Here is a 144,179-nt window from a genome sequence, read left to right as displayed (position 1 = left end):
TCGGTGAACACATAAAGGTCATATGCACCGTCAGAACAAGCAAGATGGTAATCACAGAGAGAGCTGTTAATTCCACCGACATTCTGATAATAGAAGTTTAAACTAACGTTGTTAGTGTTTGTTTCACTGGTGCCGATGGGTGCGGAGCAGACGGACGGTGGAAGGGTTGCCGGATTCGACGTGAAGCTGTTACAAACGATCGTGGTGATTGAATTTGAAAATTCCTGTTGCGAATGTCTTGAATTCGCAGAAGACGATTTGAGCTCGGTGTGAGATGTATAGGATGATTTGTAGGCGGTCTTGCTAAGTTCCGATAGGGATTCCGTTCTAAAAAAGGAGCTATCGTAACACCCTGTGGCCAGAAATCATAGTGGATAGTGATTTGCTGCTCCAGGAAGGCAGGAAACTCAGTTTGAATGAGATGAAAGAGAGTGGTCGTTCTTGGTTGCGATCTTGGCGAGTGAGTTTAACACACTTAATCGATTCACGGTTGCAATTAGTACGTGTTTGGATGTAACTGATAATATTATCTTCGGATTCACTGGGCAGAAATTTTGTAAGATAGTACCAATTGTTGGTATTTACGGGCACGGACACTTGTGCTGGAGCTACTAATAATGATGTAGTTTGGCTTCTGGACTTATCATTTGGTACTCGAGGGGAGACGTTATTTGATCTCAATTGTTTTGAATTAAAGAGAGACGAATTATATGCGTTGTACGGTACATTAGAGATAATTTCGATGTTGGCTTGCCTGATCTGCTGGCTACTGGCAGAGAGCGTGATGAGTTTGTAGTGGATTGTGGTGCGGTGGTGGTGGGTATACCATTGATGGCAGGATACGTAGTGGCCGTCTGGTTGAAGGATGTAGTACAATTCCTGTCAGTTCTAGCAGCAGGAATTGATGTTGGTGGTACTGACAAGATTGAACCGATATTATCAGCAGCAGGATAGCAAGGTGATGGCAGGACGGTAGAGGCTTGAGTCATCAATGTAGAACTGGTATTGTTGGCAATCGTGAAGGTAGTAGATTCACTTGTTGCGGATGTTGGATGTTGATGCAATCTGGTGTTATTTTGTGGTGTGATGCATTGGTAATCGCGTTAGAGATGACTGGCAATGGTAAAAAATTAGTGCTGGTGGTGCAGGAGGAGGAGAGTGCTAGTGACTGTTCTGCGGCAGGCGGTGGTGGAGGTTGGGCGGTATCGATGGTGGCAGAGGCTGTTGGTGATAACGTTGTGATGATGTTAGCTGCACATTCAGCAGCATTAGAATTCGGATTGTTGATATCATTCGTATCTGAAACAATCGCAGCTTTAGAAGTTGAAAGACTAGGGTTATGTATAGAAACATCAACTCTCGGAATTTTATCTGGTTGAGAAATAGATTGCCTGCTGACACTGTTGGTACGAGGCCGTTTATTGTTGTCCTCGAGAATTGATTCGAAAAGATTGGTTAGGTCGAGATGAAGGTCGTCTAGCCGTTAAAAAAAACGAGTACCATCGTTAATTGAACGCTCGACTTGTTCACGTGAAGTAGACCGGTGAGTGCAACTGGGTCTGGTACAAGCATTAGCGTACATACGGCAAAAACTTGCATAGAACTCATTAGATCGCCAACTAACTTCAGAGTTGAGGTGGTGCGTTGGAGGATCAAGTGTACAATTTCATCCGTTGAGTTGTGAAGACTTGGCGATTGTCGACACTGGAAACACAACCAGCAAATTCCTGGGCTGTCACGAATCGATTTTACAAGCGAGTTATTCAAATTGGCGCACTTAACATGAACATTTTTCGAGCAGAAACGGCAAACTACTTTGTTGCTACGCGAACTGGAGGAACCAAAACAAACTTCGGCGTCGCATTTGTTTTTCGCCATTGTGATGAAAGCAGTTAAACGTCAGAATGTAAGTGTTTGTGAGTACTACCGGCTTCGATGTGCGTGGCAGAAAAGATGGCTTGTTGAGTTTGCAACCGGTTTACTTTTTTAGAAAATAAGTGCCCTACGTGGTTAGAGGGACAGATATAAACTATATCACTCGCATTAAAACCACTTTAGTTCACTTTCACGATAGACGATTTCAGAGTATATAACAATTTGCACTATTAAATTTCGATTATTCGAGGAGCAAAAGATTAGGATGTAGATCAACTTGGTATACACTGTTCAAGATAAGGTTACGGTTCCATTTAGAATTTTGATATGCTTCATCAGACCTCGGCGATAAACTTCCTCGTTTTTGTGTAGATCGATGAACATGTCCCTGATGCCCGCTAAAAATCTTGAGTTTTGGACATCCTTTAGCAGCGAATTCCTTTTCAGCAAGTCATGCAGTGGTAATGACATAACAAAAAATCTACCTGTATACGCACCTTCTTACACCACGTCTGACACCACTGTTACGATTTTTGGTATGAATTCAAATGCGCTGAATATCGGTTACTGTAACGCTCGAAGAATACAAGCTTAGACTGAAGGGACTCCGGAACTGATGTGAATGGGGCTCGACTTTTTGCTTATTTTACAATTTTTTGACTATTCGTTAGATGCCTGAAACCTGATCTGTATAAAGAGCTCAATGTGATTTCCTTTGTCCATAGCAGTCAAGGTACAGAGAACGAATTCAAGTAAGTTAGTAGTAGTGGCACGTCCTTTGAAAAGTCCATGTGAGTAATTCATGGCAATCCCACGATAGTTACATATATGCCTGCTTTTTATATGGAACACATATCAAAAGCAGACAATGTGTCTCACGGAAACTACCTAGAGAAACTTTACCTACAATTAGGTTATTGAACGGAACCTCAAAATTCGATGGAAAGTACTTAATAAAATTAAGGAAATAAGTAAAGTACTTAGGTTGTTTTGCGGTTCCATGTGAAAATCGAAATCCATATAGCAAGTATGTACAAGGATAAATTTGCACACATTTGGGATATTGATGTAAATTCGTTGGCTACAAAATAAATACAAATCTAGACAAACAGAGTCTATATTCTGGGTTCGCGTGCGCGGTGTTGGTTCCTAATATAGATCCATAAATCTGGGTGGATTGGCATCAGGTCCGGTACTTTTAGAGATATCCAATTTGTTTAGGGTTCGTTTATGTCTACTACTTCGACCTGACTTACATTACTAACTATAGTAAATTCGGGAAAGAAATTAAAATATTCACAATCACGTTCATCGTTAGAAAACATCGTGTAGATTTGTTGAAAAAATTTAGCGAAAAGTTTATAAATTTCCTGTGAATTATTACGAAAGTTTTCCTGTAGATGCATCTTGACGGAAAGTTTTCTGATTTCAATGTTTTCCTAATTTTTTTGGACATTATATTATTTCCTGTTCAGTTTTTGAGTTATACTCTTTGAATGCAGTATCAATTGCTATACTTAGTTGGTCGCATATGTGTATGTAGTTCGATAAATTGTCACTGTTATTTTTTTTTGTTCCTTTTATGACCTTTTTGTTGTCGATTTCTCAAGTTTCTAACAATATGCTCGTTACACCAAACAGGATAAACTCGTATCAGATTTTCAGAAAATCAAACTCAACAGAGTCGAATGATATATTACTTACTGTCATTCATTCGAAAGATGGTTTTCACAGTGGTTTTCTATATAAGAAAAGCAAAAGGAAATTTTTGCGACATACATTAATCTAGTTACGTGTTAAATAAGATTTTTCATACTTTTTCTAATGAAATATTTCCCCTTGATGAAAAATTGAAAAAAGCTGGGTTAATAGTTAATCATACTTGGGTTTAGATTATTCTATAGACTGAGTTCATGCGTGGTGTGTTGGTAGGCGATGCGAGACACGGAAAGATATGATGCGGATATTCCAATGATTCGCAATGAACATTGTACACACAATAATGAAATTAAGGAAATAAGAAAAGCTTATCATGCATGTAAGCCCATGTGAGGAATGGAACTGCCTCCAATAAAATATAGTAGTACATCCAGTCACAAATTTCTTCAGTAAAGATTCATTTGTCATCGCGTGCAGTTCGGTGGAAAATAAACTCCAATGATTATTGAACCGACATTGATTTGTTCAAAAGGCTTGACATTTGCAGTGCGATGTGATGATTGTTACCTGAGCATTTGAATAATACATTGTGTGTTCAATGTGATCAATCAGATTGGGATAGAGTTAAATTTTTGTTGACAAGTGCAAAGATGCCCTACAGCAGGGTATAAAAAGGGTTACACAGGTTGTTGTGATAAGACAGAATGGTGATATTGAAGTTCTTATTTTTATTTTTGTAAACTCAGTTGTCTCAGACTCTTGAACTATGATTCAAGCAACTTTTTTTGTCAAAAATATATAGGCTAAATTCAAATAATTTAATAAAACTTTTGCGTTAAATAACGCAATACTTCCTCGACAAAGCTGTGAATTAACTTGGTTTTTGGAGTAAGAACAATACATGTGCAGTGATGAATATAGTGGCGTATTATTTGATTGACAGGACTACATTTTACATGAATTGTTCTACCGCGTACCGTAAAAATATTGTTGTAGAAAATATAGAGATGACTGATCACGTAGAGGAATGTCGTTCATAAAATAAAGCATTGCAAAATAGAGACATCTTTTGGGAGTTTGAATATAGATGAGCGTCCTTCATATGATGAAAGAGATATGCGGTCCAGTTTGTTTAGAAGTGCATATAAAAGAAATTGTTTCGGGATCGATTCACGTTATTCGTAATAATGAATGGATTGGATACAAGACTGCAATATTCCAATACGTCTGACATTTGTGCTACATAGTAATTTTGTTGTGTACAGGTTTTAAAAGCTAATATAACGTTTTTTTATAAAACCCAGCAGTTTATTGTAATGTTCCAAAAATATGAGCTTCGTAGTGACATTTGATTTGTAGTATCTATCCTTAAAAATCGGAAAACGAGTCGGTTGGTGTAATCGATTACTATTGAGCACTAATTGCTTAATGTCACCAATCGATAAATTTATCTTAGGCAGAATCCGAGTAGCCCAATGAAAATCTGTGTTGAATAAGAAATCTTTTCCATCTGTGCTACAATAATTTAATATAATGTAACATAATATAATATAATATAATAGGGTAGAGCCACTTTTTTTGTTAATTGATATATCTTTTAAACTATTTGGGGTAAAATATGTTTCACCTACGGTTAATCAAAACAAACATTTCTTTTCCAGTCGGTGTTGAACAGTCGTTCGCACCGCACGCATATAGCTCTTGGCTCCTGGAATTTTTTTCTGGCTACCTAGAGTATCATTGATTCAAGGCTTCAGTCCTTTTCAAGGCTACCTGAATCACTAACAGTATTTTTAAAGACTAACAATTAGTCAGCCTTTCTCAAGGATATAAAAAGAGTGATATTAGAGTGACTAAGTGTACAAAGAGTGATATTAGAGTGACTAAGAAATTAATCAGCCTTTTTTGAGGCTAGCTATTCAAAGAACTATTATTCAAACTTCAAAATTCCATTCATTTAAAAAATGCCTGCGTCCAACCGGAAAGGCAACAAGCCTAAGGCTAAAAATAGTTCAATACGGAATAAATCACAATCCGTTATTCAACATTTTTCTAATAACATTCACGATCTTATAGAATATGAATGTAAAAATAAAAGACAACGGACGGATTTCCCTTCCGTTGATCCTATGCTGTCTAACAATATTTACGAGATTCTTCCTGAAAGTATTGATGAAATTAAAAATGAACTAAAAGAATTGCTTGGTTTTGCCCCTTCCCAAGTAATACTTATGAAAAAAAAGAGCGAATGGTACTTCTAAACCACGCTCTGGAATTTCACATGAACTTTACCTAATACACTTCAATCGAAGTGATGTAAACAATTTGAAAACTTTAGAAAAAGTACGTTTCATTTCCCACATTAAAATTCATTGGGAACATTATAAACGGGATAATCGTATTGGAAACTTAACGCAATGTCGTCATTGCCAAGGCTTCGGCCATGGAACCAAAAATTGTCATATGGGTATACGGTGTTTGAATTGTGGTAAATCGCATTCGAAAGACGTTTGTCCAATGAATGAAACCACTGATAAATTTTCATGTTCAAATTGCAATGGAAATCATAAATCCTATTATTTGAAATGTCCTGTAAGGGAAACAATTTTAAACGCTCGTTCGCTTAGACAACAAGTCAAATCAACGACCTTAAATTTGCCGAACATACCTGAAAATCAAAAAACCGTTACAAATGCCACGCCTAATTCTTCTAAGGCACTTATTTCTTCGAATTTAAAACAAAAAACAGGTACGCCTGCCAATTCGTTTTCTAACGAAAACAATTTAGTGACAGGTAGATCGACCTCGTCATCATCTTCTTCTAATGTCAGTTATGCTGGTATATTATGTAGAAATATACCACCTATTTCTTCTAATGTAAATAATCAAAACGCAGGACCGCCTTGCAGTTCATCTTCTAACGAAAACAATTTATTAATAGGTAGACCGGCCAAATCATCTTCTTCTAATGACAGTCTACCTAAAAATATTCCTTCAATGCCATTCGCTTCTTTAAATGAAGTCGATTTAGGCGATATAACTGAAAATAAAATGATCTACCTACAAGATCAACTTTTTCAAATGATCATCCAAATGAATTCGACTTCATCACTTTTTGAAGCATTTCAAATCGGATGGAAATTTGCAAATAATATTATAATGAATTTAAAATTTAACAGTGATGTTATATAATTATTTGAATATTTTAAATTGGAATGCTCGATCTTTGAAATCGAGTGAAGATGAATTTTATAATTTTCTCGAAGCTCACAAAATCCATATTGCCATTGTGACAGAAACTTTTCTTAAACCAAATGTCAAATTGAAAAGTAATCCACATTATGTGGTTCATCGATTTGACAGGTTTACTGGAATGGGTGGTGGAGTTGCCATTTTTGTCAAACGGCAAATTAAACATCGAATTTTACCTTCTTTCAATACTAAAGTTATTGAAAGCTTGGGAATCGAAGTTGAAACCATTCATGGAATTTATTTCATCGCTGGAGCATATTTTCCATTGCAATGTACCGGCGAACAATTAAATTTCTTTAAAGGCGATTTGCAAAAACTCACAAGATATCGACCGAAATTTTTCGTAATAGGGGACTTAAATGCTAAGCATGTCCAGTGGAATTGTAGGCAAAATAACAGTAACGGTAAAATACTTCATAATCAACTCTCAGCTGGTTACTTCACAGTTCTTCATCCCAGTAATCCTACTTGTTTCTCTTCCGTGAAAAACCCGTCTACAATCGATCTGGTTCTAACGGATCAAAGTCACATTTGTAGTGAACCGATTACACATGCTGACTTTGACTCAGATCATCTTCCTGTAACATTCAGACTTTCCAACGAAGCTATAATTAATCCTATTAGTTCTATATTCAACTATCATAGAGCTAATTGGTTGGATTACAGATCTCACATTGAAAATCATGTGGATCATGAAACTATTTTAGACAATTCTGCGGACATCGACACAGCAATTGATAATTTGAATCATTACATTATCGAAGCTAGAAATCTTTCAGTTCCCAAAGCTCCAACTAAATTAAATTCTCCTATCATCGATGACAATCTTCAACTGCTCATTCGGTTGAAGAATGTTCGTCGACGACAATATCAACGTTCTCGTGATCCTGCTATGAAATCCATAGTTAAGGATTTACAAAAAGAAATTAAACATAGATTTACTCTTTTGCGAAATGAAAATTTCGCTAAAGAAGTTGAACAAATTAAACCATATTCTAAACCTTTCTGGAAACTTTATAAGGTTCTTAAGAATCCTCAGAAACCAATTCCTGCTCTCAAGGAAGGAAATCAAATACTTCTTACAAATGGCGAAAAAGCTCAAAAACTTGCTCAGCAGTTTGAGAGTGTACACAATTTTAATTTGAACGTTGTGAGTCCTATTGAAAATGAAGTCTCACTGAAATATGATCATATTTCAACCCAAGTGTTATCACAAGATGACATTATTGAGACGAATTTTGATGAATTTAAATCAATTATTAGGAAACTCAAAAACATGAAGGCCCCTGGTAATGATGGAATTTTTAATATTCTTATTAAAAATCTTCCCGATGTTGCCTTGAGACTCCTGGTTAAAATTTTCAACAAGTGTTTTTCATTAGCTTACTTCCCAAAAAGATGGAAAAACGCTAAAGTAATTCCTATCCTCAAACCTGATAAAAATCCAGCAGAAACATCAAGTTATCGACCAATTAGCTTACTTTCTTCTATCAGTAAACTTTTTGAAAAAATTATCTTGTTGAGAATGATGTCTCACATAAATGAGAATTCAATTTTTTTACCAGAGCAGTTTGGATTTCGTCATGAACATTCAACTACTCATCAACTTGTCAGAGTAACGAACATGATAAAAGCAAATAAATCTTCTGGGTTATCCACTGGAGTTGCTCTTCTAGACATAGAAAAAGCATTCGACAGTGTTTGGCACAAAGGTTTAATAGCAAAAATGTCTGATTTTCAGTTTCCTATTTATTTGATCAAAATGATTCAAAATTATTTAACTGATCGTACTCTTCAGGTTAGCTATCAGAATTGTAAATCTGAATTGCTACCCGTACGAGCCGGTGTTCCGCAGGGTTCGAGCGTAACTCCAATCTTGTATAATATTTTTACTTCTGATCTTCCAAATCTACCCGTTGGTTGTCAGAAATCGCTATTCTGTGACGATACAAGTCTAGCCACAGGTAGAAATCTAAGAGTGATCTGCTTAAAGAAGTTTAAATATTTTCAGTGATTATCTGTCAAAATGGAAAATTAAACCAAATGCAGCAAAAACGTAATTAATTATCTTTCCTCATAAGCCAAGATCTTCTTTTCTTAAACCAAACAATAATCACATTCTCAAATTGAATAGCTTGGAATTGACATGGTCTGATCAAGCTTAATACTTAGGTTTAACGTATGACAAAAAACTCACTTTCATGGATCACATTGAAGGAATCCAGGCAAAGTGTAATAAATATATTAAATGTTTATATCCTCTTACAAACAGAAATTCTAAGCTCTGTCTAAAGAACAAATTGTTAATTTATAAACAAATTTTCAGACCAGCCATGCTTTATGCAGTACCAATTTGGTCAAGTTGTTGTTCCACCAGGAAGAAAACACTTCAAAGGATTCAGATTAAAATTCTGAAAATGATTTTGAAGCGTCCTCCCTGGTTTAGTACAAATGAATTACATAGACTTACAAATATAGAACCATTAGATGTAATGTCACATAATATTATAAGTAAATTCCGAAAAAAATCGATGCAATCTTCAATTGAATCGATTCGCTCTCTGTATTAGTTAGTAGGTTAGTATATAAGTTCCTTTTCCCCATTACACAATACAAGTAGGTTTAGAATTTTCCCTACACAAAAATCTCAGAATTGCGGAAGCAAATAATGTCCTCATGGTAATAACCAAATCATATATATAATAGGGCTGAAAAGTCACCACTTGTGGCTGAACACCCAATTTAAATCTTAATAATTTAATTTTAACTCATATTCCAATAAATAGTTATTAAAAAAAATATTCTTTTCGATATTCAAATTCGCTTTTTGACATAAATAGCAGCTTTTTACAATATTATGTCAGATGGTTCAAGTATTACCATGCATGGGGATACTTGAACCACCTCATGGAGATAATTGAACCACCTTTAAGGAAAGAATAAAAATATATAGAACTATATGAAAAAAATTTTGTTATATTTTTGAACATGTCTCTTTTTTTGAAAAATAAAAAATAAATATCACATTTATTTAGTATAACGTATGAAATGACTTTGTCTGCCTTTGTTTGAGAATACTTTTTCCTCGAGTTTGATACTTTCTTGGTTTAGGCTTTGGGAACCCTCGTATGTTTTCTGGAGACTGTCCTTGTAGAAATCCACATTTATTTAGCATTCTATTGCCTTTTTTGGCACTATGGATGCCAACAGAATATTGTCAATGTTAGAGAGCATGTCAGACTAAATTGAATAAATGTTAGAATTTTCGACGATGTTCTCGGTGCTAAAGCTTCAGTTGGTAAATTTACTTCCTAGAAAGTCTGATACAGAAAATGTTTGTTGATTTAAAGGAAAAATTCCTGTCTTTTGAAATCCAGATTTTATATTCGTTGGAGTAATTGCATTGTCATGTGCAGCATTCACGCATTCTGCAACCTCGTAAATTGTAAATGGTTGCTGCAAAGATCTGCATGCAGAGAATGGTCGTAAGCTGTTTTAAATGAACTGTAAATAAGGTTCGGTATAATGGTTGCATCTTATTGTGTGGTGGTAAAGTTAAAATTGTAATGTCATTTTTCTTTGCTAAACCCAAAAATCCCAATGTACAGGTGGCCTTCGTGGTTTTCGAAAAAAATAATTTCAGATTTGTTTTCAACGCGTTTGAAAATTTAATAAAATGCTTCAACACCTCTAAAAACTATTCTGCATTCATGCATCCTGTTTTATTTGCAAGGCCGAGTGTATTCGGCACACTGTTTTTCAACATTTTAGGAATGAAGTTATCCCGTGGAAATACCATCGCATGTGGTAGAAACCTCCAGCAGCATTGACGAAAGTGGTTCATGTAACCCCACAAAAAGTGGTTCATGTATTCCCACAAATCATTAACAGATTGGAAGTATTTTCAAGACGGCAAGAAATTTTATGTCTTTTCAAACTTTTTGTCAAAATGAATGAATTTGTATGTATTTACGATAACAATTAATGTTATGCAGTTATGTACCACAGGTGGAACACATTAAACATTTTCCAGAATAAAGTGAGGTCGCGATTCGTGCAGTTTCATGCAGAGAATATCTTTTATAATTAATAACAGTAACAACACGCGTCAGAAGCGTGCACAAATATGTGTGAGGTTAGGTTACCGATAGGGTTACCGGTACACCTTATGATCGTTGAAAAGTTTTTAGTCAGTGAAGAAATATCCGTAATGGTTCATGTATCCCCGTGGTTCAACTAACCCCACTCTCCCCTATAATATAATATAATCCCTTGGCATCTTAGACCTTAAGCAGTATGCCTAAAAATATATTATACTATTGAATAAAAAAAAAATAATATAATATAATATAATATAATATAATATAATATAATACAGCATAGTATAATGTAATATAATATAATATACTATAATATTTTCATGAGAAACGGGTACAACCACTTTTGTTGATTAAATTGAAAGATGGTTTTTGGATCATTAGTTGCTTTTAAAATATTTTTTTCACGTTAACGGCCATCGTTTCGAAGGTTTCTTACATCATATTCAGGACAACTATAAATTTAAATACATAAATTAATCACAAATAATTTTCACAATTTGCAATCCACAGAATTTTACTCAGAACGACTACAAATATTATTCGTGAAGTGCGTTGTAACGTTAAATATAACAGATGCGGAAACGACTAATCTGCACTAAACAGCACGAAACGAAATATACGAACACAATTTTTAATTTCATTGAATTTGAATTTATCAATTTTGTCAAAACTTCACTGTCGGTGAAAATATGACATATTTCCAGAATTTGTAATGCAGTAATTCTGTCGTCTTGATCTAGAATTTTTGGTTTATCCAGACCAAAACTATGACTACAAGTTTTATTGGGAGAGTTTTTCGGTCGACGTAAAAATCTATTGTAGAGAAAAAGAAAACAGTGCGTGAGTACTTAAGGTGAAATGTAGCGGAATGCGAAAATCGCGTTTTTGATCAATTATTCAAAAACTAGACCGATTTTCGACAAACCAAAAACACTTAAGTTTTCGAAATCAAATTTATCATAACTAAGTATTCTTGGAATTTAGAAATTTTGCTTTGCCGAGCCGTAATTGGTTTTTGAAATGTATAAACGGTAACTGTTCCGTTCCACGGGGATGATTTTAGAACTGAAAAGTAGTGTTTGTAGCAGAATTTCACAAAGAATCTGAAAATGCAACTCAAAATTATAAAATTTTAGCTAAAACAACCGAAAATTGAAAAAGTTTACATAAACTTTTCCGCATTTTTATATTGCTTGCACGCTGCTGTTTCGTACTGAGGTGGTGTGAGAAATGCACGGTGGGCACGGTGGCATTATATCGTGAGCAAAAATTACATATAAAATTATGACGCGAATTTATGCAGCATTGGGTTTTGTGTTGAAATAAAAACGAGTTGAATACAATAAAATGGGTATTGTGAGAAATTGTTTATTTTCTAAGTAACTGTCATTTATAATGCTAATAATGTCCAATTCTGTTGAGTTCAATGCATTGATGTTGCTGAAGCAATAAAGCCTGGCTGTGTGATATCGTATAACAGGTATTATTTTAGATTGTAGCAATTTTTATAGCAAAACTATAACTTCATCATTGACAAGTTACTGAATGAAATACAAACCAAGTATTATCGTGATACAAACAATGTGGTAAACATTGAAAAACAACAGGAATATACATGGTTAGCAAGTTGGTCAATACATATACATATAACCTCATGTTAGTCATTCATAATTACGCATGATTTATTGCTCTAGTGTAAGAGTAATCACTAACAATAACGATTGAATTAGCATATATTCAAAGTGTGAAGGATTCAAAAATCCATTACTTCCCGTCTTTTTTACAAGCCAATATAACGAGAGGTAAACCCACTGCGCTCAATCATTGAAAAAAGTTCTTGTTTCTATGTGTCCGTTTTTCTTGGTATGCTTTGTGCGACGGTTCGTTCAACTAAAGCGGATAAAATTTTGCGCGCATTTTATGACGCTACATTTCACCTTAAAGTTCTGTACAGTTAGAAATCGAAATCACTTATTGTGTTGCGGCGGCACGGAAAGTAACCACAGAAAGAATTACTTTACAACGTTTTGTTCATCTAGGCGCCCACATTCTGTGGTATAAATTTCACGGTGTTACGTGCAGTGAGCCAAAAGATGGAAGCCGAGAGGAGAGAAAAAAATCTGCACACCCACTTTGTTCGTGGTCCGCAATAAATGCATGGAAATTGTTCCAGCAGGTTTTGACGAAGTACCAAGTGCTCATCGACGATGAAACCTACGTCGAAATGGATTTCGGACATTTCATCGATAAAACAATTTTTACATGTACAATTTTTCCGTTTGATCATAAAGTAGTGAAATTTTAGAAGGAAAGGCGTGGTAATACAGGTACCATATTTTACTGCTACATCACGATTTGTTAGGTAAGAATGAAGCCAGGCCAAAAGACAAATTTGCATACATTTGAGATATTAATGTAATTTCGTCGGCTACAAAGTAAATAAAAAATATAGACAAACAGAGTCTATATTCTGGATTCGCGTGTTCGATGTTGGTTCCTAATAAAGAACAATCTAAGCACTCTCGTGCGATTGTGGATTCAAAAGTGTGACGATTGATTGAACTGTTTAATTTAGAAAGTCGATAATTGGAAATTTTGGTTGCCTTTTTCCACATCAATGGCTCGAACAAATCCATAGGGCTGACCTTGTAGTTTTTTTTCCATTTTTGAAGATTGGTATGAAAAAACGTATCTGTAAAAACTTCAGACTGAAGCGAATTATTAAAAAGTCAGAGCAAAGGGGTTGTGAGATCTAATGCAATTTTTTTCATAAATCTTGGTGAAATGGCATAAGGTCCGATACTTTTAGAGATATCCAATTTGTTTATGTCTATTATGTCTAGTACTTCGACCTGATTTACATTACTAACTATAGTAAACTCTGGAAAAAATTAAAATATTCACAATCACGATCATCGCAGAAAACTTCGTGTAGATTTGTTGGAAAAATTTAGCGAAAAGTTAATAAATTTCCTGTGAATTATTACGAAAGTTTTCCTGTAGATACATTCTTGACGGAAAGTTTTCTGATATCAATGTTTTCCTAATTTTTTTGGACATTATATTATTTCCTGTTCAGTTTTTGAGTTATACTCTTTGAATGCAGTATCAATTGCTAGACATAGTTGGTCGCATATGTGTATGTAGTTCGATAAATTGTCACTGTTATTATCTTTTTTGTACTTTTTATGACCTTTTTGTTTTCGATTTCTCAAGTTTATAATATGCTCGTTATACCAAACAGGATAAACTCGTATCAGATTTTCAGAAAATCAAACTCAACAGAGTCGAATGATATATTATTTACTGTCAATCATTCGAAAGATGGATTTCACAGTGATAGGTTTTCTATATGAGAAAGGCAAAAGGAAATTTTTGCGACATATATTAATATAGTTACGTGTTAAATAAGATTTTTCATACCTTTTCTAATGAAATATTTCCCCTTGGCGAAAAATTGAAAAAAGCTGGGTTAATAGTTAATCATACTTGGGTTTAGATTATTCTATAGACTGAGTTTATGCGTGGTGCGTCGTGAGGCGATGCGAGACACGAAAAGATATGATGCGGATATTCCAATGATTCGCAATGAACATTGTACACACAATAATGAAATTAAGGAAATAAGTAAAGCTTTGCATGCATGTAATGGAATGGAACTTCCTGCAATAAAATATAGTAGTACATCCAGTCACAAATTTATTCAGTAAAGATTCATTTGTCATCGCGTGCAGTTCGGTGGAAAATAAACTCCAATGATTATTGAACCGACATTGATTTGTTCAAAAGGCTTGACAGTGCGATGTGATGATTGTTACCTGAGCATTTGAATAATACATTGTGTGTTCAATGTGATCAATCAGATTGGGATAGAGTTAAATTTTTGTTGACAAGTGCAAAGATGCCCTACAGCAGTGTATAAAAAGGGTTACACAGGTTGTTGTGATAAGACAGAATGGTGATATTGAAGTTCTTATTTTTATTTTTGTAAACTCAGTTGTCTCAGACTCTTGAACTATGATTCAAGCAACTTTTTTTGTCAAAAATATATAGGCTAAATTCAAATAATTTAATAAAACTTTTGCGTTAAATAACGCAATACTTCCTCGACAAAGCTGTTAATTAACTTGGTTTTTGGAGTAAGAACAATACATGTGCAGTGATGAATATAGTGGCACATTATTCGATTGACAGGACTACATTTTACATGAATTGTTCTACCGCGTCTTTCTAAAAATAATTTCCGGGTTTGTAATTGTAATTGAATCGCTGTATGAAAATGTTGTTGTAGAAAAAATAGAGATGACTGATCGCGTAGAGAAATGTCGTTCATAAAATAAAGCATTGCAAAATGGAGACGTCCTTTGAGAGTTTGGATATAGATGAGCGTTCTTCATATGATGGAAGAGATATGTGATCCAGTTTGTTTAGAAATGCTTATAGAAGAAATTGTTTCGGGATCGATTCACGTTATTCGTAATAATGAATGGATTGGATACAAGACTGCAATATTCCAATACGTCTGGCATTTGTGCTACATAGTAATTTTGTTGACCCTCGCCGGGAGTAATTTTACTTTAAGCCCTTAGTATTAAGCAGTATATCTGTTGGATCTTTGTAATCTGTTGATATAAAAAGATGAAGAGGTTTTATGCCTGCTGGAGAGAGAGATTGTAAATTTCAGCTCCAGCGGGCTTTTCCCTGCTCCCAAATAAATAAATAAATAAATATCGATCAATTTATCTAATATAATAATATAATATAATATAATATAATATAATATAATATAATATAATATAATATAATATAATATAATATAATATAACATAATATAATATAATATAATATAATATAATATAATATAATATAATATAATATAATATAATATAATATACTATAAAATAATATAATATAATATAATACAATATACTATAATATTTTTCTGAGAAACGGGCACGACTACTTTTGTTGATTGAATTGAAAGATGGCCTTTAGATCATTTGTTGCTTTTAAAATATTTAACGGCCAACATTTCGAAGGTTTGTTACATCATATTCAGGACAACTATAAATTTAAATACATAAATTAGTCACAAATAATTTTCACAAGTTTTTTATCCAGACCAAAACTATGACTGCAAGTTTTATTGGGAGAGTTTTTCGGTTGTCGACGTATAAATCTACTGTAGAACAAAAGAAAACAGTGCGTGAGTACCTAAAGTTCTGTACAGTTAGACATCGAAATCACTTATTTTGTTGCTGCGGCACGGAAAGTGTCCGCTGAAAGAATTCTTTTACAACGTTTTGTTTATCTAGGCGCCCACATTCTGTGGTATAAGTTTCACGGTGTTTCGTGCAGTGGGCCAAATGTTATTTCAGATGGAAGCCGAGAGGAGAGAAAAAAATCTGAACACCCACTTTGATAATCCAACGTGATCCGCAATAAAAATATCAAAACCGTTAAAAATCAACCGAGCATGATGTGCTCAAACGTTTCAGGGAGCAAAAGAGCATGGATCGAGAGCCTTAAGGTATGCTTCCTAGTGGGACATACGACCGCAAGCTGAATCATAAGCTGTTGATAACCGTTGGAGCTAATCCTGCACTTTCAGATAATGAACTTGCACAAATATACGCTGCTGCTCGAAGTACCGTTCGAAGATGTCGCTTGCGAATAAGATATCGTTCTTATCGAGTCAGCAAGCAACCAAACAGAACATTGAAGCAAAGTTTCGTCACCAAAACTCGTGCTTGGAAATTGTACCAGCAGGTTTTGACGAAGTACCAAGGATGCCTGCTCATCAACGATGAAACCTTCGTCAAAATGGATTTCGGACATTCCATCGATAAAAACATAAATCAATTTTACACGTGTAATTTTTCCGTTTGTTCATAACGTAGTGAAATTTTAGAAGCAAAGGCGTTGTAATACAGGTATCAATTTTTACTGCCATATCACGATTTGTTAGGTAAGACTGAAGCCAGTCCAAAAGTGCGTCATTGAATCAAAGACTCGCTTATTTAGCAACGGCTATTTGATGATTTATTATATCAAAAGCAGCTGAGAAATCCGTGTACATAGCATCGACCTTTTGTCGCACTTGTAATGACAGGATGATTAATGGTGTGTAACACACAAGATTTGAACATATAGACTTATGTACTTTGTTTTAATCAAGTGTTTTTAAAAATCGGCAAATTCACGTTACATTTGATTTTTAAAACTATCGAAACGAACTGACTAACTTGTTTTGCCTGAATATTCGTGAGACCTGACTACCTAGCCCTAAACTATTGTATCAGCGGTTATCCTGTCTGAACATATCGAAGTCGTCGATGCGGCGTGGTGGTTTCGGCTGATGCAATTACTAATGTTTCTTGGTTGTTGAAACAATGATGGCCGGATGTCTGCTGCAATGTCAGGGGTTCGATCATTGATAACAGTGTAGCTGACATCCCCACGCGTTGATACACCGGCGTCTTACTGCTGGCACGTACTTTGCTGACGTCTGTGCGTACGAGCCATATGTTATTCGGGTTCGTCCCCTTCGTAGATTGAACCGTCTCGGTTCAACCCTGATTGTGAGCTGCCTGCAACTTAGTCTATTGGAATACGTATGATTAGTTTCAGCTTAAGTTTGTAAATTTCGCTAATGATGAATGTAACGAAGTCTATGACGAGGCATGTGATTAAAACTATGGCTCCAATGTTAAACACTCTAGTCCTTTTTGTAATGGTTTCTAGATGCTCTAGCTTATTACGGTTATGTACGTGTAACAGTTCCAAATTGGTGATAGGCTTAAATATTAATTCTGAACCATTTACGCTCACTAGTTGGACTGGAAGAATTTCCTCTGAAAGTCTTGCTGTTGAACTGCGTTCCATTAAGTTTTATGGAACAATTTTCGAATGATACAAGGTATGTTCCTGTCAGATTTCTTGATCCAAAACCACAACTGTTCTGGCATAAGTATTGGTTCAATGGAATTTTTATCTGTACTCCAAGGGTTTCGAATGATTTGAACTCCGGGTGCGTTGATGGCTTTGTGAAGATACAAGTACCAGGATTTTCTCCTAATATTGGATGGAGACATTTGTCATTGGAGATGTTGAAAAGATTTTGTATGTCACAAATACTGTTTTTCTCAATGTTATTGCATTGATGTTTTACCAGATACTATTCATTATTGCCAACAATAGCGTTGGTAGCGTTTATTGCAATGACTTTGCCGTTTATGGAAATAGTTTCTATCTGAAGTTGTACATATTCTCCTCGTCTAAGCTTGGGAATTTGGATGAGAACTACTATGTCTGATTCGTTATGAAAAGCTACAGGTTCCCGAAACTCATAAGTTTGATCATAGTTTTCAATTGGTATGCCGAACAGTTGCGTTGCAAATTCTAGTTCTAGAAATTGTAAGAACGTTATCGATGTTATACCAAGTTTCGATAGTTATATTGATTCGAAGATTGTCATCAGCAGTCATCAAGTCGATGTTGAAGATGATGCTGTATACATGTAGAATGTGTTTCCAGTCGATTGGCCTGTTTAAACTCAACCTAGCTTGTTTTATGATGCTATCAATTTCTATAGACTCGCCTTTCTTCAACAAGAAACGTCCTCGTGAAATGTCGAACGATCCTCCCACGGTAAAACCCATGCTTATTGGAGGAACGAGACAATTAGACAACTTACCAGCAACATTTGAAATAGTACCAAAAGCAGCTGATAAGTTTTGGATTTACCTTTCCCGTATTGCCCCTCAAGTCTCGGAGGATGATGTTATAGCGCTTGTTGAAAAGTGTTTACTCGTTTCACAGCCTGTTGTTAAAAAGCTCGTAAAAAAGGAAACCGATTTGAAAACATTAGCGTTTGTGTCCTTCAAAGTAGGAGTAGACATGAAGTAAGCGATATAGCATCAGATTCTTCTATTTGGCCGAAAGGGATTTACTTCCGTGCTTTTGATAACCGCCAACGCTGTCAGGATTTTTGGGGCCCGAACGATCCAAAAATGCTTCGAATCGAGTAGATTCCAACTTCGACTCCACCTGCAGCGATCTGAATTTTCAAATGATTACATAACCGCCGTTGGATTGTGGGGGCCACCAGACCCCCCAGCCTGTTAAGTCTATGTATTGTTCAAGGCTTCAAAAATAATGAGCGATTTGTCACCTATAGTATCCCTGGACTGGTGAACCCATCACCGTTAAATGTCGAATGCCAGTTCACTGTCATTTTAACAGAATGTTCGTCGGATGGATCGAATGCTCACTCACATGTCGATAGGAGTTATATGCAGGGACGCACCGAAATTGGCATCGTGGAAGCCCTCGACCTTTCGCCACAGTGGTGCCCTTGCAGTCGTCCCGGTAGATGGGGAATGGGCTTCAAAATTGCCGCCTCCGGCAAGTATGATAATATCAAGAGCATTTCAAGCATTGACTCGATCTCCGCTTACAGTACATCATCGCAACCTTCAAAGTGTCGTCGTTCATCCATTCAGATTTATTATCAGAATGTAGGTGGTATGAACTCACTCATTGATACCTGTTAGCTTGTATGGACGAGTGTTACGATATTATCGCTATCACGGAAACATGGCTCAATGACAATACATTCTCGGCGCTGGTATTTGGATCGAATTATAATGGTTTTTCGTACGGATCGTAACTCTAGCAACAGTGCTAAAGCTACAGGTGGCGGGGTGCTTGTTGCAGTTCACCGTCACTTAGAAGCTGAACGGGTGGAATATTCATCTGACGACTGTGTTGAGCCTGTGTGGGTTGTAATTAAATTGACTGCACACAAGCTATTTCTCTGTGTGATCTACCTCCCACCGGATAGGGCACACGACTTTAGTGTTATCAACGCGCACAATGAATCTTTAGAACCAATTTTGACTCTCGCAGCACCCATCGACGAAATTTTGATTGTAGGAGATTTTAACTTCTCAAGCCTGAAATGGTGTGGTACTACGGATGGCTTCATGTATGCGGATCCCAAGCAATCCACCTTTCACGCCGGTATCACAAGTTTATTGGATGGCTATAGCGTCAATTTGTTGCGACAATGTAATCACATCAGGAACGAAAACAATAGATTACTTGATCTTTGTTTCTCGAATATTTCCGACAAGGCTCCCAAGATTGTACTAGCTCCTTCGCCTCTAGTAAAATCTGTTAGGCATCATCCGCCGCTGCAAATCGTGCTTGATTCAGAAAATACGACGTACTGCGACGTTTCGAACACCGTCAACTATAATTTTTATAAAGCTGATTATGATAGCATGAATAATTTTCTTTTTACTATTAATTGGACTGAAGTTCTTTACAATGACGATGTCAATGTTGCAGTACAGACTTTTTCTAACATTATGAGCTATGTTATCGATCGCTTTGTGCCTAAGCGATTAAGTCGGAAATCAACCAAACCGAATTGGCAATCCACCAAACTAAGACGTCTAAAACAGTAAAGCGGGCAGCATTGAAGCAATACTCTAAGCATGGAGGATTTGTCTTACGGCAAAATTATGTGCAGATAAACCAAATGTCCAAGAGGGCCGTGAAGCGTTGCCACGATAATTATTTGCGGAACGTACAACGTAAACTAAAGTCGGATCCTAAAAAAATCTGGAGCTATGTCAACGAGCAAAGGAAAGAATCTGAGCTACCTTCGTCAATGCGTTACGGAGAATTCACAGGTTCAATTCCGCAGGAGATTTGTCAGTAATTTTCCCAGAAGTTTGCTAGTGTTTTTTCTGATGAAAAATTGTTATCGCATCCCTTGCGGTGCAAAATGTGCTTTTTCTATATCAGTCCTGAAACGCGATCAATTTGGGCGAAAACACTGTTCTGTTGGCACTCAGAAAAACAAAGGCTAGCACCTCTTTAGGGCCAGATGGTATACCGGCGATTGCAGGGTGGCAAGTGAATTAGCGATTTCAATTTCCCTGTTTTTTCCCGGTTTTCCCGGTGCGCGAGACTAAAAATTCCCGGTTTTTTAACATGTCCAAAAAACATTGAGAAATAAGTATTATTCGGTTATATCCTTGGAACTACGATTAAAACTCTCATCCACAGTTTGTCTAAACGAACTATTCAATCTTTTTCAAGACTACCACTGAATCAGTCTTTTAAAGGCTATCTGGAAAATCAGTCCTTCTTAAATTTTATACAAGTTAGGAGTGTATTCTAGAAATGGGCAAAACCGTTAATTTCGCAGAACTGTAGAAATCTTGATAGTTGTACCGAAAGAATTAGTTCTATTAAACCATTCTTTCGTTTTTCTGAAACTTTGTATGTTTCTTCAAAAATAATATGAGAGCTATAAATTATATTTTGTAGTTTACAGATTCAATAATAATAAAGTCTTTTTGCATGTGTTCTACCAATAATCATTCTCTTTTGTATACATTTTCAAAGTTCGCGAAATTCTACCAGATTACTCAAACCAGCAAACGTTTTGATAGACTATTCTATTGAGAAGAACAGGGAGCTATCATTCTTCAATAAAGAACTCCAGTTTACTCAATCTTCGAGGAAAACTAGTTTTGTTGGACCGTACGGGGACTGACCATCTCTAGTTATTCCAATTTTTTTTAGTTTGGTATTGTATAGGGTTAAAAATTAAAAACGAATGAACTAAAGCACAACACTCCTCCCTCAAACCCGATTACTTCTAACATCCAGTGGCGTCTCGTGACAAAATATACGGGTTGTGCACTGCTTATACGGTATGATATCAGAACCGTTTCGACGATGCAACTGAGACAGCAATTTGTTTTCAACTGCCATAAGCATAAGCCACTGAAGCCTCTCCCGAATGTGTGCATACAAGTTCTCATAGAGCCTATTTGACCAGTTGTGCAATGCACGAGGTGTACATGAGGACAACAGACCATTGCTAACAACATATACTATATTCTTTCAGAGTTTTTTTTTGTTTCGATTATAGAGGTTTTAACCTTAAGGTCATTCACCTCTTCGGACCAGAAAAAAACCATTTGACCCTATGTGCGGGGTTGGGAATCGAACCCAGGTGGGCTGCGTGAAAGGCATCGACTTACCCATTACGCTACACCCGTCCCCCCTTTCAGAGTTGGATTTTGGCGAGAGAACAAAATCCTTCTAGAATTCTTAAAATGTACGCTTGTCACTTTGGAAAAACAACAACCATCTTTGCCTCTAGTGACTGAGATGATCTAAATTTGATTCTCCTATCATCGACTGTCAAAGAAGGAAATCAAATACTCCTTGCAAACGGTGGATAAAATAAAAGTCGACAGCTCTGTCGATTTTGTGAATACAATTGAAATCAATACCAAGATTACTAAACAAGTACTGAGACAAATTTGAGTGAAATTAGGGAAATTATTGGCTGGCAACTAAAAACACGGCCCCTAAGATTTCTTAAAAACATTATCAAACATGTTACTTGATGTTACTTTTACCATTATGCATACTTATTCTGAAATTTCAAGAAAAACACTAGAAAAGGTACTAAGTGCAAATGACAGTTCCTCTTTCTTTACTCTTTCTTTCGATTATTATGGTCCTATAGGCAATCATACTATCTTACACTTTGCATAGAATAACGACTGAAACTATGAACTTTCGATCTGCTGTTAATAAAATGTTGGAAAATACAGTAATAATTGAAAGAGAAAATAAACAAAGAGAAACTGTCATTTGCACTTGGAATCTTTTCTAATATTTGTCGAGATTTAATAGAAATCCAGCAGAAGTATCCAAATTGTCCTTATTTTTCATTATGAGCATTCATTGTGCTGTTATTGATGCCAACTAAGAAAGCGCTTATTGAATTAAAATTGCTGAGGTGTTGGCACCATTTTCAATGAGGAAAAATAAGAAGTTTCCAAACTTGTACTGAACTTCTAGTTCAAACACAAAATGGCCTTCATCTTTTCATTTGTTGTATCAGGAAAATCATGATGCTGAAAATCGTTACTAAGATTAGGACTAGTAAATCTTTTCCCGGACTTGCACTAAAATTCCCGACTTTTTCCCGGTTTTTCCCGGTAAAACCAAATTCCCGACTTTTTCCCGGTCACTTGCCACCCTGCGATTGTTCTGCAAAAAATGCTCTGCTAGTTTAGCTGCACCTCTTAAGTCTTTGTTCCTCAAATCGCTAACTGCCGGAATATTTCCCGATCTGTGGAAGTCCTCTTTTATGTTTCCAGTTCATAAAAAAGGAAATAAAAAACTGGTTGACAACTACCTTGGGATTGCATTTCTCAGCGCCATTCCGAAGCTTTTTAAAATGATCGATCTTGAGCCAATTTTCAACCATTGTAAGCAGTATATTGTACAGACTCAACATGGATTTATGCCAAAACGTTCTACTGCTACAAATCTGCTTTCGCTTACGAATTATGTTACAAATTCGGTGTCGGTTGGTTATCAAACAGACGTCATTTACACGGATCTCTCGGCAGCCTTCGATAAAATAAATCACGGTGTCGCCATTGCTAAACTAGACAAACTCGGTTTTGGCTCGAACGTACTTCGCTGGATTGAGTCATACCTAAACGACCGATGTCTTGCCGTAAGAATCGGTTATTGTGCATCTGATGAGTTTTGCGCTTCTTCCGGAATTCCACAAGGCAGTCATCTAGGACCACTGATTTTCTTGCTGTACTTGACCGATGTGAATTTTGTCCTGGAAGGGCCGCGGCTTTCTTTTGCTGAGGATCTGAAAATGTATAATATAATCCGTAAAAAAGATGATGCCGTATTCCTGCAACGCCAACTGTTAATTTTTGCTGACTGGTGTGAAATCAATCGAAATGTTCGATCATAACATTCACACGAATGAAAGATCCTGTTCGATTTGACTACTGCATTGGTAACATGTGTGACAACATGTGTGAAAGATCTTGGCATTTTCCTCGATTTAAGCAACATGTTAGCTACATAATCGCAAATGCTTCCCGATGCTTGGGATTTGTAATACGGATAACCAAAAATTTCAATGATATTTACAGCCTGAAAACTATTTACTGTTCGCTGGTTCGCTCTATTCTTGAATATTGCTCAGTGGTATGGAACCATTACTACCTCAATTGTGTCAATCGGATCGAATCGATACAACGCAGATTTATTCGCTTTGCACTGCGCCGGTTGCCGTGAAATAGTCCACAGCAGCTCCCGAGTTATGAAAGTCGAGCGATGTTAACTGGAATTGACACACTGCATGTTCGACGTAATTTATCACGAGTAACGGCAATATCTGATATTTTAACTGATAGAATCGATTGGCCCGCATTTCTTAGCGAAATCAACTTAAGGCCATCGTCCAAGTACCATGCGCGCGGGTGGATTTAGGAAATTTTCAATGGAAATTTCGAAAAATTTGCCAAAACCAAAAACATACAGACCTTTGAAATACGTTTATCTATCTACAGGGTGAAAATGGCTGGAAAATTCGGAGGATTTTCCGAGTCTTATCAAAAATAGCTCTGAAAAATGAGTGTTTTTGTGATCTTTCACGCCAAAAAATTTACATCTTCTAAATTTAAAAACTCATCATCTGTAATTCCAGAATCGTAAAAAATTTACCAATTTTGTATGGGACCTTAAGTCCTTTAATTTGATTTTTTGTTTTTGAAGTTGGCCTTTTTGAAAAAATGATTGAGCTTTGAGGAACGATTCGATACTGGAACCGGAGTTCTAAAATCGGTGTAGCCGAAATCAGTTAAATTCACCCGAGGAGTGTGTAGACATCTTTAAGAAATTGTCGTGCGAATAAAAATTTGGGGGTACATTCCGAATCGAAAACTGAATACCGCTTAAACTGAAATAAATTTATTTCGTATCCAATCGACTATCAAAATCAGTAAACCCGATAAAAAGCAAAGTCATGGCATTACATTCCTTTTTGTGGAATTTGGCCTTTCAGTTTCAACAGACTTCGCAGCCAATTCTTAGTGTACAGAATCATTGCATGGCTAGTACTATGGATCCTACTGACACTAAGAATCCTTCCAAGTCGGGGCTCGAACATACGACAACTGGCTTGTAAGACCAGCGTCCTATGCATTGAACCGCCAACCTGGGACCACACAACCCGAACCACACGCAAACCCGATAAACCTGATTAATTTATGTGAAATGGACATTTTTATACTAATCACCCTGTATCTCCTAAATCAGAAATCGGATCTGACTAAATTTCATAGGATTTTAAGACCTCTCATTTGAATCATAGATGATTCTTAGATTTCATTTGAATCTTAGATCGGTTCAGCCATCTACGAGAAAAATTAATTGCAATATTTTAATTTCGTTTCACATGTCATCCTGTGGTTCCGAAATCAGACGTCGGATCCAAACGTAATTCAGGAACCTTGTTTGGGAGTATACGACTTTTCATATGAATCTGAGTTTGCAGAAAACGGTTTAACCATCTCCGAGAAAATTGAGTGAAATTATTTGTCACACACGCATTTGCTGATCTCGACGAACTGAGTCGTATGGTATATGGAAGTCATGTTCTTCCAGCATTTATTGCTGTAAATAGTTTAAATCAATATAATTATGGAATTACTTCCAACTCGATAATGCTGGTATCATCTGGTTTACATATGCCATATTCGAAAGATTATGTTGCCAAAAATGAACCGTGCTAAAATTGGTCCGAGGCAAATTGTCATAAAAAAGGATGCTGTACACAGTCTTTTTGGTACTTAGAAACAATTATATGTAACAGTATAAAAAATCGTGTTTCATGTTGCTCCCAAGCATTGCTTTTACATACAGCGCTCAAAATTCCTTCTACTGGAATAAGGCTTACACAAAAATATCGATATCTCCGTTAAAAATGGACGGATTCTAACAATCTATGGCTTGTTGGATAGGTATTACCGAGCGAAATCTATGTCTGGAAACATATTCTGTTTTCAAGGTCAAATGTGACAGATACTGTCAAAAAAACTAAAAATTTTGACATAAAACTTCGTATAACTCAAAAAGTAAACATCCGATCTCAAAACCATTCAATAGCGTTCTGGGTGACGGGGAGACCTTTCATTTGCGACTAGTTTGATCAAAATCGGTCCAGCCATCAAAATCGGTCCAGACATTTGCTCAGTTCGTCGAGCTGAATCGATTGGTATATGACAGTGGCCGACTGTCATATACCAATCGATTCAGCTCGACGAACTGAGCCGCTCCGGGCCTCGGAAAATTTTTCGAAAGTTTGAGCGAATTCTATACCCATTTTTTATATATATAAAAAAAAGGTAAAACATGTTCGTGCACTTGTTGCAACAAAGTTTGGCTAATGGTACCAGAACTAGTTACGGGTTGATACTATTGAAGACAAATTAACTTATTTTCAACTAGTAGCTTGAAGCATAGCTGTTATTAAAGATTTGTTTGGAGTAAGTAACGATAGCTTATAAATTTGAATTAATTCAATATGACAAAAAGATGTGGTGATTTGAAACCTAAATAACTATTTCGTAACTGGTTATATTATGAAGAAACATTGTTTTCACATTATTTTAACCAGAAAAACATAAAAAAACATGTTCAAGCTCTTGTTGCAACATAGTTTTAACTTAGTTGTATCAGAACTGATGGCGGATTGTTACTTGGGGGGGGGGGGGGGGGGGTAGGTCTATTATAGGACTGCAGCGGATCTTCCACAGAGTTTCATCGGGATTTGACTTCCATTTGCCACGCCGTGCCATACGATCTAATTTTTTTAAATATACTAAGAAATAATCATTTGGACTAAATTATGTCTGTTGATTCAAATAAATAAATAAAAATAAATGGACTGTCTATATGCTTCTTTTGTCAAATTGTTAATCCTGCTTTCAAATATCTTTTTTATTCTGACCTGTTCATTGTTTTCTGTAATTAAAGCATTGTTTGAATATTTCAAAGATTCCAATCGATTTTAAATTTGAGTAAATCTTCATTATCAAGGTTTCACGTTATCATTTTTATAGTAGATCCAAGAAAATTGAGAGATCGTTTTGTTTTTCTTCGTTTTATAGTTAGATTCTCTAGTACAAAATAAGCTTGGCTATGTTTTGTTTTAAAAACGTTGACTATTTGGATAATATTTTGATTTTCTTCTAGCTTGTTGATAATTGTTTCATACTGTTTTAATATAATTCTAAATGAATACAAATTGAATTTTTGAATTAGTATATGGGAACCTTCTTTCAAGAAAACGGATTTGTTCATATTTTTCAGAAAAGATTCTATAGGATGTCTCTTTTTGTTTAGTTCTTTCCTCTAAATCTTCGGGTATCGTTTCCTCATTTTAAAAGCCAAAAAATAGTTCTTTAGGGGTTAATTGTGTTTGCGAGTGTATAGATTCATTACAAAAAGAGACTGCCAAATAAATTTTTGCTGCTTCCGACAAACCTTTTGTTGTTTGTCTAACTCAAAAATGATATGCATTTCTATGCGTCTTTAGAGGGATTGCCATTGTTAGTCTTGAAAACTTATCGCATGATGTTAGATAATGTTTGTTATTGATGATAAAAATATCCATATGTACAATTTGCAACGGTTTTGTATGTCTTGCTATTAATTTATATTGTGGTTTATATGGTCTTTTTTCATACTTAGCTGTTTGGCATAACCTGCAAAGGTTAATAAATTTGGTAATTTTTGATATCATAGTCGGGAAAAAATATTTTCGGGATAAGTAGGATTTAGTTTCGGTAATGCCTGTATGGTTCGCGTTGTGTTGTCTTTGGATTATTTGGTCTTGTTAAAGTTCGTCAATTATGTCTTCTAGCAATTGTTGCGTCCTAAATATTTTAAATGTCTTCGCTCAGGAGAAATAGTCATGTTTGTACACAGTATCTTTTCGCTACAATAAATGCCGGTAGTGCGCTTATTCGTGGCGTATTCCTTCGAACTGTTGATCAATGAGGCGGGACCTAAATTGGTCTTTTTGATTATAGTTCTGTGATAGTTTCTAATTAAGGTTAAAGATTCTTGGCTATCCTCGTTCGCTTCTTGCAGTATAGTTTGATTTTCTTAAGTCGTTTAGAGGCCTAAGTGTGGATGGGATAAAGTCGCTATCGTCGGTATCCGCAGAGTGTTGTGTCATGTCGTCACTGGAGGAGGAGTTTACGTTTATTTCTGTTTGCTGTTCTGGTTCAGGTTCGATACGAGAAAGTGTGTCCGCATTTGTGATTAATGTTCCTTTTTACCTTTCTCATATAGAAAGGCTATGCAATCACTGTGAAAACCAACTTTTTAACCGAGGCCCGGACGGCCAAATGTCATATACCATTCGACTCAACTCGACGAACCGAGCAAATGTCTGTGTGTGTATGTGTTCGTGTGTGTATGTATGTAACAAAAATACGCACTCACTTTTCTCGAAGATGGCTGAGCCGAATTTCACAAACTAAGATTCAAATGAAAGGTCTCATGGTCCCATAGCCTGCTATTGAGTTCCATCATCATCCGACTTCCGATTCCAGAGATATAACCAAAAAAATGAAAAAAATATGCACTCACTTTTTTCAGAGATGGCCGAACCGATTTTCACAAACTAAGATTCAAATAAAAGATCTTATAGTTTCCCGAAAATTTCTAGAACATTTTATCCAGATCCGACTTCCGGTTCTGGAAATAAAGCGTGATAAGTGGAAAATTACCAATTTCAAAATTCTTCCAGTTTGCAGAAATTGTTAGTTTGTTTGCATGAAAACTTTATTCGGCACTACTGGTCCCCCCTTTCCCTGTTCCGGAGACAGCGAAAGAGGTGAAGAAAAATTCAAAAATGGAATTTATTTCGATTTCTCTGCGATGATTGAACCGATTTTGATAAATCTTGATTTGAATTAAAGCACATATTATCTTTAGAACTACTGTAAAATTTCATCCGGATCTGAACTACAGGGCGATGAAGAAGACAAAAAATGAAGGATGCGTGCTTTGTTCTATTTCGTACACGCTATGAAGAAAACGAAACGGTTACGGATGTCTGCTACTAGTGTGTGATATTGGTAAAAGACGGACGGTGCTGCGATTGATACAAATTTTAGCTATTTTTTGATAAGTGTTACCGAAAGAATACAACCATGTCAATTAATTGGAAATTATTTGAAAAATTATGCAATATTCATGTATATATATATATATATATATATATATATATATATATATATATATATATATATATATATATATATATATATATATATATATATATATACTTTTTCTTTTTTAACCACTAAGTTTAGTAGTCAATATTTCTTTTTGCTTTTTGCGATATTCTCCTAACCAGAGATCATTTTTTGTAGAAACCGGCCGGTTCGGATAGTAAATGGTAAAAGACCTTTATCACTACTTTCCGACATACCAGAGACTTGGGTGATTCGCATTGTTCAGATGCCTAAGCCCAACTCCTCTGGTAGAAGGTAAAAGTAAAGTTACTAGAAGATTTCTGCTTGCTTAAATGACCCTCTGTCATGTCTTATTTTTCCGTTCTATATTTTCATATCCTTGCTCTCCCTTGAGTACTATCATTCTATAATTTTCATTGTCTGTTTCTACAAAAAATGATCTCTGGTTAGGAGAATGTCGCAAAAAAAAAGTATATATATATGTATATATATATATATATATATATATATATATATATATATATATATATATATATATATATATATTTATATATATATATATATATATATATATATATATATATATATATATATATATATATATATATATATATATATATATATATATATATATATATATATATATATTGTCGAGATGTTGTATCGAAAATAAGCTATTCACATACATTTGTGTTGCACGCATGTATTTGTGCAGGTTTTTTATGCTCAGATCACAGAATGCTGTGCGTTTGGCTGTCAGTTTTCGTTTGTTTACTTGTTTGTGCGGTTGAAATTCTGCGTTTCCAAAATGTCGCACATTGAAAAGGAAGTGAAAATTAAGATGCTGGACACATGGCTAAGTGAGAAGGGTATTACTATGCGAAATTTGGCGAAGCGGTTTGGAATTCATCATGCCAGTGTTAAAACCATCATTAATAAGTTTGGGGAACACTATTCTTTGGATGAGCTACCAGGAAGAGGCAGAAAACACAGTTCTTCCTACCCAAAACCGGACCAGAAAGTGGTATCTCTAATCATGAAGAACAAGCAAAGTCTTGGCATTACATTCCTTTGGTGGAATTTGGCCTTTCTGTTTCAACAGACTTCGCAGCCGATTCTTAGTGTACAGAATCATGACATGGCTAGACTATGGATCCTACTGACACTAAGAATCCTTCCAGGTCGGTGCTCGAACATACGACAACTGGCTTGTAAGACCAGTCCTATGCATTGAACCGCCAACCCGGGACATGAAGAACATGAAGAACAAATCAATATAAATACGCAGGCAGAAATCTTTTAGTAACTTAACTCTGTCACGTCTCTCCTTATCCGTTCTATATATTCACATCCTTGCTCTCTCTTGAGTACTATCATTCTATAATTTTCATTTTCTTAGTCGTCAAAAGGAAGGAGTAAAAAAGTTAATGTGATGGGTTTCCATCAGGTAGCGGTGAGTGGAGTGCTGCTGAACGCCGCTTACAACCTGGACTAAACAGCCAACACGCTGTGACTCTGGGCACATAAGCAATAGTTCAAACAAACCTTCCATTCCGATGTTCAACTAGCCGTATAGAGATAAAGAAAAAAACATCCATGCAGTGAAGAACTCATTGTGTGTGAGAATGCCGTCGCAAGTAGAAAGTGACAACTTCTGGTAACTTTTCTTTTGCCGGTTCGGATAGTAAATAGTAAAAAACCTTTATCACTTCTTTCCAACATACCAGAGACTTGGACGATTCGCATTGTTCAGATGCCTAAGCCCGACTCCTCTGGTAGAAGGTAAAAGTTAAGTTACTAAAAGATTTCTGCTGCTCTGTCACGTCTCTCCTTTTCCGTTCTATATATTCACATCCTTGCTCTCTCTTGAGACTATCATTCTATAATTTTCATTTTCTGTTTCTACAAAAATGATCTCTGGTTAGGTGAATATCGCATAAAAAGAAAAATTTGTGGATAGCTTATTTTCGATACACTCCTTACCAAAGATTATGATATCATCTAGATAGACTAGACAACACTTTCTGATTAATTTTCCAAGAATGTTATTCATTACGCACTGGAAAGTTTCTGGCGCGCTTTTAAGTTCGAAGGGCATACGTATGGAATTCAAAATGTCCTTGGTCCGTACTAAAAGCGGTTTTCGACCTGTCCTTGGGATGGACTTCAATCTGGTGAAATCCAGATTTTAGATCTAACGTAGTGAAGAAAGTACTACGACCAAGCCTATCGAGTATTTCCTCGATTCGTGGGATTGAAAATTTTTCATCCTCGGATTTTTCATTTAATTTGCGGTAATCTATGATAATGCGCCATTTCCATTCGTTTACTTGCTTCTCGACTTCAGCTTTGTGAACCTGGGGGTATTTGTACGTTTTCGTGTGCACTGTCATCAACTGTTCTAATTCGATGTTGGATTGTGGAAGTGCAAGACAATTTTTCTGAATCTTTGTGAAGGATTTTGGAATATTTAGAAAGGGTTTTCATTTCTTCTGAGTTAAGATGACGACTTCCAATCATATTTTTTCTAATTCTGCTTTCGGTGTGTGAGATGTTTGATGAAGGTGATTTAAGTTGATGTTATTCACCTCTGCTACCTGTATTGTTTTTGTCGGATGCGTCAAATGAAATGTCACAGTTTGGCCAAAATTTCTCATCGGGGCGTTTACGAAACCTTTTCCTGCTTGATACAATCCTGATTGGATTACTGCATTATCTATTTTTTTATTATTAAACGTTTAACGTAAACGTTGTCACTGTCTTTGCGGCGAACCTAATTTCCTTATTTGCATGGCAAATGTTTTTTGTGGGAGAACTAATTTACGATTGCTCATGTCTATAAGAGCTTCTAAATCAGAGAGTATTTCATAACCAATAATGCCATCGAAAATTGTATGAAAATTTAAAAGACAAAAGTGAACTTTTTGTTTCAGACCGAAGAGCGTAGTAATAAATTTTTTATCAGCGGAATGTTGCCCTGAAGTGTTCGAGATTCGAATGGCTTTGCATTTTTCTTGTTTTGATTTCGGGATCAGACGGGGAGAAATATTTTTTTTGTTTGAACCACTATCTACTAGTAGTTTTGCGTCTTTGCCAAAGAGTTTAACTGTTAAATAGGGTAGTCCATTTATTGCATTCAGGTCAGCGAGTTGTGAGGAAAGAGAATTTGAAAATTTACACTCGATTCTTCAGCTTCTACTTCCTCTTCGGTGTCGCTTATATCTAATTCGCTCTCTTCCTGCTCGGCATCGTGGTTGTAAATTCTGTTATAACGCAACGATGGGTCTATTTCCATTGGTGTCGTTTTTTGCCTGTCAGATGAACTTTTCTGTCGAGTTTAAGATTGTGCTTCCGGGTATTTGCAGTATGATTTATAAAAAGGCTTAAAATTGTTGCTCGAAGGCTGCTTGGGTGTGTGTTTTAGTTTTCTTTGCATTTTGCAATCTACCTAAGAATGCATAGGCATCCTCTAAATCACTTAGTTGAGCGGTTTGAGCATATCCGAAATATTGTTTACTGAGTCCATTTATACAAGCAGCCAAACACTCTTGTTCTAGAAACTGGTTTATTGCTTCCCATTGTGTCAAGTAGGTTTGATTTCGTTTCGCTAAAGATTTAATGTTAACCATATTTTCTTTCGTGCGTTTGTAATAAATGTGTAAAGATTGGGTCATTTTCAATTACCAGAGTTGTGTTGGGTAGGTAGCAATTTATTTGATGCGGATGCGACCAATTAATGTTGTTTCAAATAATGAGATGGCTTTTTGGTCAATTGGTTTCTCGTCAAAACATTTATTTTTCGTTAAAGGCAAACCTCCTCGAAGGTAGTAGGGTTTCCATTAACACATATCATGTCTCGGGCTTTGCCTTCGACTTTGGTGATCACCACCTGTTCGTGCATGGCAAATAGATCCGAAGCTACGTGTGGTCGGCATAAATTTAAAGCTCTTCTGGTTGTGTCTAGCTAATGATTCAATTGTTTTTTATTCCCGTCGAATGATGGAATCATTCGAATTTGATCAGGAATTCTAAAGAAGTCAGTGCGGCGTTCCTCCATTGCGGAGACTTGCCGTTCTTGTTGTTGTAGTTGGAGAGCACCAATTTTTTGCTCCAAGCTTTGAATTTAATCAAAGATAACTTGTAAATTAATATTTTCCATTTCAGAGAACTTTAAGGCTCTTACTTTTAGAATTGGGTTAAATTTGGGCATAAAATTGAAGTAAAAGAAAGGAAGGGATTACTTACGGTTCCTCGTTCTTGACGGATTGAAATCCACCGCTTTAGTGTGTTGAAATCTTCTAACTGGCTAACACGAATCGCCTACGGGTTGAAGGATGGCGTGCGATGATCCTCGATGGAGCTTCTTAGCCGGTCAGCCAAAGTTGCGTATTGAACACTAGTTTGTTAGTTTGAATTTAAAACAAAAGTTCCACTTGTTGGGTTTTTGGTATAATAGTAAACTTTCACTTCACTAGTTAGAGTTTCTTCACTAAATCGTGGAAAGAGCCGTAGGACTGCGCCACTTATGTACTTTGTTTTATTCAAGTGTTTTTAAAAATCATCACAATTCACGTTATATTTTATTTTTACCAGTGAACTCTCTTAACAATCGAATCAAACTAACTAGCTTGTCTTGTCTGAATGTTCATAAGACCTGACTACCTAGCCCTAAACTATTGTATCAGCGGTTATCCTACCCGAACATGTCGAAGTCGTCGATGCGGCGTGGTGCTTTCGGCTGATGCAATTACTAATGGTTCTTGGTTGATGCAATCACGATGGCCGGATGTCTGCAACAATGTCAGCGGTTCGATAATTGGTAACAGGGTGGCTGCACACAGCGCAGCTTTTCCTCTGTAGTTGGATATTTGTCGCTTGTACCTTTTTTGAGCACAGGAAAGATGAATGATTTTTTCCACGAATCGGGGAATACTCCGAAACGTAGAGATGTATTGAACATTATTGATAATGGTACGATGACGCTTATACTCTCCCAAATCTTATGCCGTCTACTTTCACCGATTGCAAACGAATTCGTGGGACAATATCAGGCAGGATTTATGGGCGAACGTGCTACCACGGACCAAGTGTTCATCATCCGCCAGGTGTTGCAAAAGTGCCGCGAATACAATATGCCCACACATCACTTATTCATCGATTTCAAATCAGCCTACGACACAATCGATCGAGATCAGCTATGGAAAATCATGCCCGTAGTTCCCGGACAAACTGATACGATTGGTACATCGGACTAGACATCAATGTATCAAAGACAGAGTACATGAAAGGCAGGGGCTCGAGAAAAGATAAAGTCAGCCACCCATTACGAGTTCTGATTGGCGGTGATGAAATCGAAATGGTTATCGAGCTCGTGAACTTGGGCTTACTGGTGACTGCCGATAATGACACCAGCAGAGAAATTCAGAGACGCATATTGTCAGGAAATCGTGCTTACTTTGAACTTCGATCGAGTAAAATTCGCCGTCGTACGAAGTTAATTATCTACAAAATGCTGATTAGACCGGTTATCCTCTACGGACACGAGTCCTGGACAATGCTTGCGGAAGATCAACGCGCACTAAGTGTTTTTGAACGAAAGGTGTTGCGAACCATCTTTGGCGGAGTGCGGATGGAAGACGGCACGTGGAGAAAGCGAATGAACCATGAACTGCACCAGTTGCTGGGAGGCGAGGGTTGGTCCAAACGTTCAAGGTCAGGTTACGGTGGGCCGGACATGTTGTTAGAATGTCGTAGAACAACCCGTTAAAAATTATCCTTGATAATGATCCGACCGGAATAAGAAGAAGAGGCGCGCAGCGGGCAAGATTTGTCGATCAAATTCAGGACGACCGGCGAATTTTTCGCAGCTACCAAGGCTGGTGACTAAAAACCATGAATCAAGTTGAATGGAGACCTGTATACAACAGAGACCCGCGTGGTCTACGACTGGAAAAGTAAGAGTAAGTACGATGAGGCTCTCGGAGCATTTTTGTCGTGAATACGACTTACTTTACTATGGGGTGCCTTTTCAAAATTAGCCATATGGAATAATGGGCAGAACTTAGTCGTGAATATCTCGACCTGTATTAATGACAGCAACATAATTTTTTCACTATTTCATCAAAAATATGATCAGGAATTTAGGATAATATTTTGAACAGTGTGAGATAACCAAAACAACTCAAAAATAAAGTTTTCTCAAACTTTGAAAACAACGCGGAAAACTCTTTACTTTTGCTTGGCTTTTTCGCGCAAGGACGACGATTTTGAGGTAATCAGGCACATATTTTCAACTGACTGCGTATGAAAGGGGAATCGTGGTCGAAAATCGATCATTTCTTCTTGTGCGTTGGATGAGAATGATTTAATCAACCAGCAGCTAGGGAGAGTGCACCTTCTGCGTGGTTAAAAAACTCAAACGCTCAGGTCGCAACTTTCAGTCGTCCGGTGGTGCAGTTGGCAATGAAAGCAGACAATTTGCGTAGTATAAAGCCTCAAATGCTCAGGTCGTGCTTTCATTTGGATTTCGATTGTCGAGAGCAGCAGTCGCCAGTAATGAGAGCAAACCTTTAGCGTTGTACAAAACCTCAAACGCTCAGCCCTTCTAATGGCTCTAAATGTTACCTAAAGAACTATAAAGATTGTTTCTTTGTAAATCGAAAATTAAAATTAGCAGTGTAGTGCAAATCTAAGATAATTTGATTAGCTTTTTTGCAATTTTCACAGCTCTAAATTCGCAACAGTGTTTAATATTATAGAAAATTATACAATTTGGCTCATTCCTTGGGATGCTAGAAATTAATCCCATGCAGCATTTTGATAGTTTCTTTTACTGAAATATTGGAATCCGAAATGAAATAATCTACATCAAAATTCTCTAAGGTGCCATTTAGACCCATAATTTTATACCCAAAGAATTATGCGAAATTTTACTTCACTATACTGTATACGGCGCATGTTTTAACCAGTTGTAGTTTGTAGTAGAACTTTCTGCTGATTTGCTATATAAAATGCATAGCACCGACTCAGAACCCATTCATATCGAATTTGGCTGTCGTAATACAAAGCTTGTTACTGCAAGCGGAAGAAGCAGCAGACTCCAACATAACACATATCAGTATCGCATTCACTGACAACAGGTCAGCCTGGAAATAGATGACGGAAGTCAGCGGTGTCCATCGGAAGTCAATGGTATCCATCGGAATTTGAACTCAACTCGTGACTCTCCTCCGTGACTCCGTGACACCTTCATAAAAGGTTCTTTTCAGAACCACCATTATTTTATCATAAAAAACTATACTGGTTATTTCGTAATATTTGTGTGTCTGAATGTTTAATATAACTAATCTGTACTATTAAACAATTAAAAACAATTTTATCGTTTCAATTTCTACTAGTGTAAAAGGGCAAAACTTGCACAATTCACACAATCGATCAACTAATTGATATTCGGAAGTATGAAGAAAGAGTGTCAGTTTTATTTGTATTCACGACATCCAATTATGTCTCTGGCATTACACACCTGTACTTTATTAGCACTAGGGAAGCTCTGGTGGTCTGGTACAAGATGATGATTTTGATTGAGCACATGCGAATTTTATGACTGTGGTAGTTACAATAGGATGCGAAGCAATGCACAGTGGTCCAAAAAATATTTTCACTATTCTATTTTAATTTTTTGTAGTTGGTGTCTTCTCAAAAGTTGTTTGTAATCAAATGGCGCTCCTTTTGATGAAAAATGTTACTAGGGTGGTCCTCATTTAGATTGAAATCGAAAATCTAACTTTCTTAATTAAACTCAAAAATGATTTTGTTATACAATAAAGTTGTAGGAAATTTAATTTTGAACAACTTTGCTGAACAAAGAACCTCTCCAGCTTTTCATTTGATCGAGTTACATCAATTTTCCCGAATAAAAGTAGAGTGGCTCCTGAAAATTCACTTTATTTGTTTTAACTTTTTTGTGAAACGTTCTACGGAAAAGTTGTCTTCAAAAGAGTTGTTGTACTAATCATTGCGCACAATTTTGCTCAATCAAGCCTTTTCATATGAGCTACCAGTAAAAAGTTATGATTGTTTTTTCATTAAAAACTAGTCAAGCTTCAAATTTCAATATTCATTAGATGCCAGATCCATAAAAATGTATCCTATGCGGTTCTTGAAAGGTTATAATATAAGTAAAAATTCAAGAGAAAATTGGGAGGGTGTTATTTTTTTAACTTATTTAAATTAGTTTCAAAAATACCATCAAAAAACTCAAAAACATTGCATAACTCTTAAACGCCTTAACATATCAACATACTTCCTTCGGCAAAATGATAGTGTCAAATTAGTTCTACAAGTGTTTTGTAAAACTCTTCTTGAATGTAATCCAAACTTCGATATTAACCTCAATTACCTCAAAGTGCCTAACCCTTCTTTACCCAAAATTAAAGGACTACCAAAGGTTCACAAACCTGGTAACGAAATAAGGGAAATTATTTCTTTAGTGGGAGACCCTACCCAAAAGATCGCCAAATGGCTAGTAAAAGAATTCCATTCTATGCCAACAAAATTTTCCAGTAGATCAGTCCCCAACACACAAAGATTTACGACTCAACTTCAAAACTCTGGTGAAATCGAAGAAGACGAAATAATGGTATCATTCGATGTAACCGCCTTATTTCCAAGTGTCCCGGTGAAGGACTCAATCTATCTAATGGAAAATTGGTTACTTCAACAACATAGTAACAGTTTATGGAAAAGCAAAGTAAGGTCATATCTGAACCTAACTCGGCTTTGTATGGATGTAAATTACTTCAAATTCAGAGGCGGATTTTATAAACAGTTACAAGAGGCTCCAATGGGTAATCCGCTCTGCCTGTTTTTATGCGAATTGTTTACGCAAATCTTGAGGAACTTTTGAAAAACCAGGGATTATTACCTAATCGCTGGTGGAGATACGTTGATAATATATTCTGTATCATCAAACGCAATGATTTATCTACTTTTTTACAAATGATTATTAACTTACATAAAAACATTAAATTCACCTATGAGGAGGAGAAAGACAACAGTTTACCTTTCTTAGATATCCTCATTGTCAGAGAGGCAAAAACCTTAAATTTCGAGATATACAGGAAGCCAACCAATACAGATCGGGTCATACCAAATACTTCTAATCATTCCCACCAACACAAAATGGCAGCTTTCCACCATATGATTCACAGAATGCTGACCTCACCCCTTAAGAGAGGTGCTGCAATAAAAGTGAAAAACTTTCTTTTCGAAATTGGAAAGCTCAATGGATATCCGGAGCGTTCAATCCAAATAATCCTCGACAAAAAATTAAGATTGTTGAAAAAACAATCACTTACAACTCTGCCTCCCCCATCGGAAAATTTAAAAAGAATATCGGTGGACTTCAATCCAAACATTGCCCATTCTTTGAAATCAAAACTAAATATTTTTGGTTTAGATTTAGTATTCAGCAGCATGAACTGTCAAATGAAAAATTTACTAGGATCTACAAAAGATCCTACGGATAATAAGAAAAAATCAGGGGTATGCAAAATCTCGTGTTCTCATTGTGATAAAATATGTGTTGGACAAACAAAGAGAACTCTAGACATCCGTTTCAAAGAGCACGTCGCTGAAATAGCGAAAGCATCTAAAGAATTAGAGAAAGGAAAAGTAGCTGAACATGCCTTTTCTGAAGATCATGAACTCACTACCAACGACATAAAAATCATAAGACAAATTTCCAACCCATGGAAATTAGACACAGCCGAAAGTTTAGAAATCTTCAAAAATAACTCCATTTCTTTATTAAATCGTGACCAAGGAAATAAGCCCTCCTGGCTATTCAAGTTATTACCGACACATAAGATACAAATAGATTTTGAAAATACTTAATTTCTTAATCTCCCACTTCTTCAGTTTGTTACCCTCCGCTGACAATCAAATTACCGTCCTACCCGTTTGTTACTATTTGTTTCTTCCCGTTTTAACCCGTTGACAATAAGACATTTCGTATAAAAAGAGCAGCATTACAGCATTCTTTCAAACAAGCTTATAAAACCGATACACTGAAGAAGGATGTAAATAACATTCCGAAATAAGCGTATCTGTATTGTAACATTTGTTATGCTTCATTAAAGTATAGTGACTTTGTGAAAGTGTAATAACGGAATATGTAATAGTGGAATTAAATGGTACATAAATAGTGCAACTATTAATCTAAATGTTTTTCAGGGGGATGAACGTGTCGCGGCTCATGTCAAATCACTACACTTCCAACGCACATCTTCGGCGTGTTGGGCTCGCGGAGAGCGGTCTCTGCACCTGTGGCGACGGTTATCAGAACATCGAGTATGTCGTGTGGTCGTGCGTAGAGTATCGCAACGCCAGGTCGAAGCTACTGGAATCCCTTAGGGCCCGAGGTAGACCGCCTGAGGTTCCGGTTCAGGATGTGTTGGCGAGTCGGGATAGTTTATATATGCTTCTCATATACCAGTATCTTAAACACATTGATATACAAGTGTAATGTGTTATTCCTCGCCCAGAAAGTATAATCTCCACCTAGAGGTTCGACACTAACATGCGCTCGATCTTTTCGATTCCCGTACCTGTCCACCATCTTAATTGGAACTAACAAGATCTTTTATTTTGTCACTAACTTTCTCGTTCCCACTTCCCTGCCTCTTCGCCATCCCGATGGCAACTAATTAGATCTCTATCGTTTTTAAACATTTTGTTCCCAAACCCCATTTTTACCCCGTTTTTCGCAATATTTACTTCTACTTCATTCTCTTCCGTAACAAGACCAGCATGCGGGCCACCCGCCGGATTGCAAACCTCTGCAATCAACTCAAAATAGCCATAGATGCAGCATATGAAGAATATAAACGCAAAATTAAAAACGAAATTAAGACTTATCCCAATATTTTTTAACTACACGAAAACTAAACTAAAAAGCATCAATTTTCCATCCCAGATGCATCTCGACGGACATGTGGGAAAAAACTACAAGGATCAGCCCCATGGGGTTGTTCGAGCCATTGATGTGTAATAAGGCAACCAAAATTGCTAATGATCTACAATCAAACAGTTCAATCAATCGTCACACTTTTGAATCTCCAATTGCACGAGAATCTGCTTAGATTGATCTTGATTAGGAACCAACACCGAACATTGTTTGTCTTGATTTGTATTTGTTCTATAGCCGACGAAATTACACATTACAAATATCACAAATGTATGCAATTTTTTGTTGTACATACTTACGATACGGATTTAAGCTCTCTTCGCCAAGCTTGTGTTCAAGTTTATTTTTATAGCGTTAAGTTTCTCTACCATTCTGCGATTTTGGTTGAAGCGATAAACTTTTTCTCATTATCAATCGAGTTCATCTTATATAAATTAGAAATTAATCTTAAGCACTCAAAATTTACCCTGGGGTAGTTGTCAATCTCTCAGGCGAAACGACATAACAGAGAATTTCATCCGAGCTTACACGACACAAGATCAGAGCATACCAATTAAAGCTTCAAATCGTTTTTTGGCACGTTTTGTCTTGCAGTTTAGTAACAACCTACCTCTAGCATGCTACGCGTAGGACTGAAACACTAGCTATAATTTCGCCTTTATTTATAGATTGGCGTGCTTCCAACAGCTTCGTTCTTGCATCGATTTACCAATCAGAGCGATGCTTTCCCTTTGATATATCGCTTACTCCTTCAAAACCGTCGTCTATGGCAGAGAAATCCGGTATGCCGAAGATTTTTAGCAGACAAAATAGAACACTGCTCGCTACTAATCAAAATTTCAATCATTTATAATTGAAAATACGTGGCTTGATACATTTAAATCGAAACTTAGAAATATTTCCAATCAAATGATGAAATAATATTAATAATTGATACAAAATAGACTGAGCTGGAAAAATTATTTTTAGAAAAACATGCTAGAACAAATTATGCAAAATATAGTCTAGTCAATCGAACAAGCACCATTACAATCAATACTGCAAACATCTTGACCTTACTATGTCAAAAAATCAAATAAATTCTCAGCTTTGTCGTAGAAATAATGCGTATTATGTAAGTGAACATTGTAAACAATTTATATGTAGTCTACATTTGCTTGACGAAATAAATAAATAAATAAAATCTTTTGGATTGTGAATTAAAGGAAACAACATGCTTCAAGTTCTGACTTGAATATATTTAACTTTTACTTGAAGATCATATATCACTTCCCTTTTGTTTGTGTCGTGTGCAATCGAGCGGTGGTTGATAACACCGTGCGCACCAAACGTGGGTCCTACTAAATGCCGAATGCACATTTTCTGCTGACGTTAGAATTTAGTTTTATATCAATAGTCCGCCTTTTGATTGCTGCTTCGAAGGTTTTGATGCGTGCAATTCATCCCAGGTTGTTGGCGGTGTACGTATTGCCTAAGGTAGGTTTTCAACTCTCGGTTCGATCTCTCCATCAGGTTCGCTTGCGGATGATACATACTTGTCGTTTTTGGCCTTTCTTATATAGGAAAGCTATGCAATCACTGTGAAAACCGATTTTTTAATCGAGACCCGAAGGGCCGAATGTCATATACTGTTACGGGGCAACGATCCTACAGATTAATAGCTGCCGCGCTGCAACTGAGTTATACATTGCCATCAGCTGCGCATGTGCGAAGCGGCTCAGTGATCAGCTGGGCACATGGAAAAAAAAGATAGTAGAGCAAGCACGTGCTGGTCGATAGCGACGCACACGCAAAAATACTTGAAATAACGAGCATGCTCGTGCAGCATTTTTTAAAAGGATCTCTGCGAGAGGTCCAGATTTTCTAGACTAGGAATTAGTATATAATACAAAAAATTTGTAAATAAAATCAGAAGTTTTCGGAAAGTCAACTCGAGTAGATGGTTGAGGCCAAAATCTCCTTTTCAAAAGTCTTTTCCCTAAGACAATCGGGAATCCTCCGAATTAGAAGCATAGGTCTCCGCGCAAAAGAGACAACTAGCCTTTTTCCAAGATATAAGGTTGTGCTTAATGCTAAAAAGACGGCTTCCAGCTGGTCAAAAACTATTCCACAACAGAAGCATAGGCTCTCATTACGCAAAGCAACTAGCCTTCGGTCTCGAAGACGTTATTTCCCAGCTGAGAGCTTGTACGCTCGAAAGAAATCAAGGTCCTTGAACACCAGTTATGAATCTCGTTTTCGTTTCCTTCGCACGAAAACAGTGGTGGCTCCAGAGAGAAAATTGACCTCTCTTGGAATAAATATCAGTGTACTCGGCGCCTTTGAGAACGAGCGTAAAAATCTGTTGTGCTCGCACCATTAAGAAAAAGTTGGAAAAGTTTGGTGTGCTCGGCACCGTTAAGATCGAGTAAGTGAAGTTTGTTGTGCTCGGCACCATTAAGATCGAGTAAGCAAATAAAGTGATTCTGAAGAACGGTGCGGACGGCATCGAAGTGTAAGCTTCAAAGAGAGTTTCGATAAGTGGATTATAAACGGTGCGGACGGCACCACGACATATAAGTAAAATGCCTCAATTCGTGAGCTATTAGAATGGGCATTGTCGTCTGTGCACAGAACCGGATGACAAGCAGGACATGATGTATCAAGGATGCTAATCCTATCAATGAAACAATATTCGTGAATTATTCTTTTCACCGGCGATGCTCTACCCGTGCGGCGACCAGTTTGTATATATTCGCTTTCTGCTTTATTCATTCTCTCCTTCCACTTCAGTGAGTTCGTTTCGAAGCGTTTAGGAAAAAACCTATTCGGTGGTGCAGATGATTCGCGTTGAGTCGAATTTTCTACTCACGGTGATTCGTTCTCTGTGATGTATGGCGGTACAATTGAATGACCGCCCAGGATAAAATTTCATTCCTAAATTAAGCTTATAAGAAAGATATCAAATCTTTTTGTACTGAATACGACTTACTTTACTATGGGGTGCCTTTTCAAAATTTACCCTCTGAGAGAGTGATAAGTTTTTGATCGTGAATATCTCTTTTTGTATCTAACGAATTAATATAATTTTTGCTACACGCCATCGGAAATATGATCACAATTTTATGATAAAATTATCAGTCGTGTGACATAATCTCAAATAATTCAAAATTAAACTTTTCTGAAATGTTTGGTATAAACGATTATCGAAAGGAATAATCCATAAGGCCCGTTTGCCTTGTTCGTATTTTTAAAGCTCATAGCTCAGTGATCTGTTAAAGGATTTATATAATTTAACTACCAATAGAATAGAAACGTGTATAGCAAAAGCATTGAAGTATTTCAATAGTACACCATTGAAAAACCTGTCTCATTTGACCCATGTCAACACCAGCCAATCAGAACGCGTTTTGAGGAAGAGAACAAAATATCTGCTACTGTACAACAAATCGTTCGAGAAAAATGTTCCAAAAAGTATTGAATATCGTAGTGAGTACCTCAACTTGGTCATTCTGAATGCTAGAAACGAATCCCTACAGCATATTCTTTCAAAAAATTATGCAAATCCGATATCAAAAAATCGAAATTAAAATTCTGTATGCGGCTATTTTTATAGCCGTTAGAACCGCCCATTAGTGAAAAAGCTACAAACGAAATCACATAAAAAGAAAGATCTTAACAAAAATTGGATCAGTTTGGATTCTATCGCCACTGCGAGCAGATGTATTTTGTGTCGTTTGCAAAGCTAGTTTCGCTTCCGACAAGAGCGATTACGTCACAGCTGGCAGTCATTTGCATTGATAAAAAAAACAACGGTGGAGAGCATTACACAAAATCAGCCGTTCTAATGGCTCAAAAGTTTTCTAAAGAACTATTAGGATTTGTTGTTTGCAAATCGAAGGTAAATATCCTCAGTTTAGTGCAAACTTAGAACAGCTTGGTTAGATTTGTGCACTTTTCGCTGTGTGAAATTCACAGTAATCGAGATCAAATGAAGCCTTCTTTGTTTTTGCGAAACATGTTCCAGAGTTTAATGTCGTAAAGAATTACGCAATTTGACCCTTCTGAATGCTAGAAACGAATCCCTATAGCATATTGATAGTTTCGTTCAATAAATTAGGCCTATTGTATCATTGATCAACCCAGGGAATTAATGTTTTCTTTATTGGAAGATTATAATCGGTTGTGAACGCTACACCTACACCAATCATATCAATATCGCACCCACGTACAACAGTTCAGCCTGGAATTAGATGACGGAAGTCAGCGGCATCCATCGGAATTCGAATTCAACTCATCACTCTCCATCACAAACGCTTTCATAAAAGGTGCTTTTCAGAGCCACCATTATTTTATTATAAAGTACTGTACTGGTTATTTCATAATATTTGTGTTTCAGAATGTTAAATGTAACTAATCTGTACTTTAGTTTAGGTGCATCGTTTCAAATTCCACATACAATTGATTAACTAATTGATATTCGGAAGTGTTAGCAACATGTCAGTTGTTTTCGTATTCACTACATCCAGTTATGTCTCTGACATTACCCACCCGCCTTTTTGAATTGTCTTCACTGCACATTTCTTCGGTGTTTGCTATACTTCAATCGTGATTTGTAGCGTTAGGGACTACTTTGATACCTGCCAGGATATGTTATTGATTAACCATCAAACTGTAGAAGGGTAATTAATGGAGCGTTTTTGTGTTTCGTAAAATATGTAACTTTTACTCCTATTTCATATTTCTATAATAAGTTCATTTTGTGTTTCGATCGAGTTCGACTTTTTTCGTTTCTAGGGTTGTTTATTATGCTTGAGAAGTAATAGTCCCAAGTTTTTGTCAATTATTATCGTCTCTCATGATCGTGAAACTATTTATATACCGATTACAAAGCCATTCGACGATCGTTACCTTAATAATTTTAAACATTTGTTATGACACTATTAATTGCTTTTAATTTCATGTTAATCATTCATAATAAACTAATAGTATTTGTATTGACTTCGAGACAAGTTGTGTCGAACCAAGTCAACTACCAAAAAGATTGAGACCAACTTTGATGGTGACACGCTATTAGTTCTTACAAATACAAGAAGAACCATAAACACCAAATAATTCCGTCACATTCAATATTTTCTACTCACGGTGATTCGTTCTCTGTGATGTATGGCGGTACAATTGAATGACCGCCCAGGATAAAATTTCATTCCTAAATCAAGCTTATAAGAAAGATATCAAATCTTTTTGTCGTGAATACGACTTACTTTACTATGGGGTGCCTTTTCAAAATTTACCCTCTGAGAGAGTGATAAGTTTTTGATCGTGAATATCTCTTGTTGTATCTAACGAATTAATATAATTTTTGCTACACGCCATCGGAAATATGATTACAATTTTATGATAAAATTATCATAATGTTAGAGCTACAATATAACAGAAACTAAAACCATAATAGAACTTCTATAATTTTGTATAAGGCATTAATTTGGAGGCCAACATAAGATTTTACTGAAGAATGATATTTCTATTATTATCAAAAACAAACAAACTTTCTACAGTTACTTGTTGGAAACTGTGCCATGGATAATCGTGCAATGAAGACCTTCCACAGTTTCCAATAACGAAATGAATGATAGCTAATATTTCTAAAAATCAAGTATCATACAATCAAACATAACAAAATTATCTGTTACTAACTCGTTACTTCTATCGCCACTGCGAACAGATGTATTTTGTGTCGTTTGCAAAGCTAGTTTCGCTTCCGATAAGAGCGATTACGTCACAGCTGCCAGTCATTTGCATTGATGAAAAAACAACGGTGGAGAGCATTACACAAAATCAGCCGTTCTAATGGCTCAAAAGTTTTCTAAAGAACTATTAGGATTTGTTGTTCGCAAATCAAAGGTAAATATTCTCAGTTTAGTGCAAACTTAGAACAGCTTGGTTAGATTTGTGCACTTTTCGCTGTGTGAAATTCACAGTAATCGAGATCAAGTGAAGCCTTCTTTGTTTTTTGCGAAAAATGTTCCAGAGTTTAATGTCGTAGAGAATTACGCAATTTGACCCTTCTGAATGCTAGAAACGAATCCCTATAGCATATTGATAGTTTCGTTCAATAAATTAGGCCTATTGTATCATTGATCAAACCAGCGAATTAATATTTTCTTTATTGGAAGATTATAATCGGTTGTAAACGCTACATCTACTCTAACCCTATCAGTATCGCACCCACGTACAACAGTCCTACCTGGAATTAGATGACGGAAGTCAGCGGCATCCATCGAAATTCAAATTCAACTCATCACTCTCCAACACAAACGCTTTCATAAAAGGTTCTTTTCAGAGCCACCATTATTTTATAATAATAATTTTATAATAACATTATTTTATAATTTTATAATAACATTATTTTATAATAACATTATTTTATAATAAATACTGGTTATTTCATAATACTTGTGTTTCAGAATGTTAAATGTAACTAATCTGTACTTTAGTTTAGGTGCATCGTTTTAAATTCTACATACAATTTCATACAATTGATCAACTAATTGATATGTGTTAAGTGTTAAGTGTGGAAGTGTTAAGGAACATGTCAGCTGTTTTCGTATTCACGACATCCAGTTATGTCTCTAACATTACCCACCCGCCTTTTTTAATTAAAAATATGCCCTGGTTGGCAACCCTATGCATATAGTAAATGTTTGAATGTTGTGATTTTCAATCTACATTTACTTCCTTTTCCATTCAATTCATGGTTGAAATTTTTAAAAATTTGTGAATCTTCGTTGATTGACAAAACTCACCCGCGTTTTTTTATTGACATTGACATTATCCTTTCCCAATAATGGTATGAAATTTGACCATTTCATGGAACAGTATCTATATGAAAACAGTCACAAATGACTCCGTTTTGAATTTCTTCATGAAAGTTAGTTACCTGAAATTAAATTCACTCCGAAAAGAAAATGTAGCCGATTCTATTGATGACTACCTTCCTTTCGTTACATTAATCGCCCAATTCGAGTGAAACTGTCGCCATTACATTCATGAAGCGCTCGCTCATGACTGTCACATGCGACATTCATCTGTATGGTTCGCGCGACATTCATGTGTGGCTGCCCGGATAGTAGGGGGCAACATGACAGTTTCCAGCGCGCGACATTCAACGCAAACATCTACAGTTTTAAATACCAACTAAGGAATTTCACTTAAAACTGTCACGTGAAGAGACCGTTTCTAGCACCTTGCTACAATTCTACAATTGGGTCCTTCATACAGAATTCTGCAATTTGGTCCTTCTGAGTGTCAGGAATGAATCCCCTATAGCATTCTGATAGTTTCTTTCACTGAAATATTGAGATAAATGAAATATTTTAATATATGAGCGATTGCGTTATCATCCAGCTGCTGATCCTTCGCATTCGAGCAAAATACACCGAAATGAGAGCAACGCAGAAAAATCAATTTATCGGCCTTTCTAAGGATTTTCCAAAGGACTATTGAAATTAATTGTCTTTGAAATATGTAAATCGGAAGTAAAAATAATCCGTTTAGAAAAAAACATAAAATAATCAGTATAGTGAACCGTTCGCAGTGCGGACTGCGCACTAAACGAATGCAAATAAAAGCAACATTCAGTTTCTTTGAGTTCAAGCAAAATGTACCGAGCAGTGTTTAATATGGGGGAAAATTCCACAATATGGCAACTTTATGGACTAGAAATGAATCCCAAATAACATTATGACATTTTCATATCGGAAATCTTTCATGAAGGAACTTTCCGAACGCTTTAGTTTTTAAAATTCTAATATAGGTGGAGCTAGTTATTAGTAGTTATTTTTTAGATATAATAGAAATGTAGAAAATCGTTTAGTTTTATCTTTGTAAAAGATTGGTGAAAGCTTGAACATGTCTCAATACATGCAGCAAAATACGACGCGGCAAAGGCCAAGAGAAAGCGCGATTGCGAATATTCGTATAATTTTTCGAGGCCCACCATGACAATTGCGGAGCGCGTTAGGTGTCACAGAGAGAATAAAATACAAACGCAATCTTTTGAAACCGAATGGTCCTTTTCGATATTAGAAATCAAACATCAAACGTTATCAAATCAATTGCTATATAAATCAATCTCGAATGCAGTCCTACGTCAATCTCATGGTTCGACAGCAAAAACACTTATGCAATTCTTTATGCACCAAACATTTATCGATGATCTAGTAAGCATTGGCGCCTTTTCCAAGGAAAGTTCAATTTTCGATACAAAACAACTATATGGATTTTTCACACTTTTCCGGTAAGTTTCCCTTTTTTATGTACGAACCCGGTGGGGGTAGAAACTAATAAAATAAAAACCTGTTTTAATCCACCTAGTGGTGTAATGATGTCTCTCTCATATCAATTATAGTATCATATATAATACTGTGGTATTCTTCAAAATAATTTTCTTCGATTCTTAAAAAAAATAACTGAAATCGGTTTGTTTGACCGTCTACTGATAAAACTTATCAATTAGAAAAGAATTGAGGTCGATTTAGAAAAGTTTTTTACGGTTTTTTGCTCTTTTCAGTGATGGTATAAAATGTTTAACACACTTTACCCTATATTTCCCGGATCCGGAAGTCGGATCCGAATGAAATTCAGAAATTATGGATGGGATCACAGGACCTTTCATTTTAACCTAAGTTTGTGCAAATCGGTCGCGCCATCTATGAGTAAAGTTCGAACACATATTTTGATTTTTTTGCACATTTTACCCCATAACTCCGGAACCGGGAGTCGGATCCAAATAATATTCAGGAGTTGTGAAAATCGGTTCAGCCATCTCCGAGAAAAGTTAGTGCAAAAAAACGTTACATACACACACATACATACACACAGACGTACTCGACGAACTGAGTCGAATGGTATATGACACTCGGTTCAAAAGTCGGTTTTCACAGTGATTGCATAACCTCTCTATGTGAGAAAGGCAAAAAGAATCATATATATCCGTCCATCCGTTCTTACGTAATGCGATTACAAAGAATGGCCTCTGCATTTATAAATAGATAGATAGATAGATGTATTTTGTCAGTATCAAGAACAGTTTCACGGAAAACAGATCAAATATTCCTGCTAGGGACACTTTCTACTCCCTCCACCCGCATTAAAATACCCTTATTACTACTTCCCAAATGAAATAAGTATCTGTACCAAGTTTGGTTGAAAACGTTTCGATTGATCCGGAGTTATTTAAATTTTATTTTGAAGTTGAGGTTTGTATCAATTCGATACATAGATCCGATTCGGGTTAAAAAGGGTTTTTCGAAATATATTTCATGTTTCTATGCAGATTAAGAAATCAAGTACGCCCCATTTTTATATTCTCGTAAAAATACGCCAACGATAGTTGTGGGGAATTTCAATATAGATGCTTTAAAATTAGATAATATTGAATTCATTGATTTCATGAGCAAGTGTATGAAGTTGGATATGAAATCTTCTCCTTCACACTACGCTTGGAGGTACATGTATTGATCTCATATCCGCTTGGAACATCAATGTAGAAAGTCGTATATATATTTCATACTTTTCATATCATAGGCCTATTGTATGATTGATCAACCCAGCGAATTAATGTTTTCTTCATTAGAAGATTCCATTCGATTGTGAACGGTATACCTACGCCAGCCAGAAGAGTATTGCATCTACGGACAACAGCAGACGGAAGTCAGTGGCATCCATCGGAATTCGGATTCAATTCGTCACTCTCAAACACGAACGCCTTCATAAAAGGTTCGTTTCAGAACCCTCATTATTTTATTACATAGAACTATAAAAATTACTTCGTAATATTTAATTCTGCGTTAGAATGTATGATGTAACTTATCCGCACTTTAATTTGGGTACATCGTTTCAAGTTCTAGTAGCGAAGAAAAAGAATGCATGCACAATTTGCACATTCGATCAGCTAACTGATATTCGGAAGTGTGAAGGAAGCGTGCCAATTTTATTCGTAATCACGAATACCAGTTATGTCTCTGACATTACCCACCCACCTTTTTTCTTGATCGTATATTCTCCTGCTATCTCCTGATTATGTGATAACAGAATTATATTTCATTTGGACTCTTTGTATGTGATCCTTGAAAATGAGATCATATAGCATTTAGCTTGAATATATTTTAGTAAAATAAGAAGGATTCACGTAAACATTTTATTGCTCAACATAGTTTTAAGGTAAATAATACAATGAGTATTTTCAAAACTGGATGTGTGATATATGTAACAAATATTCAAAATTGTGTTATTTTCAAATTGAAATCGTTTCCTCTGTAATATGAATATTGTAAAATGTAATGAAATTGAATTTACAATTTCTTCTAGCGGAGGTTCTTTTTTTTAAAAAAAGCTAAACCGATCGCTCAATTGTAGAATATTTTATTTTCAATACATTTTTGACAGCAATATCAGATTGTAATCTTAATTTGATTTCAGCTCATCAATTTCTCAACTGATATCACATTACGTTATTATTTTTCTGTTTGCTCTTGTAAAAAAACTTACGAGGCAAAAGTTTTGTGAAACTCCAAAAATGATAATATTAAATGCAAAAATTTAATGAATGCATTAAAATGGGACTAAGCTAATAAGGCGATACAGAAATGCAAAAGAAAATTTCAATGGAACATCTATTCCTCGAATCCTATGTTGCGTTTCACAAAATGTTTCGACATCCTGTGGCAGTTGGCCGGAACCACAACCGTGATCCTTGATTTAAAAGTTTCAATTTCCTGATCGTAGTAAAGTTATTCTAATTGGTAATGTGCGTAGATGTATGGTAGAAGATGCTGAATGAGCATTTAGTTAGTAATGACTATTTCTTTGTTAGCCATTCTTCTTAATTGCTTTGGTTTTTGCAGAAGCAAACAGTAACATGGCTTCGTTCAAACATGGCTTCTCGGTTGGTTCAAATACTGCACTCCTATTACTTCTATAAATCAAATCTATGCGAAGAAGCGTTAAATTGTGTTTAATATAATAAAACCATGAGAAAATAAATCATCCCTGAAATTAAAAGATTAGACTTGCCTCTATAATCAATATTCAGAATGTATTTTTGTCACTGTATTTGCATTGCATATTGATATTGCGTATTGGACTTCTGACATCTGAATATCATTATCTGCTAGTGAAAATTGCTACATAGATGATAATCGTGGGAATGATCATTCATAATCATACGTGATTTTAAAGAATATCACTGTAGATATTTTAGTCCATTTTCAAAATCATAAATAAAATAGATATCAAACCAACCCGAAATAATATCATAAGTGTTGCTACAATTATATTGTTATGTGGAAAATAATTCCTTTTGTTTTATTTCTTATATAAGCCATATAAACTGCAAAATTTTCACTTTACAAAAGTGATTGTCCCCAGGTCACCATATGTGATTAAACTCCAGCTTTTTTGAAATCTATCTGCCATTACTTGCCGCAAAATTTCAACAGCACGGAGTACGTACATGAGAATAGTATTCGGTGAAATCTGCATAAACTGTTTTCATTGGTTTTATTGCAGTAGGAAGTACATTGTATGTACATTAGCATACGATTTTAAACGACGTTTTGAAGTGGACTATCAGTTTTATTTATCAGTTTAATTTTTATCCAACCCAATAGTTTCGCCATCTTCCAATGATAAGTAATGATATTACGTTTAAAGTTTTCCAAGCTAATTTGTGATGTTCAACGCACACTTTTTATCAGGGCAATGTCTACGAGACAATTAAACTTTTTAACCTCAGTAAAATAAAAATTTGCTTCCATCGCATCGCTAATTTTTGTCTTCAATTTTTTTTTCGAAAACTTGCACTCATGATTGCTGGCATTTTGACTCGCAGTGAGTCAAAAAATGACTCAATGTAAGCGCTATTCGTGCCTGATGATACCTGCTCTTGAAATGGTGAAGAATGGCACAAGAAATAGCAAGATCTCTTCTCTCTCGCGAGTCGTTCAGGCAGTCACATATTAAGCATAGCTTTTGCCTCGTCCGGAATTACATGCTTTGCTGTCTCCGTTCTTGAATCGTTCGCAGGCGGTGAACGTTGAGTTGCGTGAGGCGAATTTCCACCACGGATGCGCTGGGTTGGAAAAATTACCAACCAAAGGAGAGCGCTGGATTTGTATCAAATGTGCTGCCACAGAAGAACAAATCCATTCATTGGAGAAGGCCATGAAGGTCAAAAGAGACTTCAGTCAAAAGGAATCCAAAATGGAGGCAGTATTCGGCGAACGGTGACCCTTTTTGGCTCGTCAGCATGAACTGCGCGCAGTCCGGGTGGCGTGATCGTTGGATATGCCAATGTCAAATGTTTATTTTCGCGCTCGCGGCGTGGGCTCATATTCACCACAACCTATTGTATCATTGATCAACCCAGCGAATTAATGTTTTCTTCATTGGAAGATTATAATCAGTTGTGAGAGCTTTATCACAACCATATCAGTATCGCATCCACGGACAACAGGTCAGCTTGAAAACAGGCTACGGAAGTCAGTGGCATCCAACGAAATTCGAACTTAGCTCGTCACTCTCCAATACGAACGCATTCAGAAAGGGTTCCTTCCAGAACCAACATTATTTTATAATAAAGAACTATAAGAATTACTTCGTAATATTCATTTGGGTGTCAGAATGTTTGTTATAACTTATCCGTGCTTTAGTGTAGATTCATCGTTTAAAATTCTAGTAGTGAAGAAGGGGAATGCTTGCACAATTCACACAATCGATAAACTAACTGATATTCGGAAGTGTAAAGGAAGCGTGCCAGTTTTATTCATATTCGTGACATCCGGAACATCCGGAAAGCGAATGAGAATTGTTACCTGAGCGTGTGAGGTTTTTACCACGCAGAAGGTGCACTCTCCGTCACTGCTGGTTGAATGCGTCCTCTCGACTTGAAAACCGAAAGCGAATGAGAATTGCTACCTGAGCGTTTGAGGTTTTAACCACGCAGAAGGTGCACTCTCCGTCGTTGCTGGTTGAATACGTCCTCTCGGCTTGAAGACCGTCTCTCAAAGTTCTAAGAGAATTTGGGTTTCATCCGAAGTAACATTTAAGTGGTTGTTAAAAACCACAGGTTAGTTTATTAGTTAGTTCGCATGAGATAATCGTATGTCACTGGCTTCGACCCGTGGACGAGAAGTCAGTCAGAGGGAGTTGATAGAAAAGTGTCGATGTGAACAGATCGCAAAACGAGAGGAAGTGCTCGTCTAGTTGGATTAGGCAGTAAGAGTCTGAGAATAAGTGTAAATTGTGATTTTTGGCATATTTTAGGAAGTTCGCTTGTTGTTGGCCTGGTAACCAGTTGATGGTACCTAGAGAAGTCGAAGGAAAACCTTTACCATAAACTGTCATTTTTATCATCTCAACTAGAGGCGATAACAGAAACTCTTGAATTTGTGATTGTGTTAGTATTGAATGTGATTACAGGAAACCCGGATAAATTGTCTACGTTATTTGATGTCCAAACAGAAGAAAATTCGCAATCCGCAGTCACGTAGAGCTCGGTGAACAAAGATATAAAAGTGTAGGAATACAATCAGGCGATATCATCAATATTTGCATCAACACTATTTCTATTTCAGTTAGTTGATGACAAAACTGATTTACGAATTCATAAGTATGATCAGCTTAAAACTACCCAGATGAGTGATAGTTTTCAAATATTACAAAGTCTTGCATTTGCAGTCATTGTCGACTTGTGTACCCTGCCTTTTCTTTTATCACCGGGATATTTTTATAATAACATAACATCAAAACAACAAAGATTTCGCTGGATTATGAAACAGTCATAAACTGAATTATAATTAATGCTACAAAGTGAAATGGGTTTATATTCAAAAGGAAAACTAAAAATAAAGTTTAGATAACAATACTGGCGAATAAAAAAAAACTGTAGTTTTGAAAAATCTTTAATAGATTAAATCATATAATCTTTAGCATTACATTACATTCCTTTTGTTGAATTTGACCTTCTGTTTCAACAGACTTCGCAGCCGATTCAGAGTGTACAGAACCATTGCATTGAACCGCCAACCCGGGACACTCGACGGACAAATAATGAATCTAGACCAATCAGTTTGCTCTATCATGGTAACTCGGTGGGTTTAAAGGATATTTTCGTGGAAGACGACGGAAAGTGAATTTTTTATCTATTTCCTCGAGTTATTAAGAATAGTCTTATGTAAAATGATTTTCATCTTTTATGATATTTTTTGTTCGTGAACTCAATTCATACGCGTATCTCATCGCTTATTCTCATGGTGTAATACGTTAACGGAGCTTTTATTGAAATTGTGTCGACATTCAGTTAGTAGTTTTTCAACAATGCATGTTATGAATCAGGCGCCTATTGCGAATAAGTTGTCATTTTCATTTTTGTAGATTATTTTTATAAAACGATTGTCATTGATTACGAACATCGCGTGTAGGTTTTCAAATAATAAGATCGTACTATCTACCAAGTTAATCCTGATCGTTTCCTCACTCCACTAACACCACTCCGTGACACTTGTGGTGATGCAGAGAATTGTAGGTCACTGGTAGTAGTGTAATATAAGAAATTATCCCATCCTAGCATGATCCATTCTAAGTACAGTTTACATTCAATCCCAAACCAAATGCGACATTTCCACGTATTTGGATATCCCGATCATAAACCTTACATAAATGCACGTCGATAACCAAATCTATGACATCACAGCTGGGCCACAGCTGTGAACGTTTTTACCAGTCCTTTTCCATTAGCATGACATTCTCTCCCTCTCTATGGTTTTCCGATTTCTCCCGCTCCAGGTACGTCCGGTAGGAAACAATAAGTTACGGTAAGAATAATTGTACGGCTAGAGATAAGTAGAAAGGAAAATACACATTCATTATTGGAAAACCATTCAAACACTCTGGTTCTTAATCCGAAACTACTTACAGTAGCAAGTGTTGAACAAACATTTTTCTTTCCAACAGTGTCGTACATGGGTGTGGCCATCTATGTTATTGATCATTTCATGCTTTAAGTCAGTTTAGGTTGCATGTTGAGCATGATTTACTTTTCCCTAGTATCATGCATTTGATTCAATATCTGATTTCTAATCAATCACGAGAAACTCACGGGCGGTCAACTAACCTGAACTATCCCACTGCACGATTGGTGCTACGATCCTACTGGCACTAACAATCCTTCCAGGTCGGAACTCGAACTTATGGCAACTGACTTGTAACACCAGCGCCCTATGCATTGAGCGCATTCCCTTAACTTAGGGTTCATTTTGAAAATTTCTTTTCACACGTTAGCACCATTTTCGAATACTATGTCACATATGAAAACCGAAAGTTCGAATTAAAACAAATACTTTAGTATTCAAAATAAAACTTCCGTGACATAACATTTTTTAAGTCCTCCCTCCCTTCCAATTTGTTGTCCAATTCACAATTTGTCACAATATTTGAAACCCCCTCCCTCCATTAAAGCGTGACGTAATTTATGCATGTCGCCTTAGAACAGATCATAAAGAATGCGTTACCAGTGATTAAAGCCAGCTAACTTGATCATGATTTGCAAAACTCTATCACTATACAATATTTGTAACTTTTACCGCATAATGATACACGCAATGGAAATGAGGTAAACAGTCAGGAAACCGTTGGGATAGGAGAAATCGATTCATAGTCCACATTCTTCCACAACGGATCTCTGAATATCTCAACAAGAAAAAAAAATAATTGAAAAGAAGCGAAATTCGATGGTAACTTCCAAGAAGAAAAAGCAGATAAAAAAAACAGCTTCGCAAACCGGGTAGTGCAAGCAGCAGGTTTTTTCTATTGATCACACCACTCACATTTTCGCGCAACCCTATTCAAACGCGCAGGGTATAATACAATCTTCTTAGTATTAAAACTCACAAACTTTATCCTACTTCAAATAGGCTCTTATACATACATTACCATTTCTCAGGTGTGTTCAACATAGTTGTAGTTTCTATGTTCATCATAGCACTAGAATCGACGCAATCTGTGATGGGTACAGCGTACTGGTACAATCCCTGCCGTCATAACACCAACAAAATTCCATCTTTCACTGGATACCCGATAACAAAGGACGATATGACCAGAATGAAGGAACAGCTGAATACGTCGTTGGGATCCGTGCAGGAATCAGTGAGAAATTTTGTAAGTATTACTATTATATAATTGAAATCTCACAAATGTATGTATATATATATATATATATATATATATATATATATATATATATATATATATATATATATATATATATATATATATATATATATATATATATATATATATATATATATATATATATATATATATATATATATATATATATATATATATATATATATATATATATATATATACACAGGGTCCGGCATGTAACTTTCCGATTTCAAAATTTTTTTTCATATTAAAGTACAATCCTTCCGGTTAATTGTGGAATATAATTTCATTCAAATGGCTGCCTTGCAGTACGCCATATGGTCGTTTTTAGTACATTTTCGATTGTATGCAGCTTTATTTCAGCTATGGCTGCACGAATGTTGTCCTTCAAGGCTTTAATTGTCTCTGGCTTGTCCCATAACACTTATCTTTGACAGCCCCCCAAAGATAATAGTCTAACGGCGTCAAATTACAGCTCCGAGACGGCCAAACGACATCCGAATTTCGACTGATTATTCGATCTTCGAAGACTGTGCGCAAAAGATCGATCGTAGCGTTGGTTGTATGGCACAGAGCGCCGTCTTGTTGGAACCAAATGGTATCAAAGTCTTCCTCTTCAAGTAACGGGAAGAACCAATCGCTAATCATGGCGCGGTAGCGCTCGCCATTGGCCGTGGCGGCGATCCTGCCTCATTTTCTAAGAAAAATGGTTCAATGATGCCACCAGACCAAAATCCGCACCAAACCGTCACTCTCTGAGGATTCATCGGCTTCACCACGTGCGGGTTTTCCTTCCCCAGATGCGACAATTTTGCTTATTAACATACCCGCCGAGATGAAAATGTGCCGCATCCGAGAAGATGATTGTTTGGCATATATCGGTGTCTTCTTCAAGCTGATCGCAAGACCAGTTGGCACTATTTTCACGCGTTCCTCAAGCGTATACACAACCATTTTCGTTCAGCGGAAAGATAAAACTAAGTTTCTGTCAAATCAGAAGTGACATTAGGGTTACTAATGTCGAAATAACCGCTAGTTAAAAAAAAAGTTAGATGGCGGACCTTATATATATATATATATATATATATATATATATATATATATATATATATATATATATATATATATATATATATATATATATATATATATATATATATATATATATATATATATATATATATATATATATATATATATATATATATATATATATATATATGAGTTAAATTTGATTGGTTGATTTCGAACTTTTTAAAAAAATACAAACTCGTGTTACTTCGACAAGACCTCAGAACTTAATGACTGTCGTTCGTTTTATTTCGCATAATTGAACCTAACTTCTAGAATCTAACTGCTGACCAAGCTACTCGTGACCGGGTGTCGCTGATGTTGTAGTCGTCCGGTGTTGCTGATCGGGTTATTATCGACTGCGTTCAAAACCGCTTGCAAGGCAGATTCCGAATTGTACATGCATTTAGGTTGTGTTGAATTCCGTTCGGTTAACTCGTCCCTCCTTAAGATATCAAACCGTCCCGGTTTGTTGCTAGGTGGCTCCTTTATGGTACTTTGTTGAACTAGAGTTGCTGATGTTTGAGTTTTTACTTGTTCCTTATGGTCAATGGTTAATCCTTCGGGATTTTGGTTTTTTGGTTTGAAGACCATTATTTTCTGGAGAGATTTCTTCTTCATAGTTAGCATAACTATTACTTCGAACATGATGCAAACGCTGGACAAGGTTAGTGAAGTGTATGTTTGTGCTTCTTGCTTAGAAGTAAAATCCTCTAGAAAGTGTCTATTTTTGATGTGTAGTTCTTCGAGTTTAATGATGGGCTCGAAGTGGATCTATTTTATGGTTAGCCCGTCCAGAGGCAATACGATTGGTGATTCGGTTATGGTTAATTCGGTATTTTCGAATTTAGAGCCATTGATGGCAACGGAACAGTTATGATACTCAATCAGGAATGTTCCAGTTAGTTTTCGGGTTGATAATCCACATGTTGTCTGGAGGTTTGTTGCTGTTATGTTTTTTAAGATGATGTGGTTTCTTGAGATTGATTTTATTTCGGTTGGTTTAGTAACGTCGGTGAATGTACAATTAGCGGAGCAGCCTTGAAGTACTTTTGAAAAGCAGGTATCTCCTGTTACATCTAGTAGGTTGTCCGGTGAACACATGTTGTTGGTTAGTACTTGACGGCATTTCCTGATGATGAAGTACGTAGTTGATTCCTTCTGCATGGCTAAAGTCGGCGGTAGCTTGATGACTTTATTACCTACTACTAATGGTTCTAAAATGAAGTTATTATACATTGAATTTTCTATAAATGGGCTTGATACAATGAATATGATTTTGGTTTTGTTATAATATGCTGATAGTTCTAAATAATCGTAAGTTTCCTCTTCGTTAGATAAGAATATTCCCCTTTCTTATAATTTCATAGTGGCGAATTCAATTTCTTTTGTAGAGAGGTAAACATATCCATAACATATGATTTTTAGTTTGGCAAATTTGACGGCTTCGGCTATGTCTTCTAGATGAGTTTTAAGTTGATCAAGATTGAAATTAATTCTTAAGGTTTCTTGGATAAGTATAAAGTTTTTCTTAACTTCATTTTCGTAACGTGCTACGATAATATTTCTTTTTGTTTGATTGAGTTGGCTGTCTAATTCGAGAATTATTTTATTGATCCTATTCTGTAGTTGTATATTTGCCGTTGCTCATTATTTTCGTTAATCAGTATTTTGTTACTAACTTGAAGGTTTTGGATGATCTGTGATATTTCAATAAGGTCGTTGTTGTCTAGATTACCCGTTATTCCCTTTATACCTGTGCCCACAAAATTTAGTAGTCCACATTTGGTTCTAATTTTTGGATAAAGGCTTTCATAAATCTGTACTAGACTGCTAAATTTTGAGTGTAAGGTAATCGTCATTGTGCTGAAATTCCCAAAGTTTTCGAGTCCTTTGATGTTGGTGAGAAGTTTCCTGAAAATGGGTTCGTACCTTTCGAGGTCAATTATGTGAAAGAGTTGATGTTCTCCCAGTTTCAAGAAGCTTCTTCCGTCTTGTAAGGTGAGGAGTCCGGGATTTTTGTCCAGGTTGGTGATGCGGATGGGTTGGGAACTTGTGGTTGGTGGGGCGTGAATAAAGTACAGGGTGAGGATAAGGATTGCTTGGTTTGGATTCATCTGAAATTAAAAGAACGGGTATATTATTTGTTAGATTTCTTGTGATGGCCGTGTGGTTTACGCTTCTCCTGTGGGGAAGAGAAATTTACAGTTAATATATGCATTTCATATTTTCTTTGTGTAATCTACGATTCGAGTCATCGATGAAAGTTTTAATTCTATCTTCATTGACTCGTACCTTAGAGTACTTCTCATCGGTTTTATTTCTAACACCTTGTTTTCTTACATAAACCTGCTGATTGGTTTCGAAAGTTGGTTGTTCTTCTCGCCGGTTATTTAGTTGGTTGTAGTCTTTCTGTTGGGTCTTCTGAAATGGAAGAATAACCTCGTCATACAGTTTACTTCTTTTGGCTATTATTTCTTCCATGTTCAGTAGTCTTTCCTCGTTATCTCGGATTGCGTAAAAGATTTCGCGGGGTTTTAATTTTGTGGCCGAATGTATAGTTTCGTTATACAGCGTGCATGAAAATCTGTAGATTTCTTTGGGTGACAGATCTTCATGTCTTCTATTAACACATCTGAAAATTTCTGAGAGGGTAGAGTGGAATCGTTAGACGATTCCATTTGTTTTGCTATGGTTCACTGGTGTGAAGTGTATTTGAATATCGAGGTCGTTTAGTAGGCCTCGAATTTCTGCTGATTTAATGGCCGGTTCATTGTCACTAATTATGAGATTTGGTTTGCCGTAAAGGCTAAAAATTTTGAGGATAGCTTTCCTGATGTCTTGTATGCTTCGAGATTTAATAGGAATTATAATGCCGAATCTAGAGAATTTGTCAACTACTGTCAAAAATATGTCCAGTTGAGATATGAAGATGTCCGTATGAATGATTTCAAATGGTCTTTTTGGAACAGGTGTTTAGTGGATAGTTATTTTGTATGGGTGTCGGTCGTATTTATTCTTGTTGCAAGTTTCGCATACTTTGATATATTTGCGGATCTTCTGTTTCATTTTTGGGAAATAGAAGTTCCGTGATAGTATCATATTGTTCTCCCAGATTCCTCTGTGGGCTGAATTGTGTGTTTGTTCGATTTTTTCATTCTGTTCTTCCAATGTTTTTAGGTCTGTCAGGGGAGTTTGCGAAATGGTTTACCGAGGGTTTTGTTTTGGCTAAAGTAGTTCTTATAGACAATTTGGATCGTAGGTATGATTCGTTCTGGACAGAGGATGCAATTTAGCTTCCGAATATCCATATATTCTTTAAAAATTCTCAAAATGGTTGGTACCCCGAAGTCTTAGTTATGGTTCTTCTGAAAACTCGGGGAAAAACCTCCTCTAGTATATCGCATTCAGGTACACCAATTTTAAACACAATTTGGTTGGAAAAACAGTTGATTGGTTTCAGTGTCATTCTAACAAATTCGCTGTCGTCTGTGTCGGCTGAATGCATGGTGGCTTCATCGGAGTTGCTTTCGTCGTTGATTTCTTCATCTGTTTCGTTTGCATTTATCTCTGTAGGGAGTCTTGATAATGCATCGGCCACAACATTTTGTTTACCTGGGCGATAGCGAATGTCATAGTCATATTCTTCTAGTTGAAGCCTCCATCGAATCAGTTTGCTACTTGGGTGTTTTAGATTAAGTCCGTAGGTTAAAGGTTGGTGATCTGTATAAAGTACAAACCTTTTGCCAAACAAATATGGGCGGAAATACTTGCAGGCCCAAACGATGGCTAGCAGTTCTTTCTCAATTGCAGACAGGTTTTCCTCAGACTTGGTCAGAGTCCTTGATGCGTAGGCAACTGGCCTATCGCTGCCAATTTGTCCTAGTGAGAGGACAGCACCTATTGCATGATTCGATGCGTCTGTGGTGAGTATAAACTGTTTGTCAAAGTCTGGGTATTGTAGAATTGTGCTGCTTGTTAGAATTTGTTTGCAATTTTCAAATGCTTCTAAGAATTCTTTGGAGTGAGTTACTATCTCGCCCTTCCTGAGTGATTTTGTTAGGGGTTTTGCAATCTTCGCAAAATCACGTATAAATTTCCGGTAGTAGCCTAATACACCGAGGAATCCTCTTAGTTCTTTTTCGTTATTGGGAATTGGCCAGTTCTGAATAGCTTCAATTTTGCTTGGGTTAGGTTTTACTCCATCTGGTGTGACGACGTGTCCTAAGAACGCTGCTTCTTTTTGTAAAAATTCGCTCTTATCGAGTTGGATTTTCATGTTGAATTTCTTAAGGCTTTCAAATATTTTAGTTAAATTTTCGATGTGTTCCTGTAAGCTTGTAGAGAACACGATGATGTCGTCCATATAGACGAGACATCTAATGCCTATGTGTTCTCTTAAAATATTATCCATCACACGTTGAAAGGTGGATGGTGCGTTTCTGAGCCCGAATGGCATTCTAAGGAATTCGTAGTGCCCATGTTCTACGCTAAATGCTGTTTTAGGAATATCTTCGGGGTGAACTTCTATCTGGTGGAAGCCCGATGCGAGATCTAATGTAGTGAAATATGAGCATCGACCTAGCTTGTCGAGTATATCGCTAATGTTTGGAATAGGGTAGCTATCCGCGATTATGAGCTATCTATAATCAATGACTAATCTCCATTTTTGTTGGCCGGATGCATCTAATTTTTTTGGTACCACCCATACTGGTGAGGACCATGGACTATCTGAGGGTCTAATAATGCCTTGGGACAGCATTTTTTCGATTTGAGTTTGAACTTCTTTTTTGTGGCAAAAGGGGTACCGGTATGATTTTGAATGGACAGGGAGATCGTCCTTCGTTTTAATACGATGTTTAATCGAACGCAATTAAGAAGCTAAGATTTTGGTTCTCCAGGTGGAATATAGCTTTAAATTTTCTGATGAGATCGGTTATTTTTTCTTTTTCTTCTACATTGAGATGGTTTAGTCTTAATTGGTCATAAAGTTTTGGGTTGAATGGGATCTCGTTTTTCTTAGGTGTGTCAATGTTTGTAATTTCAAAATTGTTAATGTCGGTAAATATCACGCGGTTCGGGCTGATCCTTGTTTCGACGTTGCTTTGGTTTTGCACCAGTACGAATGTTTTGTTGGATTTTGCTGTGTACAATCCGGGTAATACAACAACTTCGTTGGTCAAAGGGAGTGGGTGTTCAACATAAAACTCTCCGTCTTCTACTGGTGTAGGAAGTTTCGTTATAAGTTGTTCGTTAGCGTTAAGCTTTAATGAGTAAGAATCAGGGTATTTTCGAAGCGTTTTAAGTTTACCATATGGGAATTGTAGTTCGTTGGATTCGGTGATGATATTGACCTTGAGTTGTTGCAAGGACTCGTAGCCTATTAAGCCATCGAAAAATGGGTGAAATTCAAATACATAAAATGTAAGTTTTGTCGTGAATACGACTTGCTTTACTATGGGGTGCCTTTTCAAAATTTACCCTCTGAGAGAGTGATAAGTTTTTGATCGTGAATATCTCTTGTTGTATCTAACGAATCAACATAATTTTTGCTACACGCCATTGGAAATATGATCACAATTTTATGATTTTTTTTTTTTTTTTTTTTTAAATAACTATTTATTGGAATATGAGTTAAAATTAGATTATTAAGATTTAAATTGGGTGTTCAGCCACAAGTGGTGACTTTTCAGCCCTGTTATATATATATATCTATATATATATATATATATATATATATATATATATATATATATATATATATATATATATATATATATATATATATATATATATATATATATATATATATATATATATATATATATATATATATATATATATATATATATATATATATATATATATATATGATTTGGTTATTACCATGAAGACATCATTTGCTTCTGCAATTCTGAGATTTTTGTGTAGGGAAAATTCTAAACCTACTTGTATTGTGTAATGGGGAAAAGGAACTTATATACTAACTTACTAACTAATACAGAGAGCGAATCGATTCAATTGAAGATTGCATCGATTTTTGTCGGAATTTGCTTATAATATTATGTGACATTACATCTAATGGTTCTATATTTGTGAGTCTGTGTAACTCATTTGTACTAAACCAGGGAGGACGCTTCAAAATCATTTTCAGAATTTTATTCTGAATCCTTTGAAGCGTTTTCTTCCTGGTGGAACAACAGCTTGACCAAATTGGTACCGCATAAAGCATGGCTGGTCTGAAAATTTGTTTATAAATTAACAATTTGTTTTTTAGACAGAGCTTAGAATTTCTGTTTATAAGAGGATATAAACATTTAATATATTTATTACACTTTGCCTGGATTCCTTCAATGTGATCCTTGAAAGTGAGTTTTTTGTCATACGTTAAACCTAAGTATTTAGCTTGATCAGACCATGTCAATTCCAAACCATTCAATTTTAGAATGTGATTATTGTTTGGTTTAAGAAAAGAAGCTCTTGGCTTATGAGGAAAGATAATTAATTGCGTTTTTGCTGCATTTGGTTTAATTTTCCATTTTGACAGATAATCACTGAAAATATTTAAACTTCTTTGTAGGCGACTGCAGATCACTCTTAGATTTCTACCTGTGGCTAACAGACTTGTGTCGTCACAGAATAGCGATTACAATTTTATGATAAAATTATCAGTTGTGTGACATAATCTCAAATAGTTCAAAATAAAACTTTTCTGAAATGTTTGGTATAAACGAGTATCAAAGGGGATAATCCATAAGGCGCGTTTGCCTTGCTCGTATTTTTAAAGCTCATAGCTTAGTGATCTGTGAAAGGATTTATATAATTTAATAACCAATAGAATCGAAATTTTTCAACTTAAACGTGTATAGCAAAAGCATTGAAGTATTTCAGTAGTAAACTATTGAAAAACCTGTCTCATTTGACCCATGTCAACACCAGCCAATCAGAATGCGTTCTGAAGAAGAGAACAAAATATCTGCTGCTGTACAACAAATCGTTCGAGAAAAATGTTCCGAAAAGTGTTGAATATCGTATTGAGTTCCACAATTTGGTCCTTTTGAAAGACAGGAATGAATCTCATACAGCATCCTGATAGTTTCTTTCAATGAAATGCAAATCCGAAATGAAATACTCGACATTAAAATTCTGTATGCGACTATTTTTATAGCCGTTAGGACCGCCCATTAGTGAAAAAGCTACAAACGAAATCACGTAAAAACAAAGCTCTTAACAAAAATTGGATCAGTTTGGATTCTATCGCCACTGCGAGCAAATGTATTTTGTGTCGTTTGCAAAGCTAGTTTCGTCTCCGACAAGAGCGATTACGTCACAGCTGCCAGTCATTTGCATTAATGAAAAAACAACGATGGAGAGCATTACACAAAATAAGCCGTTTTAATGGCTCAAAAATTTTCTAAAGAACTATTAGGATTTGTTGTTCGCAAATCGAAGGTAAATATCCTCAGTTTAGTCCATTCTAGAACAGTTTGGTTAGATTTGTGCACTTTTCGCTGTGTGAAATTCACAGTAATCGAGATCAAGTAAAGCCTTCTTTGTTTTTGCGAAAAATGTTCCAGAGTTTAATGTCGTAGAGAATTACGCAATTTGACCCTTCTGAATGCTAGAAACGAATCCCTATAGCATATTGATAGTTTCGTTCAATAAATTAGGCCTATTGTATCATGGATCAACCCAGCCAATTAATGTTTTTTTATTGGAAGATTATAATCGGTTGTAAACGCTACACCTACACCAACCATATCAGTATCGCACCCACGTACAACAGTTCAGCCTGAAATTAGATGATGGAAGTCAGCGGCATCCATCGGAATTAGAATTCAACTCATCACTCTCCATCACAAACGCTTTAATAAAAGGTTCTTTTCAGAGCCACCATTATTTTATTATAAAGAACTATACTGGTTATTTCATAATATTTGTGTTTCAGAATGTTAAATGTAACTAATCTGTACTTTAGTTTAGGTGCATCGTTTCAAATTCTACATACAATTCCATACAATTGATCAACTAATTGATATTCGGAAGTGTTAAGGAACATGTCAGTTGTTTTCGTATTCACGACATCCAGTTATGTCTCTGACATTACCCACCCGCATTTTTCTCTAAAAAGCACTTAATACATCCGGAACGACTGCGCCAGTTAAATTTGATTGGTTGATTTCGAACTTTTTAAAAAAGTACAAACTCGTGTTACTTAGACAAGACCTCAGAACTTAATGACTGTCGTTCGTTTTATTTCGCATAATTGAACCTAACTTCTAGAATCTAACTGTTGACCAAGCTACTCGTGACCGGGTGTCGCGACTGCGTTCACAACCGCTTGCAAGGCAGATTCCGAATTGTACATGCATTTAGGTTGTGTTGAATTCCGTTCGGTTAACTTATATATATATATATATATATATATATATATATATATATATATATATATATATATATATATATATATATATATATATATATATATATATATATATATAAGTTGAATTACGGATTACGGTTGAACGACGGATCTGGTTTTTGAAAAATTAACTATGCTGTTCAAAGATTTAACTAGAAGTGATTTATTACAATTTAGAATGGGTTTACAGAGGCTCACTTCTCTTTAAATTCTCTGAAAAAGACGCTTCATGTCTGCTGTATGTTGTTGTTGCCGTTGGTGTATTTTATGTTTAATTGTTGCCAGTTGGTGACAAAGTTGAAATAAGTCAACGGTGAGCACGTTTCGTTAAGGTGAAATGTAGCGGAATGCGAAAATCGCGTTTTTGATCAATTATTCAAAAATTAGACCGATTTTTGAAAAACCAAAAACACTTAAGTTTTCGAAATCAAATTTATCATAACTAAGTATTCTTAAAATTTTGAAATTTTGCTTTGGCGAGCCGTAATTGGTTTTTGAAATGTATAAACGGTTACTGTTCCGTTCCACGGGGATGATTTTAGAACTGAAAAGTAGTGTTTGTAGCAGAATTTCACAAAGAATCTGAAAATGCAACTCAAAATTATAAAATATTTGCTAAAACAACCGAAATTTGAAAAAGTTTAGATAAACTTTTCCACATTTTTTTTATTGCTTGCGCGCTGCTGTTTCGTATTGAGGTGGTGTGAGAAATGCACGGTGGGCACGGTGGCATTATATCGTGAGCAAAAATTACATATAAAATAATGACGCGAATTTATGCACCATTGGGTTTTGTGTTGAAATAAAAACTAGTTGATTACAATAAAATGGGTATTGTAAGTAATCGTTTATTTTCTAAGTAACTGTCATTTATAATGCTAATAATGTCCAATTCTGTTGAGTTCAATGCATTGCAAGGTCTTGGTATTACATTTATTGTTGACTATGACCATTTGTTTCAACAAACTTCGCAGACAAGGAGTGGCGGAACCGCATTGGGAGAATACTGAATCCACACCAGGAAAATGTCTGGGTGTGAAAGTCTTGGAATTTCATTCCTTTTGAGAAATTTGGCCTTTCTGTTTTAAAAGACTTCGCAGCCGACTCATAGCATAGTTTCGATTACATGGCTAGTGCTACGATCCTATTGACACAACAGAAATAATACTTTCAAGATGATGATGAAAGTCAATTAGAATGGAATATATTGGCTTTGAATGTATTCGATAAGTAAATTCGACCGCGCTCTATCATGCGAGTTAAGTAAATACTTTTACGTAAATTCTACCTCATCGGCGGGAAGGGCCTGGTGAACGACTGGCAAAGATATCGAAAATACTTGAATGTTATCTCGTCTTCAATCGTTCTTTTGAAGGAGAATCCATGCTTGCTACTAAACTCAGACATATACATGGTTATCAAGTTGGTCAATACATATACATATAGCCTCATGTTAGTCATTCATAATTACTCATGATTTATAGCTCTAGTGTAAGAGTAATCACTAACAATAACGATTGAATTAGCATATATTTAAAGTGTGAAGGATTCAAAAATCCATTACGTCCAGTCTTTTTTACAAGCCAATATAACGAGAGGTAAACCCACTGCGCTCAATCATTGAAAAAAGTTCTTGTTTCTATGTGTCCGTTTTTCTTGGTATGCTTTGTGCGACGGTTCGTTCAACTGAAGCGGATAAAATTTTGCGCGCATTTTATGACGCTACATTTCACCTTAACTTCTCCTTTCTCAAGTTCGGTACGTCCCGGGCCGATACTGTTTGGTGTTTCCGAATTTGGTTGTGGTTGTTGTTTGTCTTTGTTGAATAGCTTACTCTGTCTAATAAGCTTTATCACACAGATGAGTGATGTTAACCCTTAAATGATACTAAATATGAACGGTTCCATATGCATTAGGTATTTTGTTGAATGTATAGCTTAGCTTGTAGATAAGGAGTGTATCGATAAGTAGTTAGAAACATTCAAACAGTTATTACTCTGAAATGGCTTAATTTTTGTAGCGTGTTTTGCGGTGACAAGTTTGTTTACATGTCAATAACAGCTGCGCAATCGATTGGTTTCGGTACGGTTTTTCGTTTCAATGATGAGTCGAATTGATCCGGAAATCCGCAAGAAAATTCTGCGCACTTGGTGCTCAGAAAGAAATTCCAAAACGGGTGGAAGTGCACCACACCAGTGTCAACAATATTATAGAGAAGTTCGGTAAGACCCTTTTCATGAAGGATTTGCCCCGATCCGGTAGGAAAACGGGTCCCGGCCAGGCCAGCCGGGACTTAAAAGTAATTGAGTACATCAGGAAAAACCCATCGGCGTTGACACGGGATTTGGCCAAGCAGTTCAACACCAGCATCGGGATGCTTCAACGGATCAAAGTTCGGAACTCCCTGAAAACGCACATGAATCAGAAGGCGCCGAAAAAGTCTCTGGTACAGCAAGTTCAGGCCAAAACAAGAGCGCGAAAACTGTATAACCGGATTCTACAGAATAAAGACGGATGCATCCTGATCGACGACGAAACCTACACCAAGGAAGACTCTCGAGCGCTGCCCGGACCGCAATATTATACGAAATCGGTGTACCAGGACCTGGACGACGCTGACACCACGGTGGCGATGGAAAAGTTTGGGCAGAAGGTGTTGGTCTGGCAAGCAATTTGTACCTGTGGTTTGCGGTCGTCGATTTTCTTCACGAAGGGCACAATTAACGCCAAGGTGTACGAGGAAGAATGTTTGAAGAAGATAATGCTGCCACTGTACAGGAAGCATAAGGCTCCTCCTCTCTTCTGGCCGGATTTGGCTTTAGCCCACTACGCCAACTCCGTTCTACAGTGGTTTTCAAAAAATAATGTACAATTCGTGGAAAAGGACATCAACCCACCGAACTGCCCGGAACTTCGGCCAATTGAAAGGTATTGGGCAATTGTCTTTCGGAAGGAAGGTACAGAGTCCCAAAACATGCAGGAGTTCAAAAAAAACTGGACAGCTGCCACCAGGAAAGTCACAAAAGTATCTGTGCAGAATTTAATGAAGAATGTCAAGTCCAAAGTGCGAGCGTTTCACAGAAACTAGGATTTTCTTCTATATAATCAGTGAAATGCATAAAAATGTAATTTTTCAACAATATATCGAAAACTGATGTCAAAATATGTTTTTTTTCGCTTTTTTATTCCATTATAAATGTTGCTAGCTACTTTTCGATACACTCCTTATTGTTGCTAGGAAAAACACAATTAGATATTTGATTTTTCTTAGTGGAGTTTGTTTTTTTTTTCAAAAATACGTTTATTTCTTAAGGCAGTTTACATAAGTTTTTCTTCGCCGTAGCATCACTTTTACATAAAATTCTTATCCTAATATAATTCTAAAATAATCACAACGATTTAAATGTATTAAAACATATTCCTCTTATTACTTAAATATCCTCTTAGGTAATTTGTCATTAATTATGAAATCTACTCGGAAATATTATTTGAACCAAACGATTAACTGATTAAATTATAAAAAAGCTATTATTTTTATATATATTGTTTATAATTTCATAAACTATTTCGAGTCACCAAATATGGTCGTGTAACAAGTGTAGTTCTTCACCACACTATGCTACTGTCTCTTTCAGTTAATGCTTGCCGAAAAGAACCAATCAAAGTCAACACTTGTTACACGACCATGCTTGGTGACTCGAATTTAGTGTTCGACCCCCTCAAGTAGAAGGTAAAATAGAATTCATTTCTTTCTTCTGATCATGCCTATATGAGCCTGCCTAGGCTAGCTTTTCCGTTCTAAATTTATAACTAATTTAATCTAGAATACCTATTCGTCTTTTTATTTCATATCTTTCGTCTCTCTCAGTTAATGCTTGCCGAAAAAAACCAATCAAAATAGATATAGTCAATATATTAGAATCTAATGTGTTCTATTTCTCTACGTGTATTACACGGATTCATTTGTTACATTCTGATTTTAGTATTCCACAAAAATTCTGCGTCGATTTTTGTAATAAGATATTGACTGATCTATGAAAAATCTTGTGGATGTACATCAAGCAAAAGATTCGGTTTCTTTCAGCACGTCAGTAAAGACATTGCATCTATGTGTGAATTACAAAAGTATTTTTCAAAATTTCAAAAAGAATATGTATATCATTCATTAATTCCAGAATATTTTTATATATATTTTTAGACGCAGACAATATTTGGAGCAACGATAAAGGATTTTCTTAAAATTTGGTACAATAATGGTATTACACGGGTTCATTGGCTACATTCTGATTTTAGCATTCCACAAAAATTCTCCGTCGATTCATATAATAAGATATTGAAAGATTTATCTATGAAAAATCTTGTGGATATACATCATGCGTTTCACCATCTTATGAAAGATTCGTATCGTAGATATATACGGATTGCAAAAGCGATTGAGCGAATGAAAGAAGATATGCAAGATCCGAAATATGTTGTCCGATATGAACGTGGTCGGCTGGAATTACTGAATCTTATTAGAGAAGAAGTACGGAAAAACCTTAAGCAAGTACTGTGTGAAATTCAGGAGTGTTTGCTTAAAATAGATCATAGTTTTGTTAATCAACTTATGAACGAAGATGAGACAATAGATATAAATTATGACTACAAAGATGAAACCAGCCGACATCTTCGAGATGGTTTGATTTATGGTGATTTGGTAGTCACATTAGAACATATTCTGTACTTCATGAAAGCTTACGAAATTATGGACTCCTAGAAGTTTCTAATGTTGAATCAATCAATATATATTTGGCATAAAAGCCTCGTACAAAAACATTAACCTTCAGCAAACCCGTGAGAGCATAGTGTGTGACATAGATAAGGATCAAGAAATGCATATGTTAATGCTTTAACAATCAAAACAACTAACAAACTACATTTTAAATGCTCGTTGAAAGTTATATCACAGGGTTAATGTGATTTAGTGTTTATGCTAACTGGATTTCGCTGGAATTAATAAATATGTTAACTAAACTTCATTTTTGTTTATATTAGAAAAACATTAAATCAATAATCTAAGTTTTAGTGGTTAACTTTCATATTTAGAAATACACAATTTTCCACAATAAACGAATATTTACTTAAATAATTTCTCAGTTGTTCAAATTGGCATGAACCTGTACAACCCTGTAATTATTTTAAGAGTCCAACATGGTTGAGATGATCGCTTGGTAGATGTTAGCATCCATCAGCACCTTATACATTAAAATTCGTAGAACGCAATGCAGCGATCTCAAATTAAATTCAAAATAAGAAATTTTAATCATTCAAGATATTAAGGTATAGAAGCATTTTTCATTATCGGATATTCACACCTGTGGTAGAATCACAGACTAACAGACAGGACACTCAAATTGGATTTTTTAATCATTTTAACGGTCATTTCGAGTATTCCTTTAGTTGGAACAGTACTTGCGTATGTCATTATGGCGCCAAAATAAGCAAAGCCTTGGCATTACATTCCGTTTGTGGAATTTGGTCTTTCTGTTTCAACAGACTTCTCAGCTGATTCATAGCGTACAGAATCATCGCATGGCTAGTACTACGATCCTACTGACACTAAGAATTCTTCCAGGTCGTGGCTGGAACATACGACAACTGACTTGTAAGACCAGCGTCCTATGCATTGTACCGCCCGCCATGATGGCGCCACGTTACCCTATCAAAAACATCCAGTCTGTCTCTAGACTGTGTTTATTTGTTTAATTTGCCTTGTGCACCGAAATTGCGTGTATTTACACACATCTCATATACAACAAACTTAAAATTTCATGTATCACTTGTCGCAGTGCTAGTGTCTATTCCGTGCACGAAAGTTACTGCACGGATTCAAGAAAAGAGGGAATTACTTAGCTCAGCTCAGAATTTTGTTGTTCTCTCTAAACGCTGAACTAAAGCTAAACGTGACAGCTCTGTGAGAACTTGTATGCACATCTTCAGTAGAGGCTTTAGTGACTTATGCTTATGGTAGTTGAAAGCAAATTACTGTCTCCAGAGATGCCAGATTCACAGATTAATCTGAGTGTCACAGATTCTGAATATGCTGCGTAGATTTAAAAAATGGCACAGAATTACACAGATTTCTGAAACCCTTCACAGTCTGACAATGAGCTCCTAAAAGTCTTCAAATTGCTATAAAAAACTGTGTCCTACAGATCTTTTAAATGTAGCGGGACCTTTTTTACTTAGACTGATTTCTGGTACGAACAGATTTTTCAAAAAGATGACCTGGCATCCTTGGCTGTCTCAGTTTTTTTTTTTTTTTTTTTTCAAATAAAATTTTTATTAGGCTCATTTGCTTTAGCTTAACGTGGCCGATTGTCTTGTTGTTAGGGAGAGAGAAAGGGATGCCGTATTACGGGGCGGCATACTCCCCAGTTAGTAAGGGGACATAGGGAGGGTGGGACCTACACAGTATTGAATTGAAATTTGAATACATCATTGGTTTGTGGCATACATCTTTTAGACACATTTTGCGTTCGATGAATCTTCATGTTTTTCAGCTTGTAGCAATGAAGAGATTATTCTGGATTGGGATGCTTCGTTGGTGTGTTCTGACGTTGATGTGACGTTTTTGGGTAGCTTCCAGCAACTCAGTCAGTTCAAGGCAGGTGCATGCTCCGAAGCATCGTTTACACAGGCCATACTTCCAGCAACGTAAAGAAGAGTGCGGTAGAGCTGTAGACGAGAAAGAGATAGGGAGAGCACTAAATTTGAGCATTGATAGTTTTCAAGAAGTTATAGATGAGAGTCATATAAGGAAGATTTCGAGTTGCCAAGACGTCGCGGACTGGTACGAAGGGTGGTATACCTCGGGCCCGAAGGGAACCTATGAGTTGGGACCTGGCATCACAATACTCGACACATGTCCAAACAACATGTTCGATGTCATGATAACCCTCACCGCAAACGCAGACACCACTCTCAGCGAGCCCCACACGACGGAGATGCGCGCTGAACATATAATGATTAGACATGAGCCTTGACATTACACGAATAAAGTCTCGGCTCACGTCCAACCCCCGGAACCAAGCTTTCGTCGATACCTGTGGGATTATTGAGTGTAACCATCGTCCCAGAGTTCCACTATTCCATGTATTCTGCCAGCTAGCTAGAGTTTTCTGACGACAGCAACTGAAAAATTCATTGAAGCAGATTGGTCTTTCATAGATATCACCTTCTAGTGCGCCCACCTTGGCTAACGAGTCCGCCCTCTCATTGCCCCGTATGGAACAATGTGAGGGGACCCAAACCAAGGTAATCTGGTATGATTTTGCAGATAAAGCACTCAATTGTTCCCGTATTTTCCCCAGGAAATACGGTGAGTGCTTTCCAGGCTTCACTGAACGGAGAGCCTCAATGGAACTGAGACTGTCCGATACAATGAAGTAGTGATCTGTGGGCAGAGTGTCAATGATCTCAAGGGTATACTGAATTGCAGCTAGTTCTGCGACGTAAACTGAAGCTGGATCACTGAGTTTATAGGAAGCGGTGAAATTTACATTGAATATACCGAAGCCAGTGGACCCGTCTAGATATGATCCGTCAGTGTAAAACATTTTATTACAGTCGACTTCTTTAAATTTATTATTAAAAATTTTTGGGATCTCTTGAGGGCGTACAGGATCCGGGATTCCACGAATTTCTTCTTTCATGGATGTGTCGAAGAACACAGTAGAATTAGAAGTATCCACAAAATGAACACGATTGGGAACAAACGAAGAAGGATTTATATTCTGAGCCATGTAGTCAAAATACAAGGACATAAAACGGGTTTGTGAATTAAGCTCGACGAGCTTTTCAAAGTTTTCTATCACCATCGGATTCAAAATGTCGCATCGAATTAGCAGTCGATATGAGAGATCCCAGAACCTGTTTTTCAACGGTAAGACGCCCGCCAGCACTTCAAGACTCATCGTATGGGTTGATTGCATGCAACCCAAGGCAATACGTAAACAACGATACTGAATTCTTTCCAGTTTAATGAAATGAATATTCGTAGCGGAGCGGAAACAGAAACATCCATATTCCATTACTGACAATATCGTCGTTTTGTACAACCTGATCAGGTCTCCTGGGTGAGAGCCCCACCAAGTTCCGGTTATTGTACGAAGGAAATTGATTCTCTGTAGGCATTTTCGTTTCAAATACCTAATGTGACATCCCCAGGTACCTTTGGAATCGAACCAGACCCCGAGATATTTAAATGTGAAAACCTGAGCTATGGTTTCACCCCCTAGTTGAAGCTGTAATTGCGCAGGTTCTCGCTTCCTTGAAAATACAACCAGCTCAGTTTTCTCCGTAGAGAACTCGATACCCATTTGAAAAGCCCATGTCGACAAGTTGTCGAGGGTATCTTGCAATGGTCCTTGGAGATCGGCAGCTTTGGGTCCTATAATAGACACAACACTGTCGTCGGCAAGTTGTCTTAGCGTGCAAGATGTGTTGATACATTCATCAATGTTATTTACGTAAAAGTTGTATGAAAGGGGGCTTAAGCATGAGCCCTGAGGAAGACCCATGTAACTGAATCGCTTTGTCGTCAAATCACCATGCTCAAAATGCATGTGTTTCTCGGACAATAGATTATATTAAAAGTTGTTCAAAACTGGTGAAAGACCATGCTGATGCAACTTCTCAGATAGAACGTTAATGGAAACTGAATCGAATGCCCCCTTGATGTCGAGGAAAACTGATGCCATTTGTTCTTTACGAGCAAATGCCATTTGAATTTCTGTTGAGAGCAACGCTAGACAATCGTTCGTTCCTTTGCCCCTGCGGAACCCAAATTGTGTACCTGAAAGCAATCCATTTGTTTCGACCCAATTGTCTAGACGGAAGAGAATCATTTTCTCCAACAATTTCCGAATACAGGAAAGCATAGCAATCGGCCGATACGAATTGTGATCGGAGGCTGGTTTTCCAGGTTTTTGAATAGTAATAACTCTCACTTCTCTCCATTCGTGTGGGACAATATTACCCTCGAGGAACTTGTTGAATAAATTCAACAAGCGCCTTTTGGCAGAGTCGGGCAGATTTTTCAACAAGTTGAATTTAATTCTGTCTAACCCCGGGGCTCTATTGTTACACGACAAGAGCGCAAGTGAGAACTCTACCATCGAAAACGGTGTTTCGTTTGTATTCAATGTCGCGACGCGGGATATCTTCTGTTCCGGAACAGAATCAGGACATACTTTCTTAGCGAAATCAAATATCCAGCGGTTAGAATATTCCTCGCTTTCGTTGTCGTGATTTCGATTGCGCATGCGACGGGCCGTATTCCAAAGAGTGCTCATTGCTGTTTCTCTCGTTAATCCGTCAACAAACCTTCGCCAGTAACCGCGTTTCTTAGCTTTAATCAGACTTTTCATTTGAAATTCTAACGCCGCGTATTTCCGATAATTATCTGGAGTTCCGTTCCTTCTAAACGAGATGAAGGCTGAAGCTTTTTTCGTTTTCAGCTCTGAGCACTCTTTGTCCCACCATGGGTTGGGAGAACGCATACTAGTTTGCGCGCTAGGTACTCGTTTCGTCTGAGCTTGAATTGCGGTGTCAAGAATCAAGCCAGCCAAAAATGTATACTCTTCCTCCGGAGGAAGCTCCTGTGATGTTTCCAGTTTCTCAGACATCGAGCTCGCGTAACGTTTCCAATCAATGTTTCGTGTGAAATCGTACGAAACATTGATTGTTTCCGATGGTCTTCCACGGTTGGTGATAGAAACTATGATCGGCAAGTGATCGCTACCGTGAGGATCACAGATTACCTTCCACTTGCAATCTAACTGTAGCGAAGTCGAGCAAAGGGATAAATCCAGCGCACTTGGTGGCTGTCTCAGTTGAAACGTGGAACCGATTTTATTGATGGCTAGAGCAAACGGTTATTTTCAAACCAAAGTCATCACAGGCGGCTGATATGACCAAGAATGACATTCGTTCAAATCTAGATCCAACCATGTTTTCTGTTACCAATCTAAAGTTTAAAGATAATGGAGCGGTTGCTGTTAGATGCGTCTCTAGTGAGCACGCCTCAAAGCTTGTGTCAACTTCTAGAGATTTGTTATCGGAAAAGTATGACATTGAAATCCAAAAACCATTGAAGCCTAGGATCAAAATAGTCGGAATATCGGAAAATCTTAACCAAAACCAAATTGAAAAATTAAAAAAAAAAAAAACAAAATACTCTGCCGGACCCGTGTACAATTCAAATCATAAATTTTTACAAACGAGAGCATGTTCGGAATAATCTTACGGCAGTAATTTTCGAATTTGACTGCTGCACTTACAACTACTTGCAGAAGTTGCAGCATGTGTTCATCGGTTGGGACCGTTGCCGAATTTTCGAAGATGTTGATGTTTTTCGTTGCTTCAATTGCTCCGAATACGGCCACAAAGCGTCCACCTTCGGCAAGCCTGTCTGTTGCCCTAAGTGTGCTGAAAACCATGCAGTCAATGATTGCAATTCCAACTTTGAGAAGTGTGTGAACTGTACCAATTCGATTGGAGCGTCGACATCTACCAATGAAGCAACTGGAACTTGCCACACTGTATGGAGCTTGGAGTGCCCGCTCTACCTGAAGCGACTAAAAATGGCCAAATTGAGAATTGACTACTCCTAGCAATCAGATGATACGGTGGACTCACCATGTTCATATACCAGTGCCAACCCTGGTTTCTCAGGTAAAAATCTTACACGAATATGTCACCCCGAAGCTTAGGGATTGATACTTCACTATCGCTGAGAGAGATGTCTCAATTACAAATGTTGCCACGAACCAGCTTTGTCCTTCCAGGAGAATTTGTTGGTACTCCTGAGTGTAACTTAGAAACCAGTGCCAACCCTGGTTTGCCAGGTAAAAATCAAGAGCGTATATGTCTTCCCGAAGCTAGGCTTGATACTGCACACACATTGAATGGAATAATACCGTTTCAGACTACTTTTCAACTTGCTTCTCAACAACATCTCAACAGTATATGGTTGTACTATCAAAACGTCCGTGGCCTGCGCTCTAAAATAAATGCTGCTTTCGTAGCTATATGTGACTGCAATTTGGATATCATTGTGATGACGGAAACTGGACTTGACGATCGAATTCAGTCTATTCAATTATTTGGCAGCTCGTTCAACGTATTCCGCTGCGACCGGAATGAAAACAACAGCCGAAAAAAGAGCTTTGGAGGAGTTTTAATTGCAGTTTCGGATCGCCATATTAGTTCACGCGTAAACGTTACTCATGAGGCAAATTTGGAACAGGTTTGCGTTTCGGTTAGCATTGGGAACCGTAAATTGCTTCTCTGTGCTATATATATTCCTCCTGATATTAGCAGAGATGTTCGTACTATTGAGTCCCATATCGCATCAGTCCAAGAGCTATGCGACACATGTTCTACCGAAGATATGGTTTTGGTCTGCGGAGGTTACAACCAACCACGGTTGATAATAATATTCGTGTTGATAATTTATCTCAGCTATCACCTGCTAGTTCTGCTTCGATTGATGGAATGGATTTCTTAAATCTCAATCAGTTCAATTTACATGCTAACAACCTCGGGCGTGTCCTTGATTTGGTTTTCGGTTCAACTGAACAAAAATTGTGTATTGAGGAATCAACTGCTCCTCTCCTACCGATTGATATCCACCACCCCCCTATTGTTTATTTCGATGCAACCACCCACTGTTGAACCACCTGTAAGAGCCGTAGCTAGTAATGTCCGGTCTCTGAACTACCGAAAGATCGATTTTTCAGCGTTGACAAGTTATTTACTCCATCTTGATTGGCAAACATTGTTTGGACCATCTGATAATGACACAATGACATTTCAATTTTGTAATGTATTACAAGACTGGCTTGCTGCAAATCTTCCCGCTACACGTAGACCGATTTCCCCACCTTGGAGTACACCACTACTGCGTTCTTTGCGCCGAAAACGAAATGCCTGTCAGCGTAAACTTCGCCGTAGACGTTCGACTGTCACTGCTCACGATTTCCATGCCGCTAGCATTGCATATCGGAATCTTAATGCTGCCTTATATAGGTCTTATGTTCTTTGAGTTCAATCTGGGTTGCGATGTAACCCCAAAGGGTTCTGGAACTTCGTTAATTCGAAAAGGAAAACATCTAATGTACCTCCTAATGTCTACCTTGAAGAAGTGACAGCATCTTCTACAGCCACTGCTTGTGAACTGTTTGCAAAACACTTTGCCTCTGTGTTTACTTCCTGTTCTGCATCTGACTCTGAGTTGACCTCAGTATTAACTACTGTGCCGCACAACGTTGCCGATTTAAGCACCTTCCATGTGTCACCTGATATGGTACTTAGCGCTGCCAGAAAGCTTAAAAGCTCATTCTCTCCTGGTCCTGATGGAATTCCTGCTGTTGTTTACCGCCGCTGTGCAGCTGCTTTATCGGTACCATTATCTCAAATCTTCAACCAATCGTTTAATGAGGCAAAGTTTCCCGATATTTGGAAACAATCCTATATGTTTCCTGTGTTTAAAAATGGAGATAGACGGAATGTCCAACAGTATCGTGAAATTACGAATCTTTCGGCAGGAAGTAAAATATTTGAAATCATCGTCAATCAATTTATTCTCCGTCGTATCGCTAGCTACATTTCAACTGATCAGCATGGATTCATACTAGGCCGTTCTGTTGTAACGAATTTACTGCAATTTACGTCAACATGTATCGACCAAATGGAGAATAAATTACAGTTGGATGTTATATATACTGACCTGAAAGCAGCCTTCGATCGTATCGACCATGAAGTTCTTCTTCGCAAATTCAGTCTGCTCGGAGCCACACACAAGCTAACTACTTGGCTACGGTCTTACCTTACCCACAGAATCATTCGTGTAAAACTGGGTTCTTGCTAATCGTCCGCATTTACCAGTGGATCAGGAGTACCACAGGGTAGTAATCTGGGTCCCCTGCTTTTCATACTCTTTTTTAATGATGTAGCTTCCGTTTTGGGTACTGGATGTAAACTAATATTTGCTGACGATCTCAAACTCAATTTAGCAGTGAATTCGACCGAAGACTGCGTTCGATTGCAAACACTATTAAATAGCTTCGTGGATTGGTGTAGAACAAATCAGCTTACCATTAGCATCGCGAAATGCGCCGTAATGACTTTTCATAGGTAGAGCAATCCGATCATCTTCAGTTACAGCATTGATGGTATACCGTTACGTAGAGTTAATGAAATCAGTGATCTTGGCATTATATTGGACCACAAACTGAGCTTTAGCTCCCACATGGCTCATATAACTAAAAAAGCGAATCGACAACTGGGATTCATATCTAAAATATCCCGTGACTTTACGAATCCATATTGCTTAAAATCTCTTTATTGCTCCTTAGTTCGACCAATTCTTGAGTTTTCATCGCCAGTTTGGAATCCGTATCAGTTAACTTGGTGCCTAAAACTAGAAAGAGTTCAGAAAAGATTCATACGATTAGCTCTCAGGAATCTACCTTGGCGTGACCCGCAGAACCTACCGCCATATCAATATCGTTGTCAGCTATTAAATCTTGAATCCTTGGAACGTCGTCGTCGTATCCAACAAACCTTAACAGTTGCGAAAATTCTAAATGGTGAAATTGATGCACCTGAACTACTATCCCGTTTGGATCTTCGAGCCACTAGAAGAACCCCCGATGTGTCGTTATTATCAACGAGGTTTCATCGGACGAGCTATGGATATCACGAACCAGTCTCTTCAATGATACGTACTTTTTCACGAGCAGAGTGTACCTTCGAGTTTGGCGACTCATCAAAAAAAATTGCATCCTCTATACGAAGACTACAATTACTGTGATATTTAAGTATACTATTTATTGGTGTTTGTATGATTAACGTATGATGTTTGTATAGTTATATTTATTAACAACGACAATTTTGTATGTATTATGAGTAAATTTTGGTGTATTGGAAAAGATAGTGGTTTTTATGCCTCTTTGAGAATAGTGCCATTGAAATGTTTTGGTACACTCAAACTGGCTTTTCCCCACTCATATCATTTAGACTGTAATGTCCGATGATAATAAATAAATAAATAAATAAATAAATAAATGACATTATTGACAGAATTGCTCAATGTGCAGCGCGCGGTTTTTTTGTTATAGTATCGGTGATACAAAATAAGTTTATTAAAATAATCCCACCAAAAGAATATCGATATTCATTGTATTGAAAAACACAAGCGAATATCAATTTCTCAATACTTAGTTTTCATTTACAACGAACTGTTACATTTTGCCACGAGACGTCACTGACATATTGTTAAAACTTGTGAATCGTGCCTACATCTCATCTTCCAACGCAATACAAAATCGAACTCATGTTCTGTTACGATAAGGAGTGTATCGAAAAGTAGTTAGCAACATTGATTATTGATTATTGTTATAGCCGAAGTACGTGAAGAAAATCGACGACCGCAAACCACAGGTACAAATTGCTTGCCAGACCAACACCTTCTGCCAAACTTTTCCATCACCACCGTGGTGTCAGCGTCGTCCAGGTCCTGTACACCGATTTCGTATAATATTGCGGTCCGGGCAGCGCTCGAGAGTCTTCCTTGGCGTAGGTTTCTTCGTCGATCAGGATGCATCCGTCTTTATTCTGTAGAATCCGGTTATACAGTTTTCGCGCTCTTGTTTTGGCCTGAACATGCTGTACCAGGGACACCTTCTGATTCTTGTGCGTTTTCAGGGAGTTCCGGCCGGGCTGGCTGGGATCCGTTTTCCTACCGGATCGGGGCAAATCCTTCATGGAAAGGGTCTCGAACTTCTCGACAATATTTTTGACACTGGTGTGGTGCACTTTCACCCGTTTTTTCATTTCGTTGTACGTGACACCACCTTCTGAGCACCAAGTGTGCATAATTTTCTTTCGCGTTTCCGGATCAATTCGACTCATCATTGAAACGATAAACCGTACCGAAAACAATCGATTGCGCAACTGTTATTGACATTTAAATAAACATGTCACCGCAAAACACGCTGCAAAAAACTAACCCATTTCAGAGTAATAACTGTTTGAGTGTTGCTAACTACTTATCGATACACTCCTTATTTACTTTGCTTCTGGCCTGCCGCCACTTAATTTCGGGTGAAAATTACCCACGCAATCAAAAATGCCTAGAAATTCATTTTACATCAGGCCCGATAGTAAACTTTTTAAACATTCCGTGCGAAAAACTAATTAAAAAGTATAAATATTACAGCCATGTATATACCACAAACCAATAATCGGCTCCACATACATGAGAAGTCATTTTTCTGAACAACGTTGAGCAAAATAAATTGTTGCATTCAATAATTGCTAAAAACGTTAAATATATTATCAACGTAATCCCATAATTTATTGCGACGATTCATTTTCAAATATTCTACAAAGCCTGATGAAATCAAGCATCCCTGCAATCAGCTGATCTGTGGTGACAAACGGGGTGAACGTACTAGTGAAAAACTTTAACATAACACAACGGGTGATTATGCAAACAATGGATAACTCTGGCGCTGTAATTGAGGCGACTAATGGGTGAATATTTTTATTTAACAATTAGATTTCTCCACTTATAATTTAGAAAACCTTGTCGCACCTCAAAGCATAACTTAAACAAACAATAATTGACCGATACTCAAAAATACATACAACGATAACCGTTAGCTCTCATCAAAAAAAATTCAAACTCAATAAACCCCTGCTGTTTTCAAGCTTATTGTTATACTCCGATAATACCCATAACATCTTACCTCTAGCATACTTATGTGATGTTCAAACATTACTGTTCGTTCATGATATCCTACACAACACCTCAACTCTCCATAATTTACAGTTTCCAACTTTAACTCACTCTCGAACTACACGTCGTAGTAACAACCTGCTTCGCGTTCGAGCAGTCACAAACATTGGTCAAAGAAGGATTCTTTTTGTTGGTCCAATAAAATATAACGCACTTCCACTTGACATACAAAGAACATCCAGCCGTGCCTTATTTGGGGCTAGACTGAAGTATCATTTTAAGCACAGACTGAGCGAGATATTTAATTAATGTAGTTCCTTAATGTATTAATGTATTCCTTGTTTTACAAACTGTCAACAGTAATTCATTCTTGTATAATTTTTTTTAGTTAGCCTGTATCAGTATGGATCCCTTAAAAAGAAATCAATTCCACTGGGATTCCGCAATATTTATTAAAAATGCTTAATTGCACATCATGAAAATACAAGCATCTCAGCGTATTGTAACGTAAGAGTTTATTTTAGTAGTATTTTGCCAGATTTTTTTTTTTGAGCTGAGACAAGTTTGCGTCCACTACCAGGGTGCTTCACAAATTGAAGCTCTTTGGTGTGGGGGTGTGGTGAGCGAAAAAATAAATAAAATATTTATGTGGCTCAATCTCTTACAAAACCTAGTAAGAAATATTATTGTTTACGACGCGCATTAACTTAAAATATTAACTGCCTTCAACTCTTGCCCGAAGGTAACTTTTTTAAACAACAATGGCTTTGGATTTACTTCTTGTGCAAGAGAAAAACACATTTGAGATCAAACTCAGTCTACCAAATGAAAAATTAAGACAAAAATTTTAATGTAAAGAATGTGCACAATTGTGTCTATTGATTTTGTTAGTGTTTAGTTGTAGGATTGTTATAGAAACTCACAAATCCTCCCAGCCAGTAATAATTAAGCAATTTCTCCATTTGGTAATCAAAACTGCATTAAATCTTTGTTCGAGTAGAATTTTTTGCTCTCACTCTAACTAATGGTTTTCGTATATGACTAATGGAGGTGAGATAAAGGGGGTGATGAGTTATTGTTCATGTGCAGCGCCCTTAGCAAATTTTCCGTCGAATTTGCTAGTATTGTAAAAAAGGTAGGGAGCCGTGAAGGAAAAACAACATTGCTAGCCAGTCGTGAAGGAAAAACTCGTTACCTTTCAGGCAAGCCTTCACGTCAGCGTAAACGCGACGAGTAACAACAAAAATATCTTTTCAAGGGCACTGGCCACTGCCTCTGGCATAGTGACAGTAGTCTCGGCTTTCGGTAGAACTTCGGGAGAAAGTCGGATGAACTTTCTACTTATAATCACAAGCTCGGCTTGTAATAAAATCTTCGGGCTTCATGGTTCAGCTTGATGATCATGGTACCAGCAATGGATCCGTGTGTTTTTGCATGCACTTCCTCCCACACTTCACACACAGATCATCTCACCCATCTGGTCCCACACGAAAACGACACAACCTCACAAAATAAACTGGATGAACATCATTCGGCAGCTATCAGTGGTTTGCTCATATGTGCGGTATTATATTAATTTTTTGTCTATTCTACAATATTTCATCTCATTCTACAGTATTCCATGGTACACAAACCTTAAATAAACGTCAAAGATGAACTTGATTTACCGTTCATTTATTGTCATCGTGTAAAACACAATTGGGATACGTTCACTTCACGAAATTTCCTCTTCATTCTGGTAAGAAGGGCCGGTTGTATTAAAGTATAATACAGAGCCCAGTTAAGCCCTACCGGCGAGGGGGACGACACTCCGTGATTGTATGTAAGAATAGTTTTAGTTTGATGTTTAGTTATTGGATTTTTAAAAATGTTGTCGAATAATTCGGATTAAATTGAAATGTTTTGAAAAAAGCAGAAGAATGATTTGGAATAGTGTAGAATAAGTGCGATTGAAAAATTGAAACTGCTCGAAATGCATACCACTGATTTACTACACTCAAATAAAAATTCACGTTCGATTTACTTGAAAAATCACGTAAAATGGTTTCAAATGTCAAATTGAATATTTTACGTGACGAAAATGAATGTTATACGAACATCCCCTAAAATGAATAGAGTCATCACATAAGGTTTACGTGAATTGACCAAGCGTCAAACAATCTACGTGAATTTCCAGTGTGTTAATGTTAATTAAAAAAAATGTTAATTAGTTACAATTTTTGACTACATCGTCCGGACCATTCCAGTATAAAAGTTTTCATATGTTCAACTGGACCGAGTGCCTGCGTGAGTCCGGAAGTTTGCCCGCTCCTGCCGAAACAGGCCGTTGGTCCACTGAAAAACGAGTTCGAAATCGGTATGAAGCATGTAATGCGACTTTAACCTGCATCGGTTGTGTTGTGGGAGTTCTCGACTCTCACCTGCGGCTTCGGTTGGATGGCAGTGACAACAAAAACGATTTTTGGAGGCTTGTCGATTTGAGATACCACGACGTTATTAGTTTCTTTTTAAGCTATTGAAATTATATGCTAATTTTCTGAAATAAATGTTTTATTTTTCATTTCATAGATTTATATAAACATCTGAAATCTCCCTTTTGACTTCAACCAATATATAAAGTAGTAATTCTCTGGTGTCTAAATTTTATATGAACTGATAGGTAAATGGGATATGAACAATACATTACATTCTACCTATGAAACACGTAACTTTTACTAGATTATGCATTAAACAGCTTTTAAATGCCAGTCCATTAAAATCTACGTGGAAAGTATGGTGGAAAATATTCACAAAACTTTTCACGTAACTATAACATGATTATTATTTTGAGTGTATCAATATTTCAAGCAGTGTTTGACAACCCAAATTAAGAAATAATTTGAACATGTTTGAATGGCCTTATTATATAGAAAAACAAATATTGTCTAACTAAAAGAATACAATGGTAGAGTTATACACACATATATATATATATATATATATATATATATATATATATATATATATATATATATATATATATATATATATATATATATATATATATATATATATATATATATATATATATATATTCACTACGTACCTAATTTCACGTCTAGGATTTATTCTGGGAGAAAATCGAAAAATTTTTGGCATGCTCCATCCCAAAGCATATCAAGAATGCTTTAGAAATATCTGGTTTCATTAACCCTGCGATTGTAAGTTTGACAGATGAACAAATTGATGACATCGAAACCGATATTCGTCTCTTACCGGAGACGATGAATCTACCAGCGAATCATCCACAGCTACAACAATATTGGGGAACATATAACTCCAATCCAAGCAAATTTCGGTTTATGGCTGGAGAACGAGCATTAATTAAAAAAAATTGCTGATAGTGTTCAACAAAAAGGTTGGATGTACTTCGCGAAGTATAAAAAAAATCATTCTTTAAACACACGGACGACAGATGAGTCAGTTGTAGTCTCAATCATCGCTAAAATTAGAGATTACTATGATCGTAGGTAATTTATGTAATTTACTATGATCGTAGGTATAAAATGACAAACCTTTATTTTCCCAACATTGTTTTTATTTCTCTCATAGGAATAGTGGATCTAGTGTGATAAAACAGTTTTGCTTAATGCTCTCTAATATTCATGTTTCGCTTGAAAAAAGGTGCAGGTGTGTAATGTCAGAGACATAACTGGATATCGTGAATACGAATAAAACTGACACTCTTTCTTTATACTTCCGAATATCAATTAGTTGATCGATTGTGTTAATTGTGCAAGTTTTGCCCTTTTACACTACTAGAATTTGAAACGATACACCCAAACTACAGTACAGATTAGTTACATCAAACATTCTGACACACAAATATTACAAAATAACCAGTATAGTCTTTATGATCAAATATTGGTGGTTTTGGAAAGAACCTCTTATGAAAGCGTGCGTGAAGGGCCAAATTGTATAATTTTCTAAGATATTAAACACTGATTGGATATAAACGATTTTGAACACTGTTGCGAATTTAGAACTGTGAAATTCGCAAAAAAAAACTGATCATATTATCCTAGATTTGCACTGCATTGCTAATTTAATTTTTGATTTACAAAGAAGCAATCTTTATAGTTCTTTAGGTAACATTTAAAGCCATTAGAAAGGTTGATTTTGCATAATGTTCCACATTGTTGTCCATTTCCCGTTGTATGCAAACGACCACCAACAGGATGATGTAATCGATCTTCTTCGAAGGGAAACTGGCTCTGCGACCTGAGCGTTTGAGGTTTTGTACAACGCGAAAGGTCTGCTTTCATTGACGACTGCTCCACCTGACGGCTGAAGTCCAAATGAGAGCACGACCTGAGCGTTTGAGGTTTGGTACCACACAAAAGGTCTGCTTTCATTGACGACTGCTCCACCTGACGATTGAAGTCCAAATGAGAGCATGACCTGAGCGTTTGAGGTTTTTAACTAGGCAGAAGGTGCACTCTCCGAAGCTGCTAGTCCCACGACGTCTGCTTCCGTCCAACGCACAAGAAGGAATGATCGGTTTTTGACCACAATTCCCCTTTTATACGCAGTCAGTTGATGATATGTGCTTGACTACCTCAAAATCGTCGTCCTTGCGCGAAAAACCCAAACGAAAGTAAAGAGTTTTCCGCGTTGTTTTCAAAGTTTGAGAAAATTTAATTTTTGAGTTGTTTGTGGTTATCTCACACTGTTCAAAATATTATCCTCAATTCCTGATCATATTTTTGATCAAATAGTGAAAGAATTATGTAGCTACCGTTAATACAAGTCGAGATATTCACGATTAAGTTCTGCCCATTCTTCCATATGGCTAATTTTGAAAAGGCACCCCATAGTAAAGTAAGTCGTATTCACGACAAAACGGAGAATACGGTCAGGGCGAAAGTTCAGTGTCCTATTTGCCAACATCTTGTAACCTGTAATGTGGATTGTAAGGGTGTATGGAAGATTTCAAATTTTACATCGCATGTAAGAAATGTGCATAGATTTGTGGGCCAAAAGATTTCAGCTAGCTGGAACGAAATGGCTGTGCGTGAAGAAAATTCCTATATATTGGAAATCGAACCAAATCAAGCTGAGCGGTCATATGACATTATGTCTGAGGAAAATAGTGCGCGGGAAGCTCTTGATTTCAACATCAATGAAGCGAATAACAGTTACTTAGATGGCGACCACGTGCTAAGCGAACAAGCAGAATACGAACAAATTGAAAGTATTGATAATAACACTATTCGTTCAGAACATTCGGAATCATCTTACTTGGAGTTACCAGAGAGAGAGGCTCTTCGTGCTAGCGACGAGGAAGGAACTTCTACCGAAAATTTAAATGCATAGTGCATCAGCCTGTGGCCTCTGCTGATGCACTAGAACTTGGCCAGTCTTCACCATTTATATCTCTGTTGCAGTCAGTACAAAATCGCCGGAGAAACATGACACGCATGCGGCATGCGTTACAGTAACGTCGAAAGGGAAATTTTTTTATATGAATTCATGCAACAAGGCCCGGAGGGTTACAATTTCTTATATGCGAATACACCATGCCCAAGCATTAGAACATTGCAACGTGACTTACAGAAAAGATCAAAATCTATCGAAGAAGGCATTGTTAGCAGGCATGGCAAAAACACGGATCCGTTCTGCACGGTACTCACCATCACTCGTGAGCACACCACCAGGAGTATTAAATGCTACGCTTCGTGCCCGTGTTGAAAAACACACACCGAACGCAGTAGAAAAAGCACCCGTATCGGTGGTCGTGTAATTGCCAAGCAACGGTGTTTGGATTTTCGGGCAGCACTGAAGTCGAGTGTTCCTGACTTCGGCAAACACCGAAGCCGAGTGTTTCCGATTTTGCCATATACGTTGCTTGTACTATAAGCACCTATAGCACCACGGTATGACGAAAAATGCGTTTGAATGATTAATTCTTTTTTCATCAATACGCGTCTAATTGAATTCAATTGATTGACATTATAACCAACGCATGGGTGCTCTTCGGTGCCTTCGCGAAATTGAAAACACTCGGCTCCGGTGTTTAACGAAACTGAAAACACGCAGTTTCGGTGTATACCGAAGCTTGAAACACCAGCGCCGAAAATAAAACAGCGCCACGAGCACCGTGGTTTCGGATATTGCGTTTCGTGTTTCTCTTTGTGCACTGGCACGCAATGGCATTCTCAATACACGCGGTGGCGGTGGTTATATGAAGCACGCAGTGCAGTGCAGTGTTTGGAGATGCCTGATTGTTAGAGTTGAGGAGCTTAAGGCATATATAATAAGAAATAATCTACCAATGATTGTAATAATGAGTGAAGATGCAACGAAGATCAACGGAGCTCTCGAATATGATTCTACTAGAAATAAAGTTTGCGGATTGGTAGCTCCTTTAGACAACAACGGAATGCCACAATGTGATTTATTTGAAATTACTAACCCTCGAAAACTCATTGCTGATGTTCATCAATATCCCATAGGACGTAATGTTGTGGTTACTATGACTCAGCCGTTAAAACAAAAAACTGCACCTTTCTGTTTGCAATATTTTTGTACAGATAACAAATTCACTAGTAGTCAAGTACGAACCAGATGGAATTCGATAAAAACTAAACTGCTTAATGCTGGTATAGGGGTTATAGCCACATCAACTGACGGCGATCCACGGTATGTAACCGCAATGATGGAAGATATGCGTATGCCAACAATCACTGACAATCCTTACGGGGAATACTTTATTGCGTCATGTTCAGCTGAAAATATATGCGTGCAGGATCCTACTCATACTATTAATAAATTTAGAACTCGGTTAATGCGACGTGACAAACAACTTATCATTGGTAAGCTTTGGTAGCTAATTGATATGCTAGAAATAACAGTTTTACGTGCTAAGGTAAAACATGTTTCAACTACAATTCAACAATACTACCCAATTCTCGCTACCCAAGCAGCCAGAAGTTCCACAATTACTTAAAACAGTCACTTTCTTGCTGCTCAAATGTACACGCGGAACTTTTGAAAACATGAAAGTACAGAACAAGTTCCGCGCGAACTTTCTTGCTGCTTAAGAAAACACCTGGTAATTTTTGACATTTCGTAGTACAGAATTAGTTCCGCGTGAACTTACTCGCTGCTTAAGCCAAATGAGTCCTACTAATCCGAACTTTTGGTTAGTTGGGTAGACCGATGAAGTGTAATGCAATAAATGAAGACGCCGTTTTTTAATCCGTATTTAATTTCAATAAATACAGCTTATTAGCAATTATTTACCCAGGGCTTCTAAATTGTCTAAATTCATGTCGTTCTGAAAATTATTAAACCAGAGGTACTGCTCTGCATGGAACAGTCAGTAACATCAAGCCAAGCAACTGTTTTGTATTTATCATTGATCAAATTCATTCTATCGGCGTTTATGGATCCATGTATATCACCAACAGAGGCTGTTTTCAATTGCTGGTAGTATAATCTAATTTGTTCTGGTATAACACATCAATTGAATTTACATTTTCTGCAGGTATACGCTGTTTGTAATAAGAGCTTGGAGAAAATGGTGCATGAATAAATTTAAAACAGTTAAACATTGTATTACAAGCAATACATATTGGTGTTTGGAACTAAATGCTCACAGCCTTGTAAAATATATCAACATTTGTCGAGATGAAAACATACCATATATACCTACACTTTTGCACAGTCAGACATGCGAAAGTTTTTTTCGTGCAGCACGATCGTTTACAACAACTGAATCGACAGTGGTTAATTTCACTATGAAAAGTTTTCAATCCAGACTGAATCGCATACAAGCAAAACAAGATATTATGTATAGCAGGACTGAAGAATTTTCCTTCCCGAGAATACAACAAAATACAAATACTGTAAACTTCGACATGCCATCAACTCAAGAAATTGTATGTACTTTAACGAAAGCAAGAGCATATGCATTTGATACTCTTATCAGTCTTGGAATTGATAAATTGGATATCGAATTTACAGATTCTCTTTCACTGCGACATTCGCGAACAAAACCAACTGATTTTGAATTCATTTCTCTACAATGCTCCGGAAATAGTGCAATTGAACGAAACTTTGAAGCGTTAGATATAAACGATGTGGAAGAACTAATCCCTAATTCTGGAGGAGAGTTGAATTTGAAGAATTCGAAATGCTCAACAAGACATACATTCGCTATTAGAAACAAGAAAGGTACTGTGATTCATGTCAAGAAAAGTACGTTCCTATGGATTTTATCTAATGGCACTCAAAGATGCTCGAGTGATCGCTCTTATCGATTTCGAGAAACATCGGCAGTCAATGAAGCAGTTGTGCGTGAGGTTAATAAAGTATTTACTTCAATCCGTTGCGGAGAATGGATAGCGATGAAAGCAAACGAAGAAGTGTTCATAGTAAAAATATATGGTTTCAAATATTTGAGTGGAGACCGAACGTCGTATACTTTAACTGAAGCTCCAATACATGTACCTACAGGTACCACCGCAAAAGGTGTTGGGGTAATTGGAAATTACTTCACAATTGTTTGTTGTAAAAAGGATATTGTATTAGAATTAGATGAAGAATCCAACGAACGTACTCTAGACACAAAATACTATATCTCTCATTTGGAAAAGCCAGAAACTCACACTTATGGCATATTTTATAAATTAAACACATCGAAATACATTCGTGCACTTTTATTGGCTTCTGCTAATACAATAAATAAAAATATGATTTGAATGAAACCTATATTGTTCTTCTTGTAACATAATTATTCCTTTTCTATTGGAATATTGCATTCATCGGCTGCTGATACACCTGCTTTGTTCGTTTCGCTCTCGAAAATTAATCCAGGAGAGTGCCAACATGGTAAGCTCCACGAAACAATGCGCGTCAAGGTAAAAATAGTACTGTGACCTGATGTCCTGAAATAAAAGTTATTTTTATATGAGATGCACCAGATAAAATAGAAAAACAACTGCCGCTTTGGCTGTTTAATAAACTTAGTAAAAATGGCAATGTAAATGCTTTCGAAATGTATGTATAAAGCATTGATAAAAATTCATTTATTTCTCACTGTAGTGCTAATTCAGTATATCTGTACAGTTGAATCTTTAGGAATATTTACTCAATGATTATAGATCAATGAACTAGTACTTACCGAAGGATTTCGTTTGAAGAAAGAATTCACCAGATCGGTTGATATAGAATGAATTACTTCCGAACACTTCATCTTCAAAACAGCTAAATCGTTGTAGAATATTGTAAAAAATTGTCGTCGAGGAGTCAAATGTAGTTTTTGGACATTGCTAGGACAGAGATAAAAAGTGAGAAATTAATCCAAACTGGAAGTTGAAATTAGTCTGCGAGAAACCAAAAAGACGAAAAGGAGAAATCTAGTAAGTATGGATCAGAGTTTGATATAATTCCATTGATTCTCCGCAAACTCATTTCAGTTTCTAACTTTTATTACTTTGTTGAATCATGTTAACTTTCATTTGAAATACTTACGTGTTCAGTTTTAGAATAATCCACTACACTCAGGCCAGTGATAACCCGTCTTGCCCGTGTATTGTTTGATTATTGTTTTATTTCGTATTTAAATCTTTTCGATAGTGATTTTTTTTACATGTATTGTTCATTTTTATTTATATAGATTCCCGATGATAGTTTCACGGCGTCGCTACACTGATTCACTCCAGTACGAGAAAAATCGTTCTATCCCGAGAAATACACAAAATTTCTTCGCGAAGCAATATGCTCACACGTTGAGAGCTTCACAGGTAGTCCACATACTACTATGATCAAAATAAACATGAATATAAACATAATAATAACAAAAAAAATCTATATAAACCATATAAACATAATCCTGTTTGAGTAGTGAGTGCCAGGGTTACTATATTCACAGATTTTCCCTTAACAGCAAAAGATTTTTTATCTATTTCACTGATCAGATTTTGCGTTTCAAATCTCGGAATTTTACGGAATTCGCAAATTTATAGGAATATCACAGACTAACAGACATGGCAGTATGAGTAAATTCTTATAAAAATAATTTTTCGTGATGCACTAGTTCCACCTATATTGTACTGCGCGAACTATTTACTATCGGTACACCCCTTGTGTTATGTGAAAGTTTTTTTACTAGTTGGTTTCCCCTCGTTTGTCAACACCGATCAGCTGCTTGCAGGGATGCCTGATTTCATCAACATATTTGAGAATGAATCGACACAATAAATTATTGGATTACGTTGATAATACATTTTACTTTTTCGCGAAGATAACCATTTATTTGACTCAACGTTGTTCATCAAGACTATTTTTTATTGTGTTGGTAGTTTTCACCCGAAATTAAGTGTCGGCAGACCAGAAGCAAGTAAATATTGTAACAAAACGGGTTCGATTTTGTATTCCGTTGGAGGATGAGAAGTAGGCACAATTATGTATATAGTTTTGGCAATATGTATTAAATCTGTATCCTGCATGAAATTCGCATGGACGTAAACAAATCAATACATTACAGGTAATTCTGTATGAATGGCAACTCTGTTGGTAAATGAAAAAATAAACACAGTCTAGATGACAGACAGGATGTTTTTGATAGGGTAACGTGGCGCCATCATGACACATGTGAGTACTGTCCCAAATAAAGGAATATTCGAAATGACCGTTAAAATGATTGAAGAATCTAATTTGAGTGTCCTGTCTGTTAGTCTGTGGGAATATCTCATGAAACTGGCATATTTTTCAAACGTTTCTCACATATTTTTACTGATTTGAAACGAAAATAGGGTAACAGAGGTATTTTGGCCCACTTTAGGATTGATTTTATTTTGGCCCACTTTGAATAAATATCCACCAAATGTTGTAATATCTTTGAAATCCCCTTCCGCAATAGGTAATTGAATGTGTTTACCTTCAAATTTATGTAACATGAGTTACTTCACATCAATTAAATCCGATAAAATCGATAAAGTTTGTTAGGTGGGCCAAAATATATGAAGTGGCCAAAATACCTCTGTTACCCTATCCGTCGCAGATATTTTGCATATTTTTCGAATTGAAACACATATTTTAAAATGGCAGCTCTGGTAAGTGCTTGATAGAATAAAAACAACACGTAAGCATTGTTGCCAAATCTAAATAAATAATGATTGTCATATTAATGGTTGCCAAATCGCTCGAAATTAGAATCAGTATTATGAGAATTCGAGCAAAGATAGATTGGAAATTCTGGATTTGATGGAATTATTGAGGATTTTCTTAGATTTTTGGAAAGCTCTCATGAATGACGAAAAACTCGAAGGAATAAGAAAATTTCAAGCAGATTTCGCTGAAAAGTCGCTGCAAATCAGAAGTGTCGTCCCCCTCGCCTACCGGCCTTTCCAACCCCGGATGTTGGAGTGTAATGCAATCAACGTTCAAGTCGTTCCATATCTCATTAATTAAATTCAATAATGAAACTAAAAGATGTAAAACGTGTTTATATTAAATTGTAATTAAACGGACCTTTTGCGTGGTATGAAGCCTCAAACGCTAAGGTCGTGCTTCCATTTGAACTTCGATCGTCAGGTGGAGCAGTCTGAAATGAAAGCAGACCTTTTGCATGTCATAAAGCCTCAAACGCTTAGTTTGTTTTTTCATTTGAACTTTGATCGTCGGGAGCAGTAGTTGCCAGTAATGAGAGCAGACTTCGTGCTTCCATTTGGACTTCGATCGTCGGGAGCAGTAGACGCCAGTAAAGAGAGCACACTTTTGGCGTGGTACAAAACCTCAAACGCTCAGGTCGTGTTCTCATTTGGACTTCGGTCGTCAGGTAGAGCTGTCGGCAATGAAAGCAGACCTTTAACGTGGTATAAAGACTCGAACGCTTAGTTCAAGCTTCCATTTGGACTTCGATCGACGGGAGCAGTAGGCGCCAGTAATTAGAGCAAACCTCTAGCGTGGTACAAAACCTCAAACTCCATCTTCGGTCGTCAGATGGAGCAGTCGGCAATGAAAGCAGACCTTTTGCGTGGTATAAAGTCTCAAAAGCTTAGGTCGTGCATTTATTTGAACTTCGATCGTCGGGAGGAGAATTTAGTTTCAAAATTATGTTTCAGGAACTTAGTTCCAGAATACAGGTTTAGAATTCAAAACTTGCATGTTGGAATTGGATTCCGGCACTGAATTCAGTTTCGCAACTAGTTCAAAAACTAAACTGTAATTGAATTCTGAGCCTGTTCCAAGTTCTGAATGTATTTTTTAAACTCAGGTTCAGTCCCTAATTCCTGAATTCTTCGAGTCTTCTTTTTAGAACCATTAACATATTCCCAAAGAACTATGCGAAATTTTACTTTACAGTACTATATATGGTCCTTTTTTCAACCAGTTGGAGTTCGTAGTTGTGGGAACTTTCTATTATTTTGCTATATAAAATGCATAGCTCCGGGTTAGCTTAGGTGCATTGTTTCAGATTCTAGTAGTGAAAACGGGGAAAGCTGGCATAATTATTAATCAAATCAAGTCGGTCGTTCGCACAAGAAGCTGATAAAGCTTGAGTAACGGGTAATGATATATTCTGATTGAATGAAAGATTTGGGCTGTCGAAGCTCGCAAAAAATATATCTCAAGTGACTAAAGTAGAGCTAAATTTAAATGGAGACTGAAATCTTATTTTACAAAGCAGAACAAGTGTTCACTCTTTAAGTTTTAACATGCTGATTCACAATTCACATCATTATTTCATCTAATAGATTTGCTTGATCCTGGGTTGTATTTGACAATGATTTATTGAAAAGTTTCCCACGTGTATGATGCTTGTAATGACTGGAAGATGAGTTTATATAAGTATTCACGGCTTTCTCAGTCTCAAATCACTAGGCAAACGATTTAGTTCTTAAATTGCCCGATGTTACGGCCGTTTTTGTTGACCTTTTTCAAGGGAAACTGTAAAGTTGTGTTTTTATAATTGTCAAAAAGTAGGTACAAAAAGTTACATAAATACAAGAATTACAAACATACTTTAAACTCACTTTAGTCCATTTATTTTTGTCGAGTACGTTGATTATAACAATCACAGATCCTCTGGGTGTATACTTTCTTCACAACGGTCAGTAGAAATTTGGTGAACAAACTGGTGTTGCTTGTGTGCTAAGTGAAAAACATGATCCATTGGCATCCTTTAGGGCAAGGATGGTTTTTATCGTATCAAAGAACGTTCACTGGCAACTCTTCAACGATTGAATCAGTGCCATCAAAGAAGGAGTCGATGCCTTTCACGCAGCCTGCCTGGGTTCGATTCCCAACCCCGCACATAGGGTCAGAAAGTTTTTCTGGCCCGAAGAGGCGAATGACATTAATGTTAAAGCCTCTATTATTGAAACAAAAAAAGGTACGGAAATCATCGCAACAACAAAAACCCGGCATGGCTCATTTAACATAGAATCGACACCAGTGCGAGAGCAAATTTCTCTCGATGACATTTCTGAGAATCAAAGGTTAGCACGCTGCTGTGGGGATCTTCTCTGAAGCAACAAACCATCGCTTATTCTCGTTTCGCGATTAGATTCTATACAGGCAGTTGATAATTGCGATAGAATCATTTTACTATTGCCGCTTATTCTAACTATGTGCATATATCCTTTGTCTAAGTTGTGCCTATGAAAATGTATGTGAATGCTCCACACAAGGGTTTTGAAATATTGTAACCTAGTATGAGAATCATCAAGTTGAATCATCGACTCGATTTTCTGCGGGAATTGTCAACTTGCGATTCTCTCTTGGGAAATTCCACACAGCAACGATCATTATCATGCTGTGGCTGTAAATTTTTTTCAAGGGCGTGAAATACTCTGAATATGAAATGGAGCGAAGAAATGTAGCAAAATTCTCTCACGGTTCATGCATTGAGAGACTCAAGTACTTGTAGCATCTTCTACTGGATTGAAAATGTTGTATACAATATAGATAGCAGCTTCTGTCAAATTTTCGGCAATCACCAACACTGCTTTAGGGGGTACCGAATTTACTTCTGCTCGTACATACTGCGAATCGTTCTTCCGGGAGTGCAGAATGGTGTCGCTTTTGTAAGATCTCTAAATCCTCTCGGGGGTTGGAGGTGTTATTAACAGCAGACTGTTCGGGACCTCGTAGAGGTTCAGAATTTACTTCTTCTTCCACTAAATGTGATCCCCAGCAGATTGTTCAACAGAATTTACTTCTGCTTTTATGTGTTTTTGTGTCGTCAATTTTTCCCATCCTCCTAGTCCAACCCTAACCTTTCCTTTCAATCCTTCCTTCTTATATATCGGGAAAATGATGCTAAAAACAAATTGATGGCAAGACACAAATCTCCAAATACCAAGTAGAACGTACCATTTGAGCCAATTTGTTCTGATTCCAGATAATTCCATCGACAATAGATGCTGAGTACAATTGCTTATACTCGAGTATCTTAACTTCCTCAAGCATGGAGTTTTTGAAACGACCAACTCCATTTTTAAGTAAATCATCGGCTGTCAGACTTGCTTCAGTGACAACACCGTCGATTTCCACCTCCTTCGATGGAATATAAACTTTATATTCAACAGCAAATAATTTATAGGTTACAATACCGTTTGCCTGTTTCAAATCGTTATCGAATTTTATCTCTGTTAACTTTAGAGATTTCAACAACTTTTGAAAAATCTGATGTCAATTCCTTTGTAATATGAATCAAATTTAATAACATTTCTTTTTTTCGAAAATAGACTATCCATGGCCCAGTGGTACCCTCCGGATAATGTTCAGCCCTTGGAGTATTTAAGCTCTTACTAGTATCCGGAATCGGATTCGGATGATCTTCAATGAGATCATCCATTACATTTTTTTTAAATTAATAATATCAAAATGAAAACTTATGTATAATAAAATTTCAATTATAAGAGAAATAAAAAAATTAAATTAAATTAAATCTACCTTGTTGCTGTTGTCTGTTCCTCTGTCTTAAAGAACAACGTGAACCTCATACAACAATTTCCTATTGGCAGTCTTTTGGTATCGTTTTCTGCTATCTCAGTTGCTCTGCCGTCGTTGTGGTCATCTGAACTTGGTGTGCTGCCTGTACCTGACCCCAGGTACAGTGTTATTACTCTTGGTGGAGATCAAATGTGATGCTTGCATGTGAGCACCTCGCGATATATGTCGTCTCTTTCGATCCTACGCAGCGTACAAATTCTGGTACCTGGTAGATCAGCACTGGGTTGCTTTAGCACCTCTGTGCCTTTGCACTTTCATGCGATAGCACCTCTGTGACTCGTCACTTCTATGCGCTCGCACCTTTGTGTATTTACACCTCTGTGCGTATGAACGGGATGGCCATCGTTGCTAGCTTTCCAGTCGGGAAACGCCCCGAATATTGCCTTGGATATTAGCACCAGCAGTTTTAACGACCTGCTGCCGTAAACTCACGAGCCAGTATAATCAAAACACAACCTATTCGCTGGTTTTTACTGAATGAATATTGATTACTGTTGTCAGAGATTCGCGAAATTCAAAATACTTACCCTTATAGTTTCTTTATATTACATTTTAGTGAGGAAAGGCTTTACAGCCCTGTCCAAAATGTATATCCTTTTCGTTAGTTTATATCAGGCCGAATTAGCACATGCGCGCCATATAAACGCCTCTTTCAATATGAGGAAATTGTATTGTTATAGTTTTTATTATTTATTTATGTTGGTTTTTATTACCTTTGTTCACAGTTTATATCTTGTTTTTACCTTAATTCCGGTGATTCTATTCAACTGTGTTTCGTAAGTGTATTTTGTTGTCATTCTACTTTATTTCCGTTCCGTACTTTTGCTGACATGCTATTTTGTTTCCTTAAATGTGAAATTTAGTTGTATGCAGTAATGTTTTTGTTCTAACCAATGTTCCATTTCGTGTCTTAGATAGTGTTAATTAAATTATTTTCTAATTTTTCAGCTCCGCATTCATCATATTTTTGTATAGTCTTTGCTATTCTTGAATTTCTTATTCCTTATACCTAATTTCTTATTCATGCTCAGTCATCCATTTCCGAGAAAAAAAGGAAAAAAAAGAAAAAAGGGGAAGAAGAACTGAGAACTGAAGACGTGCGTTTTTATTTGAATGATATTAACACAATTTTTTTTTTAATTTTTCAACATTATGTTAGTATTTCTATATATGTAATAAATTATTATTATAACTCACAATCGAAATGTATCACGACCAATTTGATACAACGCACCCAAGGGTATAATGTATATTGTACTTGTACCACGGTATAATGTATATTGTACTTGTACATACACAAAAAACACTTACATACATACATACATACACAAAGGCACACACATATATACATGCATACATAACTACATGTATTCCACAAGCAAGCATCATAACATCGAGTTACTATTTCTATTCTTATAGATTCTAACTAAAACTAGTGTGCCAATAGTCATCTCATTAGTAGAGTCACCATGTTATTTTACCGATTACTCGACCTTCAATAAATGAATTGTGATAAAATCGAATACAAAATCTTTGCCTCATCTCTAAGAAGCAATATCGCATAGAAGTAGTTCGGAAATGTTTCAATACTGCTGTTTTCCTAACCTATCAAATAGAGATAACAGATCTCACTATAACTAATGGTTTTCGTATATGAAATGACTAATGGATTTGAGATGAATGGGGGTATCGTCATCCAATTTCTATCTTTCCTATTGGTCGATCGTTAGTCCTGAGCTGAAACGGTGGCCTTTATTGCCGTTCTTGCATACACTTACTCTCACATTATCTCACCCATCAGGTTCCAAACGATACATTGTCACAATACAAACTGGATGAACATCGTTTGACAGCTATCAGTGGTTATATTCTATCTCATTCCACAGTATTCTATGGTACACAAACCAACAATAAACGTCAAATATGGACTTTATTTACCGTTCATTTGTTGTCATCGCGTGAAACACAATTGGGATACGTTCACTCCACCTAATTTCCACTTCACACTGGTAATAAGGGCCGGTAGTATGCAAATAACACATGAAAAATAGCTCAGTTAAGCCCTACCGGCCTCTCCAACCCCGGATGTTGGAGCGTAATGCAATCAACATCTTATTCAAGTCGTTCCATATCTTCATTTAATTCGATTATGAAGCTCAAAGCTGTAAAGCATATCTTTATCAAATTGTAACGCTAATTGATTGTATTGTAACGCTAATTGATTGTATGATGTTTGCAATACCGTCAAACCCACCAACCAATGGAAGGGCGAAATCCGAAATACTTACCCATGGTCAAAAAAGTGAATATATTCACCTACTGTTTGTCATTACTACCAAATACGGTCGACAGAATGAACAAGAAAATTGCTTTTTAGCTTGCCTAGGATCCATTTTAGAATCCTTATTTTGTGGTATGCCGTTTTGGGAAGGCACCCACTAAGAAAGCGGTTAGATCTTGTTCGACATTGAGCGACAGTTTGTTGATGTTTTCTTTCCTGAAAAAATATAGCGAAAATAGAGTTATATATAAAAAAGGTAGTGTTTATTTAAAAAAAGGTGATTAAAACCATCCAAAATTCTCCAGTAAAACTAGGGGCTCCAACTCCTCATATTGATAATAGCTCAACAATGGACCTCTGTATGCCGGGTTTGTTGAACGAAAAAAATGGTGCCCGGTTCAATGGTCTGTTTCAAAATCGGCAAACGAAATTCCCGAATAGGCCTCCCGCTGGACGATGTATTGGACATTCATCGGATCAACGGTTCAACGTACTGGACCAACGAAGGACTTCCGTTGGACTTTTGTTTCCTTGGAAGACAGAAATTCACGAAACGCCCGGAAATATTTAATATATGAACCTGCTGCGCTAGATTAAAGTTAACGTTTTGTAGGTAAAATACGGAAGGCTAATCCACACTATATATTGTGAATTATCCTACCAGACGTTACCAATCTATTGAAGAATCCAATCAGGGTGATTCTTTTGACGAGATAACGTTATGGTGATTCTTTTGACATATGATAAAAATGATGTTTGATGACAACGCGTGAATAATCATTTTTAATATAATAATAAAAGATATCAAAATCGGTTATGTGACCTAGCACAAAATTTGGCTAACCACTGAATGACCAAACATGCATCGACCAGAAAAAGTTGAAAACACGTTTTCGTTCATCACGTCAGTATAGACATTGTATTTCGATGCAAAGAAAAAAAGTGTTCTGTAAATAACAGATGCATTGATGAGTCAAAGACGAATCGTAAACATATCAAGTTATTTCTTGTTTCAACAGTTTTTTAATCGATAACGAAATTCGACTGCACTGTCTCACGCGGTGAATTACTATTTGGTACTGGTAAAGATACCAAATATACTGAATGTTCTCTTGTTTTTAAGGTGACCATGGAAGCGAGTTACAAATAGTAACAAAGAAACCACCTACCCTCCCACTCCACCTTCCGCTGTTTTGCCCTGCTCTTGGTGTAAACAAACCATGAAACACAATTTTTTCTACGCGTAGGGGTAAATATGACAAAATCACTTATCGTATTGATATATGTTTACGATAAACTATCAACTCTGAAGAATGATTTCTGCAAAACTTTTTCGGACCTTCATTAGAAGGTTTCTTCTTAGAATGTTATTATTTTTCACTCACCTCAAGATTTCAACTGCTGTTGAAATTTGAGTTGTTCTTCACCGGTAAACTTATCCTCTGAACTAAACATTTTATTATAAAACCTTTGAATAACAGTTCTGGTTTTGAAAATTTTCCAAAAATTCACGATATTAGTTTGCCGGCCTGCTTTAGTATTGGTAATACCACTCTTTTATATTGGCAGTGATGCCATTCATAATTAGAGAAAAAAAAACTTGCAATGCAGTAAAAATGGGATTTTTTCGCGCATTGATATAGTTAAAATTACGGATCAACACTACTTTCGTACGTCACCATCTAAAATTTCAATATTAAAAAAAAACTATAACATTTCCCTTATATCCATCTCAAACATTGCTTCCCCTCCAAGTTATCCGCAACCCTGTTGTCTTATTTACCGTCGCTATGGAACACTCAAGCAAATTGAGTAGTGAAAATCATAAGGCAAATTTTATGATGCATCAAAAATCATCAAAATCATAATTTCATAAGATAGATATGAAAAATATACCTCTTCAATATACATCTCATCTATCACTATTATAGTTTTCATACGAACAACTTATGAACTTCACAATTAATGAGAGAAGTTATGTTTGTCATATAAATTTCGCACAATGTTCCTAAAAATTTCGTTTGAATTTCATAAGGCGTTTTATTGGAATTCCTATTTTCGAGATTTCATAAGGCGGTCTTATGACTCGCTTACGATATTCTTGTGGCTAAAAATCATACGAAATCATTATGAAATTCCATATATTTTTTGCCTGAGTGAATGCAAAAAATAAACAAACAGTTCAAGTATTGCCATCTTTTCAACATGCCTCGTCCATCTAAGAAGAGGAAAACAGCGCTCATTCGACGAAAATCATTATAAAAATAGATGGAATACGTTGATAGAGTGTGTTTTGGGTAGTGAGTATGTGCGGGACTCATCAGTTCAAACAGGGGAAGAACTGCCAGATGTGCCGGTTCAAAACAATACCACGTAATTTAGAAACTGTACTGGATCCAATAATTTGGTATCAATAGGTAAAGTTCTAAACTATTTTCGTAAATATATAAAATTATATCTTCAAATTTGCATGATAAATCTTTTCAGAGCAAATAGCCGATTTGTCATTAAGCCCTCTCGTCAAGTGCCACTTGACTGTTCTCTGGGTGAAATTGCTTTCCAATCCGAAAACGATGATGTTGTCGACAAAACGGAAATTGTAGAATTTGTTGGTTTGTATTTTTTTTAATATGGGAGCTTCATATTAAAAAATTGAAATTAATATAAAAAGCCATTGCAACAGAGTTTGTTCTGATTTCCTGTTACTATACTTAATCCATCAATGTAACAGCTTCCTTTTTAGTTTGTAATGTAAGGAAAATGCCAAGAACCAAGCGAGGGCAAACAGTAAACTATCTTCTTTGGCACAATTCTTTTGGTCGCATGATTGCAATTTGTTAACTCCAGAATGAGCATGACGATGAGATAAGTCCACTCTGTTCTGATAGGTGATTTGAATAGTTTCAATGTTTACATTTTTTTTTCTTGCATCTGATTCCTTTCAGCACACAAATATTATTATTTCATTGTTCTCTACTCACAAATAATATTACAATATGAAAAAGTATTGTTTCACCAATACTTTTACATTTATTTTCCTTGGCTTCTGTTCACGGTCACCTTAATTTCCTATTTTCAATATTCACAAATCCATTACGAATCATTAACAGTTATTTTTACGAGTATTTAAAACGTGTGGTTAGCCCACTGCACTGAATCACTGACACTGGTTTCCATGTGTCGGTTTTGCCCAGCCTCCTGCTATGATGTCATGTAACTATGGTCAGCATTCTTCTACAAAGACCAAAACAATGAAAAAGAATGGCTAACAAAAATTTGGATAGTACTAACTTATTGTTAATTCAGTAACCGCACTTCCCCACAAATATCATCATCTATCAGAATATCATCACAACGATAAAGAAAATTAAGACTTTACTTGATTTGAAATTCTCGATTGTTTGTTTACCTTACTCTGAGCGCTCTGATTGCCCGCCAAATGCCCCAGATGTTGGCTACGATAGCACTTGCTGGAGTGCCTTATCCTTGTCACCGGGCTGGTTTTGCCTGTGCTTTGTGCAATGATTCGTGCAATTTAAGCCCCGTTGCTAAGTGCAAAGCCAGTTTCGTGAAAAGAGTTTGATAATCAAGCGAAAAAACATGTTTCATTACCCGCATCAAATCTGTATGTAATTATTTAAAAAATCATTACGAATTTTTAATTATATTGGACAGTTTTAAATCATATGTTTAATGTAACATGGGAATACTTTGTTCTTTACCCACATATTTATGGTCTGCATTCGTTCAAACTCAAGTAAATTGAAAAAAATCGTGCAAAACTTTTTTAAATATATGGGTTATGTCAAAACAATCACCATCACGCTATTTCGTGATGAACACATTTTGTCGTGGAACTATCGAATTGAAGATGGATGTGTCAGCGTTACAAAAATTTATTGATATAGCGAAGTCAATTGGTAATATAATGTCACATTAGGCGCTTGCGAAGATTCATTGAGTTTCTAGGAAGAATAATTCATTATTCACTTCTAGTTTGAATACTTGTGGCTTATATTAATAAAGATGTAGTATATCTGCACACATAGGATTATAGAATGTTAACGTGTTAGTATTGTGAGTATGGAATAAGATGAAGTGATCTGGTCAAAATGCATACTGAAATATTTAAAAAAAACATTTCAAGCTTTTTTTTCTTCTTCGATAATTTCTCTGGTCGGCAGCTGATTTTTCTCACATGTCTCCGTATGCTTTAGTTTGGAAGTATCGAATGATTCGATGCCTGTGATGAATATTTGCTGTCCTTTTTCTTGTTGTATAGCTGTCGGGTAAGCGTACATATTATACCAATGTTAGAAACAAATTATTACAATATCACCTTCCTGGTCAGGTAGAGGATTTTTTTCACACGTTGTGGCATGCTTCAACTTTGACGCATCAAATGATTCAATTCCAGCAAAAAGACTTTTCTGAGTTTTCTCGGTTTTAACATCTGAAATAAAAAAACACTCATTTCATTGTATTTAGAATTATATAATAACTATTAGAATTATATAAATTATATAATATTGATGGCACTTCTCAAACCATTAATGAGGTTCTATGAACAAAGATGAGGGCATGTGAAAAAAATCAACCCTCTGTACTGAAAGCCAATAAGTAAAATATCACTGAGAATAACGTATCATTAAATTCATTTTCTCTGTCAATCGAACACAACTAATTTTCAGATACTTAGACCTAATACATAGGTAAACTCTCGAGTTCCTTGAGCGAATGCGTAATTATTATCAGCGGTTCGCAGTACCGACAAGTGAACCGAACCGATTTTCGGCACATTTTTTATATTTTTATGGGAAAAATAGGAAAACATGCATGTTTTCCAGAGATGCCAGGTAATAATTTCAAATATTTTCAAGTATGCCTTGCTGGCAGCAATTGGACCAATGACGCTAGAATGAGATGTAGGGGCGGGGTAAAAAGCGTTCAAGCAGACAGGTTGTGTTACTGGCTTGTGAGTGAACGGCTATCACCGAGTCAAGGCAACTTTAGCTGCAGGTAAACAAAACCCGCCTGCGCCAATTGCCAAGGCTGGTGTACAGTCGGGGCGTTCCCGACTTGAAAGCAATCAAAGAAGGCCATCCCATTCATACGCACAGAGATGAAGAGACACAGAAGTGCGAACGCATAGAAGTGTTCAGACACAGAGGTGCGGATACGAAGGGGTGCAAAGGCACAGAGGTGCTAGGACGCAGCAGCGCAAAGCCGCAGAGACAACCAACAGGTATCAGTTTGTATGGTGTACAGTATCGGTTGCGGTGGACAAAACGAAGCATTATCGTGTGGTGCTACACAGGAAGCATCACACTTAATCGTCAACAAGAGCTACAACGCTGTATATAAGGCCAGGTACAGGCAGCGTACACACCAAACTTAGCGAAGACCACGACGGCAGAGTAACGGAGATAGAACACAGCAAATTTGAAATAGTTGGAGTGAGCTTCACGCCGAGTACCTGTGGAAAGTAGAAATCAACTAACAGGTAGATCTATAATTTTATTTTATTTCACTTCGAAGTATATAACAATGTAACGTTCTCCCGGTGGTAACTCTTAAATTCAAAGTCCAAAACGAATTCCGTACCGAAACACTCTTTGCTAAAATTTGGCTTATGCGCCAAATCCATAAGGGATTTGCCAAATTTCCACCGCTAATTTTTATTTGCCCAGCTATTCATCGGCCGTCGCAGGTTCGGACCGGTAGGTTCATCGAGGTTCGAGGTCTGGTTTTCGAAAGATTTAAACAACAAAAAAACCGGTTCTAACTTATAGTACATCATTCTATTTCCGGAAACTCTCTCGTCTTTTCCCCTTAACAAAAGTAATTTTTCATTTGGCTAATCAATCGTAATTCACTCGAGTTTGCTTACTAAATGGTCTACGCACATAAGAGCCATCACGCGCGAGTTTCTTCACAGCTTCCTTTCCAAGCGCACATTCCCGTTCATGACACCGTCGGTTTCGTTTTGTGATTGGCGCGTGGCTGCTCTGCGGACATATAAGCAAAATTCCTAATAGTTCTTTCAAACTTTCTTACAATGAAAGTTGCAGGTGGCGACGACGACGTACGTTGGCTGCCTTCCTTTTAAGGCCTGGGAATCTGGCCGTTGGTTAGCGACCACGATTAGATGTAACTAGCAGGAGATCCCAACGCTGTCTGTTTGTCGAGCGACATGGTGGTTGGAGACGCTCTCTGACGAACTCGCCCAATGCTGCACCAGCTATCTTGCTAACGGCTTCTGGTTTTTGCTGCTGGTTGCTTCTCGTCCAGTGGTTCAGGTTGGAATGACCGATACGATGCGAAACAGACTCTTATATACGCGCACTAGCCCTAATTCTACTACATGTAAGGTAAACCCGTAGACGAGAAAGTTTGACGGTGGTAGAATTGCACATATTCAATTCTTCTCATACTTTGATCGATGTTTTGACCGAACCTCTATAACCTTTACAACAATAACAGGATCTTGGTGGGGTGCTCATCCGGAATCTAATAAAATTGTATCAGACAATGATACTTTCAGTGATGCGATGGATGCGTTTGCTTTCGTTCCGCTGCAAACTCTCATATTATCAAACTTGAGCGAATTCAGTATCGTTGTTTGCGAATTGCCTTAGGCTGCATGCATTCGACACATACAATTAGTCTTGAAATTCTGGCGGGAGTTCTTCCCTTGAAAGATCGCATTTGGAAGCTTTCATCGCGACTGTTAATAAGATGTGAGGTACTGAATCCCCTGGTTATTAGTAACTAGTAGTAAAAATATAGTCGAGCTTCAATTTCAAACAAGATTTATGACAGTATATTTTAACCATATGTCACAGGAAATCAACACTTCAAGATATATTCCTATCCGTGACAGCCTCAAATGACCCTGACTCAACGTTGTTTTTCGACACATCCATGCAGCGCGAAGTGCGTGGAATCCCGGAACACCTACGCTCGATGGGAATCCCAAAAATATTTACAAGTAAGTTCAGGCATATTGACTCTAACAAAATGTTTTACACATACGGATCATGAATTGAAGAGGCTACTGGGTTTAATATATTCAACAATAATGTTTCGGTTTCCTTTGACTTCAAGAACCTGCATCTGTTTATATAGCAGATTTAGCAGCAGTTCATTATAGGTTGAGTGTAATCGTCACATTACCTCCAAACCATTATTTTCTCTTCACAGATAGTCTGAGTGAAATTGAATCCATTCGCTCAAACGCTGCTGGCAAAAATGATTCGTTTTTCTTGGGCAAAATAAAACAGTGCAATAATAATTATCTAATCACAATAGTTTGGGTCCCGGCTCATTGCTTCTATTCTAGGCAATGTAAGAGCCGATAGTTTTGCCAAACGTGGTTCTATTGAAGGTGAAATTTATGACTGACCGATTGCTGTGCGACTCGCCAAAGAACACTTGCTGGCAAGCTTCTTGGGATAGAGATGATCTGGGTCGGTGGATGTACTCAATTATTCCTAAAATATCGACAAAGGCATGGTTCAAGGGACTGGATGTGAGTAGGGATTTTATTCGTGTGATATCCAGACTCATGTCCAACCACTACACGTTAGATGCACACCTTCTTCGAATTGGACTTTCCGAAACTAATCATTGTACTTGTGGCGAAGGCTATCGCGATATTGATCATGTCGTTTGGACATGCGTGAAGTATCGTGATGTCAGATCTCAACTAATAAATTCCTTGCGTACCCAAGGTAGACTATCCAATGTCCCAGGTCGAGACATTCTTGCTTGTCATGACTTTTCTTACATGAAATTTCTTTATCATTTCATAAAGACAATTGATGTTTCAATTTAATAATTGATCCTTTTGAGGGTTAGTTCTGACTCCTACTGCGTCCATTAGTTCATCCAATAGCAAATATGATAAATATATAAATATAAAAATGATGTGCTGATATAAAACAAACTCAAAATAGGTTTCGAAATCAACAACAAAATGTATAAAAATTTCAGCTTATTTTATAATTTATAATAGTTAATCGTTTGGTTCAATAATATTTAAAAAATAAGAGGAATATGTTTTATTAAACTAAAATTGTTGTGACTATATTAGTATTATATTAGGATAAGAATTCTCCGAAAAATCCTAACCCTACTCAATTTTACACATTTCTCAAGATTTTACAAGTTTAATCGTAGTTTACACTAAATAAAAGTAGTAGTAATCACTTTGAAATCGATTTTCTTCTATTACGAGTTTACTTTTATTGCTGATATCTATTTGTACTATTGAATGAACGAAAAAAAATGTTGCAAATCACTTCTGCCGATATGAAAATTCTTGGAAGAACCCTTCTTTTCTTAGTTCCATTTTTCATTCGCAGGGGTCGCTACCGGTAATTCAGTTTGTAATTGTAATGTAATGTACTGTTCATATCACATTTACCTATAAGTACATATCAAATTTAGATACCAGAGAATTACTATTTTATTTATTGGTTGAATTCAAAAGGGAGATTTCCGATTTTTATATAAATCTATGAAATGAAAAAAACCATGAAAAATAAAAAATTTATTTCAGAAAATTAGCATAGAATTTCAATGGCTGAAAATAAAAAGCAACTAATAATGTCGTGCGATCTCGATTTGAGAAGCTTCCAGAAATGGTTTTTGTTATCACTGCCAACCGAAACCGAAGTCGAGATCCGAGCACTCCCACAACACTACCGATGCAAGTTGAGGTCGCATTACATGGGTTCAATGTCTCTAGCTTCATACCGATTTTGAATTCGTTTTTCGGTGGACCAACGGCATGTTTAAAGCATTCGGCAGGAGCGGGCACTTCCGGATTCACGCAGAGACTCGGTTCAGTCGAACACATGGGAACTTTTATACTGGAATGGTCCGGTCGATGTTGTAAAAAATTGTAATTATATAACATTTCTCGAATATATACACACTACTTACACTTTAAGGGCCACTGTTCGCCATTTTCAAAATCGAGTTTTTCACACCAGAAATTCACGTAGATTGTTTGACGTTTGGTCAATTCACGTAAATTATGTGATGACTCTATTCATTTTAGGGGATGTTAGTATAACATTCATTTTCGTCACGTAAAATATTCCATTTGACATTTGAAACCATTTTACGTGATTTTTCAAGTGAATCGGACGTGAATTTTTATTTGAGTGTACGTCAGCGGTAATTGAGGTTTCTATGCCCGGTAAAAAATGAACGGCGGCCCTAGTGAAAAATGGGTGGCCAATACGTTTCATGATGAAAACAAAACAATATGTAACAGCGATTCACACGTAGCATCAGGCGACTATCAGCAGCATGGAACGGTTACGGAACAACATTAATTGTAAGCAATTCATATGAAGGTACACTACGTTAAGTTCACGGAACAGTTTACTGTCGGGTACGTAAGCAACATTTGGCTAAAAAAATAATAAATTAATCTTGACGTCGACCGAAGTTGATTGGTTGTCTGAATCGTGTTTAATGCATGCATTTCCTGATAAAAACAAGTGAGCTGTCAGAAAGTTTAATATAAAGGCAAGCGACTGGATAGCTTTTCATTTTGAGGGTTGTTAGCTGTGACAAATTCATTCGAATTATGTTCAGTGTAATTCGACTTTACGACTGTCATCGATACACTGCCAAAAATCTACACTTTTTTCTGAAGTGCTTCTCTAAATAAAATTCATGTTTTTAGTCGCTCTTAAAAAATCAAGTGCTGTCCATTTGTACATTAAGAGTTTAGAGCATACAAATAAAGTGTGGCGTCATATGACATGTGCGAGTTTCATCACATTTGTTCATATGTGTGGCCATGTTGAGATACTTTTAGCATAAAACTAAAGTATGTAACCTTATGACATAGATCAATGCCATCACATGTCAGTTGCAAGTGTCGCCATATTTATGTATTTGTTTTCTAGATAATCTTTATTCTTCTTGGCAATTTCGGCAATACTAAGTGTCGAGCACATAATACAAAAGTTTTGAATAAAATGGCTACTAGAATCTTCGTAAAAGTTCTTGAATCAAATATTTCAATGGGAAAAATACTCAAATACTCAACAGGCCCGTACCCAGGATTTCGTTTCGGGAGGGGCCCAAAGTTAAAAAAATAATTACTGAAGATTGCTTATGTACCTAATTCTCGGTATACCTTTTACGGGTGTGTTTAACAGACACTTTAAAATTTTGCACTGGAACTGTTATTGTATTTCTTTACGTTTACTGTCTTGTTATTTCTGTAACACATGTCTGAGACCTTCTGAATAATTATGTATCTGTTATTGATTTCGGGAGGGGCCAGGGCTACTCGGGCCCTCCCTCTGGGTACGTGACTGCCTCTCAACTCTATGTATAAAACAAAACCTGAAATCATCAACTATTGGTTAGTTCTGGAGAAACGGATGAAAAAACTTGGAGTAGGTAATGCCAGACATAACCGCAAGATTGACGTAGGACTGCATTCGCGATGTGTATAGATAGCAATTGATTTGATACCGTTTGACCGCTTATGATTTGTAGTATTGTAGAATGCTCATTCGGTTTCAAAAAATTGCGTTTGTATTCTAGGAATAGGGTGGCAGTTTAGGTTTTTTTTTTACTTGGATGCAAGAACAAAATTTCATTAAGTATTGGCAACACTTGCAAATCCGAGAACTAACACAACTAAAACACAACAACAGACCTTGGAACGTAACCGTATTGTTTAGTATGTTTCCATCCATTGCCACTGGCACACACATAATGTGTGTGTTTACACTCGCTACTGAGAGAAAATAATTACAATCCACATTAAAATCAACAATATCAAATTTTCCAATATTATTGCTAGTACCTGATTCACGCATTATTTTTTATTTTCTCTGTGACGCTTAACGCGCTCCGCAATCGATATTGCGGGCCTCGACGAATTATGCGAACTTTCGTTATTGCGCTTCCGTTTAGCTTTTGTCTGCATGTATTGAGACATGTTCAAGCTTTCACCAATCTTTTACAAATATAAAACTAAACGATTTGCAACATTTCTTTTATTTTATTTTTTTCTCTTTATGGGCTACTCTGGCCGAGGGGGGTGGTTACAACGATCCGCACTTTCCATACCGGACGAACTAGGCTATGGTGCCCAAATGAACACTGGTAACGAAGGAGGAAACCCTCCAGCATGTAACCCAAGCGACAGATTCTTTTACGGTTATCAATTTGCAACGAAAGATACGAATATCTTCTATTGCAAATTCACCAGAGAGTTTGTCACTTGGACAGGAAGTGTGTGCTTCACCCGGTAACCAGTCAATCATTGAGTCGTGCGTCTGTATCGTATTGGTATTTTGTCATCCTACCAACTGCTTCTGTGTCTTAAATGTCCTCGTCGATGAAGCTTTGCAAAATTTCGCATTGTATCCACTTCGGTCTTGGCCCTGCTTTCCTATATAGTCTTTTATATCTTAAGCGGTACTTACGATTATTACTTTAAAGTTCCTAAATAGATGTAGATATATTTGATCTACTAACACTATCCATTCTAATATGTTCTGATTGTTTCTATCTTTGTCGAAGTTACGTTACAATTTCCTTTTCCCCATTGCATCGTTTTTTTTACTATGCCGGAAAAACCTGTTAATATCTCAAGCTGATAATTTATCAAGAATGAAGAAATAAAAATAAATAAAGGGGCTGGGGTCCACTAGGAGATTGATAGTACCTATTAGCTCTCTCCGGACAGTACCAGCCTAGATGCCGTGTGGAATCCGGCGGAAAAAAAATGAACCAATAGATCCTGGGTTCCTGCTTCCATGTCGTAAAAGGCGACAATTGCAGGAGTTTCTTTTTCCTTTCAATTATCAGATATTTTCAATATTTCACTTCTGATGACTCTATTTTACTAAATTATCTCTTCATTCAACCTATCAATTTCCGTCTAGCTACGGAGAAAAGTTTTATTTAGAATGTTTTCTTTTTCCATGTTATTGATTGTCTTTCAGGATTATAAATTGAATGATAAAAATCAACTATAACATATATCGGTATATTGAATACATAGTAAAAAATACTTGATATTAATATTTCAAACAATAAATTAATATTCTTCTCGGTAGCCGGCTGCCCAGATCAACCAATATAACCATTTAATAATTTTAATAAATAATTAAAATAATAAGGCGGAAAGAATACAGAATCAAGACGCGCGTGAAATCTGTTGACCTTTATTTGGTGATTTAAAATGATTTTATAACAACTGTTTAGAATATGTCAATGCAATGAATCAACTATTTTGTCTAAATCCTATTCACTCGTTTATTTTGTATCACGTAATTTCATTTATAAAAATAGGAAAGTTTTTATTCTTTACACGGTGCAAATTTTTCTTCAGTTTCCTCGAATAAGAGCTATGAATCAAGACTTGCCGGGACTTCAATATAGGATATTGTTGAAACGTTCACTCGGGAGTGAAGTGAGTTTAGTGGTGCATCTGAGCATCTTTAAACCGGAACATACTGAATCGCGCGCGAATAATACCAATATTGAAATTTTTACTAACAAATATTCTTCTCTTGTGGAGTGCGCAGTAGTATATACGGCCTCTAGTAACAACAAGTGTCGGACTAACATCCCTTCCCATTCCTTAGACGATCTATGTTCGGGCTTGGCCGGCGCCGGTACTGATCAATGAATTCTGGGGTTACCAGAAGATGTACATTGAAGGATGATTTACCAGTCCCAGGTCGGATCATCTAAAAACTCCCTGTACAATTTCAGCTGATCCCGATCAGTAACGGAGTAGCAACCAGGGGTGGTCGCTCAAGCTCAATAAAGAAATAAAAATAATTACAATAACAATAATAATATCAATAAAAATAATAATAGTGAAAATCACAACAATAATAATAACAATAATGCTCATAATAATACAACAACAACAACAACAGCAATAACAATGATAATAATAAAGGTAATAATAAAAATAGAAATATTGTGACTTACCAAAAGATAATATGTCATCAAATGAGTTATTACATGAAAATACCTATTTTTCGTCGTTTTACTGGGGTGTTTTTTTTTCCATTTCATATTGGTATTCCTGTGGCACCTTAGGATTTTTTCGTTCCATATAGTTTTTGTCTATAATCTTTTAGTTCGATAGTTTCTCGTCATGAAAATAAAATAAAATAAAGTCATGTGTTAGTAAGTTTCTTAAGTTATATAATGTAAGGATGCGCATTTAACACTAGATTGCCTATCAAAGACACTATATGTACACAATAGAAGGATTCCGTAAAATTCTGAGCTCTTATTTTATTCTTTATTTAACGGTATATGCACTAAGGCACACTGCACTAGCTTTTAGTTATTTTGTCAGTATTTTTTTCTTCCAATCATTTTGACTGCTTTTGAGCAATTTAGGTCTATACTAAGTTTTGGGCCTTCTAATGTTGAGCACGCATCCAGGAAACAAGAACTACATGTATTTAATAAAGAAATACTAGGTGTTGTTGTATGAAATGGTCCACGTGAACCGCTCTCTTCCAGAAACACACATCTCACACTTTCAGTTAAAATGTGGTATATCTGTGTCAAAGTTGGAGAAATTTTGGTACATTCAAACCTTTCCCGATTTGAGCGTGTATTTACACCTGATCAAACAGTTTCGCCGTCATTGCAACTTGTAAACACTAGTACCGATACCGAACCGGATCGGAAAGGTTTGAGAGTTCCTTAACGATTCATAAGATGTCAATTTACTCTTATTCCTGATAACACTAGTTCCTTTTTGAATTAAATTCACCAAGCTCAGGACGAATATGATATATTAATATTCATCCCAACTGGATCAAGATAATTCAAATTGGTGACCAATTCCAGGCATAAGAATACTCGAAACCACCTAATGACCTATTGTCAATTTCAAGCATTATTAATCCTGTCCACTCCGAGATCGATCCAGACAACATAATAATTTTCATTTTTTTACACTTATAAGCGCACGATCGATCTCGGTATGGTCCAACTTTGTCAATATGAAATATAAATTGACTAACACCCCCATCCGCCAAAGAGGGGTACGCGCCCTGTAGCTCATCATCCAAAGCCTAGGGAAACGATTGGCAAAATTTCTTTTATATCTTCAAAATAACTGCTTTAAGCTCCGCTCATATTAGGTTTTCAAAACTAGAGCATTTGGGAAGTTTCTTCATGAAAGATTTCCTATGGGAAGCTGTCATAATGCTATTCAGGATTCATTCCTAGTCCCGAAAGGTGCCATATTGTGGAATTTTCCCGCATATTAACACTCTTAATACCAAGCCTAAAAAAGTTACGCGGAGCACCAAGCCTGAAAAAAAGTTGGAACGGTAACTTTGAGCTATCTTAGCTCAGTTGTTACTTGACCAATATTACACACTCGAATTTTGTGAAGTTTGTAGATTATTTTATGTATATCATTATTCACGATCGTTTAGGAAAAACTAATGAAAATCTGATTCTTCCCGTTCCAAGTTTTTTTTCAAGCTCGAAATATTCCCTATCTGCATTCATGCGGCCCCGGAGCACGAATAAGATATTGAGAACTTCAACTTTACCGAATCATAAGTTTTTTGTTAGTCAACACCAAGTTTCGAAATTTGTTCACCATTGGAAAGGTACTACTTCCAGAAATAAAATGCACTGGAAAAAACGAAAAATAGGGTCGTCTACCCAAAGTTATAATGAAAACCGTAGATAGATGACCTCAGAAAAGGTAAGACTTTTTACAATGATCGTAAATATCTCGAAATTCAAAACGATGACCTATATATTTTTACACATCATTCGATTGCTAGTGCTAGTGCTTCCAGCTACAATTTTCGCCCAACTAACATTCTTGCACTATTAAAAGAAAACCTATAATAATATATATGAATTTTTTTATTTTTTTACATGTTTGTATATATAACTCAAAACTTAAAGCGATGACATGTACATTTTTCTACTCCAAAATATTGGAATCATTACCAGAAACAATGTATTGATGAACAAAATTATATATCCGTTCAAAGAATCTCAAGAAATTTGGTACAAATACAGAGAATTTCTATTATTGGGAAAATTTTGCCAAACAAAATCAAATTAAAATTTTTAAACTCTACGACATATATTTTTTTATTATTTTAGTTGGAAATTTATCATGAACAAAATTTATAAAAAAAAACTGAAACTTGGATTTTACTAACAATCTTAAAAACTTTTGGTATATACCTAAACTCTAAAAATAATTATATTTTTGTATTGGACAAAAGATTTGAACCATTTTTGTGCGCAACCCAATTGATAACTACTCAAAATCTGATTTTGTTTCACGATTGCCGTAGAATTTCAAAAAATTAGTAGAAGATCGGAAATTTTAAAATTTCCGAGTTATATTGCATTGCACAGTTGTCCGGATCCTCAATTTAGGGGGACAAAAACATTTGTGGTTTAACCTTATACTTCAGAGCGATGATGTCTTCAAAACAAATAATCAGTGAAAGATAAGCCATATTTTGATATACATGGCATTAGGGTGGCTCTTACTATAAGGGTGATCCAACAAATATTGTGCGGATGTGCTGGGATAGCTATTTTTAAGAGCAACTTAGGGTGTTTCTAGAAAAAATCAGATTTTTTACTGTAACATTTATATTATTCACTTTTCGTATTAGGTATTTTTGAACATTGTTTGTGAGATATTGCATTTTGAGTAAAGCTACTTTTGTTATTGTGAAAAAAAATGGAAAAAAAGAAATTTCGTGTGTTGATGAAGCACTAATTTTTAGATGAAAAAAAGTGCCGCCGATACCAAAAAATGGCTCGATGAGTGTTATCCAGACTCTGCACCGGGCGAAGCAACAATTCTTGAGTGGTTTGCAAAATTTCGTACTGGTCATATGAACATCGAAGACGATGAACGCAGTGGACGTCCAAAAGAGGCTGTTACCGATGAAAATGTGAAAAAAATCCACAAAATGATTTTCAATGACCGTAAAGTGAAGTTGATCGAGATAGCTGAAACCCTAAAGATATCAAAGGAACGTGTTGGACATATTATTCACGAATATTTGAATATGAGAAAGCTTCGTGCAAAATGGGTGCCGCGTGAGCTCACAATCGATCAAAAACAATAACGAATTGATGATTCTGAGCAGTGTTTGGAGCTGTTATATCGAAATAAAACCGATTTTTTTCGTCGATATATAACAATGGACGAAACATGGCTCCGGTTCACTTCACTCCGGAGTCCAATCGACAGTCAGCTGAGTGGACGCACGCGATGAACCGAACCCAAAGCGTGGAAAGACTCAACAATCGGCCGGTAATGTTATGGCGTCTGTATTTTGGGATTCGCATGGTATAATTTTCATCGACTACCTTGAAAAGGGAAAAACCATCAACAGTGACTATTATATAGCGTTTGAAGGACGAAATTTCAAAAAAATGGCCTCATTTGAAGAAGAAAAAAGTTTTGTTTCATCAAGACAATGCACCGTGTCACAGGTTGATGAAAACCATGCTGAAATTGAACGAATTGGACTTCGAATTGCTCCCTGATCCATCGTATTCTCCAGATTTGGCCCCCAGTGACTTTTTTCTGTTCTCAGACCGAGCATTCCGCTCGCTGGTAAAAAATTTAGAAGCAATGAAGAGGTAATCGCTGAAACTGAGGCCTATTTTGAGGCAAAGGACAAATCGTACTACAAAAATGGTATCGAAAATTTGGAAGATCGCTATAATCGCTGTATCGCCTCTGATGGCAATTATGTTGAATAATAAAAACGAATTTTGGCAAAAAAATATGTGTTTCTATTAAACGATACGAACTTTTCAGCCGAACTGTTATATCTAATATTGAGGCAAACGAAAATAATTTCATTTCTTGCATTAAAAAAAAGAAAATACTTTCGAGCATGTTTATAAAAAAAGACGGAGGAGATATTTTTTTAAATTTTTAAATTGCGTTCCAGTGATGGCCCAGCCAGCTCTCATATAGCCCGTGTGCTGTACCTTTTCAAAAACACGCACACGAAGTCTGAAGCACACGTTCGTGTGTCGTGTTGCAACTAGATCGAGAGTCGTATGCTTCGAAGAACCAGCTCGCGATGCTGGCTCATGAGCTGGAATGGGGAGCTAGCTCGTGAGCTGACTCATGTGCTAGCTCACGTGCTGAGTTGAGTGTCCGTTTTTTTAAATTAATAATACGAGTATAATACCATGTCACTATTTCAATTCGGTTTATCTACTTTGCTCTGTGTACTGTTGGAATTATAACACAGTTATGTTTCTGACATTACACACCGTTTTTTTCTTGAATATTTTGAGTAGTATGAAATTTTGTTCCTATTAATTTACATTCGACGATAGACCATTGTTTCGAAATTATGAAATGTGACACGAAAAGTTCAAACATAACCTGTTTTTAATAAACCAATCATGATTTTTGTATTATCATTCATTATTATTATCATTTCACTTTTAGATCTTTTCGTGAAGTACTAGATGTTACATACCTTCGGCAGTTGGGAGAACAATTTTCTCGTGCGTATCAGCCTTACAAAGTTTTTCAGTGTTGAAACTCTCCAGTTGTGTCTTAAGGTCTACACCAACCTTCTTGTAATCCTTGGTCGATGCGGCAGCTTCCATTGTTGACAGAAGTTCTGTAAATATGAAACTGGTTACATATGTTCATAAACGAATGAGCAGGAAATCCGGACACAAAAAATTCTGTGATTGGATTATGAGATTTTTACATTTCTCATATAGAAAGACAATGCAATCGCTGTGAAAAGTCATTGTCATTTCAACCGCCCGAGTGAATGGGTGCTTTTTGGGCATTGTGCCACAAACCCGCGCGCGCAAATTATTCATTTACTTTTGCATTTCTTGACCCGCGTCGCGTAGTGCTTAAAATGCACATATACTTTTATTTTCTTTCGACAACCTTGTCGCGTGTATATATTTTTTTATCGTATCGCGTAGTGCAGTATGGCAAAGTGCGGTTTCGTCAACTGTGCACTGAACGATAATCGTTCTCTTTGGAATTGCAGTGGATCCTGCGGAAGGAAATTTCACTCCGCCTGTATTGGCGTTCAGCGAAATAATGAAGAACTGCTGCGTACATTCATGCTTCCTTTATGCAGCGAATGTCAGGAGGACGAAACTGACCAAAATAAACAACATTAATGCTGCAACCGAAAAAAATATCACTGGAGTTTTCTAAGCTATCAGAAACCATATGTATGCCTGAATCTCTTGCGAAAGATTTGGGTAAATCAAGTAATACACTGGCGATTAATGCGCAGTCGGCAATCGAAAAATGCACTGCAGCTCTACTTCACAAATTTGACGAATTCGAAACAATAATCGATGCTGACGCTAGTAATCTCAACATAGACACGAAAAAAATCGTCTACCAAATTTGTGGACGAAGTTAAATTTTTACCATCAGAATTCTCTAACCCAAGGCCAGAAAAGAAATTCGCCCATCCAAGCCTACAAGAAGAACTATTGGACTGTACTCCTGAACTCGACAGCACAACTTTAGAAACAGAGGAGGAAATTCAAGCATGCGTCAGTGGCTGGCGCTTCATTGGAAGTAAAAAAAATCTGGAAACGAGACTGGAGTGAGTATGACGGAAACATCGGAAGTGGAAACAACAAAATAGTACAAATTTCAACAACAACGAAAACAGAAACAAGTATTACAGTATACGTAGTGAAACAACAACAGCAAACACGACAACAACAAAAACAGCAACAACAACGACAGTAACAACAACTACAGCAACAACAACAACGACAATAATGTGCACTACAACAGCAACTTCAACACTAATAGAAACAATACCTGCCACAACAATAACAATAATATGTCATTACAATATACCTTACCCATGGACAAAGACTTACTAGCAGCTGCACGGGTTCAATTCTCCGGGCATCCAGGTGCAGATACTGCCTCAAAATTCATAAATTTTAAAAAAGGTGAACAACACTACTCCGGTCTTCGGAAGTAATGACATCAAAGCTGCACCACCCACTAACTCTGCATCTGCAATATCACAGAACATAAATACGTCTGCATTATCACAGGACATGAATACAGACAGCCAATTCGAAATTGATCCAATGCGTCCTCCCATTGTACGTCTTACATCACAATCTGCAAATAGCGACGAACGCTTCTTGAAAGCAAGACTTCGTGACCCGAAAATAATGCACGTCGTCCGTCTGTATTTGTGATACATGAAAAATCAACAACCTGCAGTGTGCATCGAGGGTATGACACCAACTAGTATAAAAATGCTATTAGCAACAGAAGGCCTTCCAACAACACCTGACGACCTCCTACGAATCTTCATCGAAGTGCATCAGGAATATGGAATGAAACCTAAGGAAGCGCTGCCCGACCTGGACTCTTATAGGAAATTTTTTACAAGTGAACACATCCGCCGACTCCAACTAATCCGGGAAGCCGAACACAATATTACAAGGCCGAATTTTCGGAAATAACGACGCCCTCTTTTGAGGTAGTATCCTATAATGACGTAAGTGACACTACACTTCATTCAAATCCTCAAATTTCTTCGCATTCACAACAGAATGCGATTGAAATTCATGTCTACTGTCAGAATTTCAATCGCATGAAAAGCCCAGCCAAAATGAAGGAAATTCAACAAAATATTTTATCATCTTCTTTCTCAGTTATTCTTGGAACTGAAAGTAGTTGGGACGAAAGCGAAATTTTTGGAAATAACTATAACGTAATCCGGCATGATCGTAACTTAACACTATCCAACAAAAAATCTGGAGGTGGAGTCTTCATTGCAGTAAGTGCTGACTTTTCATTCGACAAAATTGAAACAAATAAACACAAAGAATTTGAAGATATTTGGACCAAAGTATTTATATCAGGACAAAAACATATTTTGCCTCTGTGTATTTTCCCCCTGAAAATGCTAACAAAACCACTTTCGAGCTATTCTTTCAAGCCGTAGAAAAAATTATGTCGGATATGGAACCAGAAGTTAAGTTACACATATACGGTGACTTTAACCAACTTCATCACCGATGAACAAAATGAATCCATTCTACTTCCAATTGCAGGAGAAAATGAAACACTTCAATTTCTTTTCTTCAATAAATTTGGTGAAAAATAAACAAAATTCATATCTTGATATTCTTTCCACAAACTGTACCGAAGACTTCTGTGTGAATGCCTCACCAAATCCACTCTGGAAAAACGAAGCATTTCACACAGCAATTGAAAACTCCATTTTTATGCATTACATGTCTCTCCCTAACGAAATAGAATACGAGGAAGTGCCGGAATATCACAAAACAAATTTCGAAGAAGCAAAACGTAGACTAAGTACATTAAACTGGCAAAATATTTTGAGTATAGAAGGAAACGTCAATGAAGAAGTGGAAAAATTCTATCTAATTATGAACAACCTAATTTCAGATATGATACCAGTAAAAAGAAGAAGTCACAATAGCAAATTGCCTGTCTGGTTCAACCCGCAATTGAAAAACCTGAAAATTAGAAAGCAGAAAGCACATAAGACTTATAGAAATGATAAAAGTGTTATCAATCTACAAAACTACCTCGACATTTGCAATGACCTGAAAATAGCAATCAACTCGGCACACGAAGAATATAATTTTAAAGTCGAAAGCGAAATCAAAGAGCATCCTAAAAATTTCTTTAGCTATGTTAAAACAAAACTGAAGAATAACAACCTTTCTTCCCAGATGAACCTAGACGGAACTGCTGGAAATAATAGCACTGAAATTTGTAATGTATTTGTAATTTATTTGCAATTTTTTTCCAAGAAATATATACATCATATGCCGAAACAGATCGTGAACGTGACTACTTTTCCTTTATACCAGAGCTTTCTAATGACATCAGTGTCAATCAATTATCAAAGCAAGAAATATTCAATGCACTTAAAACCCTCAACGTAGCAAAGGGACCTGGACCTGACGGAATAGCACCAATATTTTTGAAGCAATTAGCTACTGAGCTCACAACACCATTACAACATCTCTTCAACTTATCTCTAAGAACAGGAATATTTCCAGAAACATGGAAATCCTCCTTCTTAGTACCGGTCTTTAAATCAGGTTCAAAATCAGACATACGTAATTATCGAGGAATTGCCATTATCTCGGGCATTCTAAAATTATTTGAAAAAATTATCAATGGGAAAATATTTCAACAAGTAAAAAATTACATAACTCCAAAACAACATGGCTTTTTCAATGGTCGTTCTACGTCAACAGATCTCCTGGAATTCATTACATTCACTTTGGAAGCTATGGACAATGGAAATTATGTCGAAACTCTCTATACTGACTTCAGCAAAGCTTTCGACAGAATTGACATACCATTATTACTATTCAAAATTAAAAAAATATGGCATTGAACAAAAACTTTTGGAATGGCTTGAATCATATCTCACAAAACGTAAACAAATTGTACGCTATCAAAACACATACTCCAAATCAATAAATGTCACTTCAGGTGTTCCCCAAGGTTCACATTTAGGCCCTCTTCTTTTTATCTTGTACGTAAACGACATTTTCTTCTTACTCAAACATCTAAAAGTACTTGTACATGCAGACGACATGAAGCTCTTTATGGAAATAAAAAATGCTGTAGATGTTGAAGTATTCCAATATGAAATTAACGTATTCAACATTTGGTGCAATAAAAGCTTACTTCATTCAGTAAAAACCATTCAAGCGAAGAGGTTGTAGCAAAGGCAACATTCGGGGCGTTTCCCAACTGGAAAGCTAGCAACGAAGGCCATCCCGTTCATACGCAACGAGGTGTAGAGACACAGAGGTGCGAGCGCATAGAAGTGACGAGCAGAGATGTCTATCTCCTCTGTGTGACGAAGAGCAAGCAAAATTTCTCCCCTCGCACTGACAACTTCAACGAGAGCTCTTCTCTTTCACATTTATACACCGCTGTTGTGTAAGTGTGCACGCATCATGAGTGCGTTTGTTTATTTCCTTTTACCTCTTCCACTGAATCGCACCAAAGTGCTAGAGCATTAGCTAATAAATTCTCTGAGGAGGATGCAGATACTTTCACAGAGGTGTACACGCCGGTGAGCACTCTGCTGTATGGTTTTCGTAGATGAAGCGTGGACACGCAAAATCAGCAAAATAAAACAATTTATCGTAGAATTTTCGGTTTTCCTTGCAAATTTTTTATAGCAAGGCCAGATCTACTCTCTTTTAATTGAAGTTCACAGAAGTGTTCGCTCACAATCACGCGCCAGTGGTCACTTGGGTGTATTTAGACGAGAGCGCGTGTGAGCGATTCATGCGAAGAGAATGTGTTTCACTCGCGACAGCTGCTTTAACCACAAGCACACACTCAAATGCTGTCTATTCGACACTGAGAAGAAGTGCGCTTTCCTCTTTGTGCGGTGCTTCGTTTTTTTCATCCTTGGTGTGGCAAAAATCTGACTCTAGCGTGTATAACTCTGGTGAAATGCCATCTCTGGTGACGAGTCGCAGAGGTGCCATCGCATAAAGGTGCGTGGACGAAGGGGTGCAACCCAGTGCTGATCTACCAGGTACCAGAATTTGTACGCTGCGTAGGATCGAAAGAGACGACATATATCGCGAGGTGCTACACTGCAAGCATCACATTTGATCGCCACCAAGAGTAAAAGCACTGTACCTGTGGTCAAGTACAGGCAGCACACCAAGTTCAGTGGTGTACACAACGACGGCAGAGCAACCGAGATAGCAGAAAAAGACAGAAGACTGCCAATTGGAAACAGCAGAAGATTGTCAATTAGAAATCGTTGGATGAGCTTCACGTCGTTTTTTACGATAGAGGAACAGAGACAACAGCAAAAAAGTAGATTTAATTTAATTTATTTTTCTTATAACTGAAATTTTGCTAAACATAAGTTTTCATTTTGATATTATTAATTTACAAAAAAAAGTTAATGTAATGGATGATCTCATGAAAGATCATCCGAATCCGATTTCGGATACTAGTAAAATCTAAAATATTCCGAGGGTTAAACATTATCCACAGGGTACCAATGGGCCATGGATAGACAATCTTATAAAAAAAAGATTTTAAATTGGATGCAAATTACAAAGGATTTGACATGACATTTCTCTGAAGTTAAAGAAATATGTAAAGTTAATAGAGATAAAATTCGAGTTGTTGTCAACGACTTGAAACAGGCGAACGAAATTGTAGCCTGTAAATTATTTGCTATTCAATATAGAGTTTACATTCCATCGAAGGAGGTGGAAATAGACGGTGTTGTGACTGAAGCAAGTCTGACGGCCGATGATTTACTTAAAAATGGAGTTGGTCGTTTTAAAAACTCCATGCTTGAGGGAGTTAAATGTATCAAATGTCAAGGACCTTATTAGTCTTTGCGATAAAAATGTGTTTATTGTGGGGAGAGTCCTCATGATGATCTTTCAGTATGCGCTGCATTTAAGTTGCGTAAAGACAAAATGAAGCTTTCTTCAAAAGCACGGTCTAAGCGCACATATGCAGAAATGCTTAAAACGGTCATACATGTCTCCCCTTTGTAAACCGAAAACGGTTTTTCAAATCTTGCGGAGAAAGAAGAATCTGACTCTGACGGAAATAGTGAAAATAACTCGTTTGTCACTCCTCAAGGGTATGTTAAGATGAGATTACCAAACCACAAAATACCAAAAAAGACACCTAAAATTACACCTTTAAAAAAAGATCAGTGATTCAATCACTGTCCTGCAGCGGAATTTGCGAAGCACATTATGCCAAAACTTGATTCATTTAAAGTTTTGTTGCAGTCAAAAATGTGATGTATTTGCTTTGTGTGAAACATGGCTTACATCAAACATAGTTTTAAATTTTAATGACTTTAACATTATCCACCCACTCCCCGTGTGGAGGAGTGCTTTTAGGAATTAAGAAATGTTATTCCTTTTATAAATTAAGCAATTAAACATTAAAGGAAAAGATATTTGCATTGCTTCGGTATATATTCCTCCAAGAGCTCAAATTGGACAGCAACAGCTTAATGAAATTGTCGTAGCCCTTCCTGCTCCACATTTGATTTTAGGAGATTTCAATTCGCACGAATGATGTGGGGTTCCGTTTACAATGATAGCAGATCATCTCTAATATATAATATTTGCGACAATTTTAGCATGACGGTACTAAATATGGGTAGCATGACACGGATCCCAAGACCTCCTGCACGTTAAAGTGCATTAGATGTATCTCTTTGCTCGACTTCAATTCGACTAGATTGCACCTGGAAAGTATTTCCTGATTTACACGGTAGCGATCATTTACCAATCATCATCTCTATTAGCAGTAACAAAGGCATTGCTAATTCTGTTAATATTCCATATGATTTGACAAAAAATATTGACTGGATTAAATACCAAAGTAATATTTCAAGTGTCTTAACTTCAATGGAAGAGCTCCCCTCACTTGAAGAATATGACTTCCTCGTTTGTTCGATTCTGGAGGCCGCAGAACAAGCACAAAGCAAATGATTTCTTGGTCCATCGTCTAACAGAAGGCCTCCAAACCCTTGGTGGGACAAAGAGTGTTCAGATGCTAAGCACGCGAAACAAAATGCTTTCAAGACGTTTTTAAAACGAGGAGGAGGAACTCCTCAGAATTTTGAAAAATTCTTGACTTTAGAAACCAAGTACAAGAGCATACTTCGGGCCAAGAAATGTAGCTATTGGAGACATTTTGTCTTTGGAATGCGGCCAGACGAATGAGGAATCGTAGCGTAAGAAATGAGAGTGAGGAATACTCGAACCGAAGGATATTTGATTTTGCGAGGAAAGTTTGTCCAGACCAAACTTTCCAGTTCTGTTCCTACGCATACGGAATCTTTTCCAAATAATGGTTCCATTGATAGCCCCTTTTCAATGATGGAATTTTCCGTAGCACTCATGTCTTGTAACAATAACGCTCCTAGGTTGAACAGAAATAAATTCAACTTGGTGAAGAATCTGCCCGACCTCGCAAAAAGACGTTTGTTGGAATTGTTCAACAAGTTTCGTGACCAAAATATTGTTCCACCTGACTGGAGGTAAGTGAAAGTTATCGCCATTCAAAAGCCGAGGAAACCGGCTTCCAATCACAACTCACATAGACCCATTGCGATATTGTCTGCATCAGAAATTTATTCGAAAAAATTATTCTACGACGTCTCGACACTTGGGTCGAGACGAACGGTTTGTTGTCAGATATTCAGTTTGGGTTCCGTAGAAATAAAAGGACGAATGATTGCCTTGCATTACTTTCGTCTGACATCCAAATTGCCTTCGCTCAAAAACATCAAATGGCATCTGTATTTTTAATTAAAGGAGCATATGATTCAGTTTCCATTGATGTTCTTTCAGACAAGCTCCATCAACATGGACTTCCAGCTATTATAAATAATTATTTGCACAACCTTTTGTCAGAGAAATGCATGTATTTTTCACATGGCGATTTGTCAACATTCAGAATTAGCTACATGAGTCTACCGCAAGGCTCATGCCTCAGTTCGCTCCTCTATATTTTTTACGTGAATGACATAGACAGCTGTCTAGTATCCCCATGTACACTAAGACAATTAGAAGATGATGGCGTGGTTTCAGTTACTGGACCCAAAGCTATTGATCTGCAAAAACCATTGCAAGATACCTTAGATAACTTGTCCGTTTGGGCTGTTCATCTGGGTATCGAATTCTCTGCGGAGAAAACAGAGCTGGTCGTCTTTTCAAGAAAGCATGATCCCGCGCAGCTTCAGCTTCATATGATGGGAAGAATGATCCAACAGGTTTTGACTTTCAAATACCTTGGGGTGTGGTTTGATTCCAAATGCTCGAGGGGATGACATGAAAGAGCCGGTGTCTGATAACAAAATGCCAACAAAGAGTAAATTTTCTTCGAACAATAACAGGATCTTGGTGGGGTGCTCATCCGGAAGATCTAATAAAATTGTATCAGACAACGATACTTTCAGTGATGGAATATGGATGCGTTTGCTTTCGTTCCGCTGTAAACTCTCTTATTATCAAATTAGAGCGAATTCAATATCGTTGTTTGCGAATTTCTTTAGGCTGCATGCATTCGACACATACAATGAGTCTTGAAGTTCTGGCGGGAGTTGAAAGATCGTTTTTGGGAGCTTTCATCGCGACTGCTAATAAGATGTGAGGTACTGAATCCCCTGGTTATTAATAACTTCGAAAGGCTAGTTGAGCTTCAATCTCAAACAAGATTCATGACAGTATATTTTAACCATATGCCACAGGAAATCAACCCTTTAAGATATATTCCTATCCGTGTCAGCCTCCTAAATGTCTCTGACTTAACTTTATTTTTCGACACATACATGCAGCGCGAAGTGCGTGGAATCCCGGAACACCTACGCTCGATGGAAATCCCAAAAATAGTTACTAGTACTGTACTAGCATATTGACTCTGAGAAAATGTTTTACACGGACAGATCTCGAATTGAAGAAGCGACAGGGTTTGGTATGTTCAACAATAATGTTTCGGCCTCATTTAGGCTTCAAGAACCTGCATCTGTTTATACAGCAGAGTTCATTATAGTTTGAGTGTAATCGTCACATTATCTCCAAACCATTATTTCCTCTTCACAGATAGTCTGAGTGCAATTGAAGCCATTCGCTCAAACGCTGCTGGCAAAAATGAACCGTTTTTCTTGGGCAAAATAAAACAGTGCCTGAACGGCATATTGAACAATAATTATCTAATCACTATAGCCGAAAAAATGAAAGAGCCGATATTTTAGCCAAACATGGTGCTATTGAGGGTGAAATTTATGGGAGACCGATTGCTTTCAACGAATTCTATAGCTCGTCTCGCCAAAGAACACTTGCCAGCTGGCAAGCTTCTTGGGATAAAGATGATCTGGGTCGGTGGATGCACTCAATTATTCCGAAAATATCGACAAAGGCATGGTTCAGGGGACTGGATGTGACTAGGGATTTCATTCGTGTGATGTCCAGACTCATGTCCAATCACTACACGTTAGACGCACATCTCCTTCGAATTGGGCTCTCCGAGACTAATCATTGTGCTTGTGGCGAAGGTTATCGGGATATTGATCATGTCGTTTGGACATGCGTGGAGTATCGTGATGTCAGATCTCAACTAATAAATTCCTTGCGTATCCAAAGTAGACTATCCAATGTCCCAGTTCGCGACATTCTTGCTTGTCGTGACGTTCCTTACATGAAACTTCTTTATTATTTCATTAAGTCCATTGGAGTTCCAATTTAAATTTTATTTTATGTTAGACTGTTTTCTCTTCCATGAGTTCAACCAATAGCCAGCTATCTTATATTAAATAAAAGTGATGAACTGATACAAACAAACCTGAAATAGTTATAAGATCATGTACAAAATAAATGTATTTCATTTAATGTAATTTAGAATAGCAACTCGTTTGATAAAAACAGTGTTTAGATTAACTAAGGAATACCAAAATATGATTCGAAATGTATTAGATTTAAAGTACTATGCATTGTGGATGCCACGGCGAAGAAAAAACTTATGTATATTGCCTATGAAATAAACGTATTCATGAAAAAAAGCTTACTCGAACTAAACGTTAAAAAATGTGGTTCAGTAACGTTTAGTAGAAAATCATGTCTCTTACTATTAACATATATTTAGGAAACCAACCTGTAGAAAAATGTAAAATTATTAGAGACCTAAGTGTAATTTTAGACACAAAATTTACTTTCGTGGAGCATTATAATACAATTGTCAATAAAGTAAATAGTATGTTAGACTTCATTAAACGTTTTAGTCATAATAATTTTCAGGACCCTTACACAATAAAATTATTATATACAACATACGTCAGTCCAATTTTGGAATACTGCAGCATGGAACCCATGTAACTCCGTACACGTAGAACGCATCGAATCTGTCCAAAAACAATTTCTACTTTATGCGCTTCGTAGACTAAACTGGAGTACATTTCCTCTTCCATCATATAAAGCGCGTTGTATGCTCATAAACTTACAAACATCAATGAATCATTGCTTTCACAAATAAATGAATCATTGCTTTCACAACTAAAATTTTATGCTCCTAGTCGCCATCTCAGAAATCGTCAAATATTCTCGGAAAAAAATATATAACAAATTATGCCAAAAATAATCCTATTAATCAAATGATGCGCTTTTATAACGAAAACTGCCAAAAAATCGATCTAAATATGTCCAGGAAACAAATAAAAGAAAAATTGAAACCAAATCGTAGAAATAATGTATAGCATATAAAAAACTATTGTAACTTTTTTTGTCTGTAGTCTACATTTGTTTGACGAATAAATAAATAAATAAATAAACAAATAAAAACCGACTTTACAACCAAGGCCCGAATGCCGAGTGTCATGTACCGTTCGACTCAGTTCGTCGAGATCACAAAATGTCTTATATGTGTGTGTGTGTATGTTGAAGTTTCTACATCAGGCTTTCTCAATACTATGCAGTGAAGTAACTCTCGAGCCGGTGACTGACAAGAGGGTTTATTCCAATAATTCAACTGCTTTTATAGCGACTCTAATCTGGCAACTCATTCGAGGTTTCTTCCGTTTCATTTAAGCCGACTGAAAACGTGTTATTTACATATTACGAACTACTACAATTCTTCCCTCTTTAGTTAATAAATACTATCCGAAACTATTAATAAATTGTCCTTTTATAATAAAACAATTCAAATTTATAATAAAACAATTATACAAAACTTGATAGCATGAATTCATTGGTAAACAATTTTTTTTTACTTTTGATCTACTTGAACGTCTAATGATAGGTAAAGATTTTTGATTATTGGATAAGCAATTGATACCTGTGAACTGATATCAAAGCTGATAAGCAAGCTGATACCTGTGAACTGATATCAAACAACCACCGAGTGAGATCTTAAACAAAACTTCGCGCAATCCAGACGAAATTTACCTCATCTAAAAAAAATTTCTCAGCTCGGGACAGCAGCAAAACAAAAACGGCAAAGCAACAGCAGCAAACAAGTAAATCGTTGACTTGGATCTGGCTTTACCAACTTGATATAAATGTCCCAATAAATCTCATCAATAACAACATTGTGACGAGAAATATGGCTTTGCTAGAATCTTTTCGTTGCTATGACTTTTCGTGTACAAATTGTTTTACAACCAGACCAATAAGCGACAACATACTTGGTCATATTCTATGCAAACTTGATGACACTAAGTCTGGTGATCGTTGTGATTGAAATAATTATCGTCCTATATCGACTCTGTACGTTTTCAACAAAATCTTTGAAAAACTCTTGGTTAATAGACTTCTCGAATTTTAAAACAAACAAATGGCTTTAGATAAGCTTCTAGCACACATATCGCTATCATTTAATTAGTAGATAATATATTCGATTTAGAACTTATTTCCATCTGTCGTCGCCACTTATAACGTCTTCACAGGAAAAGAATAGCTGTGGTAAGGCTTTCGTCTGAATGAAATACAGAAACTGTAAGTAAGTTGGAAGTCAAACTAAAACTGAGCCAGCTCATCTATTTCCAAATAGTTTTATGCTTATAAATTAACATAGTGTGAGTGTGTCAAAGCACACTGTAAATTCATACTAGTTACATTAATTTATGTTCAGGAAATAAGTTCTAAATCGAATATGCACTGAAAGAAATAATCATCTGAAAGCTGATATAACAATAATAAGCGAGATTGACTAAAAAACATGATTGGTGCCTTATTTTTAGATCTCAAAAAAGACCTTGGACACTTTGGATCAGAGTATCCTCTTGGACAAACTTCAGTGCTACGGCATGAGGGGCATCGCTAACACTACTTGACAAACAGAAAACAATTCGTGTCCATCGAGGGCGACTATTGCACAATATTGCAGCCATAAACATTGGAGTGCCACAGGGTAGCAATGCAGGACCACTATTATTTCTTTTGTTTATTAATGATATATGTAACCTGCAACTCACAGAGACTCCGCGGTTATTTGCCGACGACACAGCTCTATTTATTCCTAACAATGACATCAATGCTATTATAAACTCAATGAAAAGCGATTTAAGTATTTTAGATCAATATTTTAGCGCAAATTTCTTGTCCTCAAATCTCATAAAAACTGAATATATGATTTTCCGGTCTTTAAGAAAAATAACACCAATCCATCGTCGTCCTAAATTGGTACATTATATGATTGGAAAAGTGGACTGTTTCAAATTTTTGAGTATATATTTTGACCCCACGTTAACCTGGATTCGCCATATTGAATTTATTGAAAAACATGTGGCATCCTACTGCGGTATTTTGTTGAGGGTCAAGTCAAATGTTCCTAAGCGTGCATTTCTAAACTCTTATTTTACTTACATCTATTAACAGATCATCTATTTGGTATCGGTATGGTGTCGCGCCGCTAGCTCTCATCTAAAAAATTCAAACTCTACAAAACAGGTGTATCCAAATCATCTTCTATTGTTTTGAAGCTTATTGTTGTACTCCGATAATACCCATAACATTTTACCTGTAGTATACTTATGTTTTGTTCAAACATTACTGTTCGTGAAGAAAAACTCAAAAAACAGAACTCACTTCGATTTCTCAGCTCAAATTAAATCACTCATTGTCCTAAAATATACTGAGCAATTTCATCCAGATCCGACATCCGGTTCCGAAACTATAGGGCGATGAGTGTCAAAACATTCAAATGGTCATTCAAAATGACGACGCAAAACTCGTACGCGTCGCTACGTGCGGTGATGAATTTTTTTACTCGATAAATCACAATAATCGATTAAAAGGCTAAAGTAATCGAGTATTTGTAATCGATTAGCGGCAGTGCCATTAATCTAACTAATCGATTATAGGCACTGCCACTAATCGAGCTAATCGATTAAGGGACGGGTAGGGTCTAACACGTTTGAAAAATCATTTATTATTTTCTTTATATTTTCTTTTAGTACAACATTTCAAGAATTTTCTGTGAAAATTTTCAAGCCTATTAGAACGAAACTCTGGAAGTTATGAACTTTTATATATGGCTATCTCATTCTACGAAGAAGCAAGAGCTCGGCGCACAGGCCCAAGATTTCTACTTCGATTGACTTCAAAACATGACAAAACATTCTTAAAATGTTTCGTTATAATAAATTATTAAAAAAATATGATTTTTCTAAATGTTAGACCCTACGGGCTCCCTGGAGTATTAAATTGTTTCCATTGATTGTAGACAAAAAACTTTAAACGCGTTTTTCTCGAAAGCAGGTTTTGAAAGTCCGTGTCCATCGTCATTCAAAAACTACTGCACAATTTTTTTCTTTTTCAAATTTTGACCCACTTTCTACATATAAAACAAACACCAAAAATTAAAATTAAAATAAAAAATCGAACAGAAACGTTGGGGTCTAGAAAAACTTCTTCAGCATAGTTAATGCTGCATTCATTTGTTCACTTCTGATTGGTCTGCGCTGAGATACAGTGGACACAGCAAATCATGATTTTTAAGAAGCGTCCTCAAAAAAACCTCTTCACCGACCTATTTCTCAATATTTTTCTACGAAAACATCACAAAATGTTGTTCGAATGATGCTTTTTATCATGCAAAACATTTGAATTTATTTTGTTGAACGATAATTCTGGAAAAAAAATCATGAAAATGATGATTTTTTCAACGTTTAGACCATTGATTTAGATTTAGATTGAATATTTATCATCTTTCTTCTGTTCTGGTATCATTGCTCGAGAGACTTAAAATTCACATCAGGGATTCACAAAAATAAGAAGATGCATTTCATCTTGGAAGTTTTAGAATTGAATACAGGATTTGAATTCCGAACCTGAATGAAGGAACTGAATTCAGTTCCAAAATTTAGTTCCGGAATCCAAGTGAAATTAGTTCTAGTATACATGTTTTCAATTCTGAATACGAATTCTTAAAATAGATGTACCAGCATTATTAAGGTGAAATCCTAAATCAGAATTCTGGACTAAAATTCCGAACATAAAACAAAGAAAATCCGTTAAAAATCACCGTTGCACACGACTTTGCACGCATGAGTGTCTTTTGGATATCTTTTCTCTGTGACATAACATAGTATAAAATAATATAATGTAATATAACATAATATAATATAATATAATATAATATAGCATAATATAATATAATATATGAAATAATATGCTATGATACAATAAATAACAGCTGATGTCGCAGTGTAAGCTATGCTCTACTTTCGTCGCAGTACTGCAGGAAATATCATATTTCTTTTTTAATAATAAAAAAAATATTAATAATAATAATAATAATAATAAAAATAGTAATAATAATAATAATACAATGTAATATAAATCAATTCAATATATAACAAATAATGCAATAGACAACAGAACCACATGTTGCAATATACTATGATAAATATTGCACTTTAGAATGGGCTTCAACCTACAAGCCATTTCGCACTCTCTCATTTTGCTATTAACGCAAAAGACGATAGCATCCAGTCGAAGCCGTTCTATTGACCAAATGTCATCATAGACGCTCGGGGAGGTATGAGATAGGAACTTGTGGGGACTTAGTTCTTTCAGATGGCCTAACCGATTCTTACAAATTCAAATATAAAGTCTCACGGTCCCAAACAAAGTTCCTGAATTTCATTTGGATCCGACTTCCGGTTCCGGAATTACAGGGTGATATGCACCAAAAATGTAGAAATAATGCATAAAAAAACGTGAAAATAATGTCACTCACTTTTCTCGGAGATGTCTAAACCGATTCTCAAACACTTAGATTCAAATTGAAGGTCTTATGGTTCCGCACAAAGTTCCTGAATTTCATTTAGATCCGACTTTCGGTTTCGGAATTAAAGGGTGATATGCACCAAATATGTGAAAATAATGTCACACACTTTTCTCGGAGATGGTTGAGCCTATTTTCACAAACCTAGATTAATATAAAAGGTCTTATGGTCCTATACAAAGTTCCGGAATTTTATTTGAATCTAACTTCCGGTTTCGGAATAACAGAGTAATATGCATAAAAAATGTGAAAATAATACACCAAATATGTGAAAATTATGTCACTCACTTTTCTCCGAGATGAAAGCTCTTAAGATGCCATAAGAATATCCCAATTTTCATTCGGATCAAACCCCTTGTTCCGGAGATGTGGTGCTCAATATGAAAACATCAATTTCATGAATACTTTGTTCATAAGCTACCTCTTTATATTGGTTAGTGATTTTCTCTAGTTTGCAGACCATGAGACTCTGTAAACCAAATAAACCATTGATAGTTCCATAAATGATTTGATGAATTTTATCCAAGTCAACTACCGGTACATTTTTTCTTCCAAAATTCAAATCGTCATAGAGAATCGTAAAAAATGTGTAGGTCATATTAGTGCATGGTTGAATGAAACGAATGTCACTATGCCGATATCCAACTTTCGGTTCCGGAAGTATGGATAATAATAATCAAATATGATAAAGTGGAGCTTACTTCACTTTCTCACATATGATTGAATAGATATTCACTAACTTAAATTCAAATGTAGCGTATCAATCTAGTAGTATTATGCAACAGAAATCTTCAAAACTATTTTCTGAACTTTTCTAAATTGTAGTATTTCGGGGAATTTCTGCTGTAATATACCAGAGAAAATAAAAATGAGAAAGGCATTATCACACCACTAGGTGAATTGAAACAGGTTTTGTTTCGCCGGTTTAAATGGAGGTGTATAATATTGAACAAACTTTACCCTATAACTCCGGAACCGGAAGTCGGATACGAATGAAACTCAGGAATTCCGTATGAGACCTTTCATTTAAATGTAAGTTTGTGGAAATCGGTCAAACCATCGCTGAGAAAAGTGTTTGAGATCGATTTTCTAATATATGATCACTATTTCCGGTGCTTCGGGAACCGGAGACCGGGAACTAGGATGATCGGAATTGGTTTGTTTAGTTGTTCATTGATAATGGCTATCGATTTGTATAATTTTGAGACCAGTTTAGAAAATTTTTACGTTGCTTGCCTTTCTCATATAGGAAGGCTACACAATCACTGCAAAAACAGACTTTTGAACCGAGGCACGGAGGACCGAATGTTATATACCATTCGACGAGCAGAGCAAATGTCTGTGTGTGTATGTGTGCGTGTGTATGTGTGTGTGACAAATATTGTCACTCACTTTTCTCGGAGATTGCTTAACCGATTTTCAGATACTTAGATTCAAATAAAAGGTCTTATGGTCCCATAAAAAGTTCGTGAATCTCATTTGAATCCGACTTCCGCTTCCGGAATTACAGGGTTATATGCACCAAAGGTGTGAAAATAATGTCACGCACTTTTCTCGGAGATGGCTAAACCGATTTTTACAAACTTAGATTCAAATGAAAGGTTTCACGGTTCATACAAAAAGAAGATTTGAAATCTGTTTCTTATTTGTCTATTAATGTATTGGTTTTATGTCAACTCACCAACATAATAAATAATTTCGGAAACGATATTAATTTTTGTTACGAACTTCGATAAATTTCTGGTGATAGTGGGAGTATAAAAAAAAACAAGCCATACAAAATGAAATAACGTTGCGATGTAGAGACGGAATTTACAAATTTATATTCTATTTTTAAAATTTATCAATATAAATGATTTATTTACAGTCGAGAGCATATCGACCGTCCCACGACAAAAGGGCCTAACTGCAAATGACACTTTCTCTTTGTTTACCTTTTCTTTCATGATTTACCGAGCTGATTTCATATTTGACGTTTTACTCTTCGCAAAACATTCAAGGTAGAACTACAAGCTTTCGATTTATAATGGAAACTTTAGAGAATTTGCAATAATGGCTCCGTAATAATCAAAAGAGAAAGTAAACAAAGAGAGGCTCTCATTTACAGTTAGGCCCTTTTGTCGTGGGACTATCGATATTTTTGTCTTCTCTTTGCGAAAGCAAGAACATTTTAACAGATTCAGGCCCTTATTACCGGTATCACTACACGGTGAAAACCATGTGAAGTGATTGTGACCCTTATTATCGGTATCACTTCACGGTGAAAACCAAGTAAAGTGAATGAAAGTCATTGACCCTTATCACCGGTCAAATAACCAAAATTTTGTTGGAAAAAAAATATTTTTTTTTACTACAGTGATTACTTCGCTGAGAGTGATACTGGTAATAGGTAAAATCAAGTGAAGTGATATGTGAGTGAAGTGAAAGTGGAAGCGAGAACGGTAATAAGGGCCTCAAAATCGCTTATTTTAAAATATGCCAAAAAGTTAATTCAAAACATGAATCAGTTCCGATTTACGCCAATTATAACAAGTATACTGTTTATATATTAAGAGTGTAAAGCGGTACTTTTATATTCGAAGTCTCAAATTATGAATAATTTATTGATATAGGTATAATCCGTAACAGATTCAATATGTAAATAATGCATAATAAATTTCAGCTCACGTGGTTTGCGATGGCAACCAAAGCATTAATAAATTGAAAAATATATTAAAATTAAGCATAAACCGACCCTCAGCTGCATAAACCAATTCCTCATTTAAAACGCATTATGACTCATTCCTGATCCATGCGAAAAGCTTGTTCGATGCATAAGTAACAACCAGTAGAACCAGATTTGTTGTTTTAAAACTCCTAGTGTTCAGGTTAAACAACTAAAACATTACTCGGAACAAATTCGATACCTTCTAAAACATACTATATTGAAGCAAACGGTACTTACAGTTTTTGGTTAATATGAGAACTAACGGAATCGAATAGATCACCAAATCTATAACTCACAGAAACGTTCCACCTTCGAAGTATTACAAATGACTAACCGGCTTTGATGATGAAACCACCTGTCCCATTGAACAGTTTGACGGCTCTGTTCAGAGATGCCAGGTGAAAATTTCAAATATCTAAAGACAGGGTTTGAAAAGTCTGTATATCGACGTGAACGTTTCAAAATGGCCTTAAAACAATTGACAGATTCTCTTTGTTTACTTTCTCTTTCGATTATATCTGCGTTATTACGCAATTGTTCGTTACATGTTTGATACTATAACAAAGCTGGAGATATTTTCTTTCATTCTATATGAAAATTTGGTAAGAGGACGTGAAAATTTAGGTGTTATTAACAGAAGAGAAAGTAAACAAAGAGAATCTCTAATTGCTTTCTAAGACAAGACCTGTCATCTGGGGGGGCTGCTTTTGTTCCAAAATGGACCAGTTTCTGATTGGCTGATTTTGATGTTGCCACCTGCACATTGTGAAAAGAAAAAACCTTTGCAGGGTTCGCGAGCAATGATGCCAAGTATAAAGAAAATCAGAAAACAAATATATTAAAATGTATAATTTTAGCTCACCAATGATAATGAAAATTTTCGGAGAAAGTTTCACTTTTTTTTTAATCTTATTGGTAATAAATGTTGATAGTGGCAGAACTGTGTAATTAAAATAGGCATCAAGCCGTTTTTCTTTTTAGTAAATTAAAGTGTAACCAAAAAAGATTTTTTAAATTGGCGTAAACTCGAAAGTGTGTATAGTTTCACGAGAAGAATGAACTGTTGTGTTCCACACTGTGGTCGCATTAAGCAGTTCTATCCAAACCTGACTTTTTCCGGTTTCCAAAAGATCCGGTAATACGTCAACAATGGATTCGATTTTTCGTTCAAAATGAGATATTTCGTGTTTTGTCATCAAAGATCAATTAATTGTTTTTAAGCAATAATATATAATAAAGAAATGCATTCACCGAAACATGTTTTATGTTTATTTCAAATCAAAAACCTAAAGTCTAAAAATTTAAATGCGAAATTTTTTTCCTAGCATAGTTATTTAAAAAATCTGTAAATATGGCTACACTGTAGCCGATACGTTGGTATTTATTTCACAGGGCGAAAATGACGAGAAGGATGATTCGGAAGGAAGAATAAGAAGCCAGTTGTCAGGTCTTGTCTTAGATTGCTTTATGTGCCCTTATGAAATGTTCACGTCGATATGTGAAAAAAAATCTGCAGTCAGCAAGCATGCCTTGCTGGCAGCAATTTCTCTATTAAGTATGACACGCAAAACTGATTTGGCGAGCGAAAAAAAAGGTCGTGGCGATTTCAAAAGTCTTTAAATTTGGACGAAAGTCTGCGAAAAACTCAAAAGTCTGCACAACAAAAAAAATGTCTGCAGCACTATGTCCGATATCTGCACATTTACAGACAAATCTGCATATCTGGTATCCCTGGCTCTGTTACCTACATCGTGGCAGAAGGCACAGATCTATGCATATACGAAATAAAAATATGTGCGAGCCAGCGCTGCCAACTAAACCGGTTTATCGGTATATATACCGATTAAATTTTTCGTATAGATAAATACCGATTCTCATATTTTGTGTTTGGTTGCATATCAGGTGAACCAGATTGTGCGATCTTTTCTTTTTGTTGCTCTCAAATCTCAAAACCTCAATACATTAATCGAGAGCAAGATGTTGTACAGATTGATATTTCCTGCATAAAATAATATTTAAAAATACTGTTGGCACCTCTGGTTCGAGCCAAAGTCAACCCCGCTGGCAGATTTCCCCTCAGGCAACTGGTAGTGTCTACCAGAAGGTTTAGCCAGAATGCTGGCAAAATTCCGGCAAGAGTCTGGCAACGATGGAACAACCAAATAAAAATTTGTATTTGGAACAACTACTTCCGGCAGAGAATTTCGCCTAGCGGTTATCAACAATTCTGTTTCTGCCGAATTTTTTTAGTTTTAATTATTTCATTAGAAAATTTAAATGAAGGGCTATAACATAGCTACTACATAGCTGCACTACCAAACATGATATACAAAGTTTCTTCTCTAAATATACCAGTATTTCCATTTCATTTACCAGGTCTCAAGACTCGTTTTTATATTTGGATGTACATGCCAGATTGACGAATATCAAACGAAAACGAAGGAGAAAACAAAGAAGGAAGAACGATCTCTCAAGACGTGACGTGGCGTAAGAATGACGTAATTTCGCCTGCAAAATTATGATAGCTGCCGGAATCCTGCCAGGCTTCTGCCGACGGCCAAAATTTCTCGCAAGCGGGATCCCTCTAAGAAAAAAACGTTCAACGGTCCGGTCCTTTGTTGGTCCAATACGTTGGATCATTGGTCCAATGAACGTCCAATCAATCGTTCAACGGGAGACCAACACGGGACCTTCGTTTGCCGATTTTGAAACAGGCCGTTGAACCGAATGTCATTTTTTCGTTCAATAATCCCGGAATAAAAGATGTAGTCATATTTACTGATAGCCAAGTGGCATGCACAATCAGGCTTCCCAAATGTACCGCCGCGCGACATTATTATTGAGGCTGTCTTACTACTCTTTCCATGACAGCCGTGTGATAGGTTTCATCACGACAGCCCTTAGACAAATAGTTCTGTACAGCCAACGTTGCCGTCATTCACTTCGTTCAACAGTTCATTCCATCTTAAGACATTTTGTAATGGTCCACGACAGCCGAAGAAGCATGAAGTTCTCGCTGTTGCGACAGTAAACTTCGGGTATCAGTCACTGCGTTGTTTCTGTCGAGAGCAAAATATTACTCTCCCTTGACCAGGTCTGCGACAGTAGCCGGTGCGGTTCAAATTTGTTGCTCTTGGTTTGCTACGAAGATTCGAGACAAGCATGTGGGTTTTAGTTTTGCCTTTGGTGATTGCTTAGCGCAGCGGTTGATCATTGCGCATAGCAATCACCGTTGGTAGGGCATTGATAACAATATAATTGATAATTAATAATATACGAAACTACTAATACGAAATGGATTGAAGAACGGACTTTGGTTTAAATGAATAGTTATTTTTTTATATTTTGGTCGATCTTCTATGAATCGATCGATAAATGAAATTCTATAGAAAGAAAAGTATGTTTTCAAGAAATTATATTCATAATTAAAGAGCTGAGACAGTTCGGCGTGCTCGTTTCATGCAGTTTACGTTCGGTTCGTGGGCTGTAACATTCATAGTGTAGGCGCGTACTGATGTGCGTGAAGCATTATTTCCATCCTCTTTATCTCTTCCTTCAGAATATCAAAGGCGCGATCGTTTCTTATACAAGAGTGTATAAGTCAATTGAATCAGATTTTAGATGTAAACGGTGAATGAATGTTTGTAGCAAAAGATGTATTCAAATTAAAGATTCTGTATTCGATACTAGTTAGCGTGATTCTGAATAACATTCAACTTTGCGGTCGACTTGTAAGTCTACGGGACTATTGCATGGTCAGTATTGCAATACTACGGACACTAAGAATCTTTCCAAGTCAGAACTGAAACATACAAAATCTGGCTCGTTAAGTTCGTTATATATACATTGAACCACCAATCGAATAAAAACCTTGAGTGCAATAGTATAGTGAATAGTATAGTGTTTCTATTAACCTGGAATATATTCCAAAATACATATGTGCTGATAATCTGGAATTCATTTTTTCCTGTTATGCATTGAATTATCTTATCTCTAGAAACGGCATATTAACAACTATTATATTATTTGGGTCATAGCTACCAGAAGTTCGCGACTTTTACACACGTTGAAATTGTCACTTTACATTGTAAAATTTAAAACTAGGTTAAAGCGCATCTTTCATCAAGTAGAAGCTTGTGTTCAGTATATTTTGAATTCTTTAACTTAATGTCGTTGTTTACCAAAAAACTTGCTATAAAAGTAACTGAGGCCCAAATTTATAGCTGCAGTTAAAAGGACAATTTCATGTAAACTTTAAGAAGTATCTTAATCATTTCCTCTATGTGCTTTTACGCTCAATCCAACTTTGGAAATGTAGATGTTGCAATCACGAGCCGCACGAAGAAGAAGATGCGGTGCCTTGAAATTTCAAACAGCACATCCAGTTTCTATGCGCTTGCTACAATTCTCGTACACATTTTTGGTTCTCTGTTTAATGTACGATTCAGACGATCCGGCTTCTTCCGTCACCGGAACGTCAGCCTCCGTAAAAATTAGTCAAATGATTTTTCCCTTTGCGCATTCACACGATCCAGCAGAGATCCGGAACGTCAACGTCCGTCAACGGCAAGCTCCGTCAACATTTCTCCGAAAGAATATTTGACGGACTGTGATTATCGCACACATGCACGATTCATATAAATTGGAAAGACTACAAATCGATGGAAAAAATGAATAAAAAATTATTTTTGATTAATTTAACGCTAAAATCTTATCATTTGCGGTTTCAAAATCACTATAGATTCATCGTATTGAATTTCATTGCCGGTTCCGCTTGGGGAATTTGGGGATAAGTACGATTACCTATAAAGTACACTTATATTTCCAAAAATGGTAAGTAAAAAAACTACCTAAACATGAATTCAAGCTCAATTTGGTTTTGAAGAATCGTATATTCGCCATTGGAATTATAAAAATTTCATAGTGTCTATACATAGATTTTGATTTTGTCATAAAAAAAGGTTTTGAAATTACTTGAAAATTCGACTAGTGAAAGTTGACATTCGACTAAGATAAGTTAAGCATTTCCTCCGTGTGTATGTATGTATATTATATGTGTCAAACAACGTCACTCAATTTCTCAGGCATAACTGCACCTATTTTCCCAAATCAGGCTGAAATAAAAGAGCTGCATAGGTTACTATTGAATTTAATTCGGATCCGACTTCCGCAGTTACAAGTCTAAGAATGTCGAAAATTTTCTACTGTCTAATTGGCTAAGTAGCTTGTGTCCGCATTTAAAAAAAAACAAACGTTTGGAACTTTAAATATTGTAAATGAATAGTGAAACATTCTGAGAACCGAGTTCATTGCATATATTTAACAGTTTTTTTTCTGAAAAGAAATTATGTAAAAAAAAATGAAAAATGATATATCGAAAAATGTAGGTGTGATTCCCCGGTGAACGACCACAATTAAGTTTGAAAGCGGGAATAAATAAATATAATAATAATAATAATAATAATTATAATATTAATAATAATAATAATTATAATATTAATAATAATAATAATAATAATAATAATAATAATAATAATAATAATAATAATAATAATACTCAGCACGTTGAATAGTAGTCATGTGGTAATTGAGTTTGCAATGTCCAGTCAGAGCTCTGACCAGAATACTGCAATGATGCTTGGAAAAATACAGTAGACACTTTGACATTTTCAGATTTAAATTTGGTAGAAATGCTTTTGTCTGAGCGCAAGTTTGCAAGCTGCGCCAATAGCTGGCATGTTTGGATGCAGCCCAAGAACGAATCTTGTGCTTTATCCAACTAGTTGAAAGTGGTAAAGCTGGTTCAGGACCAACGAAATCATTCGTTTCACCAGCTCTAGCCAACTCATCAAATAATAATAATAATAATATTGTGACTGTCATTTCCTACCCTAAAAATTCATTGGTTTAGTTATCCTAGGAGAAACAGAAAAATCAAAACGTCGTTATTTAGAATAAGGGTGCACAAGATATTTTCGGAGTATTATCAATGAATGCTAGTGTATCTGTTTCTTTAGGAATAAGAAGGAAGCACTAAGGATGAATACTTCAGTAATTCAGATATATGAGCCGTTACACAAAACTCTGTGTTTATCTTTTAATATTCGTTAGTTATTAAAATTCATTGCCTTCGCCGACAGTATATATAAATCTAAAACAATTTCTTTATTTCACAATGGTATTGTAATGAAACGTTACTAAAGTTTCCTGCAAAGGTAATCCCAACAACGAAATCGTATGTACTAGTACCATTTCATTGAGGCAGCCGAAATAGTGCGAGCGCACTATGACCCACGGCTCGTCTCCAGAAACAGCCGGTTTATTGCTTCAAGAGACATTGATGAGACAGCCGGCTTGCGACAGCCCTTCGTAACAGTAATGCCCTAAAAATCAAAGGATGTCTTCGATTTTCAAAGGCTGTCTCCGTAACATTTTATGCGAATGAGCGAACATAAAGAAACAGGATACAAACAGCCCGTTCGGTTTGACTACTCTCCGGATAGAATACTCTCATCAAACTGGTGAGTAGAAACTGTCTCAGTGACAGCATTCATTTAGGCATGCGAGCGCTGTTGCCATTACAGTTCGGCATATGCTTGCACACATATTGTAGACTGGGCTTTCGACTTTGCGCTCCGACAGTTCATGCTATCTCGTGGCGGATGTCATTGAAAAGCAGTACTGCTGGGAAGCCTGTGCACAATGCTAATGAACGCGACGAATTCAGACAATCCGATGATTATAAAAGTAATTAACTAAATATTACATTCGAATAAAAAAAAGTTCAAATCCAATGGATACCAGGCCATATTAACAGAGAAGGTAATGAAAAGGCAGATACCGCAGCATAAAACGGAACAACTAGGGAGAATATAGAAAATATTAGTATTATGTTCATTAACTTTTTGTTTGAGTGTTTGAACAGAATGATTTTACAAGGATAAATTTTTAAATATTACCATTTAATTCTGTTATAAGTATATCACGTCACTATACAAATTCACTATGTATCTCACGACACTATAAATCTTGTATAATAAACGTCACATCACATATGCACATTTCGAATACAATTTATATTCATCTTCAGTGTGATAGTTTTGTTTAGTTATTGAAAGAATGCTGTAATGTTGTTCCTTTTATATGAAACGGAAGTAGGTAGATTCCTACAACAGGTATAAACACCTCGAAAAAATTATCTAATTTGTTTAGGGTAGGGAGAGATTAAGTGTTTTCTATGTTTGTCTGTCCCCTGTGTGTAGGTAGTAACTTAAAGAGCCAGGAAGACCTATTTCCTTGGTCTCTGTTTAGTAAAGAAGTGGAATTGTGTTTGAAAATTTCCAGACTTTCTGCCGAATCTAATTTCCATGGGTTGGAAATTTGTCTTAAAATTTTTATGTCATTTGTAGTGAAATCATGGTTTTCGGAAAAGGCATGCTCAGCTACTTTCGACTTAAAATGGTGTGATAAACCCCGTTCCAGGTCCTTGGATGCTTTCCCTATTTCCGCTATGTGTTCCTTGAAACGGATATCTAATGATCTCTTTGTTTGTCCAATGTATAATTTATCACAATGAGAACATGAAATTTTGTATACCCCCGATTTTTTCAATTTGTCAGTAGGATCTTTAGTAGAGTTCCTAGTAAAGTTTTCAACTGGTTGCTAGTACTACTGAACACTAAATCCAAGCCAAAGGGTTTTAATTTTGATTTAAGTGGATATGCCATGTTAGAGTTGAAGTCTACCGATATTCTTTTCAAGGTTTCTGATAGGGGGGTCAAAGTTGTGAGTGATAATTTTTTCAATGATCTTAATTTCTCATCGAGGATTGTTTGGATTGAGCGCTCCGGATATCCATTGAGCTTTCCAATTTCGAAGATAAAATTTTTCTCTTTCACTACCGCATCATCTCTGAGGGGTAATGTTAGCATTCTGTGAAACATATGGTGAAATGCTGCCATTTTATGTTGGTGAGAATGGTTAGAAATATTAGGTATAACTCGCTCTGTATTGGTTGGCTTCCTATATATTTCGAAAGATAAAGTTTTCGCCTCCCGTATAATGAGAACATCTAAGAAAGGTAAACTGTTGTTTGTCTCCCTCTCGCAGGTGAATTTTATGTTCCTATGTAAATTGTTGATTGTATCCAAAAAATTTTCCAAATCGTTACGCTTGATGATGCAAAATATATCATCAACGTATTTCCACCAGCGATTTGGTAGTAATCCTCGTTTATTTAAAAGTTCTTCGAGGTTTGCCATAAATAATTCACATAAAAATGGGGAGAGCGGATTACCCATTGGGGCCCCTTGTAATTGTTTATAATATTCCCCTCTGAATTTGAAATAATTTACATCCATGCAAAGCCGGATTAGAGTAAGGTAAGACCTTACTTTGCATTTCCATAAACTACTACTCTTTTGTTTAACTAACCAATCTTCCAACAGGTTGATTGAGTCCTTCACCGGGACACTTGGGAATAAGGAGGCTAAGGGAATGAATCTACTAAAAAACTTTTTCGGCATATTTTTGAATTCTTCCACTAGCCATTTGGAGATTTTTTGGGTAGGGGCTCCTACTGAAGAGATGATTTCCCTTATTTCATTCCCAGGTTTATGGACTTTAGGTAATCCTTTGATTTTTGGTAATGAAGGGTTAGGGACTTTGAGGCGGCTGAGATTGATATCGAAGTTAGGGTTACATTCTATGAGAGTTTTATCTATTTTTTTGATAATTTCTGGAAGGGGGTCGGATCTTTGTTTCCTATATGGTCCGTCATTAATTTTTTGGATGATTATGCTGTCATAATCATCCTTATCTATAATAACAACTTTGTTTCCCTTGTCAGCTTTAACATAAAAAACTGGCTTTTCCCGCAATTGTTTAACTAGCTCTCTTTCATTTTTAGTTTGTTCATTTCTTAATGGAGTATTTTTAATGACTTCAGCTACAATAGTCCTGGCGTCATTTATTTTCGAAAAAGGAAGGTTACAGCTATCTAGACCTGTTTCAACGTCTATAATAACCTGTTCGAGATTAACTTTGGAAGAAATGGCATAATTTAACCCCAAGTTGAGAAGATTTGTTTGTTCGTGTGTGAAATCTTGTGATGAACGATTAACTAGGAAGTTTTCTGAAAACTGTACCGAAGGTTTTGGAGGATGGACCATACGGTTTTGGGAAAGTAAATTTTCAAATTTTTTGTTGAGTAGAGTTCGTTTGCGTTCTGATTCACAGTGCTCAGCGAACTTTACTTTGGCTAGAAAAATTTCGAAACCATGGGGGTATTGTTTTGCTAGTTTTAAATGGAGATTATAACATTCCAAGGTTTTTACACTTTGGATGCTATACAACTTTTTCAAATTTTCTTTTAAAATTTCCCTCTGAATTTTACCCATAATGTTATTAGAGAAAGATTTCCTACCCCGTATTTTACAGCATGTCGGAATAATTCCAAAGCTCTTGCACCTTTTCAAAAATGCAATATCTTTCGATAATCCCGCAATTTTCTTTCTTAACTTTAAAAACCTATTTAACTCACTAGGCTTAGTAGCCATTTTCATTAACTTTTTGTTTGAGTGTTTGAACAGAATGATTTTACAAGGATAAATTTTTAAATATTACCATTTAATTCTGTTATAAGTATATCACGTCACTATACAAATTCACTATGTATCTCACGACACTATAAATCTTGTATAATAAACGTCACATCACATATGCACATTTCGAATACAATTTATATTCATCTTCAGTGTGATAGTTTTGTTTAGTTATTGAAAGAATGCTGTAATGTTGTTCCTTTTATATGAAACGGAAGTAAGTAGATTCCTACAACAGGTATAAACACCTCGAAAAAATTATCTAA

At 36.4% G+C, this 144,179-nt stretch overlaps 3 protein-coding genes and 1 long non-coding RNA gene across 4 annotated transcripts; 2 read left to right on the top strand and 2 right to left on the bottom strand.

Annotated features, from left to right (window-relative positions):
• The first annotated feature begins 55,964 nt into the window (after window positions 1-55,964).
• Window positions 55,965-70,655, top strand: LOC131440681 (uncharacterized). Its single transcript, XM_058612175.1, has 2 exons — window positions 55,965-56,174; window positions 69,878-70,655. The coding sequence occupies exons 1-2, from the start codon at window positions 55,986-55,988 to the stop codon at window positions 70,433-70,435; spliced, it is 747 nt and encodes a 248-aa protein (XP_058468158.1). The 5' UTR covers window positions 55,965-55,985; the 3' UTR covers window positions 70,436-70,655.
• An 18,184-nt stretch (window positions 70,656-88,839) lies between these two features.
• Window positions 88,840-90,210, top strand: LOC131440678 (uncharacterized). Its single transcript, XM_058612174.1, has 2 exons — window positions 88,840-88,936; window positions 88,995-90,210. The coding sequence occupies exons 1-2, from the start codon at window positions 88,893-88,895 to the stop codon at window positions 90,208-90,210; spliced, it is 1,260 nt and encodes a 419-aa protein (XP_058468157.1). The 5' UTR covers window positions 88,840-88,892.
• LOC131440679 (uncharacterized) lies at window positions 90,154-91,419 on the bottom strand. The gene is made up of 3 exons (XR_009231431.1): window positions 90,983-91,419; window positions 90,633-90,780; window positions 90,154-90,396 (listed from the first exon to the last, which is right to left on the bottom strand). It is a non-coding gene; the product is annotated as an uncharacterized LOC131440679 (long non-coding RNA).
• Window positions 91,420-102,633: 11,214 nt separating this feature from the next.
• LOC131440677 (thymosin beta) lies at window positions 102,634-134,708 on the bottom strand. The gene is made up of 4 exons (XM_058612173.1): window positions 134,549-134,708; window positions 116,279-116,425; window positions 103,093-103,206; window positions 102,634-103,035 (listed from the first exon to the last, which is right to left on the bottom strand). Exons 2-4 carry the CDS (start codon window positions 116,409-116,411, stop codon window positions 102,896-102,898), a joined length of 387 nt encoding a protein of 128 aa, XP_058468156.1. The 5' UTR covers window positions 116,412-116,425; window positions 134,549-134,708; the 3' UTR covers window positions 102,634-102,895.
• Between the last annotated feature and the right edge of the window lie 9,471 nt (window positions 134,709-144,179).

Source organism: Malaya genurostris, chromosome 1 (assembly GCF_030247185.1).
Source record: "Malaya genurostris strain Urasoe2022 chromosome 1, Malgen_1.1, whole genome shotgun sequence".
Classification (NCBI taxonomy): Eukaryota; Metazoa; Arthropoda; class Insecta; order Diptera; family Culicidae; genus Malaya; species Malaya genurostris.
The sequence above is the reverse complement of the archived record's forward strand: the minus strand, read 5'-3'. Positions and strand labels throughout refer to the sequence as shown.

Coding starts and splice junctions, on each gene's coding strand:
- LOC131440678 (XM_058612174.1), top strand. CDS start 88,893: ATGGATCCATGTATATCACCAACAGAGGCTGTTTTCAATTGCTG. Junction 88,937..88,994: donor GAGGCTGTTTTCAATTGCTG/GTAGTATAATCT, acceptor CATTTTCTGCAG/GTATACGCTGTTTGTAATAA.
- LOC131440681 (XM_058612175.1), top strand. CDS start 55,986: ATGTTCATCATAGCACTAGAATCGACGCAATCTGTGATGGGTACAGCG. Junction 56,175..69,877: donor AGGAATCAGTGAGAAATTTT/GTAAGTATTACT, acceptor ATATATTTTTAG/ACGCAGACAATATTTGGAGC.
- LOC131440677 (XM_058612173.1), bottom strand. CDS start 116,411: ATGGAAGCTGCCGCATCGACCAAGGATTACAAGAAGGTTGGTGTAGAC. Junction 103,207..116,278: donor TGTTCTCCCAACTGCCGAAG/GTATGTAACATC, acceptor TTTTTATTTCAG/ATGTTAAAACCGAGAAAACT. Junction 103,036..103,092: donor TCCTCTACCTGACCAGGAAG/GTGATATTGTAA, acceptor CTTACCCGACAG/CTATACAACAAGAAAAAGGA.